Source organism: Acomys minous (assembly GCF_964271855.1).
Source record: "Acomys minous genome assembly, chromosome: 4".
NCBI lineage: Eukaryota > Metazoa > Chordata > Mammalia > Rodentia > Muridae > Acomys > Acomys minous.
Genome location: NC_140486.1, coordinates 31,836,677 through 31,980,855, shown reverse-complemented (window position 1 = coordinate 31,980,855; position 144,179 = coordinate 31,836,677). Strand labels below are relative to the sequence as shown.

The 144,179-nt window shown below is 40.8% G+C and overlaps 1 pseudogene across 1 annotated transcript; it reads right to left on the bottom strand.

Moving 5' to 3' along the window:
* Positions 1 to 85,147: 85,147 nt before the first annotated feature.
* LOC311596938 (small ribosomal subunit protein uS15m-like) lies at positions 85,148 to 126,754 on the bottom strand (annotated as a pseudogene). Its single transcript, XR_014783616.1, has 9 exons — positions 126,540 to 126,754; positions 125,591 to 125,664; positions 118,757 to 118,821; positions 118,573 to 118,662; positions 117,144 to 117,338; positions 107,845 to 107,915; positions 104,336 to 104,630; positions 102,510 to 102,600; positions 85,148 to 87,258 (listed from the first exon to the last, which is right to left on the bottom strand). The product of XR_014783616.1 is annotated as a small ribosomal subunit protein uS15m-like (transcript).
* Between the last annotated feature and the right edge of the window lie 17,425 nt (positions 126,755 to 144,179).

The window sequence follows — 144,179 nt, the reverse complement described above, 5'->3', positions numbered from 1 at the left end:
GCCTTCTAGAAAGAATTGAACTCGTCCTTCTCGTTTTCACAAATGTTTGACACTTCCATTCTTTGTGGCCTCCTGGCTCACAGAGTAGCATTAGATGCCAGGCCCATGTACATGGCTCTATTTGACTCTGGTGTTTCCACATGTAGCTATTGATTAATTATTAGTGGTCATATCAACAATCCCTGACTGTGTGTTTGTGTCTGTGCAGATGCCTGAGTGTGTATTCCCATGTGTGCAAAGTAATGGGCACTCTGAGTACATGGGACTCACACTACCTGGTTGCGGTGGTTTGAATGAGAACAGCCCCCATAGGCTGTTCATCGATTTGAAAAGTTGGTCCCTTGGGAACAGCACTATTTGAAAAGATTAGGAGGTGTGGCTTATTGGAGGAAGTGTGTCACTAGGGATAGGCTTTGAGATTTCAGAAGGCCCATTCTTCCCCAAAATTCTCTCCCTGCTGCCTGCAGATCCAGATGTGCTATTTCAGCAGCCCCATGACTGTGGGCTGCCATGCTCCCTGCCATGATGCCAATGGACTAAACCTCTGAAATTGTAAGCCAGTGCCAATCAAATGCTTTTCTTTGTAAGAGTTGCTGTGGTCATGGTGGCTCTTCACAGCAAGAGAATATTGGTGCTGTGTTTTTGCTGACTGAATCCCATTCAAGACAAAAGGGAAACCTGACTAATTTGAAAAACATGGACCTGCCATGGTCTGGACCACTTTGGGGTGTCTGATGTTTTAATTAAACAACAGCAGAGCATCTAGCTGCCTAGGGAATTAGAGCTACTCAGAACCTGAACCATCCTGATGAAGCCCATATTGACTTAATGAGGTTTTTCTATTTGTTTCCCTAAAGAATAGAATCAGGCGAAAAAGGATTGTTCGTGCCAAGCACAGCTTATTTTCTCCCCATTCCAATATCTAGTTCCTCCCTCCTAAAATATGATCCAAAATTATCTTATGTGCTGAGCTTATCCCCACCATATTTTTTCCAATTAGGATGCCAAGGCTCTCTGTGAACAGTATCTTCATTCTGATGTCAAAAGTAGAATCTCAATAAGCTCCATAAAATTAAGCCTAAGTAAAATGACAGAATTGAAAATTGGTTATTTATTTTCATAAGCCAGGCCACCACTGACTTACGCTAAGACATGTGCATTTGAGTATGCATATGTTCTGGAGATATGACTCTTTCTCCCCTTGCAAACTGTGTGTAGATTGCACAGCAGTCTGACTTGAAGCCTTAGAGGAATCTCTCCTTCTCTGAAAGTACAGGCTCACCCTGGGAGCTCCCAGGTCTCCCCCAGGAACATCAGAAAGGACATCCATTCACCAGTCCTCTGGGGAAACAGCCAGGCTTTTGTGACCTACCAGTGCAGATTTGGATTCCAGAAGATTTTGGCTTATGAGTAGAAATATCGTGTCCTTTCACAAACAACCCACACACAAAAAAGTTTCTTTTTGCTTTGAAGTTTTCTCTCTGTAGTAGCAAGCATTTCTCAAAGTGGGTTCTAAATTTTCTATGCATCCTGATAAATCAATTTTTAAATTATGGCTACAGGTATAAAAGTTAATGGGGCCAGACATGGTGGTTCACACCTTTAATCCCAGCACTCCAAGCAGCAGAGGCAGGTAGATCTTTGAGTTGTAGGCCAGCCTGGTGTACAGAGTGAATCCCAGGACAGCCAGGGCTACACGAAGAAATCTTGTCTTGACAAACCAAAACCCAACTGCCCCCTACAAACAAACAAGCAGACAATAACAACAAAACCCTAGCGAGATATTTACAAGCCATGTTTAACTGACATAGAGTCTTTCTTCTGATCCCAAAGTAACACATTCCTATAGGCAAACATTTATTTAAAAAAATAAAGATCATATCATCCCACCTTTTTGAGGAAATATCTATGATACTGGTGTATTTTGAGTTTTTATCATATTATTGAGAGCTAAGTCAGAAAGAAATACAAGGATTCATACACAATTTCTGTAGATTTTGGTCACTTGTCTTTCTTTCTTTGTTTTTAGCTTCAGTGAAAACACTTTCTGTGTACAACTTTCATCATCCTTTGAGTCCACATCCAGTCTCTGAACCCACCCTACTACATGGCTTGGCCCTGTGGGCTGGGAAGGAAGGATGTGCCCCGCCCTTCACTCACACCACACACACCACTGAACTTAATCTTTTCCAGTCTGTAGCTTACCAGAGCTCAGTTTGGGAGTGGATGCTGGCAAAGTAGAAGATGTTCAGGGGACTGACCCCAGGCCTGATTCTGTATGTAGAACTACTTGTTTTCATCTTGCCTCTTTTCTGGAGAAACTTAAAGCTCATGTCAATTGAAATGTCACATCTGTAATTGTGACATGTATCTTTTTTTTTAATGTGGCATGCATAGCAGCTCACAAGCATAGGGATTGTCAGCAAAACACGTTCACCCAAACTCAGTCACTGTTAGTGCATAAGATGTTTAGCTCACATTTCCAACATCTCAGAAATCCTCTCATTTGTTACCTTATGCTTGATCCTTCCTTCTAACTGGAATACTAGACCAGCACCCATAGCAACAAGGGTTCCTCTCTCATTTACTTTCCCATGATAAAGTGTAAGCATAATGAAAAACATAAAGCAGCTCTGATATTGAATAGCACTCTTCCAATCCAGCCCTTTCTTGAAAGATGGAGTTTACATATTTTTACTTCAGTGGTATATTTTTGTGTAAATAGTTTAATTACAGAGCTCAAACATCAAAAGTATAGTAAAAACAAGTCTATTGATAAGTCATATTATTACCCTTATCTGAGAATTTCTGCTAGGGGGCTCTATAAAAAATATCTTAATTTTTGTTAGGATCTCATACTTTTTGTTAATAAACAACAAACTCTTTATATATGGAGATATAGACTTTATTTGTATATGTAATAGACTATATCATATGTTATTAAAGAATCTGTAAATTTATTTTATGTGACTATATAACACTTTGAGCTGGGCATTTTAATAAAGATACTATATTAGCTTCCTTTACTCAAAATAATGTCATATATATATATATGGCTATATATATAAGCTTCATTTACTCAAAATAGTGATATATATATATATATATATATGCTTTTTATGAAACCATTCCTATTAAAATAAACAATTTATTTGCAGTATTTTAATATGTGCACTGAGAGGAACACACCTTAGTTTAATCAGCCTCCTACTGGTGAATACTTAGGGTTTTGTTTTAATATTCATTGGTTTTATCTGACAAAGTATATGCCTATTTTGAAGTGGAAAAGAAGACTTGTGATCTTAAGATAAGATGTCATCCTGGATTTTGCAACCCAGGCTAAGCTGCTTGAACTTGGAAAAAAGGCAGAATCTCAGGGGAGAATAATTTGCTGTATGAAACACTTGGCCCTCTGTTGCTGTTTTTAAACTTGAAAGAATTGAATATATAAAAAAAGACTACATCAGCCGGAGGGAATTAAGAATGGCCCACAGCTGAAGACTACAACAGCAATAACAAAAGCACCCCCAAAGCAATACTAAAAGCTTGAATCCTGCCAGCAACCTGAGTGAGTGACAAAATGGACCCTCCTCCAGAGCCATGAGTTCTGTCCTAGTGCCTCGAGAGAGGAAGGCCGTTCTGCAACATACGGACCTTGGCTGGATGCTGCTCTATGATAAAGTGTGTTTCAGGAGAACTGTGTTGCTATGACTATTTCTTACAGCAGCATTAAGGCAGACATAGATCTTATACAGGGTCAGGATTGCCATGAGTCTTCTCAACAGCTTCTCTATGTTGTTGCAGTGTGGAGCGTGAGGCATGACTCTGAGCTTTGCTCATACGACAGGGAGAAAGAACTACATGGCGCGATTTCAAATTTCAGGGGTCTTGAGATTGAGGGTAGATCCTCCGTTTATGTTCGTTTGTAGCAATAACGTGTCTGCCCATGTTTGCTTCCTCGTATTTCTATAGGACGTTGCTGTTTTCCAAACAAAGTCTATGGGTTCTTTCCGTATCAGATGAGGACTTAACAGGAAAGACAGGAATGGGAAACTGCTTTTCTCTTTGGCTCCTTTTGTCTTCTAAGTGAGTTTGCTTCATTACTTTCTCGAGTCTAAAGCACTCCTCTCATGGCTCCTTAGCGATGCTTGAAATCCTGGAGCAGCTCCCACGTTTAGGCTTGGTTTTAGCACAGCAAAGGAGCTGCATTCTAGTGGCACTGGTGTAGCAAGGAGGGCATTTTATAGTATGACCTTCCGTTGAAATCTGTAAACTTAGAACAGTGGTTCTCAACCTGTGCATATGGACCTCTTTGGCCGGTCAAACCATCTCTTTACAGGGGCCACATATCAGCTAACCTGCATACCAGGCATTTACATTACGGCTCATAACTGTAACAAAATTACAGTTATGAAGCAGCAACAAAAATGATTTTATGGTTAGGAGTCATCACCACATGAAAAACTGTATTCTAGGGTCTCGGCGTTAGGAAGGTTGAGAATCACCGACTTAGACTAAAAAGCTGCCTGGGAACATAAGCAGGACCAGGAGGCACTTCCTGTCAGCAGAGGTGTGGGCGCCATTATTCGCACTGAAATGCTAAAGGCTTTTCTCTTTGGCGACATCCACCATCCCAGGTTATAATTACCGTGTTAAATCACAGCTCTTCCCTGCTCTAGGCGCAAACGAGGCTCTCTGGCTTGGGAGACAGATTTGTGTTCACAGCCAGAGTCTGTTCCTTTTTAATTCAGACCAGGTTTGCTGATAGCTAGGCGTGGGGGGCGGGAAAGAAAAACTGTTATAATTAGAACATCAGGAGAAGGAACGATAAACAGTGAAATGATGAGGGGGTGACGAGCATCCGGCCTGCAACAGCAGAGCCGGGTTTAGAGGCTGGCATTTCTGACAAGGATATCAGTACTGGGTTCATTAACTGCCCTTACTGCCTTCAGAATATTTTAAATGTGGCAATTTACATTAAAATGGATTTAGTGACACCGTCTTCTCATTACTGTCAGTTTACATTTGGGTTCATAAACTATAATTGTAAATAAAATATGCTTTTCATTACATTGTCTATTTAGTAGAAGATGGTAGGAAATTAGAGGCATAATCATGATTTAAATTATTAATTCCGTGATATTTTTCAGGTGCCATATGTGTGCACTTCACTGCGCATAATGAGTCTGCACGGTGGTAAAATGAGGGCTCGATTTCTGTGCTGTCTCTGCCTCACCCAGCTCATCGGGCTCTGTGTTTGCTTCTTGACCTCTTCATAGTGAGGTAGGCTCAAGAGGCTTTTGTTCACACAGTCAGCATGCTGTTACCTGTGCTATTATTTCCATAGTATTTCTCCGTTTGAGTTTCAGAAGGTCCCCTGTGTAATAATCTCCCTTTTCTATCTCCACGTTCTGGATGTACTGAGAAATAATGAGGAACCAAGAATGGGGGCTCTTATCAGCTGAGGTTTGCACACATTAGGTTGGCAATGAGAGGTACTGAAATGCAGACAGGAACGTAGCAACAGAAGAGTGCTCGCCCAGCCGGCAGGAGGTCATGGGCTTGGTCCACACTTAAAACTCAGTGTGGTGTGGTGTGATGTTGCAGACCTGAAATCCCAGTACTTGGGAGGTCAAGGCAGGAGGAAAGAGTTTAAGGTCATCCTTAGCTACATAGTGAGTACAAGCCACCCTGAGCCACAGACCTTGTATCAAGAAAAGAAAAGAATAAAAAAGGGAATTAGTAAAATTTATGAGATTTCTGGTCTGTCATCATAAAGACAGTTGACTTTCTTTCCCTAGCAGGCAAAATATTGAAAATCTGCATAAATTAAGTCCTGACAGGTGGAATATGGGTGTGTTATTTTATCTGATACACTGTTTGAAAATGTGAAAGGATTCCTTACGAGAGAGAGAGAGAGAGAGAGAGAGAGAGAGAGAGAGAGAGAGAGAGAGAGAGAGAGAGAGAAAGAGCCGTCATAAGGATACATGAACCAAATCCAGGTCCTCTGCAAGAATAAATGTTCTTAATGGCCAAGCCATCTCTCCAGTGCCTCTCTAACCATTGTTTAAACACACACACACACACACACACACACACACATGCATATGAACCTCATCATATCCTTCTCTTTCATTATAATTTCATTTGAAAATACACACAGAATGAGTTAGGATGATTATTCATAATTTTTTAGCGCTACTGAGGAGGAAGTAATTTTCTCTCGTCATCAGAATTTGCCATGTGACTAAAGTTGAAAAAAAAATTCTACTAGAAACACACAGTTTCACTCCTTAGAGCAAGTATCATTACTTGTGTAGGCCTTGAATACCATATGACCTTTTATATGATTTACTTTTTCCTTGCAAATATACATTTAATCTCTTGCAAGTGGATACTATTAGTTTATTCTTTCAAAGTGTGTTTACTTGTGATTAAACAAGTAAACTTGAATCTGTGGGTTATCAAAAACTCATGAAAATGAGTTTTACAACTTGCCAGTAGATGAAATACATGAAAATATATTATGCCATTTGATATGATTAGCAGTCATTTCTTCCCAGAAATTGGTTCTTTCATATCTTTAATGTCTTTTTTTAAAAATTTTACTCAAAGAATTATTTATTTGTTGTTCATATGGAAGAAATAAGTACTTTAAATGAGTCCTCTAACAAAAATATTTTTTGTAAAAGACAGTCCAGAATTTATGAAAGAGATTAGAAACATTTTTTGAAGACAGGCAGAATTCTTTGTGAATAAATTGTTACAGCATATTTATAGAGAAGGGTATTCAATTTTTGAAAAATAATGTCTATTTTCCACAATTGTATTTATAGTCTCTTATTTTAGTTCATGTTTCCTTCTGTGAAATGGGAAAATAATCCCCTGATTTCTTGGCATTTTATGGAAGCTTCCTAATGAAGAAGGCCGCCCCAGAGGGCTCAGCTTATCGAATATCATTACCTAGTATAAAGCAATAGTAAGGAAGACATTGTGGCATTTGCTTAATGCTTGACAAATTGACCAGTGAGTCTAGAAAGGACCAATTCATGTTGGTGTTTAAAGCACAGTAGAAGATGAATTGGGAGCCAGCAAAGAATAAGAGGGCTTTGAAGCAAAGAGTTCTTGAATAGATGGCCAACTATGTGAAAAAACGGCAGTAAGAACACCCCCCACCAATGCGTTAGTTATCGGAACTGGTTCATTTCTTTTGAAAAATTTGGAACGAGCAGGTCCTATTCCAATTTGTTGTGTTAATAATTAATATTTGTGTTAAACTATAAAGCCCCATTCATATTTCTTGTACTTCTTTTTATCAGACCCATTTTCTTTTGTTTATTGTATTATATGACTTAATGGGAAGTTAAAGCAGCTTTATTTATGTACTTATATACCTATTTATTTGCCATTCAACTTACAGTAATTGTTTCGTAAATCGCATTTTAGATTTTCATGCTGTTAAACATTCTTTATAGCATCCAGGTTTTGTACTCTACTTGAAAAAAAAAAGTATTTTTAATCCTAGGGTCAATAGCCTAGAGTTGTGGCTCCATTGTTTGTCTTTATATTAACAGTCCATCTGAAAATCTATTTTGTATAAGAACAAAATATTTTCATGTTTCTTCTGAAATGTCCTTATAATTCTCATACTTTCCCAGGCTTATTTCCTATGCAGTATTATCTTGTTGAATGTACCATGTACCCCAAAAGTATTTAGAACTTTGGTTGACATCTTTATTAAGATTCTGATAAACTTCAAAACTATGAATAATGTTTGATGCATGCTTGCAAAGAATTAGCTACCATATTTCCTAGAAAATATACTCACAAAGTGACCCCCAAAGGCTGAGAATGTAGCTAAGTGGTAAAATGCTTGTCCAGTATGTGTGAGATCCTCTACTCTATCAGCAGTGTAAGGGACAGGAACTCCTAATTATACTAGTAAGAGATGACATCATGCCATCTAGAGCTCCCATGTTTAGAATAAAGCATTCTTATATGGAAGTGAGAGAGTAAGGTATACAGGAGAAAATGAGGGAGGGAGGGAGGAAGGGAGGGAGGGAGGGAGGGAGGGAGGGAGAGAGAGAGAGAGAGAGAGAGAGAGAGAGAGAGAGAGAGAGAGAGAGGAGTAAAGCATGTGAAAAATATATGACACAGGGCAGGCAACAGATCATATAAATTAAAGAAAAATAACTTGTTGTTTAAGTATTTTTAAGAGTTATTTTTAAATGTATGTGTATAAATATTTACCTAACTGAATGCATTTTGACCAGCCTGCCTGGTGTCCATTGAAGCCAGAACAGTGTGTCAGATCCCCAACTACAGAAATGATAGAAAGATTAGGTTGATAGCCTGAAAGAGTAAAGAAAAATAATCATGCTTGTGTCTGGTGCTTAACTAACTTTGAGGGACCCAACACTCTTTTCTGGCCTTCAAGTATTTGCAGGCATATATAGCACACACAATGACACAGATAGGCAGACAGACAGACAGACAGACAGACAGACAGACAGACAAACACACACACACACACACACACACACACACACATACACACACACACACACACACCCCAATAAATAGATCATTACCTTTTAATGTAAGCAACTTTAAAGAAATTTAAGAACACAAGTGCATTTATTTCCACTGAGAAGTGATTATTAGGTTTATGTCTTAGTTACTTTCCTTTTTCTGTGACAAAACATTATGACCAATGCAACTTATAAAAAGAAGCATTTAACTGCTGGCTCACAGTTCCAGAGGGTTAGAGTCCCTGACCATCATGGTGGCAGCATGGCGGCAGGCAGGCCGGTGTGACATTGGATTAGTAGTACAGAGTTCATATCTTGAGACAACAGTCATAAGAAAGAGAAAGAAAAAGAGCTAACTGGGATTAACTGGGCCCCAAAGCCCCACCCCCCCAGTGATACATTCCTCCCACACTGCCACACCTAATCCTTCTCAAATAGTTCCACCAACTGGGACCGAGTATTCAAATAGCCAAGCCTGTGGGAGCTGTTGCCATTCAAAGCACTGCAGTGTGAAACCTATATATCCAGGCCTTAGATACTATCATGTGCAAGAAACTGTAAACATTCCCATATTAAAGGTGGCAACTCAATGGGCAGTTACTCCCTACCACAAATGCATCCGCAACCATTTTTTTTTGAGTCATGCATTTGTATATTAGAATGTATAATGTGTCAAAATATTAACTGTTAAAATAAACTGGCATGATAATTGGTATAGAATAAATTTTTATAGAAGTGGTTTAGTTTTTGAAAATGTAGCAAATAATGCTGATGAGTGCTCAGTTGATGGCAGTTTGAAAATAATTTGAGGAATAAAAGTGTGTTTTTCAGCGCTCAATCTCTTATGGATGGCTGTAACATCCATATAAAATGCAAGTCTTGCTGAGTGTGGTGATAAGTTAGTGGAGTGGAAATTCTGCCCAACTGTAAAAGTGCTTACAGATCCCTGGTCTACATCTCTCCGGATGTGCCTGACTGTGATTTTACTGTAGGGAGAGAAACAAGAGGCAACACATTTGTAGATTAGAAACATATGGCTCTCATTTTCCAGCTAGTGAGACTAAAGAGTTAATTGTGTATATGTGTCAGTCATCATCAGTCAGTCAATCAGGCAACTAATAACCTTTAGGGGTCATGAATCTTAAAAGACTGAAGTTGATGGGAAGCTGACAGTCCAAGGACTGGTACCCCACATAACAGGTTGTGTGATGGAAGCATCCTTTGCTTGTGCAGATGCCAGAGGGGATGCTTAGCTCCTGGATGTTCCTGGGTCCACAGCTGCAGTCTACTGGAAATCAGTAGAGGTGATCTTCACACTTGCTGTTCTGCTAGTGACTGTCAGGCCATCACACACAGGCTGAGGCCCAAAAGGGACTTTAGTGGTCACCTAAGCCAACCTTACATCTAAGCAAATTAGATCGTGAGACCTTGGTTTAATATGGAAGCTATTCTCAGGACCCATGTTGCCAACTCATAAGCTACCCTTTTGCTTATGCCATAGTATGTAACTACATTTCTACCAGGAATTTGTATATTTGATGAGAATGAGTACTAATTTTGTCTACAAAAATGAAGGCACCACTTAGGAAGTTAAAAAGAAATTCCATGGGGTGGGCATTTAAAGTTTTGCCCATAGAAACACTCAATGTGTGTCAAAAGCATTGATGAATTGGGGAAGATTCTTTTAAAATTGGATAGGCAAGAGGTAACAAAAATGTGAAAAATCCTGTGCATCAGCCTCTTCTAAAATGTTTAAAAATGTCTTTATTGCCTTTTAACAAAGGGTCAAGGTCAGCATCATCTGGAAAGTTTTAAAAGGCTCTAGGATGCAGGTGCATCCTTGTAAAGGCTCTCCATATTGTTGAATGTAATACAGAATTAGTATCAACAATGTGCAAAACCTTCTTCTTCTTCCTCCTCCTCCTCCTCCTCCTCCTCCTCTTCCTCCTCTTCCTCCTCCTCCTTCTCTTTCTCCTCCTCCTTTTCTTATTCTTTTTTAAATTCTTATTCTTCTCTTACAAACACTGGATAGAAGAATAAAACTGATGGCACCCATAATTTACACAAGCATCACACCACTGTCTTCTGCCAGACGCTCTGTGACTCCAGACATCTTTACAACCAGACTGAACACGCAGGCTGAGTTGTGTCCAGATGCTGATTCATAACACAGGCATATTTCAGTCTGAAGTCTGGATTGGAGCTGGCAAAAGCAGAGAAAGGAAAAAAAAACATTCCATGGAAAATTCTAAAGCCAGGAATTCCCAGTACTTTCCTCACTCACCATCAAATCCTTTGCCAAAATCTCTTTCTGAGGAACCACATTGGCTGCCTTAAGTTCTGTATCCTTGACCTCCACTTGCTATATAGAGAAGAGTGGGGTCAAGACAATTGTAGGAGAGGAAAGACAGGACAAGAAGGTTCAAAACTTTTACATAATGAAGTATCGACCCTTGAAGATGTCAGAGCTGCTGAAAGTGACGGGGAAAAGAATTTGACCCTTTAGGAAATTAAAATAGCAGTTGAAATGTGGCGAATGTGACCTGCCCACAATCAGGAAGAGCAAAAGTTCAAAATGCCTTTCATGCTAATCTTGAGATTATTATTCCAACTTTAACAGAGGTCTAAGCATATTTAAAGAGAAGAGCTGCTTTCATTTTAGCCTGGAACAGTAAACCGATCACCAATAGAGCTAAGAGTCGTGTGCTACAAGGGTCATTGAGGAACGCTACCAGAGTGTCCGTCATCATCCTCACACGGTTTTGTCCCTTCCCTTGGAGCTCTGTTTACAGGGCCACACTTCCCGTGTAAGAAATGAAAAGAGAGGGAACGCAGCCATTGCATGGCATTCTCACCTTCCCATCACAGATCGGATTTCTGGGAGACATCAATTCCTTTAACTCCATCAGGAAGGCATAATTCTAGGAGGACCCAAGACAGCCCTGATGTTTGCTCTGAGAAGCATGCCTTCTTATTTGGAAAGAGCGCACAAGGAGTCCACTGGTGTTTTGGGTTTCTCTTTTAACAATCTACCCTTTCATTGACATCACTCACAGCCCTGAGAAGGGACCTTATTTCCCAGGGCTTCCTGGCAATGAAGCAAGGGTCACTTTCAGTGTCCAGGCATTTTTTTTTTGTCATCAATGAGCCCGAATTCTAACCTAACAGTCCAAGAAGTAAGGTTTTTTTTTTAAAGAGTGCAGAAAAGTCCAAAGTATCCTTTATGTCAGAGAAAACAAAAAGTCATCAGGAACCAGACAGACACCTCAATAGATAATTGGCTTGCCTGCCCCTGAGATCACATCATCATTCAGCACATACTGAGTGCTTTGCACTTAATTGCATTTAGCTCTTTGAGACTCAAAGCAGTGGAAAAGGCCAGTGCTCACCGAGATAGACTATAGGAATCCACTAGCAATTCTGGAATGTTTTCTGTCTTCACAGTGACTTGGATTTCAGGAAGACAGAGTGTCTTAGTCTGTCTTTTACTGCTATAGCAGAGTACCAACGGCTGGGTACTTTACAACGAAGTCTATCTGTCATCATTGTAGATCCTGGGAAATCAACTACTGAGGGACTGGCATCTGCCACATGCCTCCTGGCTGCTCCACAATGTGGTAAAGGACATCAGACAGGGAGAAGACAGAGTGTGAGTTACTGGTTTCCATAACAAAGCTGTAGTCTTTCCACTCCAAAGATCAGGGTACCAGTTCATAGTGGACCCTTCATGACCCAGTCACCATGTAAATATCCCATCTTGCCTCATGGCTGGACACTCTAATCAGAAGCCTGAGATGCATCCAAATCTTTAAGTTCACTAGTGTCCACATGACACCATGAATGGAAATCCCCACACATAGGGCTCAATCAAAACACAAAAATCAGAAAAAAATAGCTTGGGAGACATATATAGACCTTCATGAGAAGAGTCTTCTGGGTGCCAATATATGTCATCCTGAGTTTGGCAAGAACTTAATTTCTTATTGGAGTAAAGAATTAGAATTTGATTTTCTCAGTTTCTGAGAAGGAGCCATTGTGTTCCTCAGGGAAGGACAGAGGTTTCACAAGGGGAAGTGGCATCCGCTATGAAGTCATTGTTTAGCTAGCAGCCTAAGTGGCTCAAAACAAATAAGCTGAGAACGTTGCAGTCCAGCAGAAATTACTCCTGTTTCCAGGGTCCGTTCCACAGATGGTTTTCTTCATGGGAAAAGAACGTCTGTATTTCTCAGTCCTCTCAAAATCGTTTTTCACCCTGAAAAATAAATAAATAGACAAGACATTTCAAAGTCCTTTTGTCTTATAGTACCACAAAGAATATGTTTCTGAATAAAATAATGATACAGGAAGACGGGGGCAGGGGAGGGGTGTCCTGAAAATGACAGTTTGAGATGGTCTCTCAAGTGACAAGGAGGAAGGGAAGCCATATCTACTTCCCAAGAGCAATCGTTGCTATTTGTGTTCAGTGCAAGTTTGCTAGGTTGGCTGTCTCTTCTTAGCTTTTATGTGGTCCTCCCTCTTTCGCACGCCATTAGGCGCTGCTGGTTTATTCCATGGAGCCATCATTAGCCTGGTTTCTCTCTAAGTTCCCTGTCAAAATTTCCCCTGGAATGTCTAATGATAGAATATCTCTGCTCTAGAATGGAAGGGGAAAACGTATGTCTTCTGGAATTTGTTTCTCCATAACATCTTAATCTTTCATTCTCCATCCTACCCTGTCTGGGGAAGAAGTATCAGGGAGAATGGGCTATGAAGTTTTCAGCCTCTCTCTCTCTCTCCCTCTCCCTCTCTCTCTCTCTCTCCCTCCCTCCCTCTCTCTCTCCCTCCCTCCCTCTCTCTTTGATTTCTCCTACTCTGTGTTTCGTTGATTTTTAAAATTAATTTAAAAATTTTTATTAATTGTTTTTGTGTCTGGGAGAAAAATAATAATGCAGCCTCGCTGCACAAAAAGGAAAATCACTTTCTCCCCTGTTCATATGCATGCTTCTGCTTGTCATGTGGGTCTCTTAAGAGGCCGTTAGTATTTAATTAGCAGGGAAGGGTTCTCACCTTACATTTGTGTTTTAAAGTACAAGGAAGTAACATAGGCCTTTTTAATAACACTCGATAACGTGGAACGTGAACTGGCCTTGGACTGTTTTTCTGAGATGTGGTCTCACCTGAGGTCTAGCTTCCTGAAATACTTTCTTTAGCTTTGTGTTCTCTATTCAGCCAAATGAGGTCACCACCTGTACCTTTCATGGGAAACATATAGTGCTGTGTTTCAGCACTACAGGCTCGAAGGAGAGGAGGCCTTATGTCCATGTCTCCATGTAGAGTCCATTTTCTTCTCATCTTTGCTAAGTGTCCATGCTTTCCAACCACAACCCTCTGCTAGAATTACCTGGATAGATTCTACAAAACAGTGAATCTGAAAGACACAGAAATGGGTTTTGGGTTTCATTTAAGTCTTTCAGGTGACATCAGCATGCCTCCTGGCGTGAACCATTGAGTTGAAAAAGTGGTTTCTCAGATGATCACCTTCAGAGGCACTCTAGTATGAGATCTGATCTCATAGTCAAAGCAGTTCTGATAGTGTGAGTGTGTGTGTGTGTGTGTGTGTGTGTGTGTGTGTGTGTGTGTGTAGGTTGCATGTGTGTGTAGTGGTATACAAGAGTATGAGTGTATGTAGGTGTGTGAGAATAGGGGTATGTCTGTATTTAGGGGTGTGTGTGTATAGATGTGTGTAGGTGTGAAAATACTTCTCTAGGTTCTTGCTTCATATAGAACAAAGTCCAGATTCAGTCTACAGGCAGCAAGGGCCTGCTTGACTCTTTGCCTCACTCCATACCCTTCTCCCTATTTCCTTCTCTACACACACTGCACTCAGTACCTCTGCTCTTAGTTCTGATTTTTGCTTTTTATGGGGGTGGTGGTGGTTCTTTACTTAGTCCTTAACTTCTCGCCCAAAGCAGCTCTCTTCTACCAGCTTTCTTTTCTCCCTCACATCTCCTTGTGATTTTGCATCATGGAGGCATCACTTTCTCAAATGATTATGTTCATTTTGTTCCCTCTTAGCACTCAGGGTCCAACATTCACCCCTGGCATCCTTGTAGGAAAAATGAAACAAAGCGCCCCTTATGGCAGAAGGAGACTCAGACCTCACTCCACTGCCCCATGGTTCTGTGACTCACTTTGAGAGATGAAGGTCTCCATGGAGGTCTACTCACAGAGAGTATGTTGAATCTTTAGGCCTTGTATGTTCTGCACAGTGGTAGAAATGAATTTGATAGGATTGGGTGTCATAATGTGTGTTAAGGAAATACATTCTCCTGGGTCTGGGGGGCCTCCAGAGAAAGCTATAGATCTGTTGTTTCATCAAAGCAACAAACAAACAAACAAAACCAAAAAGCAGCAACAACTTCAAGCCTTAATTTCTGCTATTTGGTAGTGTGTGTGTGTGTGTGTGTGTGTGTGTGTGTGTGTGTGTGTTATCACTAATCTGTGACAAACTAATTCACATATTATCAGTATAGTTTGTAGATTTTCTGAGATATCAGGAGTTGGCTCTTTGGAGCTGCTATAGTCACCTCCAGGATGCTGAACTCTAGGCCACCACAGAAGCCTCGGGGCTTCAGAGAAAGTAACCAATGGTACACTTCCTAACACAGGTAGTACATAGCTCTGTGATGACTTCTTCATGAGTGCGAGGACCAGGAAACGCTGATATGTCCAATAAGAATGATGACTATCTTGAGATATTTTAGAAACACACAGAAGGAAGGGAAAGTAAGGCCATGCCAGTTAACTAGGACACATGGACTCACTTCTGTCCTCTGTGAGAGGAAGGATTCAGACTCGGTCCCTTCATTCTTGGCAGCACATGGGGATTGATGGAAAAGAATGCAGAGTTCGGTTGTTTCTAAGCCCCAGTGAGATTTTGTATGATTGTTACTAATGTATCAACCTTTCTAGGCTAATGACTCTTTACCACACTTTTCCTTTTCTAATTAAAATAAAATAATTTAGGCTAAACCAACCCAGAAACTAAATTGAAGGTTAAGGTCATTTTCAAATGCCCAAACCAAACCAAACCAAACCAAACCAAACCAAACCAAACCAAACCAAACCAAAACACAAACCCACATGGGTTCAAGTTTATAAGAACCTAATTATTGTCATATCTTTTTCTAACCAACTTTGTATATTCATTCTTCCTGTACTTCATTCGGCACATGCTCCATTTTCCAGTCTTTGTTTGACTCTGGGTTTATGAAAAAGTTAAACACACACCCAGCAACTTAGACAGAGCAGAAATCCAAGCCATCAAATTGGAAAAGGCTAAACCCCTGTCACCAGGGGCTTGGTCACAGCTCTCAGAGTTATAATTTCTAACGTTAGGCTATCACTTTTCTGGGCAAGTACTAGTGTTGACATCTATTATTACTACCCCTCTCCCAATGCCATCCACCAGAACACATGTCCAGCTTTCCAGAAAAATTCATGTGTGTGAATTTAAGACAGAGCCTTCATAGCAGCCTTTAGACAGGGGCCACCAAGCTCTAATAGAATCTGCCATCCCTACATGCACCATTGACTCATGTTTATATGTAACTCGCATATTAAAAAAGCAACAGCCAATGTCAATGGTGCCGATATAAAAATATCTTAATAGCTAGTAACCGACTAATGAATACTACTGTAATAACAGTTTAATTTGAAGAATTCTGACAGCTGGTTGCTTTGATGAGAGTGGTTTCCAAGGAGTCCTTGTCTCATGCTGAGAGCATCCCCAGCCTGCTGATTTATAGCAGCAGTGCAGAACTGTTTAATGTCACCACCTCTCAGCTGAAGTAATAATAAACAAGGATGTTATGGTTTATTTTTCTGTATGAATTGTTCAGGCTCTGTATGGTAAGTACCAACTCAATAGGGGATAATAGCTGCCATTCCCCTGGGTGTTGTAACTGGTATTGAGCTCCACCCCCTTCTCTCAGCAAGGTTTGTCTATCAGAAAGAATATAGAGGTTCTTGATTTCAGGATAGATTTTTATTCTTTTCTACAGCTCTTGCTCATCCCTTCCCGCTTAGCGAATATAATTGCTGTGGTTAAGATGTAGCTTCCCCATTATTTCTGAACTTCCCAAGGTAGTTGAAAGCAGACAGCGAAGGCCTGAAATATATGGTTCTGCAACTATCTTAATTATACTATGTGACTTCGTGTTTGATAGGGAATAGCAATGTCTGGGAAGTGAACGTAATCTCTGCAGATTCAGGACGATTGCCAAAAAGATTCATTGATTTCCTCCCCCCCCCACCCCTCTTTTTGCAGGAGTGCAATCTTTTATTGTATAAATGTCAGAAGCTTCAAATTATTAGGAAATGTGTCAAGAAGCTTAAGGTATAATAACATTCTTTAGAGAGTTTGGTTCTGAAGACAGTGCAATGAAATGTTCTGAAAGCAAACATGTCGTATGTTCTTAGGGAATAAAGCCCTGGGATTCATTTTAATTTGTCATTTTGAGCAGGATGAGGCTTCCACTGGGTCTTTTGATGCGAAAGCCCTGGGGATGATACACAGCTATTCCTCTGCCATCCTTGAGCCTTTATAAGCACCAGATTGCAAAGACATCTGCAGTCCTGGGAAAGAAGACGCTGGTTTGGGATTTGAGGCTTCAGAGCTGGACTGTGAAAAATCATTGGTCTTTGTCCTGGTGACAAAGGTCCTGAAGAGAGAGAGCCAGGAATAAAATGAGACCATGATTTGAACTGTGACTTGGGGCTCCGATGAAGCTTTTTATCCTATAATTAAGGAGAACTCCTTAGCATTGGGCATTGTGTCATTTAAGATGAATTCAATTACAAGTGTATTGGTTACTTTTGTGACAATGTGACAAAAATACCCTAGGAAATGATTTAAGGGGAGAAGCATTTGCTTCCATCAAGGTTTCAACCTACTGTGTCAGGAAGGGTGGTACAGAGCAGGCCATCCTGAAGACCCTGGAAAAGGATGGAGGGGCAAGAGGAAGGGAGGTGGGGGGGGGGCAGAGAGCATGTCTGACCTAAGGGCATTGCCTTCTTCCACTTCTACTCTGCTGGATTACAGCCCGTGAGTGGTACCTTATGCCTTCAGGGTGCATCTATGTCTGTTCAGGTGATCTTCCCTGAAAATTGCTTCCCAGACGCAGGCAGCAGCAACCGTTGTCTCCTCGATGCTTCTGATGTGAGATTGATTATCAGAGTACAGACTAGAAATTCTACTCACCATTGATTAAATCCTAATGAGAGCATAATTGGCTACCTCTGTGGCAAGGCCAGGATCTGGGAGGCTTCAGATTGTGAGAACCAGAGGCCAGTGGTATCGTCAAGGCTGAGCACTGCCCGTGACTCTCAGCACCGTGCTCCATTCCTCTTGCTGGGTTCATTCCTAGGTTAGCAGTGCCTTGGGCCTCACATCTATTTCCTTACCCTTCCTTTGTCTAGAGATCCCCAGGGAAAATGCTGAAGCTATCACAGATTTGACTATCCTTCTTGGTCATATGCTTTAGTCACGGATCCTGATGGATGGCCCAAAGGAAGTCAAGGCTATTACAAGGACAATAAATGACGGTCAGGTAGTGAACAGTGGAGTTTTCAGAGATGGACAACTCTTCTTTCTTGGGGATTGGAGGGGTTACGGGGGGGTGGGCAGAGCAGGTAGGAAATCAAGATTTCCCTTGAGGCCAAGACACATGGGTTTAACTAGGAACATTTGCACGCTGTGGGATTGATGTTGAAGCTCAGCTGAAAATCATAGTCTTTACTTAGCAGGTGAGCTCTTCAGGTTTACATTGACCTCTCTCACAGGACTGTCTCCATGAGACTTCTGCTATTCATCAACAGGAACCCTACCTTCTGCCTTGAGCAGGTCTTATCCCGTATCCCTGCCTCTATTGTTACTTATGTCCTCCGAAGCCTGCATGCATACTCTTTGCTTTGACCAATCATATCTGCTCTAGTCCCCAGATGTTCATTTGGAAGATACAAAGGGTCATGTCAAAGAACGTATGTGCTGTACGTATGACTGTGTGCCTTCTTGTACATGTTCGGGTTAACTTGCATTTGTTTACAAGTCACTTAATGGTACGAAACTAAAATCTCCTGTAACTGAGCACAAAACTGAAATATGCTATAAATGTTGGTGTAAGCTTGAAATGAATTATTGTATGTTTTCTAAAAAGTAAGGTGAAGGCAGTACCCGGTACTTGGTAAGCAGCCGGTAAGTGTTAGCGATGATTTCCATGCTCCAAAAGTCATTATTTGTCCTTCTCATGTTTTTCTTTCCTTTCACTGAATCCTTCAACATTTGCTAATGGATATGTTCCCATACGATAGGATGATTGGACATCTTCAACCAAATACTACTTTTTTATACAAGTAACATGTCTACAAAGCTAGTGATCACTAGTTGTTTCATGTAGGCTTAACATTTGCACTTTATTCTTTCAGAAAGCATTTACTGAGAGTCTCTGGGTGATCTATAAAGTACAGGAAATGCAGTAGTGGGTGACACAATCTCAGCTATAACATAGAAACTAAGCACCAAGTGTGAAGAACTCAAAGGGAAAAGCACAGGTCTTATGCACCGAAGAGCCAGGAGTTTTTAAGTGTGGGATAAAGCACATACTTCCTTCATTAGCTAGAGGTACAGGTAGACATGGTTATTTCACAGGACGATATTCTTGTCCTGTGCATGTACATAACAAATAGCTTGTATCCATATAATGCTAGTAGATACATCCTGCATGTTGACAACAAACACCTCATGTATAATGCCACTTTTTCTTCATAGTATTTCCCTATTTCTCTTTCGTTATTCACAACTATGTTGTAAAACAACATATTGCAACTAAAGGTTGGACATCAAGTGTTCCAATGTGTTAATGTTATTTTTAAGCTCTGAGATACCTAAAGAAGTGTGGAGGAGACAGTAGGTTCTCTTTCCATTGTTTTCAACTTTGTATTCCTACCCCATGATACCACTGTTTTGTGAGTGAACAAAAGTGACTACAGGGAATGTATTTATGATAGCTGGTATGACTAGTTACACCTGTTGGCATTATCCCACTGAGTACAAAAAGAGGAGGCGGAGAACTTTAGCTGGATTCTCCATCCAATGCAGAAGACACCATTGCAGCTTCCTAGCTTGTTTGCAGGGTTAAACAACCATGCTTACAAGTTACAAAATTGTATTCAGTAAAGTTCCCTGGACAGAAAGAGAACTTACTACCTGGGTACAGGGTTACTGCTAATGATGTTGTCGACTTAAGTCTTTCTTCCGTCCTTTTTCTGTTAAGCCCAGTTCATCCTCGGAGATGAAGCTTAAGCACCATTTTAAGCTTAAGAGCTCCTGCTGAAGGTGTCAGGGGTCATCTTTACAAAATCCCCACTGTCCTTTGCTGGATGAAGCTCCCCTACTGAACTCTCACATGACTTAGCAAGACTCCTCTGACTTCCCAATGAGCCACGAACTCCTTCTCCCAGCAGGTCGACGCCTTTTCCATTTTTGCATATCAAGTGTCTAGTATGGTCCTTGGCACAAATGGATTCCTCAAACACCTGATGGAAAATGGCTGGTGTCTTGTCTGTGAAACCCTGGGAGGTACAGTGAGTGAGCGAGTGAGGCATGCCACTCGACAGTGACCCATAGTCCTATGCGGCAGCTCTTCAGGACTGCCTAACAGGGTCTCACTGAAAGACAGAGGTGTATTAGCCAGGAAAGGCTGCGTACTTGTATGCCAGGGTAGTAGCTCACACACCCAGCACTTATTATGCATCACAACGGCGGTAAAGGTAGCAGATGATTCACTTGCTGTCACTAGAAAATGACACACTTAGGTGAGTTCCATGCAAATGAGGAATCCTGCTGATTCCAGAGTGGGAAGTCTGGTAGAGTGTTTCAATCAGTAACCGCTTGAAATGAACAAATCCCATGACACTGATCTCTGAGGTCAAATGCCAGATGCTTTCTCATAGGGAGGTGGGAGGACAGGGAGACAGAGCAGGGAAAGGGGGTAGAGAAAGGGAGGAAGAAGGGGGGAACACCAGGATGTCTTAAAGCATAAGTTACAGGTTATGTTTTTAGACTCTCTGAGAGATTCTTGAACATTAGGATGTACATCTCTCAACTCTCACATCTATAGAGAAGTAATAATTGTCCTGCTTGCAGACTAAAGCCACAGGTTGAAGAATGGGAACGGCAGGAGATTATACGCAGTCAAGCAGAGAGAGCTCAGGTCCAAAGCTAAGAGAGTGAGCTATGGCATAGTCATTAAAGAAGAGCTTTATACAGCAATCTCAATGACTCCTTTCATTCTCAACATTTATGTTTTGAAAGCATAGGAATGTGAAAGCAAACAAAAAGGTAACACACACGATGAACATAGAAAAAGTAAGCGATCATAAGACAATTAGGCAAAATTCAGCCCCCCAGTATATGAAGTAATACAGTAGAGAAAGCACTTTACCCCAGATGGCTAATGGCAATGAATATTTGAATATACACAAAAATGCCATGCAAGGGCTTAGAGTTGAAGAGAACTAAAGCACAACAGCCATGCAAATATGTATAAATAGTAATTCCTTGGGCACAGGTGTAGCTCAATTGGTAGAGTGCTTGTGTTGCATGCATAGAGCCCTGAATTTGACCCTTAGTATCACATATGCCAAGACCCATCCCTGCACCAGAAGCTGGAAGGTCAGACGCTCAAGGACATCCTCTGCTACATAGCCTAAGGTATATGAGGACCTCTCAGGAAATAGTGGCCAGGGTGAGGTGGGGATGGTCCTGTTTAATTTATAATTAAGTGTGTAGGACAGCACAAGACAGAGTACCACCTGTGGCTCGTTTATATTCTCCAGGTTCGTGACTTTAATGACAGCGACAGTTACAAACAACCTTTCCCTCTTCTTGGATACATTACAGGTTGTTTGGAGCGATGACATGCTGTTTCACTTAATTTGTATGGGAGCGCTCAGTCTTCATACCAGAAAAAGACATTCGAAGAAAAGCTGACGTTTAACAATAAAAGCAACTAGATGGAGCATGTGCTGAAACCGTTCATCTTTGGCAGCCTGACTGCTTTCAGAACTCCACCAAAGGCATTAACCCAAAACCATCACTCACACAAACAGCAAGTGGGCTACAACTCCGGCTTGCGGAGACTCTCTAGGTACAAGCAGCTTTACCCACCTCTGAGGGAAAAAAAAGTCAAGGGAAAGGGAACGAGAGAAGAGAGGATATAAACCACAGAAAGCGGAGGAAAGAAAGACGTACGAGATTAGTGAGGCTTGGAGTGCTCGTGTCGTCATGAATACAAAGAGATGCAGTGGCAGAGCCTGCTACATTTTCAGGACATTTCCAACCAGTTTCTTATCTCCTCATGGGTGTGTAGCTCAACGTTAGGATCAGTCTCTGAGAAGTCACAGCGAAGCAAGCAGACGGTTAATAGCACACCAAGAAGACACTATAACAGAGAGCGTGTGTCCTCCTGAAACCTTCCAGCTCTGCTCTTGACCCTGAAAGACCACGAGAAAGCTGAGAGGCCACAAGGCACTAATGTTGTTTTGTGGAAGATGGTATAAAAAGACCACACGCATTCAGCAGCATAAAAACCCAAGCGAAAAGGAATGTGTAGAAGGGGCAGGATGTGCTGAATTTGATTGACAAGTCACAGTATCTTGCAAGCTGTTATCCTTGTTGCAAGATGTGCAAAAAACATTCCTCTACATGCCATCATCCCCAGACATAAAGCCATGCACTTCCTGAGGTCTACGACTGTTACCGAGGTGGTCATCTATTCTCCAGGAGCCTAAACAGCCAGTTAGTAATGAAGTGTTTGAAGGAATCATGTGCAAACAGATCAGGATTCAGGTAAGTCAATGAAAGTATTTTTACTATAGCTGAAAAGCCTCATCTTTTTCTCTTGACACAGAGCATCTGTAAGATTTCTGAATGGATTTCCTAAAGGAAGAGTGAAAAAAAGACCCTTTCCTCTGTAGGCCAAACAAGATTTTGGTTAAAATCTAAACAACAAGTCTATTATGAGCACCCAGTTGGTTTCTGGACCGTAAATTCTTTCATTTCCTTTTGGTTTCTAATTATAAATATATAAATAAATGAGTGAATAATGTTTGACTCCCCCCCCCCCCACCCAGGACTCCCAGGGTAGAGGGAGAAAACCACCAATTCCCCCAAGTTGTACTCTAAACTCCATACATGTGCAATGCTAAGCATGCCCACAACATGTATACACAGATAATAATAATTATAACTTAAAATAGTAATAATAAAAATCATAAATTTTAAGATTGCATTTGTATTACATTGAGAGAGTTCTTCTGGCCATTTTAGTTCACTAAACATCCTGAGGATATGGGATTCAGCTCAATTATTCTCAGGCAACTAGTAATACTTAAATGTTATTTTGTGAATTTGCACTTGTAGTTCAATTATGAAAGAAGACACCAGGAGGTTAAGGTTTCTCAGAAAATCATTTATACATTATACAGTTATTTCTCTTGAGAGCAACTCATCTTTCCTATTTCTCCCCATTTTTTTTATTATGAAAACTTAAAACATGCATCAAAGCTCAAAGACTACTACAGCGAACATCTGTGTACCCATCACCCTTCCACGGTAACATTTCACTCTTCTTGTTTTATCCTCTCCCCATCTGTCTAACCATCCCTCTAGACATCCATCAAGGCATCCTCTTTTTCTGATGCATTTGAAACTGCATTGCAGATGTCAGTACATTTCCCCCTAAGCACTCCATCATGCATGCTATTAGCTGGAGATCAGTGTTCATTTACAATATTATCCTTAGAATGTAAAATGGCTACAACCTGAAAGGCGCACATCTTCAATGCCCGACTCTGTTTTAAAAGGCATGCCTCTGTGTTATAAGAACTCATAGGGCTGGGTTTAGATATTTGGTCTTTTCCCAAAGGCCTCCCTGATAAAGGCTTGGAGGCTGAGAAGTCATGGAAATTGATAAGTTACGGTTAAGTGAGAGAGGTCTTTCGGCTATTAGTTATACATGTCAGCCCTTTCCTTTTCTTTCGCACTTTGGCTTGAAATGAGTGGCTCTATTCTACTACACCATAATCCCCTGCCTTACCAGAGGCCCAAAACCAACAGGGCTAACCCATCATGGACTGAAACCTTTGAAACTCTCAGTCAAAATAAATCTTTTTTCTGTACTAGTTGGTTATCTCAAGTATTTGTACAGTACTAGAAATCTCACAAACCTAGCAATGTATCAAAGATACCACCATTCTAGAATTTTCCCAGACACTACTTGTCCTTAGTCCTCCAGAAGCAAAAACAGTTCTTATTCCTGGGTGCATTGGTCATTTTTTCTTTTTTATGTTACAGTAATACTCTGGTGTGGTCTCATGTTTATACTGCAGTTTGCTTATTAGTCTTCCTATTTTTGGACAGCTATGTTATTTCTACTTTTTTGACTGCTGTGTATAATGTTGTCTTGAATGTATCTTTAGTAGATGTAAGATTTTGCATCTTGATATGATTTTGTTTCATTTGTTTGTTTACTTCAGATAGATTCTCCTATAGTTAAGGTTGGCCTGCATTTTCTATGTAGTTAAGGATGACTTTGAACTCCAGATTCTCCTGATTTTCCTTCTCAGCACTTAGATGTCACCAGATGCAGCAAGCACTCTGTTTTTATATATAGGTACTTAATTCACCCTTTAAAAAACCCAGAGTCTGTTGAGTTTATATGAAAGTCTATGGACCTCTGAAACTTACTAAGGAAGTTTCAATTTCCAAACCTTTTGGAGGGCTTAATAAATTGTATGGAAAATGATTTGTGTTCCTATTGAGCCGTTTAGAAACAGATTTTTTTTAAATGAAGTTGTGGTCTTGGGCCTATTCTGTTAGTGTAAATAAACAGTTTTCTTCAACTAACTTATATGTAAAATATCAGTTTGCAATTCTAGAAAGAAAAAAATAAATCAAAGCATTACTGAGCTCCTTCCACTTCTCCCATAAAGATTGACTCTGGCTTAACATAGCCTGGAGATGTCCTTGTTGTAAATCATTCAGAAGGAGATGCAAAGGCAGTTCTTCCTGTTCTGCAAAAATGTGTCATAGGTCTCACATAAGCAACACTGTTTCAAACTCTATCGAGATTAGACTATTACTAACACCCAGGGATAAAATGAATTGTGGGTTTTAAAAAACATTTCTCTAAATAGCTGAATATGTTTAAATAAAACTTGCTGGTATAGATAAGGAATTCCAAATGTCCCCCTGAATAGTTCAAGGATTGACTTCTATGAAACGCTGCAGGGGGAAAAGACTGTGCAAAAACTATGAGAATTCCTCCAAAATAACTGGAAAGAAGTAATTATGTATGGTTTTATATTGCAGAGCAGGCAGTTGTTCCTTGGTGAGGAAGACACAGAAAAGTTCCTTTTCAGTCAACTTTGTGTTTCAGCAACAGAAAACTGATCACTAAAGCTAGCAAGGTATGAAATAATGATATTTAATGCTACATGTAGTAGTTAACATAAGAATTGTGTCCCAGAGGCTCATGTGTTTCAATACTTGGTCCCTGTTGATGCCACTGTTTGCGAAGGTTATGGGAACGTTAAGAGGTGGAGCTTTGCTAGAGGAAGTAACTGGGGGCAGGCTTTGAGTATCATCATCATCATCATCATCATCATCATCATCATCATCATTATCATCATCATCATCAAACAACAACACCATCATCATCATTTTAACAGGGTCTCACTATATAGCTCTGACTGTCTTGGAACTCACTCTGTAGACCAGGCTGGCCTTGAACTCACAGAAACCTCCCTGCCTCTGCTTTCCAAGTGCTGAGATTAAAGGTGTATATCTCAACTCCTGTCCTTAGGGCCTTGATATTTTATGTCCTGACCCTACTTCCTGTTTTCTGCTTTCTGTATGGGGACAAAATGTGATCACCCAGCTTCTGTCTCTGCTACCATGCCTTTCCTGCTTACTGCTATCTTCCCTTCCTTGATAGACTTAGCCCTCCTGGAACTGTAAGCCAAATAACCTTTTTTGAAGTATATTACTTCAAAATACCTTTTGAAGGTATTTTATTATCGAAACAGAAATGAAACTAAGACACTATATGATTTGAAGGAGAAATGTTTTCAGACCCTCATGTGATTTTGCACTTCCACTTGGTGGTACTGTCTGGACAGGTTATGGAACCTCCAGGAAGTGGAGGCATGCATGTAAAAGTAACTTTTATTCTCCTGATGTAATGGTTGTCGTGGAAGCTTGCTGTCTGCTAACTTAGGTCTGTTCCTGGAAGCTTCTAACCTCCACACAATCTAATCTAGATCTAGAATGTTTGTAGCCTCTGAGACTTACTGATGAATAAGCTCACCCTTTCTAGCACTTTCTGAACTCTGACTGGGTGCTTTAACTCAGCTGTTCTGACTCAAACTCCTTTCTTAGCTGACTGATTCAAACTGGCTCCTCTCAGATTCTGACTGAATTACTCTGCTTGATTTCAAAGTAATTCTAGAAATCTAATCTTCTGGTTCTTTCTCATTCTCTGACTGGCCTGCCTTTACCTGTGGAGAGTGGAGGCAGGACAGAAGGCCTGCAAAGAAAAAACTGTGAGAGGGGCATCTCAGTGACAAGCTGGAGACCTAAGTCAGGATAGGCTTCTGGAAGGATATGAGGGGGACTCTAGCTGAGACTCCTAGTAGCAGAGGCAATGAAAACTGAAGAAGACATCCTTTACTAGATAAGACTAGATAAGACTCCTCGTGGAGGGAAGAGAACCCCAATCCACCCATAAAAACTTCAACCCCAAATTGACCCTGTCTATAAGACCTGCAGGGATAAAGACAGAACAAATAGTGCAGAGACTGAGGGAATGGCCAACCAATGCCTGGCCCAACTCAAGACACACCCGATGGGAAAAACCCAACCCTTGACACTATTATGCTTGCAGAGAGGAGCCTAGCAGAGTTGTCCTCTTAGAGGCTCCACCAAGCAGCAGCTCATAACAGGTGCTGAGACTCACAGCCAAACACTGGGTGAGGCATAGGGAGTCTTGTGAGAATGTGTACGAAAGAATAAAAGGACCTAGAGGTGACAGGAGCCCCATAAGAAGACCAATAGAGCCAACCAACCAGGGCCCAGAGGGGTTTGTGGACACTGAAGCACCAAGCAAGGAGAATTCATGGACTATATTTAGGCCCCCTATATAGATGTAGCCTATGCGCAGGTCAGGCATCATGTGGGTCCTCTAGTTAGGGGAAAAGGAAGCTGTCTCTGACATGGACTCTCTTGTCTGCTTTTTAATCACTTTCCCTTTGCCAGGCCACAGGGGAAGAAGACATGCTCAGCTCTGATGTGACTTCATGAGCTGGTGTCGGTGGGTAGGTGGGTGGGCTCCTCTTTTCTGAGGAATAGGGAAGGGGAAGGGGGAAAGAAGGAAGGTGGGTGGGATTGGAAGGAGAGGAAGGAGGGGGCTACAATTGGATTGTAAAGTGAATAAATAATTTTTTAAAAAGGTGTGTGCTAAAGGTTTGTATTACAGCCAGAGTGGCCTTATTACTGGATTAAAATCCCTCTACACATGCTGAAGAAAGTATGTACATGGGGGTAAGTTTGGGAGTTTATAGCCTCCACCTACTTCCTGCTTCTGCTCTTTACTTCCTGTGTGGGGATAAAATGTATCAGCTAGCTTCCTGTTTCTGTAACCTATGCCTTGCCATCCATGCTATTACTGACTATAGCCCTCTGGAACTGTTAGCCAAAAAATAAAGTTTCTTCCATATGTAGCTTTGGACATGGTATTTTACTACATCAACAAACAAGTAAAGAATACAGCTTGCAAAAATTTCTTTCCTGAAAACTTAGCACTCTAAGAACCAACCAATACTTCACAGTCCCTTGTATGTGTTACAGAAAGATTATCTTATATATGGAAAGACTTTGGACAATAATGTACATATCCAGAGAACATACACTGTGTCCACCTCATTATCTTTCTCTGCCACTTTATTAAGCTGATATCAAGAACACAAATACACGGAATCTGTAGAAGGGTAAGTAACACTAACTCAGTGGAAGCATCACAAAAGCATTGAAACAAGAGTAGCAGCAAATCTTTCAAATCCCTCTTCTTAACCTGTTTCATTTTCATGGCTGGAATAGGAAAGAGGGAGAGGCCAATGCTTCCTTAGCTGTCTGGGTCAGGAGAGCCATCTGGCACTCATTGTAACCCCCACGCAGGAACCAATAAACTCTGCACTAATGGTCCAATCTAGTCTCTAATCGCAATAATCAGAACATCTGGTTAGAATTTCCCTTTGCTGGGGTGTCCCCAGAGGTTTTATTAGGCATCAATTTCCCTTTAGATCTGCCTTGACTATCAACATTCGTTCACTTTACCCCACGTCTGTCAGCCTTGAGCCGGGTATACTATCTTGTCTCTGCTTATAGCTCAAGACGATCCACATTTTAAACTCCTTTGCTCATAGGTAGGCAGCGTACCACTGATTCTAGGAAGAGATGTCAGCTTGCTCTTTGATCACTGTAATGTTCATGCCTAATCTCAGCCATTTGGCCTAACCTCTGACCTGTTTTTGTATAGGCCGTTGCCAGAGAACTGGAGAACTCATGTCCAGTGATGTGACCTCAGGTTAGAGCTGCCCTCCCTAAAGCAAAAAGAACTAAGTGGAGACCAGAGGCTGAAAGGCACCTTTAAAGGTATAAGTCCTGTAAGGAGGAGCAAAGAAGGTGGCTGAGAAAAGATCAATGAACTGTAAATGACAATTAATCTTTATCCATTGTAAATTTAAGTTCTTAGAGGAAAAGATATTCCAATGTTGTCCAGTCTACAAAGTGGAATGGCAGCTTAGATTCTGGGCACTGTGGAAATCTCAATGTAGCAGAACTAAGGTTAATCTTAGGCGGTTTTAAACCCTATTAGTAGTCACTCACTGCCCACTCCTGTGTTTGACCTAACATCTTTTTTAACTACCAAATGAAATCTTGAGAATGCATTAACAGACTGCTAATCACAATTAAACCAAACGCCAAATTATTACAGAGCCTCTGAGACCCACAGGGAAATATTCCCCACCTCACCGTATCCCATTGACCCGTCATTTCCAGCAATGCATTTTGCAATTGCCATGATGTTTGACTTTCTTTGCTCTGTCACTGGTAAAATCTCATGTAACCGTTTTCAGGGTAGAACATGTCGTCTGGCCAACCTGAATCTGTCTGGACCATGGCCACTCACAGTTGGCTGAACACACGGTGATTTGAGTCAACATTGTTGAGGGTTTTAATTGAAGTGGGTGTGAAAATTGTGCTCTGTGAAGGATGATGTGAGCCATGTACTAAAAAACTGTGTCTCCAGCCAACTAAGGGAGAAATTTTCGTAGTTAACTACTTTCTATTGTAGTTGGTTTTAACTTTGAGTTCACTGGAAACCTGATCAGTGTGGCCCGGAATTTTGATCAGTGTTTGAGGGAGGAAGATATCTAACTAAATGTGCTGCAAAGCATTTATCTATCAGCATTTGTTAATTTTGAGCTCAGAAGGGACAGCAAACTGGACGTTCTGTCATCGTTGTATTTTTTTTTTTTATCTTTTTAGTTTAGGTCCCCATGCTGCTTTCTGGGTTTGCTTTGAACTAAGACGAAGCAATGACAAACAGCGTGAGGATTGCTTGTTAATGGTTTAGCACTGGAGGTTTTAAGCTGCTCTTTTCTAGAGCCTCTGGTGGTCTGTTCATTGCTGCAACCACTTGTTTCTACAGTGCAGTTCAGAAGATCAATAGAGGCATGCAGCTGTCACTTCTCTGGGAGGCTGCGGTTGAAGGACATTCAGTGTGAGGATGAGAGCTGGGCCTGGCCATGGGATCTAGGCTAACTGGAAACCTCAGGATGTCCTCTCTGCCAAGAGCTGTGAAATCACCCACTTTCTTTCCCAATTCCTTAGTTCCTTCCCTATCTTATCAATTCTCCCTTGGATTCTGTATTAGTCAGAGGTGTTCAGAGGAATGGAACCAGTAGGATGAATATTAAAAAATGTATTAAGTCAGCTCTCAAATAGCAACATCAGAATCACATTTGAATACTGAGAACCAGGTACTCTTTCATCAAGGCTGGATAACTCAGCACTCATAGTAGATCCACAGTGCCTCTCTCCCACAGAGGGTAGGGGTAGTTGCTTAGTACACAAGGCTATGTGCCTCAGCAGTCCCAGCCTGGCCCCAGGAGCTGCTTTTTATAAAGGCCCCAATCCACAAGGAAAGCTTGCACGCTCTGGCTCCTCTCTCTAGGAAAGAGGCAGCAGCAGCAGCTATTGGGCAAATTATTTCAGTGGGCAAGAGGGAAGGCCAGTCAGCAAAAGTGAGGTAATTTTCCTTCTGCCATGCCCTTTTCATCAGGGATGCTACCAGATTGTGCTACCTGAAATCAGGGTGGGACTTCCAACTATAATAAAGACATTTCTTCAGGTGAGGCTCCTTACTCAGGAGCTTCTAATCCATGGCACGTAGACATTCAAACCAGCCGTGGTAGCTGCCCAGTCAGCTTAAAAATGCTTTGTCTTGCTATCTAGATACAATACACTTGAAGGAAATTGATTATGTTTAGCTAGTAAAAATGATGTAATGCTGCCCCTATCCCCACTTCTTACACCATAGTCTGGCTTCCAAGCCCAGATTATGTCCCTGCCTGGTCAGTTTTCATTCAGTGTTCAATAAACTTGCATCAGTCTGAGTCTGGTGCTCCAGTGGTCAGTGTGCAGCTATTCCTGAAACCATAATAGAAGAAGAGAACTCACCACTGCAAGTTTGATATCCCTGATAGCCATACAAGTTTATGACTAGAAATGTACACACTTTCATGAACATCACAATAATAATAAAGTTATTTTTTTTTTAAGTCATAGTGGTTCCGACTGTGTCTCTAACATCACAGACCTGGAGGAAAATCACCCAGACTTGCTTCATAGGTTATGAATTGATGTCATTACTTTTCCACACTATTAATATTCACAATGAAATTTCACACATATTCATGTAAGTATAAAACAGTAAGAGCAGAGGACAAAGCCCACGAGAGAGATAAAATGGGTAGCAGAAGTAATCGTGGTATATTACTGCTGCAAAAATCAATAAAGCAAATCTGTTATTCTTTTTAAGTGTCATATTACAATAATGTTTTCCTGAAGACTGTTGTCTGCATCCAATTTAGAAAGGCATCTGCTTGTGTTTGCTTAAAACAAAAGGGTGGTTGACTTAATGAATTATTTACAGGCATGCAATATGGCAACAGTGTCATTATGAACTCTCTTCTAAGATCTCCTCTGGCTACTCCTGGCAGGGTGTCAATTTGCTTGTTTTTATGGTAGGTGCATGAAATTGTGAAGCCATTCAAAGAAATGAGAATCTACCATTGGACTTACTAATGTGCGCAGCCCCAGTAAGAGATCCATGGCAACAGGAATGGCAAAAACATTCATTTGGCATTAACAATGTGTAATGTGGAGTTCAAGCGCATGAGCCATGGGAATTACAGGAGCCTTGAAAATAGGCTAAAGATGTAAGGAAATCAAGACTGGCCTGGAGAAGCCGAGGAGAAAAGAAAAGCAAGGTCTGTGACCCTTTCTTCCTCCCTGGCACGTATGCCACCTGTCAGTGTCTGCTGGAAAAAAAAAAAAGAGTTCCCGAGAATCTTAGAGTTTGGCACCAAAGTAACGAAGTAGAAAAATTAAATTGACCTTGAAGTTTATAAGAAATAAGCAGAAAAGGCGTGAGATGAGAAAGCATGAATATAAGTAGCAGGGTTATTAAAATCCAATGATTCTCTTTAGCATCATCAGTCCCACTTTTCCTTCTACAGAGTCAGTGCGTTTTCTACAGACTCTGTGAAGGCAGCTGGCTGGTCCCCGGAACCATGGCAGGAGCCAAGTCAGGGCAAAAGGAACAAAACCCCGCAAAGCCAGCAATGTTTCCTCAGGTCAGAACCTCCTATAACCCTGGCACAACACCGGACTTGAATCACAGATCAGCGGTGTTGGCTGATGGTGAAACATGATTGGAAACGTTTTCAATGGATAAAAATGGCCTTGTGAGGAGATCTTGTAAACAACAGCCAATTACAACGGACAGTTTCTCCTACCAGCACCTATGATGCAATCTCAGAAAGAAGATGTCTACGGAGAGAGCAATTAGGAGCTGTATGAAGTCCTGTGTTTATTCTTCCCTCATCATGTGGTGAGTGTCTGCTCCCTATAGGGGCTCGTGTGAGGCTTCAGTGTGGCGGAGGTGATAAGGGTGACGCTGGTCCTGCCTTCAGCATCACAGTATCATGGGGAATTATGTTTGCAACAATGATAAAGCCAGAGACGCTCGCTAACTAGTATTGTCTTGTACCATGTTTATTATATGCTAATGGTTTAACAGTTTAAAGCTGTCCTTTCATATTGCAGTCAAGTACAAAGACAAGAGTAGCGGTTTGTTAATTCTATAAAAGGGGAACCGTTAGATGCCAGGAATGGGAACAAAGTGTGAATAAGTATAATTTATGCTTAATGCTTGGGCTGCACATTGTCTTGTGATGGCACAAATGGGTTCTATAGTAAAAACAGTAGCTGGGAGAAAGGAAGCCTGCAAGAGAACTGCAGGGCTGCGTCCACAGCTGAATTCCATTCTGTATAAGGAAGAAGAGTTAGTAGCACCCCCATCCACCATGAATGATGTTTTCATTGACTTCAGAGGAAGCAAGCAAGCAAACAAGCACCGAGCCCAGGGGTAAAGGACTGGCTAAGTTACTCTAGCTTTGCCCATGGATGGAATCACCAGAACGCTGTCCAAGTGCCTATCTGCCTGCTCTTTGATAGCCCTGGATACAGCTGCAGGTGGATATTGCCAAATCTCATGATTTTAAACATCATTTTATGTCTTCTTGTAGTGATGTAGATAGGCAAAGAGGAGTCCTGCACCCAGATCCTGTCGCTTATCAGGCATAAACTGTACAGCTTTAGACAAGGCACTTAGCCTTTCTAAGACTTCTATTTTTTTCAAAGAAAAATTAGGTCATCATGATCTCAATAGATAGCACCTAAATCAATAGGTTGATAAGAGACCCAAGATAATCAGTGTGATACCACTCAGCCCAATAGGTTTTATCAATGCTAGTTCAAAAAAAAATTAGTTGTTTTTACTATTGCCCCCAGTTTAGCTTTCCTTCCAGGAGCCCTTTCCTGGTCCTTTAATACCAAGTTAACAACAATCAAATGTAAGCCACATGCTACCTCAGATCTACCAATTGCATGAAGGAGGAAGACAGGAAAAAAAAGGTGGGAACATTTTAAAATTAAACCCCAGATTTAAATAAGTTGACCATGCACCAATTTCTACAAAGAGCCAAAGGCTTTTGCATTTATTTGTGACCATCCTGTCTTCAAGCATGGGAAATCCTATGCATGCACACTGGGCCACCATATTGTAGGGCAGTGAGAGAACAGAGGTCCTGAGCTCATCTGTGAGCATGGGGCTTTTCTGGTGTTGGAACACTGTCAAAAGAGTGACAGCATGGTGAACAGTGCCTCGGGGGACTGTGAGAGAAGCTTCAGGAAAAAACGGCAGAGGGCCTTTTACCTCAGGTGCATTTTGTTCCCTGGCTTGTTCTTGGACATGATTTTCACGCCTCCTGTGACAAATATTTACATTCAATTTTTAAGACACGTTTATTCTTTGGACGTCAGAACATAGCTATAGACCCCAATCTGGCCAGTGTACTCTGAATCTGGACATGGATTCTGCCTCGCTTTCATGCTTTCCCAGATATAATCTATAGTGCATGCCAGGCAATTGTGTTTAAATCAGTCTGTCCTGAGAAAGTTCTGGAAAAGGGCTGCTCCGTTAATATTTAGAAAGTGCTTCCTGACTATTTAAATGTTTTTCTGAACTCAAACAATCCTCCTTGGGTCACTGCTTTCTTTGTTTCGTCCTTGTGTAAGTGTACCCTGAAACGGAAGTGAGGCTGTCTACAGCCTTAGACTGTGGTCTGCCACATTCTTTCAGGTCCTCAGATTGCAGGTCTCACAAACACAGAACAGGTCCGCTGAAAAGTCGACATTGGATTAGTGTCCCATAAGATTCAGCTCTCTGGAAGATTTTCCCTTCTCTTCACATTTCTTCATATTCACTTTTCCATATCTTCCCTGCTACACGGAAGGGATTTGAAACTGTCACATGGTTTAGGAAGAGCTTGGTGACACAGCAAAGACCAGACTAACAGGACTCACAAGGACGAACCAGGGGTCCTGTGCTCTAGGAAAAGGGTCATTTTCTCTTAATGGAACTTCTACTTTACTCTGCCGCTGTGGCTTAAGAATCAATAGCAAAGGCAAGAGACCAGTAGAATCTACCCTCCTTTAAAAGGTGAGAAAGGATCCAGGTTCCTGAAATTAATTGAGAGTAAAGTTGCTGAGAGGCCTCGGGTACCCTACAAAGGTACCTGAATATCCTGGATTGCAGTCCTCCAGAATTCCTTTTCCTTTCTTAAACTTGTAGTACTGGGAAACACTGATGTTTCTCACCATTTGATATACCCAAGGCCACTTAATTAACATTCTGGAAAATCACATCTGACTGGTATCTTGCTCATTTAATTTTAATACTTCTACTGAATTGACAACACAATGTTATTAATAATGCCTGTCATGTAAGGCCTACAATCAGCTAATAGCCCAGAAGTGTGGCATAAAATATGCACTGTGGTTTCTTTGTTCACACCCATATAGTTGATCTCAATTTTATGTTCATTTACATTTTAAAAGACATATATTTAAAACAAAGGAAGTTGTTTAAAATAGATTTATGAACTGATGCACTGCCCTCTATTTACATAAAGAATTTCAAAGGGGATTTTCAGGTAGTATTTAACACAATAAAATAAGTTTATGATTATTTCAGTCTGACAGATCAATAAGCTGATGTTTCAAGAAGTTACATTTTGTTCAAGGTCTTGAAGTTAATAACAGAGTACTTCCTGTCATCACACTGCAGCTGGCTTTTCATTGCAGTATCAAGGTTGTGAAGAATTTTGTATCCTAGTGGCTTTTTAACATTTTAGCATCTGATGAAAAGAAGTGGGTAACAGAGAACCTACTTAATTCTCTGTTTTCATCTTGCAGAGAACTCAGAGGGTCTTCAATGGATCCGAAAGGCTTTTCTCAGTAGATTTTAAAGGCACATATCATGCAGATTCATCCCATCCTCTATGGGTATGATCACATGGTTACAGTTTGTGGAGCTCAACACAAAATGAAACGTGGAGTCCTGTGTTTCGAACCACTAAGGCCTTCAAGAGGGAGGGCCCTTCTGAACATATGGCTCCATGCCATTACACAGCTACATGCCATTCAAGCCAACTCTGTGTCAATATGTAAACCAGGATTACCTTCAAATGCCTCAGTGGGGTTCCCAGACCAGGATATTAACTTTTCCTCAATGACACTCATTTTCATATTCATATTTGTGTAAGGTAAGAGTTTCTAAAGCCATTAACATTATATTATAATTAGGTGATTGCTTTAATTTTTTAGTGTGTATACATGCACATTATTGTCGGAGTGAGTTGGGGTTGGGTTGGGGTTTACATATGTGTGAAGTCCAGAAGCCAATGATCAATGTGTTCTTCAGTCATTGTCTAGGCTATTTATGTATTTATTTGTTCCTTTAGAGACAGGATCTTTCACTGAACCTGGAAATCGATGACTGACTGGGATGGTTGGACATTAGGCCTTCAGAGAGCCTTCTGCCTGCTTCATTAAGGTTATGGTATGTGTTGCATCTGTGTTTTTATAGGGTGCAGGGTCTGAACTTAAGTACTCATGCATAAAGCACTCTGCTAATGGACCTAGCCCTCTAGCCGCCATTTTAAAATTATCTTCAAATCATTCCTCTCTGACTTCAACCTAGGACTTTCATGAGTTTTGCAGGTAAATGGATATAACTAGAAAAGATCATATTGAGTGTGGTGATCCAGGCTGCAAGAAACAAACACCACATGTTCCTTCTCATTGGAGATTCCTAGCTCTACACCTCAGGATGTGAGTTCATATCCTAGAGTATCTGAAAACACCAGGAAAGGAAAGGAGGCCGTTTCTGGGATAAAAGGGTGGAGGATAGCAGGGTACAAGTGACCTGATCAGAAAAATGTGACAAAGAGGGAGAGTTCTACTTAGGAATGGAGACGATAAATACAGAAAAAGGAAAGAGTGAGGCAAAATAACAGTAAAGGCATTTAAAATGTCATAAGAAATCATACTATGAACTATTAATGTAAAAAACAATGTGTGTGTGTGTGTGTGTGTGTGTGTGTGATTTTTTAAACATAAACTTTTCTCACCTGAGCTGACAATGCTTCTTCAAAGAGCCAAAGACCACCTAACAAAAAGCCCAACACATGGGACAAGAAGCCTCTTTTGAGTTGTTGGTCATATTTATTCCCAAAGACCCACCCACCCACCCAAACTTCCAGGCTACTGCCTTTGCCCTTTCTTCTGAAAGCCTACCCTAGGTGCAGAAGCAGTTCTGTGGCCAGAGGGTCAAGGAGCTTGCTGGCTGGGACACCTTCTTCCTGTGATGTCAGAAGATGCCTACCTAAACTTGAGCTGAACAAAGACATCAGCCATAGGCATGCTGAAGTGACCTCAAGACCAGGCAAAGAATTATAGCCAGCTGGGGAATGCTGGGAAGGAGACAAATAGTCCTCTGCAGGTCAAAGCACACTGATTGGCTATCTGATAGTCAGCCCCGAAAGCATACATATAAATAACATTACACAGACTTAGCAGGTTATATTTAAGAATATATACATATATACATGCAGATGTATAAGCATGTAACAATAACTAATGAAAAAGAGGCCATGAATTGAAAGAGATCATGGGGAAATGTTTGGGAGGCCTTGGAGGGAATAAAGGGAAGAGAAAAATGATGTAATTAAAGTTTCAAAAAAAAAAAAAAAGGTATCCCCTGACTTCAATCTAGGACCCTCCCTGTTGCCCCCTCTTTTTCTTTCTTTCTTTTTTGATAGTGTCTTGCCATGCTGTCCAGTCTGATTTTAAACTCATGCATATCCTGCATCAGCCTTCTGAGTACTTGGATTACATATATCTATCATTGCGTTATACCATAGTAGACACTCATATTCCTGGAAAATGATTAGCATTTTAGATAAAAGGCAACTAGGGCTTGGGGTGTGGCTCAGTTGGAGAAATACTTGCCTAGGTTGCTTAGGCCCTTGGTTGGGTCTTGGGTCTCTTGTGCCACAAAAGTAAAAACAACAGCAATGAGAAAGCAAGGTGAAATGGAAGATGTTTAGTTTCTGAAATGAAAGCTCACTGCTTGACTGTGTGTAGTTGGAATTCCCACTATTACTGTAACAGCTATCAGTTATGGTAAGCTCAGTCAATAGAACTGTGAGAAGATGGTGGCTGAGGCAAAGTCTTAAATTCATAGGGCTTATTGCTCTTTCATTCTGCTTTTAGACATTTGGGAATATGGCATCATTTATACTTTCTGGCAATTAAGAGGTTAAGGGAACAATATCTGAGCAGAAGCCTAACAGCTGTGAGCTTGGCTATCGAAGCTGTACAAATCTTCAAACACATTTTCTTTCTTCAACTCAAAATAAATGCAGATGATCTAGAGGGAACTCCAGATAAATTAGATCCAGGAGATGGAAGGATTCTGAGACTCATGTACCTGCATCTCAGCTTGAACACATCCACTGGCCCACACTGATGCTAGATCATGTTGAGGATTGGGGTGGTCAGTAAAGCAGTTGGCAATATTCTGCCTGACTAATACATACATTTGAAAGATAATATAGTGCTGACATATTGGGAAGGGCCTTAGCAGGAGTTAAGAATGAATATAGAAATAGATGTTTTAAATAATTGTCCTCTCGAAGTTAGAGGACTTTTATGAGGAAATATAGTTGAGCATAGAAGGAAGAATGTTCTATTGTGTTTATGTATCATTCCAATCAACCTAATGGTACCAGGTCCAGGCAAAGGGAAACCTTTGCTTTTCCCCTGGTTCCTAAATTGGGTAGAGAGTATCAGGGTCTAGATGGATGACCATGTGGACAAGGTACAGCATAACTAAGATGGGGATGTCATAGACAGAGCTCTGCCGAAAAAGCATAAACAAACATGGATACAAAGCACTAGTGAGTGTTCGTGGAACTGGACCATACTTGGGATCCTAAGTTAATCTGGACTTGGAATCTGTCTGGAAAATTCTGGAACTAGCAATGCAAGGGTGAGCAATAGGGAGATTAGGACAGAATGTCCCTAATCCTTCTGCCTCCTAGAAAGATCTCATACACACCTTGCAACCAGTGTGCGAAATGACACCAGCAGGAAACCGATAGTGAATGAAACCGACCTTAAGGGAAGACTTACTAAAAAGACTTCACTTTGCATGGGTGGTTCAAATGGTAGGGTGGATGACACAAGAAAAGATTGGACACTTTTATGTTTGTTCCTGTCTAATGTTAGGGGTGAGTGGGGTTAGAGAGAGTATTGAAATCTCAAATGGTTTAAGGTAAAATGAAGGACTTCCGTTTTCCTCACAGATCTGGCTGCTGGTGAGTTTAATCTGGCAAGTCTAAAGCATATTATTGAGAGAAAAACAGATGACACAAAGCTTCATTTTCTTTTAAAATTTTAAAATTCTACCCAATTTTAGACAGTTCCTAGCTGGGAAGTTTGGCAATGACTGGATTTGGTATGACAGTTGATCTTTCTTTAGTGGCACCATGTTTTATTTATTGATTAATTAATTAATTTGGCTTTTTGACATGTGGTCTCATGTGGACTAGGCTGGCCTGAACCTCATTGAGTAGTTAAGGCTGGCCTAGGACTACTACCCTCCTGCTTCTGTCTTCCAGGTGTTTGGATTACAGAGGGCTCCAGACATGACCACCCCTCTCAGCCTGCCCCGTTTTCATTTTTAACCAGGCATAACTTTCCTATCTGTACTATTCTGAAATATAACACACAGGATAGAAAAGTGAGTAGAGCAGTGTCAGGCTTTTCATGTTTCCTCCTGGAGCAGTGTCTCAGAAAACCAAGCCTGTCAAGAACGACGCCAGAAACATCACTTGACTACAGTGATAACAACATACCCAGAAGGCATGTTGTCCGACAATAGAGGTTCCAAAAAAAGGAAATTGCGCTGCCTGTGGAGGCTTTGAGTAGCCCACCGAGGTGGTCCATCACCAACAGTCATGGCAGAATAGAGCAGAGCAACTGAAACTTTCCACTCTGTGGGAGCTTCCAGAGGCTTCTGAGCCATTTTGTCTTAGCTGCGTCACTCCAGAAAAGATACAACTCTACTACACCAGAACACTGGGACTTTAACTGTACCAGTACCAGGAGCAACTCCCCACTTCCCTGCTTATATCAATTTTTGAATTCCATTTGTTTAATGAGTGGAACCAATTCCATACAGAATGTGCCTGTACGGAAAATGGGAAAAGATAAGTGCCTGGGAGGAAGAGCAACTGGCTTTCACTTTGCACAATATTCTTGCACTTGTATTAGATAGTTTACTTAATTCTTATGACCAGTGTGTGAGTGTATCAGAGTGGCCAAGTAAATAATTAGGCTGCTTGGAAGATACCTTAATCATGAATAACTTAGAGCTGAGCTGGAGAATGAGAATAGAATGTCGCCATGGACCAGAGCATTCCTGGTCAAATCAAATGGCATCTGTGTCTGGGGTACTTGCTACATCAAGTATTCATTCATGTCAGCTGTCTGGGAGAAGTGTCATCAGGCATTGCTGATGGCAATTGTGTGTACGTGTGCATGTGCGTGCGTGTGCATGTGTGTGTGTGTGAGAGAGAGAGAGAGAGAGAGAGAGAGAGAGAGAGAGAGAGAGAGAGAGAGAGAGAGAGAGAGAGAGAGAGAGAGAGAGAGAGAGAGAGAGAGAGAGAGAATCTCTTGAGCTCTCAAGAGGAATGCAGAATCTCAGGCTATTTTATTTTCCCTTTCCTTTATCTTTGCAATCTCCCTGAGAGGAAGTTAAGATGTTCAGAGTAGACTTTGCCACCCCATCTTCATGAGAAGTATGAAGAACTGTGCGTTACGTGTGCTTCCACATGGAAAGAGCTCAAATCTCGGTCACCTGTGTTCTTGATTTTGTTATAGGAGATGGAGGTGGGGACTCTCTTGCTTCTTGTGTTTTTGAAGTAAATAATGCAGGAGAGTCCCATGGTGTAAGCAAGGAAAGCAACTCATGCACTCAAAGAGGGATCGGAATAGGCCATCCTAAAGACGGAACCAGCCCAGTGGGTTCTACATCATGCATTTGTAAAGAACAAATTAAATATTAATGAGTTGAATGGCATCTTCAAAGATAGGATGCTCCTTTCTCCCTTCTCAAATCATGGTGGTCTGAAGAAGGAGACCATGAGTGAACATGTGTGTGGACATGCCCTGGTGCTTTAGTTTCTGATATAGCAGGAGTAATCTAACCGCGGCTTTGAGCATGCTTAGCTGCAAAGGGGGACTTCAGACAGCTCTCAAGGACGAGCTGCAGTTTTCATTCGTCATTGCAGATCCAAGCTCTTGCCAACCCGGTATCAACTGTGCAGTAATAACATTATCTACCCCAAAGCCCAACTGGGATCTCATTTGGGTCAGGATCCTAACAGGTCTCACACTTTGACTAGGGTAGTTCAAGCATGTTTAGGAATAAAGGAAGTTTAGAAAGGTGTGGACAGAAGGCTGGGAAGCCAAAGAGGGCGAATGGTGCTGCAGAATACACACAAAGGGTTGTTACCATCCTGGTCCAGAGAAAGCTAGAGAACAGAGGCCTGAAGACAAGGTAGTGATCTTTCACAGACAGGTAGACTGACTGCCAGGAGAAAAGTCCTGGTGGGTTTTGTTTTGTTTTTGTTTCTAAACTCCTTGCTGTCCTGCCAGAGAGCTCAATGGGTCTGTTCAGAACAGTGATGATCTTGAAAAGCCTCATGGAGCTGAGGACAGAGCTTGGAAGGGCTGAGGCAAGGCCTGGAAAACGCACCCTTAGGTTCTCCAGCACAAGACACTGCTCTGTTGCTCAATTCTACAGCACCTGGCTCCTTAGGCTTCAGTAAGCATCTTGCTGATGAAGAGAACAGTCTGATGTCACCATGGCTTTTCCCTTCTCAGCATAGTAACCATACCCTACCTGTTCCTTGTCCTCCCAGAAGAATGGTTTATATTGACTTGAGGTACCCCAAAAGATCCTGACCACATATCTGACTTTAAAGCATAATTTAATCCAGAGCAATAACAGGTCTAAAGCGCTGGTCAGGAGGCCTACATAAACCTACCCATGTAATTGCCAGTTCATGGCCAAACCTTCAATTTTATGAACCGGGCCCAGCATCCCACAGTTTACATACATCCTTCCGTGGTCAGTCTTCAGGATGAAACTTGGCTTCTCTAATACTACACTTCTTAGCCTCGGGCAGGTGCCAGAATGGCCATCAACTGGCAGCAATGTGAACACCTGCGAGTTACCTTGTGGTAGTCAACACAGAGGTGCCTGACAAGATGTTAAATTCTTAGCAGGGTGATATAAATTACTTCCCTGAGTTCAGCAAGGCTTTGTGGCCCCTGAGATGTGACTGCCTAGGTGTAATGCTCCCAATCCACTCTCTGGTGAAGGTGTCTCCACACCAAAGGATCCAGTGCCTCACTGGGTGTTAATCATGGCATCGACTGTGATTTATAGGCCACGCTCAGAACCCTTTAGGTAATTCAGTTCCCGTAAGTCTGTGTTGTTAGCCCCTGAATGCACTTGCTTAAGCTAATTACAAAACAAGCCAAAGGAGTTCATTTCTTATGCAAAATGAAATCTGATGTGCACTCTGAAAATTGCACCTTTCGTGTTCATTTCTACTTCTATTCTGTTTTTTTGTTTTTTTGTTTTTTTGGTTTTTTGGTTTTTTTTTTTTTTTTTTTACTGCTCACTTTGCTGCTTGAGAAGTCTCTCTTAAAGCAAATGTTTAGATTTCTAGAGAGACAGAATGGGTTTATTCTCTCTCTCTCTCTCTCTCTCTCTCTCTCTCTCTCTCTCTGTCTCTCTCTGTCTTTCTCTCTCTCTCTCTCTTTGTGGCCTGCCCACTGGGTATACAACAACAGTGACAAAGTATTAAGCACAGAGGTATTTTCCTGCTTTTTTGTTACATTATCAACAAGCACTATAAGTCGTCTTCTGGGGACATGGTCATCGTCCTTCAGGGACTCTAATCTACACCTGGCATAAGGATATAACACTGCAGAGTCTCCCAGGCATGGCAGGTGAGCACTGCTAACTTAGAGTTTTGAAATCTGCATTCCCCCTTCTCCAATCTGTGTAACCCCCATGTTCTGGGTATGTGTGTAGTATAGGCTGAGTGAACTCAAAAGTCAGGTTTAGTAAGAACAAAAGATGTGCTGGCTTTATGATACAAGTGAGTAGACAACTATATTAAACAAACAAGAAAGCCACTCATTTGTGGACCAGCACGCTCCCTGCCTGTTGACTTCTAGATTTCCAAATTTTAGGGTGTGGCCACTCCCTATCACCTCTACTTTTGGGCAAACATTTTGCAAAGGTGTTCCTTAGACACTGGGAAAGTGGTTCAGTGAAAACCAATACTTCTCCAAATTTTTCTGAATAATCTGAAATTTGATAGGATAGCTGTTCTGCCATAGTATTTGACAAAACCCTTGAGAAATCTAAATACAGTTGGTATTTGAAGACTTCTAGGAGTCTTATCCCCAAAGACTTCTAGCAACGGGTATATGGAGACTGAACTGGCCATGCCCTCTAACCAGCAAGACCTTTAGTGGGGGCATTTGGACACCAACCCAGCCACAAAACCTTTGGCCTACAATTTGTCCTGCCTACAAGATGTGCTAGGTAAAGGTAGCACATTATTGTGTGGGAGTGGCCAACCACTCAGTACAGCTTGACACCCATGCCATGAGAGGGAGCCCACCCCTGACACTGTCTGGAGGACCAGATACTTAGGCTAGAAAATGATTCCAAATGAATTCTGCTTTGCTCATAAGACTGATGCTTAGCCTAAGTGCCATCAGAGAGGCTTCATCTAGCAACTGATGGAAACAGATGCAGAGACCCAGAGGCAACAATTAGGTAGAGCTTGGGGAATCCTGCAGAGTAGGGGGAGGAAGAATTGAAGGATCCAGAGGGGTCAAGGATACTACAATAAAACCCATAAAATCAACCCACCTGGGTTTATAGGGGCTCGCAGAGTCTGAACTGACAGCCAGGGAGCCTGCTGGATCTGACCTAGACTATCGGCACAATGTTACAATTGGGTAGCTTGATCTCCTTTGAGACCCTTACCAGTGGGAGCAGGAGCTGTCTCTGACTCTTTTCCCTGCTTTTGGGACCCTTACCCCCTACTAGGTTGCCTCATCCAGCCTCAGTATGAGGGGAGGTGCCTAGTCTTAAGGCAACTTGATATGCCATGTTTGATTGATGCCCATGAGAAGCCTGCCCTTCTTTTGAAGAGAAACAGCAAAGGAGTAGATGGAGGAGCAGCAGGGAAGAGGAGAGGTGGGGGGAGGGACTGGTAAGACAGGAGGGAGGGGAAACTGTTGTTGGAATGTTAAATTATATAGCTAGCCATCCCTTGGTCTTGGACATCTGGTTTGTTTTTTTTCCTCTCCTCCTTAGATAATAGGTGTTAGGGATCCAGCAAATTTCATTCTTGTCTTTTTATGAAAACTGCTAATGAGTTGCTGATGATGTTTGTCTCTCTCCCAAGACCTTTCCAAGAAGTTCTCTGTCTGGCTGTTTAACTCCTCTCTTGGCTGGCTGAATTGCTCTCCGGGACTGAAGGTTCACTTGTTAAGTGGAACTGGCTTCCTGCATGAATCAGGATTTCTTGATTCCAGCTGCCGTGCTACGTGGGCTTGCACTCACTAATCGTCTGACTTATGGTAGGCTTCCTGTTTCAGGGTCTTGTCTGAATTAATTACTTGGCTCCTGCCAGTCTTTCTAATTCCTCTTCAGGGCTCCTGCAGTGGGTTCTAACCTGCTCGCAACAGGCTCCAGGTGGTCTCATTGCAGGCAAACCAGCTCCAGTCCTGACAGTGACTCTCACTCTCAGAATTGCGCCTTACCTTCTTGCTGCCTTACCCTGTACTTGGCTTGGACTTGTCCTTGTTCGTGGAGATCCCCAAGGAATACCAGCCATTTGTGCTAGCTCAGGCCTGTAATCCCTGTAGTAGGAGCCTGAGGCAGGAGTTTTCCATGAGTGTGAAGCCATGGATTCCCTAGTGAGTTCCAGGGTAGCCTGGGCTATAGTGTGACAGATCCCTTTTCTCAAAAAGTGAACAAATAAAAAGGCCAACAGTAGCAAATGAACAATTAACAAACAGTGCAGTCACTGCTTATCATGTCAGCTGCATTTCTTTCTGGTTGCTACCAGGACTTAGAAAAATCATATCTTATTTACAACATGTATATGCAGGAAATTTATAAATAATGATCACGAATAATAAAAAAGGGGGGCCTTAGTTCTTCCTCAGCCCTTTTCAGTACTTTATCTAGAATTCTTGATATCCCAGCCTTTCTGCTTGCCACACACTAGGTTTTTCTTCCGGTTGTTGCCCATTGCTAAAGGGATGCATGAAAGTGCTCTTATCACTGTGAACACAGAAAGGGCCTGAGAATGCCAGACATCACAGCTGTCTACAGGAATCATCTGGGAGAGATGGCTTCCAGTCCCAGAAATTGGTGAGAAGTTGTTATCAATCCTGATGTGGGTGGGAGGATGGACCCCCTGAGATCTATAGAGGTTGAGTTGTGAGCGTTGCTTAAAACAAAACAAACAAACCCGAGGCATACAGCCATAGACTGTGTTGCTCACATTTCCTTCCATCATACTATATGGCAAATCAGTCAGCATGACCATAAGTCATCAGCTTCAAATAAAAACACAACTAAACCTAGATGATTTCCATCTGAAAAACACATCTAGGAGACAGGCTTTCCTATTGTTTTATTGAAGGGAAACTCCATTGCTTTCTTGATTCCCTTTTAATGGAGGTAGTGATAAAAATAAAATAGAAATGAAAAGTGATAAATGCCCTGTAGGTACCGTATTCAATGATAAAAACAAGACATAAAGAGAAATATTAATCAATGCTCTGAGCTTCGTTCAGGCACTAAACTGGGGAATGTAATGCATCCTGCAGCTTAATTATTATTTTTATGGACATAGTGGCCCAATGTACCCCAGGCGATTGCGTCCATAAAGTCTCTTGCTCGAGTGGGTTCTGCACAGCTCGGTGCTACTGTTTTGCCAGGCAAACAGCTTTGTGTTCATGTTAGATGCAAGCTAATATTTTGAGCTGTGTATCTTGGATCTTCTCTGTTTTTAATGCACAGTTGAAGACACCTGCACTCGCTTCCAACTTGGACCTTAGTTCTATTCTGGAGAGAGGCCTGCTCATACCCAAACAGAACTCAATTGGACTTAGCCACATGATGCTACATAGTCAAGCTGCCAACAAAACTAGATTGATTGCAACAAATGCTTTCATCAAAAATACCACAACTGAATAATAACAACAACAAAAAAATTCCCACTCAGCCAAGAGAAGTGGATTTAAAGACTTGTCAAAAATCTTGGCATTAGGTTTTAAAGGTAATCTTTCTAAGGGCTGTGTAAGCTTGGTATTCTGAGTTGGTATTCTTAGCACCTATGTAAAATGCTGGGTGTGGTGGTATATGTTTGTAACTCCAGTGTGGTATATACAACAGAAAGGTTTCGGGGAGCTCACTGGCCAGTTTAGCTGCAACAGACAGGTTTAGTGGAAAATCATGTCTCATAAAAAAAAAACCAAGAGGGGGGCAGTGGAGAAGTGGTTCTCAACTTTCCCTATGCCGTTCCTCATGTTGTGGTGAACCCAACCATAAAATGATTTCATTGCTGCTTCATAGCTTGGATTTTGCCACTGTTGTATCTGATATGTGACCCTTGTGAAAGGGTTGTTTGATGCCCCCCCCCCAAGAGGTCAAGACTCACAGGTTTCGAATCTTTTGTTGCAGTAGAGGATGAAACCCAGTGTTGACTTCTGCCCTCTACCCCCAATGTTGACCTCTGCCCTCTACCCCCACGTTCCTTATGGATTTTTATCCTCTACCAATGCTTCCTTAGAAAAATAACTTCTTTTAGAGCAGCTACAGCTTGTATTTGATGGGTCTCATGCCACACTGGTTGCTGCTATTGTGAACTGCTGTCAGTGATCACATTACATTCTCCTATACCACAAGGTCAATTTCCAAAGAGTGTAAGGCAAGCAAACGCTCAAGGTCATCAAGACCTTGACAAAGATTGAGAAAGACTCAAAGAACTCCAACTTAAGCCTTCTCTAAAACAATCTTTCTACACATATCCAAGAGACATAAAAACATGATTTCCTTGAAACAGAATTTGGCTGACACAGTCAGCTTCAAAATGCCGACACAGCTGGGAAAGCAAGGTTGAAACAGAATGTCATCTCTGCTTCACTGTTTCCTTCTTGACCGGTATCCACATGCGCTCTGCCAGGCAACTGATCGGGACTGTCCTTCGTCTGGCTTTTCCCTCATCTGTTTCTTCACACTGAGTAGTTTTCAGAGGATAGTTTTTAAACAGTAATCTAAAGCAAACTACACATGACAGACTAGAAAGAAAGCAAAGATAATCTTGTATGTCTGGGCCATATCTGTGCAATTTGCAGAGATCTAGACGTGAAGGGGAAAGTGCTCGTCAGTCTAGATGCTAGCTGCTGAATGTCAGATGCTGTATCTATACCATGCCAACCAGCCCGGTATTTCTGACAATGTGGTCGTTTGTACTGCATAGACAAAACAGATGGATAATTTGACAGCATCATTCATTTCTTTTCAGCCAGATGTTCTACCATCCTGTTGACAAAGCCTTTAACAGTTGACATTTGATACCAACTTCACATCATTCTAGTTAAATTTAGTGTGTTTTTCCTAAAAATCCTGAATTGGGAATTAGAGTTACAGTTCAGTTGGTAAAATAACTGCTTTGCAACCACAAGGATGTGATTTGATTTGCCTGATTTGATGTGCTGGAGAAGTGGATATAAGAAGACTCCCTTGCTAGCCAGGTGTCCTCTCCTATTTGGGAAATTCCAGGCCACTGTGAAAGGCTGTCTCACATAAACAATGGACAATGCCGCAATGACGGCATCTGAAGCTGACCCCTGGCCTCTGCACACACATGAACATACATACACACCAAAACATTCTAGAATATAATCTTCTTGAGTATTTCCTGATGTAATTCAGGATAGGTAACTACTTTCCAGTGTTCACTAGCTTATTATTCATTATTGGCATATTAATGGAGAAAGTATAATAATATACACACATATGCCTCTATATATGAAACACTGTAGATTTTGAAAATTTAGATATGGATTTTATTCCATTAATGATTTATATATTAATATTTGTAGATGACGTTCTGACAGACAAATAAATAAATAAGTAGGTGAAGACATACATACCCAATTGGAAATTCCTCTCTGACACAACTTAATTTCAAGTATTCTTTTTACAGCTATGCCAAACAAGATCATGCTGCAGGCTGATTTGACATGTGTTATTTCTGAGAAGACAGGATCTTCACATAATTTTAAAAATCTGCAGATTTATGGCTTTAGAAGGGTTTCCCCCTTTGTCCACAGTAATGACATACGTTGCTTAGAGTTGGAATGTTAAACTGATTGTATTTCTTTGCACTTCTTCAGAGGCTCCTACCTGAAATGTTATTGTAGCAATAAATATCTCTGCTTCCAGAACCCTGCACAACACGTAGGAGATTTTAACATGAAATAAATAAATGCATTGTTCTCCAAGATTAGGTCAGTGTCTTTGAAACATCCTGTTAGAATGTTAATTGGGTTTGGCATAAGCATGCATCATTGCCACTCAGTGTGCCAGCAGTGGAACTGATTTCCAATGCTAACCATTCTCTGCGTGCTGACAGCACCCTGAGATGGAAATGTTGAATATTTTAGTCTGTGATATTATCCTGGTTGTTTAAAGTACTGACTACGTGTTTTGAAACCAATAGGCGTAATTGGTATGCATGTTGGAATTAGGCCGAGCACATCATTTATTTATAGAGTCTTTTGATGCAACTCTGTGGGGGGAAAGTTAATAAAACATGCTTCAAAGGTACATTTCTGCTCACCACTGTATTATGACAGAAAGTACAAATTATTGTTCTGAAAACACGGTTTTCTAGTGAAAGGTGTTTTTTATTCCTTCTGAAGCTATTTCACTAAAGCAAGAAGAAAAGGCCTTGGGGGTGGAAGGGGAAGGCAAGAGGCACACAGGTGTTGTTAATGCCTTTGAACTTTTCTGCTGCAACTCGAGGCGATTAAAATCCATGAGCCAGAACCGGCCATGGTGGAGCATTTCTACAGCTATGCAGTGAGTTTGAGTTTAGCCTGCAATATGTGAGATATCATCTCAAAAATAAATATCCCTGAGTCAATAGTGAGAAATCAGGGGCTGTGACTGGACTTAACCTATTCCCACCCGTGAAGTAGGCTACTGGGTCACAGGGTTGGCTTATCTCAGCCGAGGACTAGAAAGTATAGGAAACAGAGGGCAACTTCTCTGTTTCGGATGGGGAGGCAAGAGGGTTTGTACACCGCCTCCTGTTGTGAGGACACTGGCCCCGTCAGTCTATCCAAATGGGAAAGTGTGCACAAACATCTAATTGTGCTCAGTGATTTGCTGACTTCAAACATGATATCCGTCAAGTGAACTCAATGTTTACAAGCTGGGAAAAAAATCCTCAAGCCATGGACCGAAAAACCGAAGAGCAGTAATAGGAGCAATAGTGTAGGCAGGCGTGGTTAAGAGACGTGAAGATGCTCACATGCAGCTGTCTGAGATATGGACTAGCCTGAGTCACATGTGTGCTAACGGAAAGCAGTGGCTGGGACTGCATGAAACTCAAATTATCCTGGTTTTGACTTTTGATTTTCACTGGCAGTTGTGTGATGTTACCTTGAAATTTTAATTATTTTTGTCTTGGGTGATTGGCATCTCCTCCTTCTGTGACCTTATGATACCTCACCTTAGGTCTATGAAAGGAAGAAACCACAGGCTTACCATTTAGACACACAAAACACTGTTATAAAGAAGCTGGTTTTGTACAAAGGACAGTTCCTCAATCAAATTTGTCATTATTATTTTGTTACTAGTATGATTAGCATAGGGGCTGGGACGATGCCGTGTTTGGTAAAGTGCTTGTGTGCAGAGATGAGAGCCTGAGCTGGGATTCCTAGTGCCACATTGAAAGCTGGGCATGCTGGATGCTGGTTTGTATTCCTAGTGCTGAGGAGTCACAGACAGAAGGAGCTCTGGGGCTTGCTGGCTCACTAGCCTTGGCCAGTCGGTGAACTCTAGGTTCAATGAGAGAACATGTCTCAAAAAATAAGGTCGAAATCAATAGAGGAAGCCACCAGGCATTACCCTCTGACCTCTCATACATGTGCCCATAAGCATGCACAGGTGCCTGAGTATATGTGTACACACACACACACACACACACACACACACACACACACACACACACACACACACCCCGTATACATACATAGACATACATATTCATTGACAATTGTTAACATTCTCTATATAGAAACATAGGCCTCAATTGACATATTTTCAGAAGTGTATTTACTTACTCATTTTATCCAAAGGGGTATTTTTTCAAATTTCCTTTGGAAAAATAAATACTGTCTATAGAAGATGGGAAAGACATCATCAGGCTGCTTTATCTGTAGTCATTCTGAAGGAAATATATGCAGAAATATGAAACAAATACAGTAATTTCTTTATATAATGTCTTCAACTGCCCAGAGAGTCCACAGCTTTTCACTGACAAGGTTAGTGTTTCGCTTACTTCATCTAGGGTCCATTGTCAAGACCTACTGTACATAATCATGGATGTGACTACTCATTTCACTGCATGCTTGGTTTATGTCCTTTATAATGCACATTCTTGTCTCTGGTGCATCTAAGAACACAATCAGAGTCTTGATCATTGCATGTTTTTTTCTAGTGCTTCATAAACAATAACTGCATTCAAATAATAATGTCCATAGAGTACAGTCTCGATCATGTCTCTTTACTAAGGAAGTGGGTTGACCAGGCTCCTGCAGTCATTTGAGTCTTTGGCAAGATGGCTAGTGGTTGCTTGGTTCCAGATAGTCATACCTACATGTCTGGCAGTTGGCTGGAGCTCTTGTTCAGACTAACATCTAGACTCTTTTCTGTGTTCTCTTTAGTAGGTGGTCTCAGACATCCTTCATGGCAAGCCAACTCCAAGAATACACAAAGAAAAATTGTAAGATTTCCCAGTGCTTGAGCTCAAAGTGTCAGCATTCCACGTTTGCTATATCTGTTGATCCAGTCACATCACTAAGCCAGCCCACGTTTTGTTGGGTGAAAACACCTGTGTGTCTCAATTGGATTTGACTCAGTGTCCTTGCCCTGGGTCTGGACTTGGCTCACCCAGATGAGAATGGTCATAACACAAGATTCAGACCTTTCATTAAAACCCACTTCTAGTAACTATTCCTATGTAAGAAATACGACGTATATGACAAGATACCCCAAGACTTTGGGACAGATATACTGCCCATTTGTTTGGCCACATTGTCTTAACTGTTGGACAAGCTAAATAAGACAGCTTTTTTCAACTCAGGATCACAGGGCTGGCCTTATATTTGCATTTGAATTAGTCATCAAGTTTCTTGGGGGTTATAGTCATGTATAGTCTCACTCTTAGATCTAGATAAGCAGCTGGGTTGGTGTGTGTGTGTCTTTAATATTAATCATATGCTTTCTCAGCTTCTTCACATGTAGCTTGATTTCAAAAGTACAATATTGGAAAGAATAGGGTCTTTCAAGTTGTAACACTCAGATAACAGACACACCCAGAGAACAAATTGATGCCTGGGCCCTGGGGGAGGGGGTGAATGAGTAGGCAGCACATGATGATAGGCAGACAGCTCGGGAAAGCTTCACCGCCAAGAGGTGGTTTGGAGAATTCAAAGCTAAATGCCCAGTTAATGATAGATTAAAAAACATAGCATTGTCTCTGTTACTGTTCTATTGTTGTAAAGAGACACCATGACCAAGGCAATTTAGAAAAGGAAAACATTTCCATGTTGGCTTGCTTACTGTTTCAAGGGTGAGTCCATGACCATCAAGGCAGGGAGCATGGTAGCAGGCAGGCAGGCAGACAGGCATGGCTTACATTTGAGCCAGAGTTGGAGGCAGAGAGACTTCTAAAACCTCAAAGCCCACCCTTAGTGCCACACCTTCACCAAAAAGGCTACACCTCCTAATCTTTCCTGAAAATCTACCAACTGGGGACCAAACACTCAAATATAGGAGCCTATGGTGGCTGTTCTCACTCAAACAGCTATGACTAGTATCTGAATTACATTAAATTTATAAAACATAGTTTGACCACAAGGTAAAAATAAATAACGTTTTCTCAAAATTTCTTCAGTTCCTTGGAAAATTCTGTAATTTTCTTTAGAATTATTGTAGACTCTTAGTTGTATATTGCCTATGTAAGAGAGGTTTTAAATTCACACACCCAATAATTGCATCGTATCCTATATTTATAGCTGCTCAAGTTCTTTATTCCTTTTCATAGATTTTCTACCATTATAAATGAGTCTTGTATATATTTTGGGTATCTTTGAGAATTTAAAAAACAACTCAATTAGCATGTATGGGGTTTATGGTAAATAGAAACACACATCTCTACAACTTCAGACTGTGTTATCTTCTAGGGAAAATATCAGAAGTTTAAAGCACTGTATAATTCTAAACCAGTTTGCTACTTTTTAATATAAAAAGTATCCCTCAGCTCCAGAGTACCCCATTTCCTAGAACCCAAATCCTGCTATAAGGTTCTGCCTTTTCTTTTTTTACTTAAAATCTTACCTATGAACAATCTAAAATAGAACTTCTTTATAAACCTCACCTCATAGGTCCATGGATTTCATTCTTCATGAGACAAAAACCTGGAAACCATTGGCTCAGGGCAGCCTTGATGGCTGTTGAGTATCCATTGATCTCAAAGATACCCCACCTTTTCTGAATCAACGTCTTGAGACAAACTACTGCCTAGTCTTCTCTGAATTCTCCCACTTATCTGTATATAATATCATCTATCACGTAAAAGACTCTTTAGTTTGCCTGGTTGGTGATGGAGCATGCCTTTAATCCCAGCACTGTGGAGAAAGAGGCAGGTGGATCTCCCCGAGTTTGAGGTCAGCCTGAACTGTAGGGAATGTTCAAGGACAGCCCAGGCTACAGAGAGAAAAACCTGTCTCCAAATAAACAAACAATAGGAGTTTTAAGCAAAAGAATGACAACTCTAGAACAAGAAACCATATTCTAAGGCTTCCAAGCCCATTTTCAGCTTCAGCTTTCTATCCTCTGGGACCCTGTGTTGTGCCATTAGAAGTCCAGATCCTAGGTTGAGGCCACCTACAGGAGAGCTGAAGTGCATGTGCTAGGCAGAACCCTCAGCAAAACGCCCAACTGGCTGGTGGCCATTTTGGACATGGAGGATGTACAACTTGAGTTCTTGGATGAAGGCCATCTGAGGCTGTGCCATAAAGAGCAGACCGGCGTCACTGAGCCTGAGCATTGGCAAGTCATTGTGGAGGAGCTGTTGTAAACTATAGAAGGAAGGAAGCATCATAAGTTCCTTAAAACTTAAAATACTGTACCAAAGGGAAGAAGGTGAAGGCAGCCAGTTTTGTTGAGGCCCATTAAAGGAAAGATGCTTCCTTCTGGTAAACCATGGCCGATATATACCTCCAGTTTTAATTTGCCTTTAATTCCTATAGTTTACCCTACTCTATGATTTTTAGTCAAAAGAATAGAATATGTTTTGGACTGCCAAGTCATGTCTCAAACTTGGGTAAAAGGCATGGCATTTGGAACGTTGAGCTGGTCTACATTTCGGACATCCATCTCAGGAAGCAATATGTTTCTCTGTCTCCCCATTGCAACAGCTCCTGAGATTTCTACCTTGCGACCACTGTTCTGTTTTTCCTTCTCAAATGCCAATAAAGTTGCCTCTGGCTTTCCCATTGCATCTTTTATTTTATTTTATTATTTTAAGCCTATAAGAGTAAGAACCGAAAAGGGATCCAGAGTTCCACTGTGATGGTGCTAGTGGGCCACTCTGATAGGTTTCTGTCTTCACATTTCTTTCTTCTCTTTTCTTTTATTTAAGTAGTTTATTCAGATTACATCTCAATTGTTATCACCTCACTTGTATGTTCCTGTTCCCCCTCCTCCCTCTTTCATCCTATTCCCCTCCCCTAGGTCTGTGACAGAAGGAGACCTCCTCCCTTCCTCTAAGCTTTATTGCCCAAATCCCCGTTCTGAGCAAGCACAATGTTTGGCGCAGGCATTCTTTTTATAGTATGTGTAACTGTGCCATTTGCTTAAGAAGCTAAGATTGTACAATTTTGAAAGCAGAAAGGTTAAAGGATTTGTAGCGTGGTGTGTCTGGGTCTCTCCATATGCAAAAAGCAGATCACCATTAAACAACCTGGAACTATGTTTGTCTTTCTATCAAGAAGCAGGCAAATTCGTATGAAAAGTCACAAAATACTTTGCATTTACGTTATCATAGGTGTGCTTCTAGGACTTTCTCTCCACTATCTTATTTGATCTCATCCAAACTTTGAGAAATACTGCATTTCTCACTTTCACAGGAAAAAGCCAGGGCTCAGGCATAATATACAATCATAAGAAACAAGTACAGTGATTCAAACCCAAAGTGTTCATCTTTAACATCTAGTGCCTAATACCAGCTCTTACCTCAAAGGCAGCCCATACTTATCCAAACTTCTCTGCTGCTGCTGCATGTGAGCTCTGCATCTTGTCAGCAAATGTCCAAACATGGCACATGGCTAGCACAGTCAAGGGTTCACTTTTGTTTCTATACTGTTTACAACTGGAGGGGGAGGCCTGGTGGCACTCAGAGGAAGGATAGCAGGTTACCAAGAAGAGACTTGATACCCTATGACCATATACAGGGGGAGGAAGTCCCTCTCAGGAACAGTCATAGGGGAGGGGAATAAGGGGAAAATGGGAGGGAGGGAAGAATGGGAGGATAGAAGGGATGGGATAACCATTGAGATGTAACAAGAATAAATTAATAAAAAATTAAAAAAAAAAACCAACTCAGAGTCCTTACCAACAGGAAAATAACGTGGGAAAATCCTACCTTGAGCCAGCCAGGTAAGAAAGGGCTAAGGTATTTTTCGAGATGTCTCCTCTACTGACCATTTAGCAAACATAGCACTATGTCATTAGACCACTCACACGCATGAGGACTGAAAATTTGGACCCTGAGTACCTACATAAAGCCATTCATGCTCCTGCATGCTTATAAATGTAAGTGTGTGTGTGTGTGTGTGTGTGTGTGTGTGTGTGTGTGTGTGTGTGTGTGTTTGGAAGCTAGAGGACCGCCAGGACTGGGCTTCCAGATCAGTCAACCACCAACTATCCCAGGCAGAAAAAAAATAGCAAACTACAGCTTCAGTGAGCAACCCTGTCTCAAGAGAGAGAATAAGGCAGTGAGGGACAGAAGGGAATAATGCCTAGGTTTCACATACACAAGGGCATGCGCCCACAGATGCACTAAACAAATAAATGCATTTGATAAGTAAGTTTAACTACCCTCACACTTGCTGAGCATTGATAACTCGACTTTATGCTAAGATTCCCATGGCTGTGACTCTCTCTAATGGTGACTTAGGGCTCCAGTGTGGCCACGGGTGGCAGAACAGGAGTCCAGGATGCAGCCGCCTGTGATTTCATTCGTTGCAGTCAGTGCTGCACAGCCAGGTAATGAACTCACACACCTTCAGCTGTAGCATGCTTTTGCCAGGCTCCCCCATCGTCTTAGGCCAATCCATAATCTTTATTACTACTTTCTTGTTATTAGAAAGTTATGTAAAATAAACATCACACAGGGGTATGGCTATAGGAAAATAAAGAAGCATTTATTACATTCTGGCTGTAACAGGGCACAGTGATAGTTTCTCAGTATTTTATTGTCTGGGATGACCCCAGTGTGAGTAGAGAAAAGTTATCTCCTCTTGCCTTTTTATTATTACATTTCCTCATAGTCCTCATGTTTGGTTATTGATCTCCCTAACCATTCACTTTGCGTGAGTCTCAGGTTGATGCCTATTCGTTGCTGTGCTGGCCCCTGATCAAAGTGCGTGCCTTTAGGATTTTCAAAGTTTTTCTCCATATTTGAAAGTCAAGTAACACTCAAGTTTATTTAAAGAAGACAAGTTTATTAGAGTTTTTAATTTTGTTTTGTCTACAAAAAAATCCAAAAAACAAAAACAAAAAACAAAAAAACCAGAACAAAACAAACAAACAAAAAACAAAAAAATAAAACAAAACAAAAAACAGGACAAGCAAAATCTCAGCAGCTGCCTGGTGGTGGTGGAGGAGAATGAAGCAGACACAGAAGGAACAAAACCATGTCATTTGAGTTAATCATACACGGAAGTCGGCCACATGATGTGAGACAGGCCACTCAGAGAAAGAGCAAGGAAGCCCAAGGTACCAGAGAAAGCATTCTTAGATTCTGACCAGCACAGGAAATAGACAAAAGAAAAATTGCACTTTTCTAGAGTGGGCAGACCCAAAAGAACTCAGTAGCAGCTGAGTGAAACAGCCTCAGACTCCTAACTACAAGAAATTCCCTGGGAAATGTCAGAAGCAGTATGCTGACTGGTGTGCTGTTTGATTTTGATTTGTGATTCACTTATGAGAAGGGAGTAAAACAGTCTAAAAGTCTTAGATTTTACATTCTACTTAATTGAAATAAATCAAACACCCATGAAATTTACAATCTTATGGTTAGGAGAACACGCACACACACACACACACACACACACACACACACACACACACACACACACACACACACCCCTGAACAAATTGAAGATGAAAGTCTTCCATTACACCAAGACTTCCCAAAGTCTCCTTGAGACTTGAGCAAGGTGGAGGGTTAGCAAGGGCCGCTTGCCCATCAAGGATGAGGGACGGCCGCATGCTGCTCCGCTCGCCGCGACCCTTCACATTAGTGTCTTCCTTCTCTATTCTTGAAGCCCCAGTTTACCAACTCTGTAAGTTTTTAGAACAGAGTGTATACAGCTATTCCTCTGCCTGCGTTGATTGATATGGACAAGGACTGGCTAGTCAGGATGACAGGGAGAGCTCCGGTGTCTCTGTTGTATTTGTGTTCTTCCTCTGTCCATCAAAAGTGCCCTTCCCCCTAAAAGCATTAACTCCCTGGGTTCAGCATCAGGCAGCTCTATCCAGGCTAGAACAAGAGACGTGGGGAAAAAATAGAGAAGTCATTTGGTAGGCAGACTGTTTTCTGAGCTCTTTTTCAACTAGTAAGTTACAAGTATCTATGTAAGACCTTTCTCACAATAACTGTTATAAATATCAAATGTTTATCCCGTGGCAGATTGTACAGTAAGTACACACACACTTCATTTAAAACACAGAAGAACCTCCTGAACTTGTCTTTCAAATGGAGGGTTCAGACCTATTTATTAAAAACAGTTTAGTGAGTTCCAACTGGCATTTGAAAATACAAAATGAGACTGGAAAATAGCACCATACATTCAGTAATGACAAAGACTGTTTCTGAAGATACTTTTTTTCTTTTTATTAATTTATTCTTGTTACATCTCAATGGTTATCCCATCCCTTGTATCCTCCCATTCTTCCCTCCCTCCCATTTTCCCCTTATTCCCCTCCTCTATGACTGTTCCTGAGGGGGATTTCCTCCCCCTGTATATGTTCATAGGGTATCAAGTCTCTTCTTGGTAACCTGCTGTCCTTCCTCTGAGTGCCACCAGATCTCCCCCTCCAGGGGACATGGTCAAAGGTGAGGCACCAGAGTACATGAGAAAGTCATATCCCACTCTCCACTCAATTGTGGAGACTGTTCTGTCCATTGGCTAGATCTAGGTAGGGGTTTAAAGTTTACCGCCTGTATTGTCCTTGGCTGGTGCCTTAGTTTGAGTGGGACCCCTGGGCCCAAATCTGCCTATCATAATGTTCTACTTGTAGGTTTCTAGGACCCTCTGGATCCTTCTACTTTTCTGTTCTCCCATGCTTCTCTCATCTAGAGTCCCACTAGAATGTCCTCCCCTCTGTCCCAGTTTCCTGGTAAGTGAAGGCTTTCGTGGGACATGCCCCTTGGGCTAGTATGCAGATATAAGTGAGTATATACCATTTGAGTCTTTCTGCTTCTGGCTTAACTCACTCATTATGATCATTTCTAGCTCAATCCATTTATCCACAAATTTCAGGAATTCCTTGTTTTTAATAGCTGAGTAGTATTCCATAGTGTATATGTACCACAGTTTCTTTATCCGTTCTGAAGATACTTATCATCATTGTTGTATGTATATAGTTCCCTAAGCATGTGCTTATGGTGTGTGTGTGTGTATGTACTTGGGTGTACACACCAAGTCAATATAAAATGAACTTTTTAAAAATAGACAGTTAAAAATATCAAAAGCTTTTCCCCTGCAAGGTTGTAGTATATTAACTTTTAGAAAGAAAAAAAAAATGAAAGCACCCGGTTTTATAATTCAGGGCATTGAAAAATTTAATTTCCCCATGCACTGATTTTCCTAGATGGCTTTCTTGATTCAAATGCCTCTTTTAGTGGCCCTTTCTTCCCTTCTCCCCATGGCTTGCATTTTCTAGTCTTTAAAGCCGCCTAACACAGGGTAATTAAGTCTCCTGGATTAGGCCATCTGTGCCATTGAGTAAGTGAGAGGCTTCAAATAAGTGAGTGATGAATTCTGTTCCAGACTGTCCCATAAAATTATAATAATAATAATAATGAAGTGCTCTATAATAAAAAGAAAGTCGTTACAAATGCCGTGCTATTGATTTCAAAGGGCAGTCATTTCGAAGGCACTTTCATCTATGTTATAAATCTCGGCAACCAGCGGAGAAAATGTCAGGATCTTAAAAGCAAACAAATAGAAAAAAAATTCTCACCGTTCATCTTTCATGCTGTTTTGAGTAAAAGTAAGGTAGCACAAATATTTAAACAGATGGCTCAATGATATGCTTTTTTTCTGCACTAATCATAGTTATTAAAGCCCTTGCTTTATTTTTATTGTGTTTTAAACGGGCGGAGAGAATCTGAGGCTGATAATGACCTTTGTACATCATGCTGCAAATTGATTTTGATGCCCTTCCACCCTCTCATAATTAGGCTGGCTCGGTGTGCATTCATCTCTTCCTCCTCACCGACAAAGTGAGAGGTGCAGCTTTCCCTCTGCTGGCCCTCAGAACCCTGCGCACCTCCCCCTACCTGAGCCTTGGCTCCTAGTTGCCTGATCCAGCTCTTACAACCTCAGACTCTTCAGTACAGAGTGAATAGATGCATTCAGAGGCTGAGAAAAAAATAAAGAATACTTATTTTACTGATGTTTTGAATGGTCAAATATCCAAATTGTCATGTAATTATGAACATTACAGTGATGTCATTGCCACAGTCATTTGGCAATGGTGTACATTGTGTTGAAGACTTATCACAGCATTGAATTATAATGTGGCAATTTAATGGATTTATAAGGGTTAGGGTTTCTTTGTTGTTTTTTGTTTTTGTGGCTGATGTGAACAGATGGTGAAAGTAGGAGAGAAATAAACTCTGCCTCATTTTTTCTCACATTTTCTTTGTTATACTCAGAAATTAAGAATGTCAGACTAACACACATTTGTATGCTCATGTTTTTAAATTATAATCTTTAAAAAGGCATTTTGCCAGATATCTCCAAATATGGCTTTTGCTTTCTGTACACTCTCTCCAACATTTTTATTGTGATAAAAACTAAAAACATATCATTTGCCATTTTTACTATCTTTAAAGGTTCCATTTGGAAACAGTCTTGGCCTTGGAAGGCTATCATCACCATCTTCTTTCTGGTCATTTTTATCATCCAAGTCTTTAGAAACACTTTTAAATGGTCTTATTTTCCAGTCCAATGGGAAACTTTTTTCCCCAAGGTAAAGCTGGCTGGGTTATATTCTTAGCATGGTTGTGCTGGTCTTCCCCACTAAGTCAACTTTTCAGCAGACAGCTTATTGAGGAATTCAAGAAGCTTTGCAAGTGGTAAGTTAAGGAACATTTATGGAGTGTTTATGCTGAGCAAAGCACGAAAGCTAATACTACATTGGTGAAGGGGAAATCAGATAACAGATGGCTGCTCAAAACATTCCTTAATTCTCAGCCCCTCTGAAAATATTCCTGAAGGCAGAATTGATGCCATGATGATGACAAAGTTGGCCTCTTCTGCACGTGTATAGCATTTCTTTTCTAGGGCAGAAAGAACAGCTTCTCTTCTCCCAAACCCCCATCTCTTAATGCTGTCCTACTGGGGACTAGGGCCTTAGCATATGCGTTTAGGGATGACACAAACATTCATTCTCCAGCAGCATATCTATTGTTCCATTTATTTAAGAATTATTCAGTTGTGAAGTATACATCCTGTCCTGGTTGGTTTTTTATTCAACCCAAAGAAAGCTAGAGTCATTTGAGAACACAGAATCTTAGTTGAGAAAAAAAATGTTTCCACCAGATTGGCCTGTAGACAAGTCTGTAGGGTATAGTCTTGATTAAACATTGATGGGAGGCACAGTCCACAGTGTGCGATGGTACTCCTGAGCGCATGGTTCTGGTAAATATAAGGAAACACAATGAGAAAGCTATGAGGAGCACCACAGTAAGCTGTATCCCTCCATTGCCTCTGCTGCAGTTCTTGCGGTGAGTTTCCTGCCCTGACTCTCGTCAATGATGGACTGTGATGTGAAAGTGTAAGCCACTACCCACCACGCCCCTTTTCCTCTAGTAGCTTTGGCCATAGTGTTCTATCAGACTAATAGGAACCCAACAAGGACAGACTCTTAATTGCTACTTGGGTATATTTCTACATTGATGTATTTGGTGCTGTAACACACGGTATTACCTATAGTCACTGTAATCTCTGAACATGAGTTCAGAGAAAGTTTCCACAGACTTTTTCTCTACTCTGACAGGGCACAGGCATTCCCCACTGAAAGAGCTGCATCATGTAACATGTAACACATGAGAGGCACTGGGGGGATTCCCCAAGGCTTGTTCATAAGAGCCGATGTGTTTTATGTCATGATGGCTCACATTTTGGTATAACTCTTTCAGAGGTCCTAAACATTGATTCACCAAGCTAATTGTTCACAAATTCCTGACCCACTGAAACTCAATCAGGTTAATTAATTTCTTTTTTGTATTTAAATCATCAAAGCTGTGGGACTCTGCATTGTAGTAGATAATATAAGGCAATTTAAGATATTTTTTCTACTGTGCAAGAACAAGATTAAATTCCTTCTGCTCCCTCTTCTTCTTCCTCTTTTGACACAGTAAACAACAACAACAACAACAACAATAATGACTCCAAAACACAGCAGCAAGAAAAATAAAATGGGACAGAATAGTAGAGACCATACATATGTAAGAGGTTAATAACCAAAACATTAAAAAATTAAAATAAGTTTTTAAAAACAAAAATGCAAAACCAAAAGAAACACACCACATACACATACACAAAAATCAAAAAGTAAGTGAATGAAAGAATATAGTAGCAATGGCAAAACATTTAGTCTAAAAATATTTTATATATTTTTTATATAGAAATTTTTTCCTTATCTTTTTCTTTTGGGTTTCACGTGGTTCAGGTTGGTCTCAAAGTTTCTATGTAGGTGATGATGACCCAGAGCTCTTGGTCCTCTTGCTTATATTTCCAGACTATTGGAGTTATAGACATGAGCCACCAAGCTTGTTTTTCTCAGTGCTAGGGATAGAATTTAGGGTCTTCTGCATGGCAGGCAGGCATTCTTCCAGCTGAGCCATATCTCAAATTCCTAAACAGACATTTCCTTTTATTTCTTTTCTTTTATTATTATTTTTTAATATTTTGGTTTTTTGAAGCAGGGTTTCTCAGTTCCTCTCTGTAGACTTGGCTATCCTGGCCTTGTTTTGTAGACCAGGCTGGCCTCAAATTCAGAGACCCACCTGCCTCTGCCTCCCTGAGTGCTGGGATTACATGTGTGTGGTGGCAAACAGACATTTCTTAAAAGACAAGATAGAAATTCCTAGTGGGTATGTTGTGCCCATTTCATGAGACCCCTGAGAGATCACCAGGAGACAAGACCAATGCAAGCACAAGAGGATCTTTATTCGCAGCTCGAGCAGGGCCCCAACCATCTCCAACACAGTGGTAACAGGAGAGGGGCACTGAGCTCTGGGTTGAGGGTAATTTGTATGTTCCTTTCCCTCCCAGCATGCCCAAAGCAGGGGAATTCCAGCCTGGCAAGCATCTATTGGTTACGATACAAAAAGGGATATTGTATTGTAAAATGTTTAGTTGTGAGAGTTCTTGTTTTCTTTGTTCTTCCTTGTCAGGGGAAACATCTGGACTATGGTTTCTGTTGGCATGTCCTATCCTGTGCTGATTGGCTGCTGCTAGGGGATTGGACAAGCCTGACCTCAAAATACTTAACATCTGGGAATTTTAGTTACTTTCCTGTTGTACCCTGATTGGCTCAGGCATAGGGTGTTTTTTTTTTTCCTTAAAATTTGCCCCAGTGATGCTGAAATCCAATATCAATTCTTCTGTTCTCTCAGGCTAGGGATGGCACCATGCACCATGAGCTGGGCCCCTCCCCCACTGACCACTAATTGATAAAATGCCTTACATCTGGGTCTCATGGAGGCATTTCCTCAACTGAGACCCTTTCCTCTCTGATGACTCAAATTGTGTCAAGTTGGCACACAAAATCACCCAGTACACTGGTGCTCTATGTCATCCCTTATAATTATTTATAGGAAATTTTCATAATATTTGTATCTATCCCAGTGTTCTCTTTCTGAGCCTGGGACTCACTATATGGCCTTGGATAGCCTGTTCCTTCAGCTTCCCAAGTGCTGAGAGTTTAGTCATATTCTAGCATATCTGGGTCAATTCTGATTCTTTCCTTGGTTATCTAAACATTATTTTATTATTTAGATACACTATAATTCATTTAACAAATATTTCACCAATGGGTATTTAAATGATTGCTCATAAGTTATATTTCAATATTGTTACATTTTTCAAGTTTGTGTTACAGTTATTATGTAGCCTGACATACATGTAATATTTTCTTTGTTGTTTTGATTCAAATTTGCTTCTAGATTAGGGAAGTCGAGGCTTTTTCATCTGAGAACCAGAAGTGTATTTTCCTTATAAAGTGCCATTTTATTCATTATTATAATCATCATCATCTTTTTTATTGAGACATTCCTGCTATTTATGTAAGACTGACATTGAGCTCTTGGTATTCCTGGCTCAGCTTCCCCCACACTAAGATTATAGGCATGTGCCATATCATGTCTTGCTTACTATGTGGGTGTGTCTATTTTTTAATGAGTATGTTTGCTATTAAAAATTCTATTCATAAAGCTTTTTCTAAAGTAAGAAACTAGGGGGGAGTGGTCACTTTTTGTTTGTTGTCCCACATCTTTCTGCTCATAAGGTTTTCAGCTGTGCTGACATTTTTTTCATAGTAGAGTAAACTGTCGAAGCTGTGGCTTCCCCGTATTGTATCTGCGTGGAAAGACCAACTACATCTCCAGGTTATAAATAAATTCAAGCACATTCTCACTGAATACTTTTATGGCTTCATTGTTTACTTTAAGTCTTTGATCCATCTGGAGTTTATTTTTATCTGAGTAGTGTTTGGAGATGTGGTATTACTTTTTCCAAAGGGCTGCATAGTTATCACAGATTTATTGAAAACTTTGTCTTTATCCCCACTGGCTTGAAGTGCTCTCTTTATGGTAATGGCCATATGTATCTAAATCCATTTCTGAATTGTCCTCTCGGTGATATTTTCCATGTATTCCTGGGCCAGTGTTAAGGTGGAATTGATGAACGTGTTGGCATGCTTTATTACCTCATACAACTCATCAGCCTCTTCCAAGCTAATTTAATAATGTCCTTTTTTGTTTTTCTTGGTAGACTTTAAAGGCTTTTCTTTTATTTTTATGGGAAACGCAGGCAGCATCAAGTCTGTATTTGTAAGAACAGGCTTTCACAATTCATTGAGGACTTTTATTTACATCTTCCAACTGACTGAAATTTTTTCCTTATAGTGCTGTATGCATTCCTTATAAAACCTGTTAGTGAAGACTTTCTGTTTAGGATGACTACTGGGACATATCTTTCCATATTTATGAGAACATGTGTATATATATTAGCTGTGATTTTCATGTAGTATGCATATTACGGGATAGCAAACATGCACTTTAAATTGGACAAGGCTATACTATTTTGCAATTTTATTAGTTTAAATAAAGGAAATAAATGAATAATATACTAAGTGGCACTTAAGTTTATGTACCAAATACCAAAAGATCTTAGTGATTTTATAAATTATGGAAAGAAAGATATAGTACAAGGCCCTGGTTTATGTTTGATTTGTACCAGCGATAAAAATGTCTATCATATATTTACATCGTAAGTACTTCATTACACATTTATCTCCCTAATCTTTTCTGATAGAAAAGATTGGTGAATGCTTGGTGGTGTCATTTATATTATTAAATTATAAGATTGACAGAACTTTCTACCATGCATTGCCCATGATAGGCTTTTGATAAATATTCTTTGAATATAGGCACAAAGAAATAATCAAGTTCTTTTTTAAAAATTCCATTTATTTGTTTATTTAATAATCAAGTTCTTAAGAAATAATAAAGGACAAGCAAGCTCTGAGGAAATTCACCAGATATAATAAACTTAACCTGGAAAGTATACACAGTGCATGCCATTCAGTCTTACAAGATAAGCAACACCACTCTACAGTAGTTGTTTCTAGTGCACGTGGTGTCTTCTAACATCAGGACCACAGCTCTCACAGTATTGAGTGGGGGGTTCATCAAAGAAGGCTCTTTGGCCCTGTGTGCCTCTGAACACACATGCTAAACCTTTCTCAGAACTGGTAGATTTTGTTTGTTTTTCTCATTTCACTCACCATGGAACTTGTAGATGTCTTGTTTTCCCTATAAAGACCAATCTATTTGTTTCAGCTAAATGCAGATCTTTCATTTTGGGTTATTAGCCTCTCGTTTATGTAATTTTTGTTTTATTGGCCAACTTGTCAATTTTTTTTTCAAAGAAGCTGATGCTGGCCTTTCGTGTCTGCTAAGCCGTGTCCTAGCAGCAAGCAGTCATACTGGACATTTCTGTCAGTTACTTTATTACATTTGCTAAACAGATAAGCAAAGGCCTCTGAGAACAAAACACTAACAATGCTGGTTTGAAGATTAACCTTTTTTTCTTTATTTTGTTTTATTTTTTTCTTATAATTTTCTTTTCAAATTATATCCTGATTGTCATCTCCTCACTTGTATCTTCCCATTCCCCACTCCCTTTTTCACCCTACTACCTTCCCCTAGGCCTGTGACAGAAGGGGACCTCTTCCCCCACCATATGATCACAGCCTATCAGGTCTCATCTGGATAGTGTGCTTCCCCTTCCCCTGAGTGCCACCATGCCTCCCCACCAAGGGGAAGTGGCCAAATAGGGGCCACCAGAGTTCATGTCAGAGGCAGTCGCTGCTCTCCCCACAATTGTGAAGAATGATGCTCCACCACACAAAAAGGACATTTGCTCAACTATCTTCATAGCAGACTTTTTTGTAATAGCCAGAATCTGGAAACAACCTAGATGTCCCTCAGTTGAAGAATGGATAAAGAAACTGTGGTACATTTACACTATGGAATACTACTGAGCTATTAAAAACAAGGAAATCTTGAAATTTGCTGGCAAATGGATGGAACTAGAAATGATCATCCTGAATGAGACAACTCAGAATCAGAAAGGCACACATGGTATATACTCATAAGTGGATATTAGCCCAACATGAATGTCTTCTGAGAGTTTTCACCTAGCAGGGGATCAGGACAGATGCTACTGGACTCCAGTGAGAAAGATATGGGAGAATGAGGATGTAGAAGGATCCAGAAGGTCTAGGATCCCCACAAAGAGACCATCAAGGCTGGCAGATCTGGACTCAGGGAGGCCTGCACACACTGTTGTACCAACAAAGGACAAGGCATACAGTAAACCTAGACCCCCTATTCAGATCTAGCCAATAGAGAATATTAACACTTTGAAAAGCATTTGCAGAAGACTTTGTAGCTGCTGTCATATTTCAAAGAATTGACCCCCCTCCAGTTGACGGAATACTAGGATTTGAGTTAATTGTAGATGCATCTCAAACAACCAGAGCAGGTGCTAACAGAAGGAAAGGCGCCTGTATTTCCTTTGTTATTTATAGGCAGCGCCTTCCACACTAAAAACCCTTTAGCTAGCTTTTTAGAGCCCACCGTATAACAAATTCATTCACTTTCATGTCAACAAGCTTTGGCTTGATAAATTAAAACAGAAAAATGCTGGCTAAAGCGCCGTAGCCCCTCATGATTCATCTGGCTCGGAGCTCCTGGCAGCCATCCAAGAATGACCCGCTGTCTTCCCAGGGTCCTTATCACTTTCCCATCTGGAAAGGGCCGAACCTTACTGTACGCTGGGGAGTTAAAGGCCTGCACAGGCTGCATTCAAATGCCATTAACAATCATAACTCTAAAAATCATCACTCTCTTTCAGGCAAGGTTAACAGTAGTCTGTGCGTAGGATGGCTACCTTTTACTTTATTTAAGTAAATACAAAGCAAATTGCATAGGACTTTGTGCTTCCTTGAAAGGGCTATGGGTTTTAGGCATTTCGGTCTCCTTAAGATTAACCAGAGGTTATTTTGAGGAGCCTACTAGAGTTCGAAAAACTTCATGCAGTAGTGTTGATTTACTTTCATTAAAAAAAAAAAAAGATTGATTTGTTACACTTCCTTTATACTGTTGGATTTCTTTGAAGAGGTCATGGGCACAATGATTATTATTTTGACAACTATGATGATGCAAAAGTCATTAAGGAAAATAAACGTTTGAAACCTTTCTGAGCACTTATTACCCAAGGAATTATAAAAGTAGTGATTTTTTTTTTCTTTCCTGAGTCTCATATGATGTAGGTTAGCCTCAAATTCCTATGTAACTGAGGCTGACTTTCAACTCCTGTGTATCTAAGGCTGGCCTTGAGTTCCTGTGTAACTGAGGCAGGCCTTGGACTCCTGTGTACCTAAGGCTGGCCTCCAACACTTGTGCGTAATTAAGGCCATCCTGAACTCCTTTTATCCTTTTATTTGAAAAGAATGGTGTTGTTGTTGCACAAAGAGACACACAGACAAAGCAAAAGGAACTCTGTAAGATAATGTTTTACATTTGCAAAAAGTTTTGCAAAGGCTCAAACCGTATGAGCAAGTGCCTTGGGCTGGGAAGTTCGCTGAGCCTTTATCCTATTGGAGGGAGGTGATGGTGTCTTAGCCCATTGGTGGTAGCTTGACCTCACAATTGGAAGTGATTGGCCGGGAAGAGAAGGCTGTGTGGAGTCACGTCTCAGGAATGAGCAGGACCAGGAGTTGAGCAGACCTGCCAGAGTCTCACAAGCTGGTAGAGCTTTATGAATAGTAGATGGCTGGTTAGTTAGTTACCTTTCACAGAAAAAATGCTTCTTACCATTCCTCCCCCTTTTAAAACTTATTTTCAGTTTTTTTTCCCTTTAAATGTAGCCAGCATACACTGATGTTCTGAAGTGTCTAGTAACAGTAAATTATGGTCATAAGTGACTGGTGATTGTTTGATGTGAGTGGTCTTTGTAGCCTCCTCACTCCTGCAACACAAGGAATAAATCATCCTACCCATCTCTAGTGCGGCTTCACGTAAAGTCTGCATTTCTAGGGACTGTCACTTGGTAGGGTGATTGACTCAGCCCTCCTGGAGTGCCAGGTCTCCACCCAGGCCTGAGACTCTCTTCTCTTGAGCTGGAGTTCTCTCCTAATGGGCTTTTACTGATGCTCTGACACTTTGCCTCTACTTTAAGTGCTGGTATTACAGGCTTGCACTACCATGTCCAGCTCAGAAAGTTAACTCTAAAGCACTACAGTGTTTAGAAGATGAAAGCCCCCTTACCACCAGGTAACCTAAGCAAACAATTTAAGGCTTTTAATACTGAAGATGAACATGATTGCATCTCTTCCTTAGCCTTGACTCTTGATGTTAGTTTTTAAGGTTAAAAATGACCAGAACAGATGAAGAAGAGGAAAAGGAAAGAAAAGGAGGGGAGTGAAAAGGGAATAAGAGAAAGAAAAGAGGAGGAATAGTTCTTTTAAGGACATGTGTTGAACAGTACAGTACACAGCCTTCAAAAGCTGCCTATGGAAGCAAGATGGGCTGTGTGAAATGGCAGTGGTAAAGATTCTGAAACTGTGGGTGGGGACATCTCTGTGACAAGCTGGAGACCCAAGTCAGGGTAGGCTCCTGGAAGGACATGAGGGGACTCTAGCTGAGACTCTGAGTAGCAGGGACCATAGAGACTGAAGAGGACTCTCCCTAACTAAACAAGACTCCTACCTAGTAAAGGGAGGGGAACACCCCCCCCCCACACACACACACAGAAACTTTGACCCAAAATTTCCCCTGCCTACAAGATGTGCAGGGATAAAGATAGAAAACAAATAGTGCAGAGGTTGAGGGAATGGCCAAAGAATGCCTGGCCCAACTCAAAAGCCACCCCATGTGGGAACCTCAACCCCTGACACTATTATGCTTGCAGATAAGAGCCTAGCAGATCTGTCCTTTTAGAGGCTCCACCCAGGAACAGTTCAAAACAGATGCTGAGACTCACAGCCAACCATCGGGTGAAGCATAGGGAAGCCTATGGGAATGTGTAGGTAAGGATAAAAGAACCTAGTGGTGACAAGACCTCCATAAGAAGATCAACAGAGCCAACTAACCAGGGTCCAGAGGGTTTTGTGGACAATGAAGCACCAACCAAGGACAGTTCATGGACTATACTTGGGACCCCTACATAGATGTAGCCGGCGGGAAGCTCAGGCTTCACACGGGTCCTCTAGTAAAGGGGAGGGGGGGCTGTCTCTGACATGGACTCTCTTGCCTGCTTGTGAATCACTTGCCCTTTGCCAGGTCACAGGGGAAAAAGACATGCTCAGCTCTGATGTGACTTTATAAGCTGGATGGGTGAGTAAGGGGATCCCCTTTTCTGATGAATAGGGGAGAGAGGAGGGAGGATGGAGGAAGGATGGGACTGAGAAGAGAAGAGAGATGGGGCTATGACCAGGGTGTGAATAAAAAAATAAGGGGGAAATGCCTGTCAGTATCATGCAGACACATTCTGTTCTAGCCCAAATTACTATGAGAGAAGTTAGGCTCAATTTTGACAGAGAATCCAAATGAGAGATAACTATGAAAATGGCTTGGTGGAGAAGTTTGGGAAATTATAGCAAGCACATACATGTTCTTCCAAGGTCTTTTGCTTATACTAGCTCATTAAGTTTCATCTGTAATCTTAAGAGGTCAGACTTATTTCCTTATGCCCCTATCTCAGATGAAGAAAGTAGGAAGAATTTAATCACCTGCTCACACTCATCTAACAAATGGGAGCTTGGGGGAACCAGCAGGCTGGCTGCATGGTAAATAGATCTGTTGCCTGACAAAGTATGCCCATGTGCATCTCTTCATTTTGGTTGTAGATTTATCTACATTACAAAATGAAACATAAAAATACTTGTTAAAGTTTGCTAGTCTCATCCCCCCCAATAAAACCATAAAGTCCCCTCCCCCTACACTTATACCTGCTGACCCCGACTCAATCTCTTTCAGATTCTTTTGAGGGAAGAGGCAGAGACACTCTCCGGGAACACACAGTGCAAGGACAGGTTGAGTCCTTGAAGTGGCACATGACGCAGTCTCTCCTGCATTGGTGGAAACTGGCTCACTGTGGAGGTGTTAAATTGGCTGAGTATACTAGGTTCTTCCTCATCATAAATAAAAAGGGATGAGCTATTATCCTGGACTAAGAAAGCATAGGAGACAACAGTGAAGGATGGAGAAAGTTGATTTCCAATTGGCCAAGTTCCTGTTTACTACTTTCTTTTTTTGAATGCTCCTCTTGTAGCACATTGAGAGAAAGACAGCAAAATCAAATTTGTTGGAGTAACTCCTTATTGAGCAACTCCATTTGCCAGTCTCTGCACTGACTTTGTAGGTGTGTTGCTCTTTGACCTATGACCTATGACCCTGCTAGCCACCTTCTTATGAGGAAGATGGCACTCAACCCCAATATCGATGTGGAAAACTACATAGTGAACAGAGAGCACAGACAGAATTTGCAGGACCTCTTGTGAAAAAAAAAGTATCCTCCTTCTGCAGCCATTTTCTTTATTTTTTTAAGATATATTTTTGTTATGACTGCCCAACTGTGAGCTGAACAAGGATGACATCAATGAACATTCGAAATTGGATAGGGAAAACCTTTGAGACCTCAATCCTATACAAAATGCTTCGGGCAATGGAGTAAAGCTGTGAGTAGGAGAGTGGCCCTCCCGGGGAAGTGCACACTAATTTGTTTCCCAGTGTCAAACAGTCAGCCCTGAAAACATACACACAAGTGACATAATACAAACTCAACAGGTATACATTAGGAATATACATGCATACAATACAGGCAGTAAACCTTAAACCCCTACCCAGATCTAGACAATGGACAGAACACTCTCCACAGTAGAGTGGAGAGTGGGATATTACTTTCTCACATACTCTGGTGCCTCACCTTTGACCATGTCCCCTGGAGGGGGAGACCTGGTGGCACTCAGAGGAAGGACAGCAGGTTACCAAGAAGAGACTTGATACCCTATGAGCATATAGAGGGGGAGGTAATCCCCCTCAGGAACAGTCATAGGGGAGGGGAATAAGGGGAAAATGGGAGGGAGGGAAGAATGGGAGGATACAAGGGATGGGATAACCATTGAGATGTAACAAGAATAAATTAATAAAGGAGAAAAAAAGGAATATACATGCATATACAAATACATATATGCATAAGTCACAATGAAAAAAAAGGCTGTGACTTTTAAAGAAAGCAGTGAGGAGTACGTGGGAGCGCTTGGAAGGAGGGAAGGAAGGGGGGGGGAATGTAATTAAATTATACCCTCAGAAGAATAAAAATAAAATAAATTATGTTTGTTGATTTGACAGAGAATAAGATGCACAATCATCAGGCCCATACAGGATGATGTGCTTTCTATTTAATAGGGTGTAAAGGAGTCTTTGCAGTGGGAAGTGACAGCAGATCAAATCAGACAAGAATGCCAATGAACAAGTGTTCAGACGCAGACGTGTGAATTCTGCCTTTGCCTAACATCAGGCCCTGCCCACATCAGTATACAGTAGTATTTTTCTTATTAATGACAGAGTGCATGTTTTGAAGTATACACAGCAAATCTCAGCCCAATAAATTGGGTAGTGTTGTACTGAGTTTTTTTTTTTTAAACATAAAATGTCTTTACCCTTTGACTGTAAGGTGGCATTTTAGACAATGTTTATAAGATTCTTCCAAGTGAATCCGTCTACTTGCTTGGTGGACCAAAATCTTGCAGGTCAGACTTTTCTGCAAAGAATTGCCCCAGCTCCCTAGAGAGATTCCGTGACTGCACACGGTTGCAAATCTCTTCCAGCTGTTCCACAGCCAAACATGGGAGGTGGTGGTCAATCAGCATTCGAAATGCAGGCAAGGCCCAAGAGCGGAAAGAGACAGAAGGTCCTCACATTGCCATGTGGCTGTGTGAGCATTAAGGGGGATTTTAGAGAAGGGAAACCACTGTAAATGAAATATTCTTTCTTCATAGCTCTTACCTCACTCTGAGCATCAAAGCCAAATTGGGCATAGGAAGCAGCTGACATATTTGAACAGTCTCAGTGAGGCAAGGGGCTGGCTCCTCAGGAGCTGCCATCACTGTGGTCTTTGTAATGAAGGAACACACACTCCTCTGCTTTCCTAAGGCGCTTGAAGAGTGAGGCCCTCAGTCATGGGAAACTTTGGTAGAAGGAAAAGAAGCATCCAAGGTCAACCGACTTTAAGCATAACAGAGACATCAATGTTTATTATGTGCTGGCCAGGGAGATTTACAATTTCTAAAATATTCAGTCATGACTTTTAAGAAGCCAAGCATGTCAGAGACTTCACGTGTTATAGCAACCAGGACGCTAGGAAAAACAGCAACGACAAAACAAAACCAGGTGGCACACTCAAATGGGCATAGCCAGGGGAATTTCATAATGAAACTATTCACAAAGGTGTGAACAAGGTTATTTTATTTAAACTAGTCATGAGGAGCAGGGAGTCAGGACTAGTTTGTGCCTTCATCACTGCCAAACATAGAGCACCGTGAGGGAAGACACCAGGAAAGTTTAGAGGAGAGCTACAGCTCCCTAACAAGAGCTGTGGCCTTCAGGAAACTGGTGCCATTCACTTACATGAGACCCCAGAGAGAAAGGAGCAAGCAAATACTTGGACTACACTCTGCAATTCTTGCTGCTGTCTTCTATCTTCCGAGCTGGGTCAGACACCATTGACCTGACTGACAAATGGAAGCTATCTAGGGTAATACTTAGACGCTTAGAGAGTATTTGGAGGCGGGAAGTGGAGGCTGTCTCTCACTCCTTAGCACATGCCAGTAAGAGGAAAGCTATTGACATCTGTAGTCTCTGAGTAGGGAGACTTGAGTTTAGAAGGTACTGGGAACTTTCACAAGAGCACACGGATGATAAGTACTTATTTTCTTTCCCAGCTTTATAAATCCATTTTACAAAGTATTTATAGGAAGGTGAGGGAGGGATATGGTGATCACAAATGTTAAGCCGCAGAAGAATGCATATTAGGGTGGGTAAGGAGAACAGGCCAAGCCTCCAGCACTCAATGACACTTGTGCTCAGGGCCTCTGAGCAACTGTGAGTTTTATGTTGTCATCGCTATTTCTCAGCATTAAAATGAAGGCACAAAAGGATGGAGTGAGGCATCAGGACTTGTCAGGGGGCAGCAGCAGACTCGGGTTGAACTTAAGTAGATGTTACGGCTCATATAGTCCTAACAATGAAATTATAGAGAGTATGAAGGAGGAAATAAAAAGCAAAAGCAAGAAGTCTGAGAGCCCCCTACAATCCTCCCACATTCCCAAGCACCATAAATACTTTATCCAAAGTAGCAACCAAGTTACTTTTTCCCCTCTTTTGTTTTTTTCTCTCTCTTTAGATTGTGTTAGAATGTCATCTGTGATGGCGGTAGTGGTGGAAGAAAAAGGGAAACAAACTCGAGCCATGTTTATCTAAGAGGATTCTTGCCTCAACACAATCCTCAAATTTTCCTTTAAAGTAATTCTACAACCTGATTTTTACCTTTATCAAATATATAGGTGCCTTCCTACATGACTATGTTCTGGTTCCTATTTATTAGAGTCCTCAGTGATTAAAAAGATCATAATTGACATCCTAAAGTACCACCACCCATCTTAGGACACAGAGTGCAGTCCTTTGAAATTGCAGTGGTACTTATATAGACCATGGGTATTGTGTCTTCTGCTGTGGTACCCAGGATGGGGCACGGTACATAGTGTGAATGGTGTTTGAATAACCAGGGCAGGTTGGGGGTTTCTGTAAGTTCTCTATGTAATAGGAAGCAATGGACTTGCTTTGAGCTCACTGAGCAAGAGATCCCTCTGATTTCCCAGTGTTCCTTTGGCTTCAAAGGCCATGTAAGGCTGTGATTGCCCAGCTCCCTTTGAAATCTCACCAGATCTAAGGCCCCACTGTTCTTAAAACTTCATGCTGACTTTGAGTTAGGTTTTCATTTGCAGTTTCACAGGATTTGCTGATACTGAGTTAGGCACATTTAGAGTCTGTTTCTGTTTTTGTGGTGCCTTCTAGATACAGGTCAAAAAGTCCTCCAGGATAGCTGACACCTAAATGGCATTTTCAGTCGACTAAACTATATTTTTAAACTCTCAAACGCTTTGGTCAGCTGGTCAAAATGTTTTGGTACTTGTTCCTGTCATTAGTAATGATGTGAAAACCACAGGGGTTGGCAAAGACTTCTTGAATCAAAGGCACCCAAGCAGAGGTCACTTAAGGTCATCTAACATGAAGCCAGATCCTTTAGCTTCCAAAGGAGATGAACACAGCTTGCTCAGAGAGAGATGCTTGTGGGTTACACTTTTCTAGACATCGCTGCTGTGATGTCTCTTTGGTCTTGATGCAGAAGTGTCCTACAACCCTCCCTTTCTCTCTTAGAACAGTTTTTTTTTTTTGGCTTGGTACTAAAATTTTCCTTCAGCCAGCCTTCTTGCTGAGAGGACTCAGCCCCACCCCACCCCCTCACTGTCTGGACACCTCAGTTTTCATCTTGAGTGGATTGTTTTCTCTGTTGGCAACCTCTCCTCTTGAACTGACATTCCCCTCTGCTCCTTGCTCCCTGTGTCATCCATTATGCCAGCATCTGTAGCAGCTGTGGCTTTCGCTGACTGAGAAGTCTCAGTGTTTGCCTTTAAAGTGTCATCCCTTCACCTCTCTCAACGGCTAGACTCTCCCACCAGGTTGTTCCCAGCCTTCCTCAGATGTGTACAGAACAAGACACACAGAGGACTGTCTAAACAGAGCAAAGCAGCTGGAGGCAAGGCGGATTTAGTTTACCATCCAGTGGGCTGGTCTTCTCTGACAAGTGGTGCCTTGTCATTTAGATGCATTTCTGGCACAGGGCAAGCTGGTTGCATTTCTGCCATGGCCAGAACATCTAAAGTGGTGGCTAGGCAAAGCGGGGTGTGGGGCTAGATGGAGAGGTGACGAGTGATCACTGTACATTGACTTTGCCCTGTGTTCTCATGCCAGGCTGGGCTTTACCACAGCCAAAGCAAGCTATTTGTCCTTTCCCACAATGCCTCCCACTTCCTTGCTCCTTGATCACATTACTTTTTGTTTAAGTTTCTCAAGGTCTATATTTTATCATCCACCTTTAGGTCAGTTGAAAAGTTTTTTTTGTGAATCATCATGTAGGTTACCATACAAATATGAGGTTTTTATCAGGCAAGACACATGACAAAATATTTCCTAGAGGCTAGCATTTAAAATTTAAACTCAGGAGGCTAAAGAGATGGCTCAGAGGTTGAGAGCACTGTCTGTTCTTCCAGTGGTCCTGAGTTCAACTCCCAGCAACCACATGGTGGCTCATAACTGTCTAATGGGATCAGATACCCTCTTCTGGCAAGCAGGCACACCTACGGGAAGAGAATACTGTATGCATAATAAACAAATAAATCTTTTCAAAAATTTAAACTCGGGATGGAATGAAATGTTATAATGGGTAAAGTTGTGTGTGGCTAACCTGAGCTCAATTTCTGAGATCCAAATGGTGCAAAGAGTGAAGCAACTTCCTTAGTTGCCTTTTGATCTGTGACACACATACACATACATACATACATACACACACACACACACACACACACACACACCCCACACATAAACACACACATACACACAGACACCACACACATATGCACATGCATGCAAAATATAATGAAGTTTTTAAAATTTCAACTTCAGTCCTTTACTATAGGCATAAAAATAAGAAGATAGATCAATTTGCAATCACCATTTCAGGGCTTTTAGGATATGCCTTTGAGTTATCCTTCTAGTGGTTAACTAATGAGGGATGCACAAAATCCAGCCATGTGGTCTGCCTTTTTCATGATCCATTTGCCTCATCCTTAGCCACGGCTGAGGGTTTAATCTGTGCCTAAGGTCAGGGCGAAGTTCCAAGACCCTTGTCTTCATTAAGTCTGTCATTTAGACCTCATCAGAAATAGCTAGGCACATACCCATCTTGGAAAGCTTAGGCTTTATTCTTCATATCAAGGGAGTTGTAAAAGCGTAAATCACTCTAGAAAAGACAACCTACCTTCTCCATCAACGAGAAAATACCAATCTGCTTATAATTTGATAGAAACCCAGCAAAGATTATTTTGCTCTTGCCACACACTACAACTTCGTGTAGAAGGCACCAACGTAAAGCTGGCTACACTTTACAAATATCTGTTTCATGATGGAGTAGCACAAGAGTGTAAACTGAGGTTCACAGAAGGTTCCATTGCTTGCTTCCAATAGACTGACTGTCCAATGGTACACATTACATGGTAGAAGAAGGATTCAAGATGAGACTGCAGGGAAAGAAATATCTCTCATTGGCAGACAGCTTGGTGCTGAGTGTGAGGTCTTAGATTCAATCCCCAGCATCACAAAAGTGTTAAGACGGACCTACAGCTGCAGAGATTGTTTTGTTAACCACTGTGTTCCTTGCTGCACATTAACCTTAAACTATTACCATTGGCAGCAAGCAACCCCATCAATAGTGCTTTCTTTTCCTTTATTGTCACAATTTTAATTGCTCATAGTCCAACTCCGATGCCACATCTTCAATCCCTTTTACTTAGGCCCTCACCCAAAGAGTAATTATAGTTGCTACTTAAGTATTCCACACTGTCCTCCTCATTCTTTTACTTTTACATTTTGTTTTAATGTAGATTGTTCTTGGTTTCTCCTTCTTTACTACTAGGCTGGGACTGTAATATCTGCATATGTATTTCCAAAGCCTTCACACATGTCTGCTAAGAGCTCAATATTGCTTTATTTTGAACCTTAATAAAATAGTTGCTACTGGGCCTTTACTTGAATCTGAAAATGAAAGCATTTAAAGGAATTTGTATGGCTGTGTATTTTTTAGTTACAACCCATAAAAAAAATCCACTGGGCTCATTTAATAGTGAGAGCAACTCCCTCAAAATCACTACCAAAACTATGTAAGAGCCCACCCTGGGTGTTCCCTCAAATTCTGTTATTGCACTTATACGTCACACCCTTGGAGATATCCTGATTTCCTTGACATTTCTTGAGTGTGTTAAACACATTCATATTCTAGTGGTTTGATCCTTGCCCTCAAAGTCTCCCTGAAGCTCACATTTCCCACCTTGCATGATCCATCCCAAGTGTCTGAGGCCTTACCTTGTATAAAAACACACTTCCCTGTCACACTTTCTTCCTTCACCTACCTACCTAATCATTTGTCACAGTCCTTTCATTTGTTTGTTTATTGTCTGTCTCATGCTAGAATGTTAACTTTATGAAATCAAGGACTGCTCTGTTCATCATTTTAACCCTAGCAAATAAAGATGGCATCCAGTAGGTAACAATAAATACTCGTTGAATGAATAAAATTCAATTTATTTCAGGTTCCGTGGTAGAAGTTCTAAAACATATTGTGTCCCTTTTTGGTGTTGTGAGTCCTGAAATTTCACCTTCAAAAACCATTACCTTTCAGGGAAACTCAAGGACATATTCCCTTCCTTAGTCTTTGAAGAATGTGACTTATCCCTGTTAGATTTGGCTACAGGAACACAGAGTAATTGAGAAAGACAAAGCCAGACATTAAGACAGGGTCCTTTTTTTTTTTTTTTAAATCATTTTCAACAATTAATAATATGAATACTGCACCAGTTTGCATTTCAAGGCCCAGGGAAATCCTGTTAACATGGCTCACACAAATGCTAGGATTAGATATCCAAGTCTTCTTATGCCTTATATGAAAGCCTACAGATTGGAGGCAAAGTTTTCAACATGGGACTCTTACAAAGGTTGCTAATTTGTAGTCATTCAGAAATATGTAGTCTGACCCTAGGCACTGGGACAACTGTGTGAGCTGATCTCAGTGGTTAATCTGACTGGGTTTGGAATTAACATAGGAAAAAAAAAAGCCCTCTGGGCATCTCTGAATTTCTAGAGTAGGTTAATTGAGGTGAGAGGAAGCCACTCAGAATGTAGGGACACCATTCCCTGGGCTAGGGTCCTGGACTTAATAACACTCATAAGTCTTTGCTTTCTGGTTAGGAATGCAGTGTAACTGGCTGCCCCCTAAACTAGTTGCTATACTGTCCCTGTTGTGGTGGACTGCGTCCCACGGAACTGTAAGCCAAAAATACCCTCCCTTTCAGTTTCCTTTGTCAGGAATAACACACTTTACTAATCCAGTAAGAATTAGGCAAGAAGTTGAATAGTGCAGAAGGAATTCATGACTTTTTTTTTTAATGCATTGCACTTAAGTCATGCTGGAAGCCAAGAGCTCACTGGCTTTCATTCTGGCTACTTGGCTACATTTAAACTCCACATGAAACCATTTGTCTAAAAGAATTTTTAGTTAATAAGGCCTAGACTCACATAGCATGATCCTTTGTTTTTAATGTCTCCACTACATGCTTCTTCAGTGATTTCGTGAAGGAAACCAGTTGGTATGCTTATCATGTCATATGCTCACAATGTCATCAATTTTGAAAGCACAGCCCAAAGGTAGGTTGACAATATCTACTGCTCTGACCCCAATGATGGGGCTAGAAATAACTGGCTAGTCACAGAAAACCAATAAGATACAGTTTGCACTGTGGATTTGATAATAGTCTGTAGCATCTATGTGGATTCCTACGGTATACTCGCTAGAAGCTGGGTGCTGGTCATTTGTGATCATCAGCAAATAAACTAGCAGGAGACATGAGGATAGAATCTGGTCTTTTGCTTCCCTCTCAGAGAGGCAACAGGGACTCCCTAGATATAGTCAAGTTGATTAATTAGATGCATCAACACAGGGAAATGATCTTAAATGACCTACTTGTGCCCAATGTCGTCGCTTTAAAAGGAGAAGGTAAATTCAATAGAAGCACAAGAAGGATAAATGACTGCTGACGACCTAGAGGTTCAGAGATACTGAGGCAGGGACCGGGGCAGCTACGAGAAACTCAATCCAATAGCCAACAAGGCAACGGGGACCCCAGTCTTGCTGCTAACACTGGATGAGCCTGGAAGAGGATTTATCCAGCATCTTCATCACCATAATAATAGAACACAGATTTTTTTAGTACATCAATTTCAAATTTCAGCTGAGATATGAAAGCTAAACTAGCAAATGGGTATTGCTTTGTACCCTTAAGTTTCTGAGGATACTTTACATAGGCAATAGAAAAGCAATACAAACAGATTCTCAATGTTACTTCCATCTTTTGTCAGCTTTTTTTGGGTCAATAATATTTACTTGCTTGGATTAGGAAATGTTTATGCAAATGTAAACTCCCATAATCCCCTGTATGTTTCTCAGGGGTTCTTCATGGAGGGGATCTCCTTATACTGGGTACTGTGTTTCTTTGACTTTGGCCTCCCTTGTGCCTTCTGCTGATTTGCTTGTGTTTCATAACATCATGAGATAATTTGCATTCACGGTAAAAGATGCTTTAAGATTTTCCCAAAGCCATGACACTCAGGGAAGGGCAAATGGGTGACAATAACACAGGAAGATAGGGGTCTCTTCTGTCTCTGCTCATGGTCCTTGGCTTCCACAGTCTCATGTGGTCCTTTCCTCTTTCTGTGTGGACTTAGGAAAACTCACTCTTGTCATCCACTGCACGCCCGCCATCTTCTTCCTGGAGGAACAATGAAAGCCGGTGCCTCCAACACGGAAGAGGACATTACAGTTCTCTTCGTCCTGCTCTTATTTGTGCCTCTTCACTCCAGGAAACGTCATTTTGTTACAAAGCAGACAAGCAAACAAAGATGGGGGCTTTTTGTTTGTTTGTATGTGTGTGTGTGTGATTATAAACAAAGTTCAGCAAAAACACTCATCAGTCTATGCATATCATCACTTATATTTGGTTACAACAAATCAGGCAACATTTACAAACTCTTCTACCATATTGTTGGTGATAGAAAAGATGGCGGGATAGAAAAGAAAAAAAAAATCTCAACACATGTGTCTACCTGCTAATCCTTGTGGATATTACTTTGTCTGGCAAAGGAAGTACTGAGGATGGATGGAAGGAAGAGCTTGTCCTGGATCATCCAAGTGAGCCTTGGATCCAAGAACCAATGCTTGTAAGACTGAATTCTCACAGATAAGACAGAAGGTGCTAACTGAAAAGGAAGCAGGTGACCTTGGAAACAGAGCGACATGAGGCACCACAAGCCGCAGGGTGCCACACGCCAGCAGCAGCTGGAAGAGACAAAGCACAGACTCTTCCCTCAAGCCTCTGCAGAGGAGATGGCTTTGGTTTCAGATGTCTCATGACCAGAACTGTGAGAAAATAAATTTTGGTTATTGAAGCCAAGGGAATGGTTCTTTTTATGGCAGCTGCTGAAAACTAACACAGACAACATGTCCTTAGGATTTAAAATCTTGCCAAATACACAAAACTCCATCCATTTAAGGTGTTTACTAGTGGAGATGTTCTGCTGCAAGCAAATCAGTGCTCCCATCTGCAGAAGCTGAGCCTAGGATGTCTGGTCTAAATATTTATCAATGAGCTAGTTCTTTTGAAGTGTTGTAATGTCCTACTACACATTGTCAATATGTTTGTATTATTGAAAGCTCATTCTGAGTCTCTGAGTAAATCAAATCAATACAGTAGAAACTGTGAAGCAGGGAGCAGAGAGAACATTAAACAGGCATAAACATGAATAACACATAGGCTTACCGTGCGTCCTATATTCTAAGTGTTAAAAAAAAAAACCAACACATCACCTTCCCAGCATCTCCATGAGGCTGAATCTTCAAGAATCTCAGTGTCCAGAGCACATAGGGCTTTGAGATATTGGATAGCTTGCTCCAAAAGTGGCATGTGCCTGTGGTGATTTGAAAGGTAAATGTCCTTCACAGGCATGTCTGTCTGAACACTTGGTCCTCAGTTGGAGACACTTTTCAGGAAGGCTGCAAAAACTTTAGGAAAGCAAGGCATGCTGGGGGAAGAGGGTCTCTAGGGGCGGGCCTTGAGATTGTAGACTACAGCCTTCTTCCTGTCACATCCCTGCCTCCTGATGAAATGTGACCCGCTGTTTCCTACTGAGGCTTCCATGCTTTCTCAAACCGTGAGCCAAAATAAACATTCTCTTTAAGGTGCACATTGTATTTGGTTACAGCAATGAGAAACATAACCACCATAGAGGTAGAGCTGGCATTTAAAGTCTGTACTCATTTGGCAGCCATTGACCTTGTAGGATGGAGGGTGGCAAACTTCAGAGGACAAGCAGTCAGCTAGAAAACTTTCAATTACTGTTGAGTCCAGCTACAGAGTTCAACAAAACCTGCTGCCATGTGATAATTCACTTTCTAACTCAGTTTCTCTAGGATGACTCCAAGTCTTAGTAGATAGCAGTAAAACTGAGTCCTAAGGGTATGTTTCGCTCCTTGGAGTCAGAGTCATTAGCAGAGAACTGATGACAGCATAGGGCTCCCAGTGTCTGCATTATATTTTTTTCTATCATAAAGTCAAAGTGTGTCCAGACACCACTGGCTCGGCTTTAGCCAGCTGCCCAGACAATCAAGTATTATAGATTCAAGTGCAAGAGTCACACTCAGAACCAGTCTTTTCCCAGAAGGATCTTTGTCTCCAACAACGAAAGTTGTACTGGTTGGAGCTTAAGAGGTTGCTCAGCCATTAGGAGCACTTGCTATTATCCCAGAGGACCTGGGTTCAGTCCCAAGCACTCATCTCAGGCTGTTGCCAACGTAGGTAACTCCAGCTCCAGAAGATCTAATGCCCTTTTCTAGGCTCTGGGAGTACTGTAAACATGCCTTACCACGCAGGGAAGCAGGCATGCGAGCGCGCGCACACACACGCACACACACAAACACGTGCGCACACACACACACACACACGTGCACATACACACACACACACGCACACACACATGCACACACACGCGCACACACACACACGCTCGCACACACATGCACACACACGCACGCACACACGCACACACACGCAAGCACACACACACGTGTGCACACGCGCGCGCGCGAGCACACACACACGCACACACACACACACATGCACACACACACACATGCGCGCGTGCGTGCACACACACACACACACATTTACAAGAGATAGATATAGATACATACATACATAAGTAGATACATAGATGGATGGATGGATAGATGGGTAGATAGATAGATATTTTGAAGTTTATAATGTTATGAATGCAGAGTTACACCCACTATCAGGTTCTTTCCTGGAATGGTCTCTTGCTGAGACAGTGAGAAGTAAAAAAGCTGGCAGGAACTTACTGTCTGCTTCATTCCCAGTATCTTATTGGAGGAGGAGTGAATTTTCTAGCTCAGTTGCAGCTTTCTGGGCAGATGTTTAAAGCCCTGTACTGGACCACAGGCCAAAGTATAAACACCAGGAACGTAGTAAGCTAATGGGCTTTTCTGGGACTATTTATAAGAATATGGGCAAGTGGTTACCCTACAGCAGCAGAAGTGACTCAAAGATAGGTTCATTAGTAAAGTCCACCCCAGCATGGGTGACAGCTGGAGCACACTGCAGCCTGCAGGTAGCTCAACAGGTAGGAGAGTGTCCTTTCCAGGTGGGCCAGTGTGTCAGACTCTGCAGCTCCGCCTGGTCTGACCTCTCAGCACTTACATATCCTGGCTGTCCTTGGGTAGACCAGGCTGCCCTCCAACTCAAGAAGATCTTTCTGCCTCTGTCTCTGCCTCTGGAGTGCTGGGGTTACAGGCACAGCAGGCCACCAAGCTCTGCTGCAAGATGGGAGGCTTTAAACTCACAGGAAACTGCCACAGGACACCTTCTCCAAAGCATCTCTCTTCCACTGAACTGGTGGACATAAGGGTGTGAACTTTGATAATAACAAAGAGTCATGCTTGTGGTGGTTGAAAATGTGGAACAGCTGCCCCCACACCACCTCTGGGCGGGGATACCAGGAGAGATGCTTCCTGGGCAGAAACGGAGGGTTACCAGGAAGCTGCCCCGATACAGTTAACAGGAATTCTGAATAAACGCCATTAATGCTGGAAAAAAAAAAGGGGGGGGGGGACAGAGGAAATGGAATTTCCAGTGAAGTCTGATAATTAAACTCAAGAGTCCTGACAGAGAAGCTGAACACAACAGATAAATAACTACTTCCTGGTAATTATAAGGGAGGGTGGTAACAGATGAGACAGGCTGGGTTCGCATGGTATTTTCAAGGCTGACATTTCGATTCTAGGGAATAGTTGGATATGTGCTTAGCAGACTTCTTTTTTTAAGTTCACTTTGTCTCCGTTTGTGCCCTCCCACACTGCTAAGAGTCGAACAGGCCGCTTCTCAGCACACACTTGGCCCATTGCACACCAGAATTCCGGCCCGCTGATGCCGATGCTGGAGACACCTGCTGAGGGGCTGTCTGTGTTTCTAAACAATGCAAGCGTTCTTAAAACGATTTTGGTCAGCCTTTCCCAACAGAGAAACAGGGTGAAAATGGCATCGGCTGTTTCCAGTCCTCCCTTGATGGCGGGTGCCGAGCTCAATTCATGGTGTGACCGCTCTGCTCAGCAAAGGGGAAATGGAGGCAGGAAACACTTTCCTAAGCTGCATTTTTCTTAAAAGGAGTAATGTAGCATTAGGGTCAAGAGAACAAATTCATTCTCTTCTCTGGACTGAGGTAACATGGAGATACCCGGATATTCCTCCTGTCTTCGAGAACAATGGGAGAATATTTCGAAAAGCTGAATTTGCATAATAGAATCAAGACTCGGCCCTTTTCTGTGTGGTGGGGAGGCTGGACGGGTGCCATGGTCCTTAGGCAGGAATGAAAATGATGCTCTTTGTGTGGCTGTCCCGCCAAGAGTGAAGAGTACCCCTGTGGGTCACCAGCTTGAATGGTCTGTAATATCCTGCCCCAAACTCCAGATGGCTTAGATTTCACTTTGTTGACCCGAACCCTGTGTTTTCTTTCTTTCGTTCTTTTTCTCTTTAATTAAAAAAGGCAGTATCATAATTTATTAATTGGTGTGGGGAATGCACTCCCAATGGCGGCCCTGTGGTCTGGCAGTGGAATATTTCCCAGCTCTGCCTGAGAAGGCTGTCCAGCCTGGTTGGCACTTGAACGGTCTGAAATGAAATGTCTTTTGTTGTAAACACCTAATTTGTTCATTTTGAACTGTCTGAGTAACTAGATCAAAGACCAATGTCAAATGCCCAAAGCAGTGTTTGTCAGCAGTGCACTTTTTATTCTTCTTGTTCTAAAAGCGACTGAAAAGGGAAAAGGACTCATACTGGATTTCCACAAAAGCATAGGAAAGCTCGGCTTGGCAGCCTCTCGCAGCAGAATGAATGCAGGCTACTCAGTATAGACCATTTGTCTCCTGATTACAACAGACCCCAGGGGAACTGGTGCTGCTTTGAATTCCACCTCTTTTCTCTGAGAGCCTTCTTGTGACAGCTCCTCCCCCAACCCTCTCAGCACGGAGCCCTGGGGACTCAGATCTCCTCTCTGTGTGGGTTTTAGTGTGTGTGTTCAATTCAAACAGGGCAAGCGCGGTGATTTGTCTTGAACAATAATATATATTTTTAAAATGTGCTTGTTTGGAGTTCAGTGGAGGCCATAATGAATGCAATTAGTGTTTATGTGGGCTGCGGGAGTACGATAGCAAGCACCACTTGTAGGGGAAGCAGCCAGAGAAAAGCCGGACAAGGTATTCTGTCCCTGGAACTAAAAAGGTCCGAGAAATGGTAACAGATCCATTTCCTTGCAGCACGAGAGAGCCTGATGGCTTGGCGTTTTATATGTTAATTTTTAAGGACTCACATCTATCTTTTTTTTTTCTCTCCACAGGAAGATTGATTTAAAATTAGGTAAAACATGCCTTTTGTCCTCAAAGTAGACTGACTATCTTTCAGAGCTATCTGGGGCCTATCTTCTAGTTAAATGCTGTGCTGATACTCCTTAAAATGTGCTCACAATATACCACAGGTAAAGCTGAGGCTGCAAGATTCCTTTCTCATTCAGCAGCGTTGGCAACCATGAACTTACTTTAGTTGTTGTTTTAAGTTTAGCCTTGTTTTATTGTCCATTTCCTTTGAAGAAAAAGGGGACTCGCAAAAAGAAAAGTCTTTGTGAATGGCCCCTCCCACCTCAGATTATCTCAATTTGAATTCACCACTCGTCTCTGCCTTCCCCTAAACGCTTGCTCACTTTCTTCTCCTCCTCAGTTATTTTTCTTCTGTTAAAAAAAGCAGCAGTGGCACCAGTGAGCTGTCAACTGTCAGCTTCTTCTCTTTTCGATGCTGGGAGATGCTAGAACAAAGGACTCCCAAGTGATACTGAACGGAGACCAGCAATCTGCCCTGCTGAGGAGGCTGCACCCATCATCCAGTATGGATGGGAACATGTGCTTCTGGGTACCTGCTTAGAGATTTTTGTATGTACCTTGGGAATGCTTAGCCAGTGGACTCCTGTGCCTGTGTGTCACTGCCTTGGCCTTACGTGGCTACCGTTTTCTGTGACAGGATGGAAGAAATAAAATGTGACCTGTCAACCTTCAGTTGGTGTGAAACAGTCCAGCAGGTGCTTTTAAAACACAGAGTCCCAGATCATGTCAATGTCAATTTCTGAAGCATATTTGTATCAAAGATTTAGTTCCTGCCCCTGTTCTGGCCAGATATGCATGCAGAAAGGCTGTACATCACTTTGATTGACTTGTTACTGGGAAAGAATTCTGAGGGAGACGGGGCTGTGGTGAGAATGAAATGAGGCAAAAAAAAAAAAAATGCACTGGGCATCTTTAGTACCAGAAAGGGAATACGAGCTCTGGGGTAGTTACGTGGGTCACACTTACTGTGCCACCTGGGTGGCAACCCACAGACACAGTGTTTCCATTACCCAAGATGATTCTCCTGTGCCCACTTCCATTCAACCTTTGCTCCAGGGTACCAGTAACTAAAAAAAAAAATTTTTTTGGGTGTTTCTATGCCTGCAGATCACATTTGCTTTCAAATTGCCAAGCAATATAATGTAATTAAGCCCTCGAGAAAAACAGTCTCGCTTTCCTCTAAGCCTCAGATAGAGCAATCAGATGCATCTGGCACTATGAAATGCAACTGTGTGTATGAAATCTTTGCTGAGACTACTCTTTGATTTTTCCCCTAAAACTATTTGATACTAATGGCGTCTCTTAAAAAACAAAGGTAACTGGGGGATAAGATTTCGGCTTGGAAACTATTAAATGCAGATCCTACAAGTTAAAGTTTGAAATGACAGAAAAATTCCAAATGTCCTCAGGAAAGCCATCTCCTGTCATGAGGGACTTCAAGCCCTTATCCTTGAAGAACACAGAGCTGGGTGTGGGGGCATATTTTTTTGCAAGTGCCTGGCAGGAGGGCCACTTCCAAGGGACCAAACACACACTATCCAGCATTTCTTCTGTGTATTCAGTTTATTTCTATTTGCTTCCTTGATTCTTTTGGAAACATGTGCAAATTTTACTTCCTATTTTTTTTATTATTTTATTTAATAAATATTACCCCAAGAGACTCAATTTGAACATCAGGAAATGATATTATTTCTCTGGAAAGAAATGTAGTGCAGAGGAAAAGATTTAATAAAGTTAATTTGCTACAAAACAAAGCCAAATACATGCTGTCAAATTAGGTGGACTAGACACTGAAACACATGGAAAGAAACACTGCCTAAATCCTTATCCTTCTAAAGAAATGAAGCCAAGAACAGAGAACACACTATGGGAGTTTTTGTTTCTTTAGGAAATTAAGGAAATAACACAGCATCAAAGAACAATAACCTCCCTTACCCCACAGTTCAAGTCTTAATTTGCATGTGACTGTGGAAGGGGAAAGGGGGTGTCTTGGTTACTGTTTCATTTCTGTGAAGAGACACCAAGGCCAAGGCAACTGTTTTTTATTTTGTTTTGTTTTGTTTTGTTTTTTAAGCATTTAATTGAGGACTTGCCTATGGTTTTAGTGGCTTAGTCCATTATCATCATGGCAAGAAGAATGGCAGCAGGCAGGCAGGCACAGGGCTGAGAGCTTCCATCCTAGTCTTTAGGTAGTAGGTAGAAAGAAATACACTGGGCCTATTTTGAGCTTTCGAAACCTCAAAGCCTGCTCCCAGTGACAAGCCCCCTCCAACAAGGCCACGCCTCCTAATCCTTCCCAAACAGTTCTATACCCTGGTGGCTAAGCATTCAAATATATGAGCCTATGAACCACCACAGAGAGTAAAGAGAGGCCAGGATCCAGCACTCTCAGTGAACCCAGTGCTATTCCAGTGGCTTTAGAATATTATCCCATCAATGCTCAGAACTGTCTGTGGAAGAGGTAAGATCTCATCAGACAAATAAAGAATCGGAGGCACAGAGGAGCTCTGCAACTGCCCAAAGGCACCAAGGGTGAGATTCAGTAGACTTCCTTCTCTCCTCATGGTGCTGCCATGTCTCTCTTTAGCGACAGCAAGCCATTCAAATCTCTAATTAGCACATCTACTTCTTGGAGGGATAAAAGTCCTTGGTTGCTCAAGAAACCCCTGAAGAATGAGTGAGGCAGAACCATGTTTCAGTTTGGCTACAGTGCTTATGCAGTCGGTGTTGCTTGCTCTTTGGACACCAGATTTAACTTTTTATGTACCTTCTTTATTCTGTTGGGCAAATAAGCTTTTTTTTTTTTTTTTTTTTTTTTAAGGCAGAAGAGACTTTATTAGTTCTCTTTGGAGGCCTCTGGTACTCTGGAAGGGTTCTCTGGCACGCCCTGGTTATTTTGTTTTTTGACAGCAGCTGCAGCAGCTTTTTGCTTCCTCAGCTTCTGCACCTTCTGGAAAATCTGAACGCACAGAAGCTTCTTGGCCAGGAAGCGACGGTGGACCTTTTGGAAATGCAGAGAGGGTAAGGTAAATTCCACACCCAGCTCCTTGCAGGTCTTCTCAAAGATGTCATAGTTGGTCTGACGGAGGATTCTGAGCATCTTTTTCCTCTGGTCAACGCTCATTGGCAGATGGCATTTGTGGGCTTTGTCCTTTCGATGTTCCTGCGGATCCTGACAGTCAAGGAGCGATTTTAGCTTCCAAGCTTCTGGAATCCTCAGGGTTTTCCGCAATCCTGCTCATCAATTGTTCTTGCTTGATTTTTAGCTTCTCTGTCTTGTTGGCCATTTCCAAAGACAAGATTCTTTTCACAACATCATCAACCTTCTCCATGTTGGGGATGATACTCTTGGGTTCTTTGATGAACGTGGAAGCGGGTGGTTCATCATCTCGGCTGGGCGGGACTGGTTTCTGGATGTGTGGGCGGCATGCAGGAGACTCGGAGGTTGCAGGCCGCAGCATGCTGAGGGCTGATAGGCGCTGCCTCCGCCCCACGAGGAGAGTGGGCCTTGTGCCACTGCCTGGGCAGGAGAACAGAGCTCAACGTGCGCCATGCGGCCTGCAGCGTGGTGACTCCTGTCCCGCCCCCCCTCCCTGCCCCCACCCCCGCAGTCCCGCACTGTCTCTGTCCCCGCCATGGTGACTCCAGGTTACTCCGGTGCAGCCAGGACAGTTCAGCGGCAAACAAGCTTTTAACTTTATAAACAATGGTCCATTGAGGTTATTTTACCAGCAGGATTGTTAGATTTGTTTGAAATACCAACGTTATCTATAAGAGAAAGAAAGTTAAAGGAGACAGATCAGTTACCTTATTCTTTCGAATACTGGTGTTCTGTAGGTGCATATGTCCAACCTCTGAGCGGCTGTCAGTGATACTTCATTTTCTAGCCTTAACTTTACCCATTCAACATTAGAAAACAGAGAAACTGGGTCGTCCAAGCCATCTTTCACCGGCAAAACAATAGCTGACAAGTCATCTCTTAATTTGGAGGAACAGATTCTCTTTCATTATTGTTATTACTGTTTCCATACACGTGTGCTATGTATACATATTCACAGACGTGTGGACAGACATGTGTGTTCATGTGTGTGGAGGGCCAAGACACACTAGACGTCTTCCTTGGTTGCTCTCCACCTTCTGTATTGAGCCGGAAGACATCTCACACTGAAACCGAAACTTGTTATTTAAGGGAGTTGGCTAGCTAGCTTGGTCAAGGACTTCCCTATTCTTGCCTCTCTGGAACTGAGGTGACGGGTGGACCACCACACCCATTCAGTTTTTATGGGTTCTGGGATCTGGGTTCCAATTCTTGTGCTTTCACAGTGAGCATTCACCACAAAATCAATTCTCCCATCCTATTGTTATTACTGTTATTTAGGAGAAATCAGTAATTTATGTGCAAAGCAATGCTCACCTCCAGCACAGTTCTGAGTTTCATCAAACATATAAACACGTATGATTTATACCTGAATCATAATACATATCTTTCCCACAGTTCCAGAAAGAATCTTTTATGCTGCCTTTGGGTTCGTCCCCTCCTCACCATGTAGGCAACCATTTCTCCTCTGATTTCTATGGGTTAGTTTTCCTGCGAACACATCTGTTTTTTAATTTCCAAGTACTGCTGCGTAATGTAGCACATCAGGAAAATGAATACTACTGTCTTTACCATTGTAATCTTGGATCTAATTTACCTACTACTTGGGTTAATCTTTCTGTATAAAATATAATCCAATGATCCCATGGCAATTTTGTCATCTTCTGGCATAGTGATTTCTCTTTAAAAAAAAAAAAAGTTCTCTGAGAGACTCAGCACAAATCTATAGACCTGAGAGTTTCACATTTTGTTAGTGAGTTTGCACCAGTTTCTGCAAATCATGCCCCTCCTCCTTTGTGCTCCAAAGGGAGAGTTAGACTAATGGCCTCTGACAATGCTAAGCATTCTTAGAATGTTCTCTCAGAAAGTTTTCTCAGAACACTATAATTCAAAAATAAAAGCCATTACTTCTGGAAAAAAAAACCCAGCCCCCTCAAATATTTTGGATTACATGGAAATTTATGTGTTTATTATTATGCAGTAGGAAACTCAGAAAAGAAACTCTTTTAGTCATTCTTTCAGGCAGCACTTTTTTTTTTTTTTTTGCCTAATGTCATTTAACAAGGTATCACTAACAACAAACAAACAAACAAAAACCCAGCAAATAAACAACCCTCTGCCTAATATCCCAGGTCACAACTTCTGTATAAAACACACTGCTAACACTCAGTAGTTTAAAATAATACATCTAAGAGTTCTTGACTAGATTCGGCAGATCTCCCCTCAACAGTTACTAACCAGAAATCATCAACTACCTGAGGCTTCCTTGTGAGCAATTGCAATGTAATGTAATGTAATGATGTAATGCAACTCATCAGAGAAAACAAGTAGTACTGTTTGGGGCATTGAGATTTTGGGACTAATTTATCTAATACTTGGATTAATCTGATGGCATAAAATGTAACCCAGCTGTCAGATGATACTATGGTAATGTCATCACATGTTGGAATCCTGATGGGAGTGACAATGTGAGGAGTAGTCAGAAGGCCTCCTCACTCATGGGTCTTGTGTCAGGTCTTGGCAAATCTAGAGCAGCTGATAAAAGGTTGGGCACATCTTTCCGTGCAGCCCTCACCCTGGCATGTTGTTGGTCTTCCTCACAATATGGTGGTTGGAATGTTCTGATATTCACCTGTTCTACAGCTAGCACCCAGACAAAGCAGTATAAACAGCACCCCTGGAAGCTGGTATGGCCACAGATGCCTTATTACAGGAGGTATAAGGTATTGCTTATCATTGACCCCAGAGTCTGCTGCTAATGGCATCATGATACCAACCTAGATCTGAAGGTGATTAGGGACGAACGAATTTGCATCCAACTTTAGCCTAACCCAGTGCAGCTTATGATTTGAGACCTGTCTGAAGTGGTCTTATTTATAGGATTAGAAAATTTTAATTAATAATTCATTATGCAATAGTTAAGTCATCTATCATTCAACTATAAGATTGGAAATATTACAATTTTTGGATAGGAGATGTTGACCGTTTTAAAGTTAATTTTTTTTAAATCTGTAAAGTCTGCTCCATCCCTTCTAGAAGAATTATTTGGAAGATATGTATTAATTTGTGACTATGTGAAACCATGAAAAAAGTCACAGATTTGTAAGATATTATTAAGATGACTAATATTCTTCTGAGAAACAATCAAGCAAAATACATGTATTCTTAAAAATAGTAAAATTTGTCAAGTTGGTTCCTAACACATTACATCCACCCATTGTCTTGAAGACACGCATTCATAGTTTTCTTTCCTCTTGAAAATACTCTTTGACTTGTTGACGTGCTATACATATCTTTATAACAGTAGCACTGATCTCTCTACCTGAATAGGATTATGGTTTCCTTGGCTGAACTTCCTGTTTTCTGCTTCTTGTAAAAGTCCCTGTAGAGACTCAAATACTCCTTAGTTCTCACAGGGCTATCCGCTATTTAACAACCATTAGAAGAAAAGAATGACTAAACAAGTAAGTTATGGGAGTTGGTTGGTGAACTGGTTTTGGAGTGCACTTCCTTTTGCAGCTCGAACAGCCTTTTCCCTGTGTGAAATTTAAAGAATAGAATTTGTGTTGTGACTCAGTCCCTCCTTGAAGCACCAGTTTGACTCCATTCCCCTCCTCTGGTAAAGGCCGCTTCCAGCTATTACAAAGCTCTAGGGACCATTTGGAAGCCTTATCATCGGGACATGTTCCATTTTGACAATTCCTACTGCTGCTGTTTCAGGACAGAAGTTGTCATTATCTCTTGCCTGTGAGAAGAATGCTCTAGGGTAGATCGGGTGGCGTCCACATGCCTATGGCAGGAATTGCAGACTTCTAAATACTGTATTCTAGTTGTGGTTCTGTGCAGTTTCTAGCCCCATCTTTCTAGTAGCATGAACTGCGAACACCATACTCATTTAAGACCTCAAGATTAGTGTGTTATGCCTTTAGAAAGTCAATATTTAACACAAAACTACATACAAATATTGCTAAGATGCTGATTAGATTCAGAGGATCAAGAAAGAGAGTCTGCATTTCTAGAAAGTTCCTCAGGTGATCTAAATGCCTCTGCTTAAACCTGTCTCAGATGAGCAAGGCTTGTTCCCTAAGTATATGCCATGAACTTCCTCATGCCTGCCTCTGACTTGTTTTCTTGCGCTTAAAGATTTGTAGCTATTTCCCTGTTTGCTGAATTCCTATATTTTGAAGATCCAGACCAAAAGTTGGAAATAAAAATGTGTGCTCAAAATAACCATTATGATATATAAAGACAGACTATATATTAAATAACATTTAGGGCATTATATACAAAATCCCATGAGAATACAGAAGGATGAGATTTCCTATATGTCACATATGTGCTATTCTTAGGGGTTTGTACATAGTGATGTACAATACATATCTGGAGAGATAATTTTGCATAATTATTTTAGGTCCAAGAAATTATTATGAACAAAACTGGTCTGATTGTCATCACTTTTAGTCCCTGTTGGAAAATTTGCTAGGCCATAAATTATCTTCCTTGAAGGAAGTATAATATTTACTATCTTATTTAATGATTCAAAAATCTGTACTGAATCAGAAGTAGAAATGTTAAAGTAATTACATTTGGAAGTCAATTTAATGAACGTCCAATATGTGAAAGCATTATTTCTGTAATCTTTTTTTATTGCCCAATTTATCATTTTTATTGTTAATTTACTTATGCTATATAGTTCCAGGATGAATTATAATCTCTAGCCCCCACCCCCAGTTTTTCAAGAATGAAGCGCAGCAAGCTTTTGGTAGAGTGGACTCTTGCTGTTTGCTCCTTATGCATTTTGGGTAATTTCCTAATTCTGTCTTAATTGTGTCATGTGTGCATTAAAACAGACATTTCATTTCTTGAATTCCAAGTTTCTTCCAACTTAATATCCACAGTGGCCCTAAGACTGGAATTGTGCTGTTTACAACCGCTTCCTGACTGTGGTCTTTTGACTTCAGAATCCTGAGTTGAAAAGACAGGCCTTTGCATATGTCTGGCCAGACTTCAGTTTTAAATATGAATTTCTTGAATGCTTATTTTTTTTTTTTTGCTTAGATCATAGTATATGCTGTTACAAAATCCTTCAAGTAAAAACATAAATAAAACACACCTTCAAGAGGGTTATTGTGAATGCGTGTGCATGATATCTGTGTACGGGCCGGCATGTGGAGGTTAGAAGACAGCCATGTGGGGCTCCAAGGAAAGAATGTGGATTGCCAGTCTTGCAAGACCTCCAACTGCTCAGCTGTCTTACCATTCCCACATGCAGGCTTTGAGGAGAATAAAAGCATACATCCCAGTGAAGGTAAGTTGAAACATTATCTTTGTGTCGAAGGGTCAGTAGTGCTGAAAATTTTTAACATAATATGAAAAACACAAGTTCGATACTCATGTTTAGAGTCCCAGTTAGAAAATACCGTTGGCATAAAGAACCTTAAAGCAAAGAAGAGTATTAATCTTTCCTTCTATCTCTGCCAAGAGTGGTAGAGAGAAGCCTTCTAGGCTTGTAACAGAAAGCATTTTCCTAGCATCCTTGTTGGTGACCACTACATTGACTAACAACCAAGAGAAGCTCCCTGCATCCAGGCTTTTTGTATATGTTTGTTCATTGGTTTTATTAACTCATTTACTGAAATCTACTTTATGGAAGACAAAAGAAAAAATTGTTACTTTTAAAACATGGTCTTGAGCCGCGCGTGGTGGCGCACGCCTTTAATCCCAGCACTCGGGAGGCAGAGGCAGGCGGATCGCTGTGACTTCAAGGCCAGCCTGGACTACAAAGCGAGTCTAGGACAGCCAAGGCTACACAGAGAAACCCTTTCTCAAAAAAACCAAAACAAACAAACAAACAAACAAAACCCATGGTCTTATTAGGGTGCCCAGGTTAGCCTAGAATTCATGATCAACCTGCTTCAACCTCCTAGGTGCTAGAATTATAGCACCTTGGTATACTAGGTAGCCTTGCCTGGAAAGCTAAAGATTGTCATAGAAAGCACTGCATTCATCTAAGAGATTAAAGGAGAAGCATGAAGCACAAACTACCAAGTGGCCCCCATTAGGCACTGGGAAAGAATTACAAACTGTAAGGTAAGTGAATGATACAGCAGAGGCGTAAGTGCTGTGGTGGGAAAGCATTCTCTGTGGTTTCTAGGCACGCAGTGACCCATATACCCTTTGTGTGGCACTTTGGAACTGTATGGCTAGTGCTGTGACTTTCCATTGAATCTCTTCTGAAAATACTGCATGATGTTCCTGTTAGTGGGAAGCTTTGGCCTATCCAACAGAAATCAGTTCCCTCTTGCTGCAAGGGGATTGATGAGAAACAAAAAAATAAAGACCCTTAAAAACAGCATCCTAGCCTTTTGGGTCAGGGTCAACTTGACATTCGAATTATACTATCCTACCATCATTTGAGTTCCAAGTGTCTGTCCTGTGTTTGCCACACATCTCTCTCCCTCCCCTGCCCTTCACCGCTACCTGTGGAAGCAGTGACATTAAGTATAGAATAATTTCACTGTAGGATCATTCAAGAATACTTCAGAAAGATCTCATGACTAATAGGATCCATCTGGTCTTGCTTCTTTGGGAATAGAACTGACAAAGTCAAGTTCCTTTGAGTCGATTATGTAGATTTATCTCTTGTTCATCTCTCTTCTTTGCCTCTTCTGTTCTTCATTCTTTTTTTCTCCTAGGTAAACACAAAGGCTGCCTAGTTGGAGGTATTTTTCTGAGCAAAGATTTTTGCTAATAGAAAATATAAGTTATTAGTTTCCTTGAACTATGTATTGGGCTCTAAAAGCCTTGTGCTTTCTATATACAAGCAAACCCAGTGCCACCATTATCTCCAAATGGATTCAGGCACTCACTGTGCCCCGTGCTTCATTTTGAAACACAAATTAATAGACAGACAAAAAATGGTACTCAGTTCTAGAGTAGAGTTCTCTGTGGGGAGGTGGTGTTAGAAGAGAGGAAAAATGATTTCTTTTATACCTACCCTCTTTTCAGACTATAAAGTAATAACTGGAAGGTATTTCTTTTTCTTTTTTGGAAGGCATTTCTGAAAGCTATTAAATGAAAAAAAAAAAAAAGGAACAAAAACAAGAAGCACAGCAACAAGCACACTCCTGCAGTATTAGGTCCAGAAGTAGGACTGTTCTTCGTCAGACAAGGACGTATAGGGGTCAGCGTGTCCATCTCTCAAACACATGTAAGCCTTAGGATTAATATTATATTAGTTATTTAACCAGTGCCATCCAAAAGGGAAAACTCTAAAACATTAATTCAGCTTAGATTTTTGCCACAAAATCTAAACAAAAAAATCTAAAGGCCTCCACCACTTTCTATAGGGTTCTTACTCGCAGACGGGACCAAAACAAAACAAGAACAAACAAACAAACAAACAAACAAACAAACAAAAACCCAACATCTCAACAGGAATTGGTTCACAGTCCTGGTAGGCTCTGCGGAAGTACTGAGTCCAGAAATACTGCAGAGATGAAAATGTACACTCATCACACATGATTTTTTTTTTACTGTCCTTTCTGTAATATCATAGACAAAAATTAAATAAAAAAATGGACAGGGCTTAGACATCCCTGTATTGTATCAACTCAAATTGGATTTAATGGCTGGCTGTGTGTCATCAGCTCAGACCCATTTGTACAGGGCTGTGGAGTGTGGACCTGGTGAAGATGAATGACTGACTGGCTTTCTCATTACTTCACTCCTGCTCGGCTGTCCCTGTTCCTGTCCTTTGTATTATAATGGAGGACAGCTGTGGCCATGCAGTGAATATTAACTAACCCCTGGGCCTCAGCAGATTGTGACTTTAATCCCTGCAAATACCACTAAAATCAAAATTTAATTACACTCAGAGTAGCTCTGTTAATGCCTGAAAAATATTTAACAATTAGTGGTTGGCTTAATTAAGCAAACTGCCTTTCACAAAGCAACCTGTAAAGTCCTCCCAAGCCCTTGCCCCCCCCACCCTCTTTCTTATACCATAGACTAATTAGTCTGATGTAAGCTCACAGCACTTCATTTATTGCTACTGAGTCTGCTGCTTAGCTGATATAGGCCTTGAGTTTAACAGCTTGTAATAGAAAGGGAAGTTGTAAAAAGAACAAAAAGAAGCCCAAAACAACAACAACAAAATATAAAGATTCACAGTACACAGCTACTTAATAATAAAGGAAATCCTTTTAATAAGCCATTGCAGGCCATTTCTTCATTCATATAGATATTTGCCTATACATGTGAGAATGGCTATAGCTCAGTTACAGTGTTGTTGTTTCAGGAGACCTGGGAAAGCAAAATAGTAAAGTAGTACAATCCCTTTGAGAAAAAGAACTAGCCTCTGTCTGTATAGACCAGCCTAGACAATACTGTTTGTATTTAACCTTGGAAATAGGGACAGTGCTGCTGCCTATAAGGGAACAAACTAAGAAATAAAATGAAGATAAATGAAAAATAATGGGAAAACTGATACAATTTAAATCTGCCTTTCTGATTAATATGCATTATCACCTGACCTCTTTGGTTATGAGTCCAATTCCCTGATTCAGGCATCAAGCACTTCATTGATGAGAGCGATACAGACATGTCACCAGGTACATTCATGGGAAGAGCTATGAGTGTTTAAAATGCCACACAGTGACATATTACACCATCTAATCGTGTGGCTTCATTTCTAAATGAATTCTTAGACCAAGATCTTACCACTGAGTGACTGCGGAGAGTAAGTCACAGTAATTTTTCTAAAGGCATCATCTCTCCTCAAAGCAAGCTACGAACAAACAGCCCCAAGCCTCAGAAAATCACAATTTAAAAATTGCCCTGAGAATGAAAACAAGTGCCACAACAATCAAGGAGCTTGCAGGTTGTTTGCCGAACAGGAAAACTGAAATCCTGACAGTTGCAGGGATTTCCAGAGCCGTCCGAAGAACTCTTGTCTAGACCATCAGCTTTAGGGCAAAGCCCTCTAGGCCTCCACCTCAGAACTCTTCAGCCTCACCTGACTCTGGATAGGATCAGAGAAGGATGCATCCGCTTTTCCAAATTGTTAAAAATCAAAAGACAGAAAAATAGGTTCAGAGATGGGGCTTCTAGAGGCTTGTCAGATGCGGGTACTAAGAGCACATGGGATACAATTTAGAAACTGCTGAGTAAAAATGAATCTGCAACAAATGGCCTCTTAACGCCACTCAAACCTAGAGAGTAACTGAACATTTAAAAGATCTTGTGCTGGGATATGTTGGCAGAGCACTGACCTAGCACAGTGAAGCTCTGTAATTGACTCTCACAAAGAAAAGAACAAAACGCCTTAGCTTTACAGTTCAGATTTTTGCTAGCTCTACTCATACTACTGTGTGCAAACATGAATGAGTGTCCGTGAGAGAGATCTGGAGACAGAGGCTCTTAAAAATTATTTAACCAATAAGCTTATGTGTTTAATCTTTGATCATTTTAGTGGAAATAACATGTTCATTTAACAAAGTAGAAAATGGTAATCTCATCCTTAGGGATTTTTTTTTAAACCATTATAGAAATTTTCTTCATGTCATATTAATTCTTGAGTATTTCATCTGTTACTTAACTTGATATTTAAGGGTAGAGGTGAAGTAGGGCATTGTGGTGCATCCCTTTGATTCTAGCATTCCAGAGCAGAGACAGGTGGATCTCTGTGAGTTCAAGTGCAGCATGGTCTACACAGTGAGTTACAGGCCAGCTAGGGCTATACAGTGAAACTCTGTCCTAAATAAACAAATAACAAATACTTAAAAAAAAATAGCAGAAGCAAAAGCAAGCATCCATGGGTATTTATCCAAAGGGGTGTGCTATGAACACCCACATCTGACCAGCCAACAATCTCCAACTCCATATAAATCCGTGTAGTCTCACTGAAGGAGCAGTCCGCGCCTCACCCCTTACAGCTGGTGGATGGAGAGGGAAGTACACATTTAGCCTGGGGTTGAGATACCTGCATTCTGACTCAAGAATTGGGCAGCACCTGGCAAGTGTTTAAGTCCTTCAGTGAGAAGAACTGTAACTTTTTAATAGAAGAGGAGATAGTATATTATATTTCAAAATTGATATCCTTGAAAAGTATGTATTAACATAAATGATACAAATTGGTATAAAATCCTCTTGTGGGGTTTCCAGGAATAATTGTGGTTTAATGGAACACGGAACTTATGCTTCAAATTCTTTTATCTATTAGTCACAAACACATCTTAATTTCTTTTTGAATGCATGCTGCATAACTATTAACCAAATGTTCATTCACCATCAAATTCAGTTTCTTCGGCATGTTTTCTCATTCAAAAGCATATAATGACTCTCCTTAATGATACAAAACCTTGTTTCTAATGGATGCTTAGACTTCTTTTCCATTCTTGAAAAGCATGGCTGGTTTTAGGTTTTCAGTTAAATGCAACATAATTTCAAAATAGTATAGTATGCTTAAGTGATCTTTTAGGGTTTTATCTTCTGTAAGAAAGCAGCAAGTGTTAAAAGCCAAAGTTTAAAAAAAAATCATTAACATCAATTCACCTCAGTTCAACTGTCCAAACTTTTGTGTTAAAAGAGAGACAGAAAAAAGAAGAGAAACAAATGGAAATCCTCTTCTATTTCAAGCAAGAAAATCTGTGAGTAGAGTGCTCATTTTGGACAATGGAGATCATCTGTAAATAAAGAAGCCACCCCATGTTTGTTTCCGACTTGCACGTGTCAGCTGTCCCGTAAAATGGCAATGAGACTCCCATTCTTGGCCCACAGTGAGAGCAGTGCCTCTGTTGAAAGGCACTATGAATCTCTCATGGTCACAAATATCAATCCTTTGTTACAAAGATTTATTTATTAGAAAGACATATCACACAGTGTGCTGGCGACATGAGAATATGCCACCACCTCTTTCCCACACCCCGTATTGTACACACACACACACACACACACACACACACACACACACACACCCCGTATCTCTCCTTAGCCTTTCTACCACTGATGCTCTAAGAAAGGGGATGAATACTCTTAACTAGGTTCAATTATAAGACGATATGGATTCATTTCTTAGTCGATCATGGCACAGCAACATGATCTTAATGCCCGGAACCTATACTCAGTAAAATCTCCAGTTCTGACTCTCAAAAGAGTGGTTAGACTAATGACTTTGAAAGTATGCAAAGACTCCAACAATTTCTTACAGACTAACATCACCAGTCAGAAGAAGTAAGTTTCATTTTTGGCTCAAACATCCCTGGGGCCGGCATCTCTACAATGAACTAGTAGTTAGTCACAATGAAAACAGTGATGTTCATGTCTGTTTAGGCTATTTCTCTTTGCATCTATATCATTTTTCTTGGTGGTCAGAATTAGTTGGTTTGGATACTTGGCAAAGTGGTGTTCGAGTTACTCCTTTTCTCTGTAGGCAAATTGCAAGAATTACTGAATTTCTTTTTGTTTAAATTTTTAAATTTTAAAAATTTATTATAATTTATTCAGATTATATTCTGAATGTTATCCCCTTCCTTGTATCTTCCCATATCCACGCTCCCTCCCTCTACCACCCTATTCCCCTCATTACTGAATTCTTACTTCTGAGATTAAGGTCTTCCTTCCTTCCTTCCTTCCTTCCTTCCTTCCTTCCCTTTCCTTGGGTTTTCAACACAGGGTTTCACTGTGTAGCTCTGGCTGTCCTAGAACTCACTTTGTTGACCAAGATGTACTTGAACTCACAGAGTTCCTTCTGCCTCCCTTCCAAGTGCTGGGATTAAAGGTGTGTACCACCGAGCTTTTTAAATCTCAGAGGACCTCTTGTAGCCTTGAGGGGCCCATATTTTATTACCACAACCAAATAGCGTTTTTAACCCTGACTCTGTGGAAGGTAGATAGGCTAGTTTTCCCTCAGTCTTCTCCTCAGCTGAGCATCTCCAGAGGAATAGTGACCCTCCTAACTGCATCTTGAATAATTACTTGCATTTTCTTTCTTTTTTTCTTTTCTTTTCTTTTTTTTCTTTCCGACTCTCAGGCCAAGCCATTGGCCTTTTCAAAGATAATATCAAGGGCCAGCATCTCTTCACTAAGAATAGAATTCAAGTCACACAAGCATTTCCAAAGTCCCAGCAGGTCTTTAAATTTATAGAGGGTAAAATAAAAATTCCTGAAAATGTCCAAGCAGTCCTGAAATTGTATGTTTTCTACTTTTATAATATTTTACCCATGATAGTAAATACTAATAACAAACTATAAGTAATTTTAAGCTAAAAGTTTCAGATTTTTTATAGGAAAATAATATAAGGAAAAGTATCATGGCATTATGCTTTCCAATAGCATGTAAAAGTGAACTCTAGTAAGTGAAGGCTTTCGTGGGATATGCCCCTTGGGCTAGTTTGCAGATATAAGTGAGTATATACCGTTTGAGTCTTTCTGCTTCTGGCTTAACTCACTCATTATGATCATTTCTAGCTCAATCCATTTGTCCACAAATTTTGGGAACTCCTTGTTTTTAATAGCTGAGTAGTATTCCATAGTGTATATGTACCACAGTTTCTTTATCCATTCTTCTACTGAGGGACATTTAGGCTGTTTCCATGATCTGGCTATTATGAACAGAGGGGAGGACATCCCATTGAAACTCTGGATGAGAGAAGCATGGGAGAATAGCAAAGTAGAAGGATCCAGAGGGTCCTAGAAACCTACAAGTAGAACATTATGGTAGGCAGATTTGGGCCCAGGGGTCCTGCTCAAACTAAGGCACCAGCTAATGACAATACAGGCGGTAAACTTTAAACCCCTACCCAGATCTAGCCAATGGTCAGAACAGTCTCCACAGTTGAGTGGAGAGTGGGATATGACTTTCTCACGTACCCTGGTGCCTCACAATTGGCCATGTCCCCTGGAGGGGGAGTCCTGGTGGCACTCAGAGGAAGGACAGCAGGTTACTGAGAAGAGACTTGATACCCTATGAGCATATACAGGGGGAGGAAATTCCCCTCAGGAACAGTCATAGGGGAGGGGAATAAGGGGATAATGGGAGGGAGGGAAGAATGGGAGGATACAAGGGATGGGATAACCATTGAGATGTAACAAGAATAAATTAATAAAAAAAAAAGTGAACTCTAGATGTTACAGAAGTTCAAGGCTGGAAATAAAGCAGGTAACTTTCACATACAATAAATGAAAAAAAACATTGAAATAACTGAAGTGCCACATAGACTTAATAATCATAAATCATCACCTTTAAAATAGAATTTTGAAATTCACAAAACATTCACCGCTGTTTATTTAATGTTGATCATTTTTCATGAGAAATCTTCCATACATTTCTCAGCTGTTTAAAAAGAATTTTAGTTAAGTAACTAAGAATATGTCTGCAAATGTCTTAAAGTTAAACATGAAGCTCCAACTTGCATCGTGAATCTAATTTCTTTTTTCATGATGACAATATTTTAGAGTCTTTCATCAAGTGGAGCCTTCCTGAAACTAATATTGCTTTTGTTAAAAGATTTTAGAGCAATTTCCTACTCCATGTTGAATACTCCACACCAATACCTTCCTGAATTCACATTTTTCAGTATTTACAAGAATTGCAGAGAGCACACGTTCAAGCTCTGCAAAATGTCAGAAGACATTAGGTTACACTCAAATAAAAAGTCAGCAGTCCCCCCAAACTGTTAGCTTAAGGACTTACCTTGGTTCTACCACTTATTTCCTAGGTAAACACTCATCAGATGTGTACGCATATAAATAAAGTAGGACTTTCCACATTACTTATAAAAGTGACTTGATGTTAGCTGTTGTTGGGCCAGAAACTTAATCTAACAACTGTAAGGCTGGTCAGACCAGCACATTTGTCTAGTGTAAGCCTGTGTTTATTCCTGGGACTCTCAACCTGAGTTAGTCTTTGCTTTCCACGTTCATGTTATCATAACTGATTTCTTCTAACTACTACTGTCCCTATGTTGACTTAATTTTTTGTTGTTATATCTTATTACTAGTTTATGTGTCCGTGAGGGTGGGACAAGAACATGCCCTGGCACATGTGTGGAGGTCAGAAGTCAGCTTTCAGGAATTGGTTCTCTTCACCAAAGGGATCATAGGGATTGAACTCAGGTCCCCAGACTTGGCAACCAGCTCCTTTACTCATTGAGCCATCTCTCCTGCCCCGCCCCCCATGTTGATCTTCAACATCTAAAGCTTACAGGAAAAGTATAAATATCTTTTCTTGTTTTTCTAATAATTTATTCAGATTACAATCCATTGTTTTCCCCTTACTTGCATCTTCCCGTTCATTAGCATGAGATTTTTCCTAAGATTTGGGAGGAAAAGAAACCCAGTCATTCTTGATATGTGTTGGCTGAGTATTTTACACTTGGGAATGGTGAACTCAAGTTATGCCTTTACCCCTTTCAAAGCTCTATGGTGTGTGTATAAAGGGAGTAATCTTCTAATTGTTATATATCTGATCATTACAGTCATGAAAATTAATCAGTATAAAGCCTTTAATGTATACATCATCCAACTTCACAGATGCCTAGAATATAGTCAATATTAAATTATGCACAAATATATTTCTCACATATGTATGGCTGGGATTACTTTAAAGTAAATCCTACAGTTTGCATCATAGCATAGTGGTGAAGCAAGTGACTATATACAGGCAAACAAACAAAACAAAGGAAATAAATTAGATTTCTCCTTTACACCAGACAGTAAAAAATAAAAAATAAAAATAAAACAAAACAAAACAACAACAACAACAAAACACTACTCAAAATATATCAGCGATATAAGCATAAGAGCAAGCCACAAAATCCTTAGAAGAGAAATTTCACAGCCTTGGCATGCATGACACTATTTTAAAGATAAGCAACCAAAGAAAGTGTGGGTGAGCATGACTTTATCACAGTTGAAAGCTTTTGTTTTTAGAAGTATATGCTCAATGAGATGCAACAAAGTGGGAGAAAAGATTTTCAAACCGTGTAAGAGCTTCTTATTCAGAACCTACAAGAACGCTTTCAATTCAACAAAAACAAATATCACAATTAAAACGGCCAAGGGGATTTGGGCTGGTGTATCTCTATCCAAAATATATCAATGCCATAAAAAATGGTCAAAACCATTAGTTACTAGATAGATAAAATAACAATAAGATACAACTTAGTATTCACTAGGGTTCTATATTGGTTCCTTTTATTCTTTTAATCACTATGATGCAATGCCTGACAGAAGCAGGGTAAGGAAGGAGGTTTTCTTGTAACATTTGAGGGGACATGGTCTATGGTGGCTGGGAAGACACATTGTAGGAGGAGGAGAAGGAGGAGGAGATGGCTGTCCACACTGCATCCGCAGTTACACACAAGAGAACAATTCTCTCAACTTCTCAGTTGGGCTTTTTACTCATTCTGGGACCCCTGCCTAAAAAGCAGTAATGACCTATTTTATGATGGATGATTCTGTCCTACTCAACTCATCCAATCTAGAACTTTCTCACAGACATTCCTAGTGATCTGGCTTTAGGTACTTCGAGGTTCTGTCAAGGTGAAAATAAACACCAGCTATCACAGATGCTTACAAGAAAAGATGAGCAACAACCAATGTGCACATGCGTTGCGTGCAAGAATGTAAAATAGCATTAGTCCCCCGGAAAACTTCTGTCAGTTTTTCAAATGACTGGCACAGTGTCATGTTTGTAACTCAACAACTCCACTCTAGGGATGTAACTAGAAATACTAAAAACATGGCCGTATGCACACATGGAAAGAGCATTTGCAACAGTATTCAGAGTAGCCGCACTATGTAAACCACAAGCATCCATCAGTCCATGCACAGATAAACAAAATGCAGCATAACCATTTAAAAAAGCATTTAAGCATAAAATATGAAGTATTGATACACTACAAACATGGGCAAAACTTACAATGATTATGTGACTGTAAAACAGGGAGGTAGGCATGCTGTGGATTCCACTTGTACATATACAGTACACAAAGTCCAGAGAAGAAAAGACTCTGTAAGGAGAGAAAGGAGATTCCTCAGTGGCCAAAAGAGGTTATAAGGAGAGTGGCCCCAGAAGGCTGAATGGAACAGGGAAATGAAAATCCCAATTATGTCATATGCGGTGTTAAAAGCTATGAAGTCAGTAGTATATTGAGTGTTGAGAGCTTAGGTCTGCACTGCATTTATCTTGTGCTTTATCTCACCTGCTCATTTCCTCACTCAAACAAATTAATCAATTAAGCAGATATTCAGGTGCCTCCTGCACATCACATGACAAGCTGCTGCACAGTTCATGTCCATGGACTTCAGAGGTTCAGTGACAGGAGTATGAGGTGCACTATAGCAGACACTGGTGACAGGGAAGGTGACTATTCTTTAGCAAACACTTGTAAGTATGGAAGTGGCCTTGGACCTGAGTAATGGAAAGGGCTGGAACAGTTTTGAAGCAAGTGGCGACAAAAGCCTGCATTGCTGTGAACAGTGCACCGAGGGCAATTCTGTGGAAGGGATGAATCTCCTGAGGGAAATACGAGAGCTACAGAAAAGGCCTCTATCCTGATTACACATCACCTTAACGGATGTGAGCAAAATGCTGGCAGAAACACGAACAGCTGAGGCCATTTTTTTTAATGCTGTCTTCTTTGGAAGTGAGAACTGTCTTAGTGGGCAGCGTAGAAAAGGTTATTATTTTTCATAATGGCAGTGTTTTATAAGTAACAATTGACCGAATTGTGCCCATGTCCTACTGTTTTGTGGGAAGGAGGTTAAGAGTGATTCACCAGAATATTTGACAGAAATTTCTAAGCAAAATGGTCAGGGTATGACATAGTCTCTCTCAATTTCCGGTATTAAAAAGCAAGGACTCTATCTTTCTCTTGGATAGTACTTTGGACTTAGACATTAAAGTTAATGCTGGAGTGCCTTTGGGGCCACCGTTGGGGATGGAATGAATGTGGTTTTACGTGAGAAGCATGGCTCTGTGGGAACGCGCAGCAGAAAACTATGGCTCAAGTGATCATAATGAAGCTTTATTCTTAGTGAGACATGGTGGTCAGGAGAAGATTTTAGTCTGCAGGCCCTGACTAAAGAGCTCCATGGAAGACATTTACCCCTTTTTGTCCCTATTTTGTCCCTTCCAGAATGTGAAGCATTTCAGATATCTTAGAAGCTGCCACTCTCATCACACTAAGGCCTGGAGGGGAGAAGTGCCAAACAGGGTATTAGCTATGAAAAATAGCTGTCTCAGGACACCAAGCCTGCTTGTGTCCAGCTAGAGCTCCAGAACTGCAAAGCATAAACGTCCGTGCATAAGTTGCTGTTGAATAAAGGAAGGCAGTGTCTTAGTGCCCGCTTTCTCGCTTCACCGTCAAGATCACTGTTGCCATGGAATCTTTGTTTGCCACTCTTACGGAGATGGTTGCTGACAAAAAAGTTTAGATAGAGAAAAGTGTGGATGAAGTCATTTTGTCACAAGGCATGTGCCTTTCCAAGTTGACTTATCCAGTTCATGTTTACTTCTTTAAAGTCGCTCTCACTCTTTCAGAACTGGTAGCTAAAACTAATACAGTGATGTCTGCCACCTTTTCCCAGAGCATCATTTATAGTTTATTAGGAGGTTTATAGATGACAGGAGATTACATTTCTAAAAGGAACCACAACCGTGATATTTTAGACATTTGATTGGGGAGGGCGGGTTGATTGCATTTTTTTTTTTCAAAAAATTATATACCAGAGAAGTTCATTTACCTCTGTGGCTGCATTGAGGTGGGTCTTCCTTCTTCCTTCTCATGGCAACAAGAGCAAAAGAGAAACAACCAAGAACAACAGTGCTGTGCTTTGAATGTGAGATGTCTCCCACGGCCTCACATATCTGAACATTTCGTCCCCCAATTGGTGGATAGAAGTAGTCTTTGGGACAGGTGTCTCGCTGCAGGAAGTGGGTCACAGAGAGTTGGCCTTGAGGTTTTGCAGTCCAGCCACTCTTCTTTCTGCTCTTTGGTGCATAAGATGATAGGACCATGCATGTTGTTTGATTCAGTGTCTGTTAAAACATAAAGAAGCAGCCATTTGTTTACTCTGAAAATCCTGATATGGACTAAGCTTTAAAAATCTAAAAGATTGTAATGTATAGTAAGTTTTGCAGACTAAAATTAATTTTGGTAAGACACTAGAGAAACAGAAATTGTTTAGTTCAAATTAACTGCGTACATTGTATTAGGCAATGTGCTAGGTACTTCACATGGATTGTTTTATTTAATTATCAGAATGAGCCTTTGAAGTACCTGCCATTAAAGCCCCATTGTATGTGGAAAAGGAGCCTCACAGAGAAAAAGTCTCTCAGCCAAGGTTTTAAGTAAATTCATTGGCTTCCGTTCCTGCCCTTTGTAAATTATGCTGTAGTGCTCTGACTTTTTTTTCTTGACTCATTGTGATATCATCAAATGGATCCATTTTTCCTCTACTCAGAGCCCTTTGTGTCTTGTTTCTTGTTTAATAAGATGTTTTTGATCCCAAGATTATATATGTATTCACATCTGTTTACTCCAAGAATGTAATTCTTATTTTCCACTAAGGTCAGAAATCCATCAAGAATTGTGTATGTGTGTGCAGGATGTGATAATGATCTAATTATTTCTTAGCCAAAAGTATGAATTGTTCCAGTGAAATGTGCTATTCACTCATTTGCCAAGTTCTTTTGAAATTCTGTTTTAATCTTTAGCTAAATAAGCATGTGTATGCATGTTTCTGAATTTACCTCATTCTATTAACTCAGCATCTTGCTATCTATACTATTTTAGTTATTATTTTACAGTATGATTTGCTTTAAGATAGAAGGCATTCCCAGATTTTTGTTTAACTTCAAAATTTTAGGCTCTTCTTGAACACTGTTATAAGCAGACATATTTGGGGAATCAGCTTTTTGACAGCTAAAGATCAGCAAGATTCCTTTTTGGGCTTACCAGTAGAACCAACCAGCACTTGTGTTCCTACCCCCCTATTTTCTTCTTTGCTTGTTTGTATAGATAAGTTGATTTCCACTCCTCTAACCTATACATGTACAGTGCTAGTTTAGGAAATATTAATAAAATTGGTGTGTTAAATTAATTATAAATTAAATTTTCTTTTGAACTTTTTCTTAGTTTACATTTTTGTTACTATTATGAACAACTGGTTACTTCTAATTCATTAAATTTAATGTTTAAAAAATCCTCTTTTTCTCTAAATTTTAGTTATTTCAGAAAGCACTGCCCTGTAATCAGCCCAAAAGGTTAAAATGGATAATATTGTTTGAAAGCATTTTTTATAAATGTAAATTTAATCTGTTCCTCATTTGAGACACAGGATAACTTAAAAATAGCCTTTTTCTTTCTTAGATGATGTCATTATAACTCTGGTTCAAAGTCAGATAAATTCAACTCGTCAGGGAGTATTTATTGTAAAAGAAAGATAACATGTGTGTTATATAATGGGGTCTAAATATCATAAGAACAACTGCCTTTAATTCTAGTCCCGTGCATAAATATAAAGACAGACAAAAACCCAGATTGGGTTCTGGTTTTGTTGTTGTTGTTGCTGCTGCTGCTGTTGCTGTTGTTGTTTTGTTTTTTTGTTTTTTTCAAGTGAATTGCACAAATACTAGTAGTTTTATGGCGATGAGTAACTCTGTGTGGAAGAATACATAACCCATATCTATGCGGCTCCTCTGTATCTTAAAGCATTCACACATGTAACATTCGTATTTATAGCTAGCCACACACTCATCAAATGTATTACCAGGCTTTGACCTGTACAAAACATTTAAAAGGTAATTAGGAGGCCAGCAAAGGCTCATCTCATCAACAGGCCCAGAACATGTCTATGGGTCTCACTGGGTCTCCTCTAGTTTCCTGGGACTGAATCAGCTCTTTCATCAGGCACGAATCAGCTTAATTTATAAAGCACCACAGTATAAAGGAATGTTAATTCAGAACATGGCTGTTCTAGCAAGAGATGACATCCAAAGACTTTCTATGTTTATGGTGTCCAGCTGGCAAGAGATCACATCCGAAGATCTTCTAGGTCTGTGTGATCTGGCTAGAATACAAGCATGCCTTTAATCCAAGAGACAGAGGGAAGCAGACCTGAGTTCAAGGCCAGCATGGATATCAGATAAAGAAAAGCTTAGATCCAGTGTGGTGATACATTCCTTTAACCCCAAAGCAAAGTAAAGTTAGTTTGTAGAAGGAAGCATCCATGTTTGTAAACGATGTCTAATTGAGTGGAAGAAAAGGTGATGAAACTCTCAGGAGAAGAACAAGGAAAGGGAAATATCTAAGTTTTTCAGAGAGAGGAGGTAGCATTTACCAGGACAGTAACAGAGAGATGGGTTGCAGAGAGAGAACTCAGGTGAAGACAGAGCAGGACAGAAAATGAGAAGAAGCCAGAAGATTAGAGCAGATTGCTGAGTTAGTTTGAGGCCAAGCAGAGCAATTCTGGGCTGAGAGAGGCCAGATTAAATAAATCAGCTGGGAGAAGAGTTTGAGCCAGAACAGCTGAGTTGAACCTGGCAGCCCAGAGTTCAGAAAGACAAGTAAGGGTGAGCTTATTAAGCAGTAAGTCTCAGAGGCTGAAAACATTCTAGGCCTAGGTTATTTTGTTCAGAGGCTAGAAGCTTCCAGGACTTGGCCTAGGTTAGCAGAAGGAGGTTGTAAGCCTTCCAAACAACAATTGAGCCAGGAGAATAAAACTTACTTTTACGCCACAGTAATAGGAATACAAGCAAATAGGAGCTTACCCTATCACTTTCCTTTGTATTTGTACATTCTTCTGGTTATTGTCATTTTGTGATTTGTGCATTCATAAATAATCAAGCAGCCTCATGATTACTCATTTTTAAACTTGAACCCCAAAGTGTCCAAAATTAGTATCCAAATCTCTTTGATGGCATTGATCACAATAGTAGCTCCAGGTTTAAACAAAGTGAATCATTACATATTTTTCTCTTTTGTATTGAAAAAAATTATTTTCCTTAAGAAAAGATAGTTGTTAATAGAATAGCAGTGAGTTCTTTGTTACCTGTCATTTATACCATAGCAAAAAGCATGAGTCACAGTATTATAAAATAGGACATGTATAGCATAAGTCATTCTCTAACCTGTCATTTATATCACATCACAAACCAAGGCCTCAAATGAGTCACAGTATTATAAAATAGGACATGTATAGCATGTGATGTTCTCTGATAACCCTCTAAGATGTAACGCGGCAATGCTTACTACTGTTGTTGTAGACTTGGGTCAGCATTTAAACATCAGTGTGTCATTCAGTTCTTTGAGTTCCTGCTGAACTTATGAGAAAATGAAGGTTAGAATCAGGTAAAACAGATGGTATCAAAAATTATTATGCAAGGGCTGGAGAGATGGGTCAGAGGTTGAGAGAGAGAGAGAGAGAGAGAGAGAGAGAGAGAGAGAGAGAGAGAGAGAGAGACAGACAGACAGACAGACAGACAGACAGACACACAGACACACAGACACACAGACACACAGAGAGCATCCACTGGCTGCTCTTCTGGAGGACAAAGCTTCAATTCCCAGAACCACATGATGGCTCACAACTATATGTAACTTGGTTCAGAGGGATCTGATTGCCTCTTCTGGCCTCCAAGAGCACTGAAGGTACCTGCAGGCAAAGCACACATACATACACATACATACATACATACATACATACATACATACATCATAAATACACACATGTGCACACACACATACATATATAAAGTTTAAAACATATTAGAAAATTCTCACATAAAATCCTATTTGGAGAAAAAGCTAAGTAAGATATTAAAATTTAATATAGGGCTATTTTGAGAATTTATGTTGCATGCTTTCGTATTTAAAACATGTATTTTATTAGAATAATTACTTAGAATTTAATTAAGATACACATTTCTTTTAAACTGATTTCTATCCATGACATTCACCATCTGGGGAAATCACTACCCGCAATTGATGCTGATGCTGAGGCAGCCCAGGGATTCCTGCAGCACTGAGCAGGTAATTCCAGCCCATTGTGTGAGGGTAGTGCACACCATGAACAGAGGAAAAAATCCCTTTAGGATTCAATGTAGGAATTTGTTTCTCTATTGATCAAATTAATTGGATGATTTCCAAATCCTCACTTTACTGAGAATTTTATTGACATAACCTTTGGCCAAGAAACATATAGATTTCAAAATGTCTTTTCCTATTGACAGAAAATCGATTTGGTTATTTTAGGAGGTCTACCTGAGCAAAATAGTCGGTGGATTAAGGATATTGTCATTAATGCAGGTGTGGGTCAGAGAAGTGGGAGGCAGTAGAGAGGAAACAGGTTTTTGATGCTGTAAGACATTAAGGAAAAAGCATGGAAGCTGAAGAAAGGAAAAGCATGGAAGCTTGGAAAATTTGAGCTCATACAGAAATGTTCCATGATTAAAAATCAAATCTGCTTGAGACCACTACAGGAGAAAATGCACTTAATTCAAGGAAACATCTTCTTCAAAAGACCTTTTCACACTGGGTGATGTCTGCGATTCCAGCTCTACAAGATCTGTTCTATTTTCATTTTTGATGTGTTGGAGTGTTTTGCTTGTGTGTGTGTGTATGTGTGTGTGTGTGTGTGTGTGTGTGTGTGTGTGTGTGTGTGTGTGTGTATGTATGTATATATGTATGTATGTATGTATGTATGTATGTATGTATGTACGTATGAACCATCTGCTTGAAGAGGCCAGAACTGTGTGTGGGATACCCTGAAACTAGAGGTACAGACAGTTCCAAACTGCCATACAGTACTGGGAACAAATTTAGGTTTTCTGTAAGAGCATGAAGCTATCTTTACAAATGAGCTATTTCTCCAGCCCAATTCTCAGCCCTTGAGAAATGAAAGCAGAGACATCTGAAGATCACCATCATCCTTGGCTATATAGTGAGTTTGAGAACAGCCTGTCTAATATCCTATCTTTTTTTTTAAGACTAAATTGTCACTATAGACCATATCAAATCTATAAATCTGAGCTGACACCTTGAAGATGTCTCAGGGTGGTAATTAAAAGCCAGAATTCCTGGGCTGGAATCTCAGCCTCACCTCTATAGTCATCACTAGATTTCCCATGCTTCTGTGTTCTCCTTTTTTAATGTTATGGAAATGATGGTGCTTCCCTTCCTTAGATGTTGTGAGAAGGAGTAAGCTAACACATACAGAAGTAACCAACACAGACATGAGCACTTGGAGAAGTGGTCAATAGGTTTTAGTGATCATTGTTTTCATCTTGAAATATCGATCCTAGCCTTCATTTACCTGATGATGAATTATTATAACATCCTACAAACAGCCTTCTAGGAAACAATTTCAATTGAAAACATTCATCATGTTTGGGCCATTTTCTCCCCACAGTGTTAGAACACTGTTGTTAGAATGATTGAACTAGTTTGATCACACATGAAGTGCATATGTATAAACATCTCCATGCGAGGGCAGAGGGAAATGCAACCATGCAAAGAAACCAACAGACTTTCAAATTAAACTTAAGTCATTCCTGCCTTGAAATTATAATGTGCACAGCTGATATCCATTAAGTAATAACTAAACTAACGGTAATTCAAATCCTTAAAGCCTTTATAGAATGACTTAGTGAAGTATCTACATTGTCTTGGACAGTCTGATATAACTATACCCAATTGCAGTAAAAACAAAAATATAAACAACAACAACTATAAAACCCTGTACACTACACAAGCAGCATTTTGAGTCCAATCTGTGAAGAGTTGCTTCTGAGGGTAATTTGTACACACTTGAAGTCCATTATCTACAGGGTTAGGTCAATGTGACTATTTATTTGAAAGCTTGGCTGATTAACAGCTGTAACACTACAGCTAAACCGATGCTTTTAAACCTCCCATATCCTAAAAATATTAAGCATCTTTGTCAGGAGTCCCGGTAGCTCATATCATTAAGTAATTATTTTTAAATGACTTATGCAAAATATAATATAGATTATTTTCTAGCTTGTGGTGTTATTTTATGTAATTAAGTTATCACGCCTTCAGTTCTCAACAGAGAAATGGAAGCATATCCACACTGTCACAGATAACCAAACTGTCTCAAACTGTGTCTCCAAGTGGGGACAGACACATTAGTATGTGTACATTTTTATTAGAGCGGAAGTGAATCCAAAATACAATCTCTTGAGTTCAATTATGAAGCCCATATGCTTGAGTGAATGCATGGCAAAAATGTGCAACTTCATTCCACAGCAGAGACACTACAGATTTCAGCTTTGATTCAGAAACCACTCAGATTGCTAATGTGGTGCACACCACCGCTAAAAGGCTAATATCATTGCTGTGTGGAGTAACATAAATGGGCAAGTGGAAACATCTGTACTATTTATGCTTTAAAAACATGGTCCTTAACTCCAAGGGCATATGCATGTAGAAGATAAAGCTTTCAAGAACAAAGAATGCTTATACCAGAGTACCTGGTGGAAAATTATAATAAAGAAAAAACATGTCTAGCAACTTTGGAATTAAACAAGTTACAACTTAACTATAAGGTTCAATGTAAAATCACCTAAGCAGTTATGAGAAAAAAGTTTCTGAGAGGAACATCTCTATTTGGGTTGGGTCTTTAAAAATCGGAAACCAGCCTCAAATATCTACCAAGAAATGGAACAAAGTCCAGTCAGTCTTTGCACTCAGGAAATTGGAAATTTGGTGATGAATCAAGATATATCATGATGAAAATGCATTTTAATTGTAGAACAATGGCAGGTGAAGAACTCATTCTAAGTCAATAGTTCATGCTTAAAAAATGAGAAACCAGCAGCAGAGCTAATTACAGGCTCCATCAAAAAAAAAATAAATAAATAAAAAACACAACACCCTTTGCCTCACAGAGCTGTTACAGGAAGCTAATAACACAGAAGGACCAAATAGCGTTTGAAACTTGCCAAGTTCCGGTTCCTGCTCAGTTCACCACTTTGGAATCTTAACCAGTTAAAATTCTCATTTGTCTATGTCAAAAGTAGACATATTAAGACATCTTGATAGAAAATTTGAGACTTAGTGGTATATGCAAATTATTGCTTAATTTACTGTAAATTACTATAAACTAATTAACATAATGTTTTTCTTACATGGAAACTACTGTTCTCTGTGCTTTCTGTGTCTATTCAAGATGTTGGTAGGTAGCATTTCAGGAGTTCCTGTTGTTTGGCATTCTATTGCAACCCTTAGCCTTTTGTATGTGCAGAATAAGTAGTTTTCTATTCATTAACTAGATATAGAAGGTAATCATGGGATGAAAAATAAAAGTATGGGCATGTGACCACATAAGACACAGTGTCACCTGGGAAGAGAGAATCTCAATGAGGGAGTTGCTTCCCTCCTTAGGTATGTCTGTGGGGCATTGTTGTTGTTGTTGTTGTTGTTTGTTGTTGTTAATGGTTGACATGGGCGGGTCTAGCTCACTGAAGCAATGCTATCCCTGGGCAGGTGGCCCTGGGATGTATAAGAAGCAGGCTGAGCAAGCCGTGGAGGGCAATCCAGGAAGTGACATAACCCCATGCTCTCTGCCTCGGTTTCTGTCTCCTGGCTGCTGTCTTGTCTTCTCCCAATGGTGGACTGTACCCTTAAAGATGAGATAAACCCTTTCTCCTCTTAGGTGGCTTTGGTCACGGTGTGTACCACAGCAACAGCAAAGCACATCTAGCATCATTACTCTTCAATCCCATCGCTTCTACATTTACCTCTGCCTCCAAAACAATGGAGAAATAATGTTTTAAAGTGTGGCTGCAAGAAGATGAAGGCAGACCATTAGAACGGGAGAGGCAATTTTTCTCTCTCTCTGATGGGTGACATGGTCAGAAGGCACAGGAAGAGAATATAAAGCAAGTGACAAATGCTGTGGCATGGCAGGCCTCAGCGATTCTCCAGAACTATTTGGCAGGAGGCGTTGGCTCACAGACTGGGTGGCAGATGAGGGAGCGGGAGGTGAGGCCGGTGGACTTTACTTCTTTGATAGGAGCCACTCCTCATGATGGTGGAGATTCTCCAGTTAAAAGAAAGAAGTTTTGGGCGGCATGGGGTAACTGTGTGTGGTACCACTCTCCAGGATATCTCCTGACCATCTTCTACACATTCACATCCTAAACCACATGGCAGAAATAATGGGATCAGAGCTCTACCAAGGAAACAAGGCTGCTATGGACCACAGCAGAGATTTTTCTTTGTCTCTCTGTCGGTTCCTGTATCCTTTCACCCCTCCCCCCTATCTCAGCCACTGCTCAGAGCCTGGAGGAAATTTGTCGATGTATGGAATAACCTCTCTACCAGCTAAATAAGAGACTTTCCCGGCTGTTCTCAGGAACTTGGCAACAACTTTTGGGCTGTGGTAGAAGTGGAATTGGAAATGGCTTGTGAATGCCACTTCAAGTGCCTTCAGATGATTACATAAGCATTGAACGCACATGGGTGAAGAGCTGATTCTCATTTTCACTAGGGACATAGCAGAACCTTCATATCTAGTCCTTTTACTATAACATGTAGTTCACAGAAGAGAATAACAATAATATAAACAAGAGAAGTGTGTGCATCACTCCCTTAATGGGGAAACAGACACAACTGACTCTTTTCCCATGAACACAGTCACTTCTTCCCAAGGAGCAGCAGTTTCTCCTGCCTTGTTTATTATCCCCCAAGAGTTGGTACAAGTCTTTGAATTGGGTAACCATAAATAGAATATTCTCTGCATTCCCATGTTTTAAGCTATGCAGATAACTTCCCATGTAACTCTGCCGTTTGCTTCTGTTACCCTCATTGCTACATTTTTCTTACTTCAAGTAGTTCTGGTCCACTCACTGTCTGATGGATAGCATTCCTCTATTGTTGTGACTATATTACTGTTCATGATGCTCTGATGATGATGAAGATTTCCCTTATGTTTATTTTTCTATATTATCAGAGGGCCATTCTGAATCTTGAGAGAATCTGTGGATTTTGTGTTTCTGTCTAAGGGGAACACTGTTGAATCCTAGGTAAAGGTGTTCAACATTCTGATATATTCAAATATAGTTGTGCATTACCTTTGGTAAAGTCTCTTTTGTCTGATACCCTCTCACATTTGTATGTCTACTTTTTTTTTTGCTGTTTTTACTTTATTTTATTTTGTTTTTTGAGACAGAGTTTCTTTGTGTAGTAGCACTGGCTTTCCTGGACACACATTGTAGACCACGCTGACCTTGAACTCACGGAGATCTGCTTGTCTCTGCCTCCTGAGTAGTGCAGAGTACATCTATTTTTAAAATATGATGATTCTGACATTGGATTTTCTTATTTTAATCAGGATTTCCATGACAATATGCAATTTATATAAATAAATAAATAAATCTTCCCAGAGAACTGAGCTAAACAGACCCTCCTTAGCTGGTTGGATCTCATAGGCTACATTGAGATTCTTAGCTAAGGCATTAGAGATATAGATTCTGACAGGTGCATATTCTAAGGAAGAAAGTTTGTAGAGCATGTAAGGCAGCTAGTTTGATTTTAGTGGTGTGAGAATTCTGGGGAGAGGCAGTAAAGCCCAGTGGAATTCTAAAGGTTCTACCACCACAGATGGAAGGAAAGTGGGCTTGTGGACTACAACATATACAGTGATTGGAGGCCAGTGCAGAGAATGAAAACAAAACGAGTTGCTTGAAAATTTGAAGGCTTCCTCTATACTTCAAATATGCCCTCTGCTTGATGCTTTAAGATAAAGGGGTCTCCCATTATATTCCCGTTAGGGCCAATGGCTTACTGACAATGATTATAGAGCTATAAGACGGGTATGAACCTTTACCACTGTTTCAGCATATAAGGAGACAGTTATAGAAACAATAGGTTCTAATGACATTCTTCAAGAAAGAGAAGATTGTACCCCTCTACGTATGCATCCAGGGCTCTAGCTGGGGCTATTTTACTGGTTATACATACCTGGTGGCACTCAGAGGAAGGACAGCAGGTTACCAAGAAGAGACTTGATACCCTATGAGCATATACAGGGGGAGGAAATCCCCCTCAGGAACAGTCATAGGGGAGGGGAATAAGGGGAAAATGGGAGGGAGAAAGAATGGGAGGATACAAGGGATGGGATAACCATTGAGATGTAACAAGAATAAATTAATAAAGGAAAAAAATAAAAAAATAAAAAAGGATAACACTTCAGGGCTTTAGCTGTATAGCAGAGATTGATCATACAGACTTTTGGCTATTTGAGGAGCCCAGAAATGATTTCCATGTGACTTCCCAAGTTCACATTTTTAGCCCTAAATCCTTACCTGCATTTGTTTTCTTGGTGGTAGCATTCCAGCTGGAGTGAGATGGAACCTCAAAGGATATTACACACTCTTCAAAGTATTTATTCGTCATTTGTATTTTTCTTTTGAGAACTGTCTGATCGGTTTATCAGCACATTTGTTAATAATTATTAATGCATGCCCTTTCTTGGTATTTATTTTTTCCAGTAATATATATATGTATATATATTATAATATATACAATACATATACATACACATATACATATACAATCTTTCCCAATTATGCACCAGTGTTTTCCCACTTTCTATACTATCTCTTTGCTCTGATAACTATTTTATGTGCTATACAGAAGCTTATTACTTTCATTTATCCATTTCTAATTTCATTTTTAATTCCATTTTTACATTCTTATAATTTTCCGAGCAATGGAAATCCTGTTTTAAAAGCCTCTGTGAGCTGGGTGCAGTGGCACATGCTTGTAATCCCAGCCCTCGGGGGGTGGGGGGGAGCAGAGGCAGGAGGATCTCTGTGTGTTTGAGGCAAACCTGGTCTAAAAAGTGAGTTCTGGACAGCCAGGGCTACACAGAGATGCCCTGTCTTGGAAAACAAAAAGCACTTGTGTATGACTATATCTTGAATCTCAGGGTTTTGGTTCTTAGACTAACATCTTTTATGCATATGCATGAATTGTTTTGTGGGGTGAGAGTCAGAGCCAGTCTTATTCTTCTGCATGCTGAAACCCAGTTTTCTTAGTATTAGTTATTAAAGGGGATATTTTTTTAAATATAGTTTTCTCAGAATCTGGTTGGCTGTACTTGTGTGGCTTTATTTCTGTGTCCTCTGTTCTGTTCCAATTATCTATGTGTCTGTTTTATGCTAGCACCATGCAATTTTTGTTTTGGGGTCCCAGTGATATAATTTGGAATGAGGTGTGAAATCCCCAGCATTGTTCTTGGTATAAGGATTGCTTTGGATGTTCAGGGCCCTTTTATAGTAAATTTAGGATTGTTTTACATGGTTCTATAAAGAATGACATTTGAATTTCCATTGGTACTACATTGAATCTGTTGCTTTTGGTGATATAAACGTATTCACAATATTCTTAAAATAGGCATATTTTTGAGCATGGGAGGCCTTTCCATCTTCTAATGTCATTTTCTAATTTTTTAATATCCTGAAGTTTTTATTTTAGGAGATTTTTCACTTCTTTGATTGTTTGTTACCAGCTATTTTATGTTTTCTAAAGCTAGGGGAATGGAAATTTTCCCCTATTTATTTCTCAGCAACTTCATTATTCATATATAGAAAAGTTGTTGATTTGGTGAGCTGGTAAGACAGCTTAGCTAATAAGCGGTTTGTCATACCAGCACAAGGACCTGAGTCTGGTCCCTGAAACCCATAGAAACAATCCAGACACTGTTGCTGAGAAGACAGCTCAGTGGGCAACACAGTGGCACAAGCTTGAACACCTGAGTTTGCATCCTACAACTGCAATCACATTGATCCTAAAGAGAGATGGTAAGTGGAGACGGGAGACTACTGAGAAGCTTGTTGGCCAGTTAACCTGGTACATGTAGTGTCAAGCAACAGTGAGACTGTCTCAAACAAGACATAAGATAGAAAATGGTCATTGAAGCTGTCCTCTGACCGCTATCTGTGCCTGTGCCCCTCCTCTCTCTCTCTTACACACACACACACACACACACACACACACACACACACACACACTGGATAGACAAAAACAACAGGAATAACAAGATGTTGGATGTAATGCCATACGTTTTTAATCCAGTGCTGGGGAAGAAGAGACTAGCAAATTCTTGGGACACACTGATCAGCCAGCATATCCTGATCAGAAACTTATAGGAGGGTAAGAGACTCCCTTCACAAAAAGAAACGGAAGACAGCATATGATGAACAGCATACAAGACTGACCTTTGCCCTCTGTGTGCACATACATACAAGTACATCTTTCCACATCACACACATACACATAAACTACTGACTTTTATACTATTAATTCTTTAACTAAATATTTTATAAAAAAAAAAGACTTTATGCTGCTCAGGAAAGTATTATGTTAAAGGCGATCTTCATTAATAAGCTTTAATTACAAATCTGCATACAAGTAGAAATGGTTACAAATATGCATACATGTAGAAATGATAATTCCATTTTAGTTTATATATCCTACAATGCTGAAGCTCCAAAATTTTAGCCAAATTGCAAAGTACTTACAACATAGCTCTCCACTGGCCAATGTAGCATGGCTTTTAAATGGCATGTCTTACTGTGAGTTTATTGTTTGCATTTGAAGCTCAGAATATTGACATCTGAGGGGAGTGAACATTTCCTTGCTTCCTCCATTTCTTCTCTTATTGCTTGAAGGGTTCAGACCTTTTCTTTAGAAGTGTTTCTAGGAGAAAGTTAATGCTGCAAAAAATACATATAACAATGAAGCATATTTACCTTTTTCTGGTCTCTGCACATGTCACTGACTTTGAAAGTTCAAGACACTGTTTGCATTACATAAACGGATGTCACTTTTTAATATGCTTTCTAGACTTTTATACAATGGTGCACTTTAAAAACACAGCAATTGCTGTCACTTGTGCAATGTCAGGACAAGCTTTTGGCATTGTTAAAGCTCGCCAAAAAAGGCTGAATTAACCATCTTGACTGTTGAGAAATATAGAGAAAGAGAAAAATCTTTCCATGTGGTGACAGTTCAAAGGCACACAGAGACAGATGGAAAGAGTGTTATCACCAGACAGACATTCCTACCACTCAGGAAGCTTGGAGAAGAGACCAGGAGCCAGACGCCAGCAGCAAGACCATTTTCTTATCTGTTTTTCAAATGTAGTCAGTCGCTAAGAATAATAATATCTAATATCGAATAAACTGGCAACAGAACTCAATTCCTTCCCCAAGACATTTGTGGTGGAGAGTTAGATCTATGAATTCTCTCTGCTGCACTCTGGGGTCGAGGGTGGGGGAGGTGTTCTTCAGGAGGGAACATCTCAGTAATGAAAGCCATTATTGTATCTTTATGGCTGCTGTGTACTTAATGAGAGGAAAGTAACTGCTGCCCCTGAAAGAGTTAACGCTGCATCTCTTCTTACACCTAATTAACAGCAGGAAAGCTTTAGGCAAACGGGAAAATGGGACTCTTGGGACAAGGTAATCTTCTTACTGACTCCGTGTAAACCCAAAGAGTACCTGTTAGCCAGACAGAAGACAGGAGCAGATAGGTTTTACAAGCTGCTCACAGGTCCTTCTGTGGGCAAACACGGTAGTTGTGAAGGCAAAAGAGTTTGCAACAGTTAAGCTTCATGTTTGTTTGTTTGTTTTTAAATAAGGTTGCTAAATTCATAGTCTCTGAAAAAAAATCTAATAAGTGTGTCCCTTTCTATTTAATACAATTTCACCAATTTAGACTGAAAAAGAAAGATGCATTTTGAATTAAACTCCTATTTAATGAAATGATGAAGATTTGAAATCCAGTAATAGAAATGTAGCTTGGGGTGACTAAGGTGGAAATGACGTATCAGTATGATGTCAATTTCTATGCTTTTTGACTTGTTAATAAAGGCAGGAGTTATTCATGTTCAGCTGTGGCCAGAGCTATCCTCCTGAAAGCTCAGCTTAAGTCCATGGATTGACATACCATTCTGCTGAATGCAAATGTACTGTTTTCCATGAGGAAGCGAGCCTCTTTGTCAAGTGATCTAAGGCAAGGACTCACTGGTAGGGAGTGCTGGGGAAAGAAAATGTTTGGTAAGATTTTGAGTTGAGTCCATACTTTGCTGGTTTTCTTTTCAATAGACATTTTGAAAATTCTGAAATCATACCTGGAGTTTCAGCACATACATTAACACATAACAAGGCTGAAGTGATCTTTGAGGGAGAATGCTTCCTGTGTGAAAGGAAATACCATGGTCAACATACTTCTGCTTCTGTATCTTTGGGGGGGGGGAACCTAACACCTCTCAGAGAACAGAGTGAAAGCTTACAGCAGGCTATGGCTCTCTGACTGAGAATAAGAGTTTCAAAGATATTGCAAGGGGGAAAAAAGATACACACACACACACACACACACACACACACACACACACACACACACACAAATAAAACAAAAAACAAACCAAAATGCCAATACTCTTTAAAACTATACTCCATAAATTTTCAGATTTTGACCTTTGAGTATAAGAGCTATCAACATCAGGGGTGTTGAAAACAAGGCCTTCAGAAGAGAGAGAGAGAGAGAGAGAGACAGACAGACAGACAGACAGACAGACAGACAGACAGAGACAGAGACAGAGACAGAGACAGAGACAGACAGACAGACAGGGACACACAGAGACACAGAGATAGACACAAAGAGACAGAGAGACACAGAGAGATAGAGACAAAGAGAGACAGAGACAGAGAGACAGAGACAGACAGAGAAAACCTGAGCAAAGCTCATATGAATTCATACAGGCTGAAGCAGCAGCAGTCACAGGGCCTACACTGGTCTGGACCAGATCCCATGCATATATGTAGACTATCATACTATAGTTTTCAGTTTTGTACTCTCGTGGGACACTTGCGTGTGTGAACGAATGGGTCTATGATTCTTGAGCCTGCTCTTGGGGCTCTTTTACTTTTCTGTTGACTTGTCTTGCCCATCTTCAATAGGATAGCTTTTGTTTTTATATTATTATGGTTTATTTTGTTATGTTATGTTTTGTTGTACTCTCTTAGAAACCTGTTCTTCTCTAATGAGAATGAGAAAGAAAGGAGAGAAGGATGGGCGAGGAGGTGGGAAGAAACTGGAGGAGCAGAGGAGGGAAAATTTCATTCAGATTATATTGTAGAGAAAAGAATCCATGTTTAATAAAAGTGGGAAACTTCTTTCCCATCTCAAGAGTTTAATTAAAGTACGTGTCAGGAAATCTCCAGTTTTGTGACATAAATGACATTTCTGCCTCTGCATATCTGCCTAAATCTAAGTGAGTCCATGAACAGAATAGTCTGTGAGAAGGAATAACACATGTAAGCTACATGATTTATATATAAGTTACATGGGTAGATGGTTTGTCTATTACCTTAAAGAAGGGATGCTGAGGCTGCCATATTTATTTAGGTCAATAACCACTTAATGAAGGCTTTCTGAATGTAAGGCCTCAGGCTATCTACTAGGAAAGATAAAAAAAAAAAAAAAAGGAAATTATTCACTCTCAAAGCATTTAGAGTTTGAGCAACAGTAGAGGAACAGATCAACCAAAGCGATAGAAGTTTCATTTAAAAAACCCTTTGGGCACCTACACATAGAATATTTAAGTAACGGCAAGGGAATTCCATGTGGTCATGGAGATGTTCATAATAATTATATCTAGATCATACTGGCCTGTTAGTACTAGGAAGGTGCCAACTCAGGCACAGAATATTGGAAATTTTTCAGTTCATTCATTATATTGATGTAAAACTTGATCTTCCAGGCATTTAGGACGTCATTTAGTTGTAATAAACACAAAAGACTGAAATTCATAGTAAATGCAACTCTGGCTTGGTCCGCTCTAATAAGCTAGCCAGGCCTAGGGCAAAGAGCAGAAATGCCAATTCGTCCTTTCCTGTCTTTGTGCGATCACGGGGAAGAGCTCTGCACAGATTTCAGATAAGAATGGACTCTACCAATGTTCTTCACATTTGCCTTGGGCAGGGCTTGCTTCTGTTAGCCAGAGCATCCTTAGGCACTGTGTTATCATGTGGAGAGTTGAAGAGTAAAGTCATCCTGGACCAGTCATCTGCACAAGGTCCAAAGTGAACAGACAGGAAAACATGAAGCAGTGGGAGGTGAAATATGTGTTTTCCTCACACATACTAGATGGGATGCAAGGCTTGGCAGATGGGGAAGCCAGTATTTATTCTGATACTGAGATACTGCTAATATTTCAATTTCATCTAACATCCTGGATTTTGAAGTAAGCCAACTATCAGGGCTAATACAAATTACAGCTTACCATCTTTACTTTTTTTTCCCCCAAATTTTTCTTTTTTCTAACTAAAACATATGGAATTGAAAAGCATTTCCATTTGGTGTGTGGAGATGCATGTAGAAAAATAAATACATTTATGCAGGGAAAAAGCTCCTTGAAACACCTATTTTGGCAGAGCAAAGGAACCAAATAATAATTATACTGCCTTTCTAATGAAGCCGATGATCATCAGGCTTAAATGGGCTATTTGTTGTGAAAGCTTAGAATCCCAGTTTGTCATGAGTGATAACTTGCCTCAGTATCTGAAGAAGAGCAAGTTTCAGGGGAAACATAGTTCTGTCTATATTTCCATGGGTTTAAATAGATGTGGATGTAAATTTCACTTAAATTGAATTTAAGATATCAATTGTTAGCGAGAAAGTAGCATGCCTTAGACAAATTGGAAATCATATAATTATAAACATTTGCAGCTCTAAGCTATATGCTTACATGATTTACTCAGCGGTGATATTGTCATTTGGCATGCAAGCAACTGATGCTGAAGGAGGCATTATCTATTCTATGTTATCTCTACAGAGTTTGCAATACCAAGGAAACTATTGATTTCCTTTCAGCATTTGACGTGGAAATGAGGAGCCTCAGAACCTTAGCTGTTATGGCCCCGCCCTAAGTTCTGCTGAATCTGGACCTCTCGTTACTTCACAGATACAAACACACAGCTAGGACTTTGATTTGGAAAAGGATGGTGATGATCAGACTGTCCAAACCAGCGCTACATCACAGATAAGGCTCCCAGAGGTTGAAAGAGGGCTACAAATCGGGAGTGAATCCAGGCCAGAAGCTACAGCTTCTTGTTATGCTAGGCTTGACCTGAGCTCAACAGTACCCAAGACAACACAAAGGCAGTTTGGGATTTCATCAGGGCAGAATGACCACAGATCCTTGGTCTGGCAGCCAGGGAGACGACCATCTGACCACACTTTATTTCTGTCTCCAAGCTCTGTAGACCAGCACATTATGGAAGTACTAAACTGTAGGTGGTGGGGAGACTTTGAAAGTAATCGTTTATGGAATTCTTTGAGTCCACCAAACTGTCACCAGTTTCTGGGCCAGTGCTATGCAGAAGATAACTGTGTACTCCAAGCCAGGCGTGGTGGCACACACCTTTAATCCCAGCCCTCTGGAGGCAGAGGCAGGCAGATTGCTGTGAGTTCGAGGCCAGCCTAGTCTACACAGTGAGTGCAGGACAGTCAAGGCTAAACAGAGACCCTGTCTCAAAAAACCAAAGAGAGAGAGAGAGAGAGAGAGAGAGAGAGAGAGAGAGAGAGAGAGAGAACACTAACTGAACTGAATGTTTCTGTAAATTATGTTTGAGATGCACTAGATAGAGTTGCTAATCTCTGGCAAAAGGTGCAAAGACAGAGCAGAATAATTGCACCAGCAAATCCAGAGCCCAGTACCTGGGAGAACCATAGTTCAAGCTATTCAGGTTGGCTGAGGAAGGTCCTAAATATGTGTCAAGTCCCTTTAATTGCTCTTGCTGTAAGACCAATGGTGGCATGGGTGAACCCTCACACACTAAACAGTAGAATTACTCACCGGGTGATTTTCCCCCTCACACCCCTATCCCAATTAGAGAGCTGCATTTGGTTTGGGTTCCCTGGAATGTTGCTCTTGTTAACACTCATCAAACACAGGAAAAATAAAACAGCAATTTAACTGTACTGGCGGTGTGAATGCCTTGTTCAAATTATCAGCACACTTCGAAACTGGCTAGTGATAGAGTTTAAACTAAAAGAGAAAGAAAGGAATAAAAGAGAAAGAAAGAACCCAAGTGACCAGATTTATACCACTGGGCAGGTCTGAAAGCAAGGCCACGGCTAAAATATATTCATTTACAGTTTAAAACCAGTAGTTCAGTGAGTAACTGTTTACATAATAGTGAAGAGCCTATGCAAGGCAACCAGGACCCATTTACAACGTGGTAACCAAATAATGCGTGTTTACAAAAGATTTAGAGTTTGCTTTTGGAGAAAAGGACCTTAGTGCCCATGCCAACCAAAGCCAGGCAGTATGTACCATTCATAAATTTTTTCTTAGCTGCAAAATCAGTGTCAAGTTGTTTAAGTCCATAGACTACATCAGTGTAAGTCACTCATTAAATTGATGTGTGAAGATATTATGCTTAACTAGACAACTGCCCTATTCTTTTTTTTTTTTTTTTAATCAGCCCCATAACGAGCAGGAGGTTGGGTTGCTTAACTAAGGCAAGAAAAAAAAAGAAGGCAGAATCATGTTAAAATGGCCATCCTGGATTTAATAGTCTACAACAAAACCTTAAGCAGGTCAGCTACACGGTTCAGCAATTCCTAAAAGCCTTGTCTGCTTCTCCGGGGCTTATCAGTGGCGGCTGGTGCATGAGAGCTCCCAATGAGAACTGATTTACAGCACTGGAGAGCTTTGTGGTGACAAAAAGACGCCCGGGTCCTCCAATGCCTTCTGTATTTTTAAGATCCCAGATGATACAGTGGTCCTGTGATAGAATCTCTTACTGTGCCATCGACATAAACAGGTCTCAGAGTCTACTAAAGCCTGTGCAGGAGTCAGAGCAATCTCTCTCTCTCTCTCTCTCTCTCTCTCTCTCTCTCTCTCTCTCTCTCTCTCTTCTCTCTCTCTCTCTCTCTCTCTCTCTCTCTCTCTCTCTCTCTCTCTCTCCCTGTCTAGGTCAGAGCCAGGTTTTTATTGAGTCAAGCTCTCTAATTGAACACAAATCATGTGATCAGACTCGGAGTATATTAAAAATGAAACAGAGGGACCAGATTTGTCTCTCAGACTAGGGCTGTTACAGGGTTAAGTTTCAGACATCTCTTGAATACAAAATGAATTTTATATTCTTATGTTGGCAGAAGTCCAATGGGTGGTGGCTTGGTGGCAGCGGTGGCGGGGTGGGGGCTGGGAAGGTGGGGGGTGTTGAACACACACACACACACACACACACACACACACACATTCGCGCATGCACAAATCTAGTTTCATGCTAGCTGTGTCTGTTGTGAAACAATATGTTGGCTAAATAGGACAAGTCAGGTGAGTTAACATCTCCTGGCAGCCTGATTGAAACCATGGCTACACAGACCAGAGTCCTGTCCAGATCTCAGGAAAGTGAATTATATATAATAACACTTACAGTTTCCTAGTACTATTAGATTTGCCTTCTTACATAAATGCTTAAGTTATGATAGAAAACAGGGCCATGTCAGTTCCTCTCAGTCTCAGCACATTCACTATTAGCATAAGAAATGCTGCTTAAGGCAGACCTAGTCGGGCTTGAAATTTCTGAATTAATGGATTTGATTTCCTCTTGAGACAAACCATCAGCCTTGCAGTAATGGAAATAGATATAGTTGGTAAAACAAATAAAATGCTGGCATGCAGATAAAATGGGTTTCAGTTTAAAATAGTAATGTTGTAATTGAAGTGAACAATTACAGGGCTGCTCCTAGGCACAAAGAAATGCCATGAAAATGAAGTCATGTTTTTGTTAAGTATAGTCATTTCATGAAAACGTGGAGCTGCAGATGTCATTGTCTGCCAAAGGGAAAACTATACTTATTCTTCTATACAAAGATCATTTAATAACATTTGGCTAATTTTAATAATAATTGCTAATATTAACCCCGTGTTTCACTAGGAGCTTAAAGACAAAGGCTTCTCAGTTCTCCCCCATTCTGTTGGTAGTGAGCCAAGGAGGGCAAGTTCCTGTAAGAGCTCTTGGCAAAGAGGTCTCAGAATTCCCCACCCCCAGCCACCCTCTCCTGCTTAATGTCTTATTTTCCTCTCTTTGTTGAGTGTCTGTTATCAGAAATGGAGCCTGGAGCAGGCAATAAGAGATGTGGGAGGGAGGGAGAGAAAAACAGGAAACCCAGGACAGAAAAGTGGGCTCCAAAATGTTCACCTCTGATCTGGCTCCCCGCCCCCCTGCCCCGCCCCCACCCGATCTGTTTCAAGTTGTCTGTGAACCGTATGAAATTCAGAACAGAAACTTCCATTTTTAAAACTTGAAATATGCGTGCACGGACACACACAGCACACACACAGCACACACACACACACACACACACACACACACACACACACACACACGGGAAACTGAGCCAGACAAGGCTAAGGAATATCACTAGAAACACAAGCATCTCGTGGGCTCTGAGGAGACAGTGATACAAACACACTTCAGAAAAAAAAAAAAGCGCTCCACTAGGTCCCAACCCTCGCACTGCCCTCCTTCCCCTCCTCCATTTTGCTGCACTGCAGGAAGAGATCAGCCCTGTGTTTCCTCTCCAGGTTGTGGTAATTAAAACAGTATTGAAACTGTGGGATTTTGTTTGGAAATACACTGTGCCTTGTGCTTTACAAGGCTGACTGGCTCACACAGCCTGGTGGACCCATTTGGCATCTTCTTATACAAGGGAAGAGCCTCAGGTTGGAACACAGACATTTCAAATCCCGTTCTTCCCAGAGCCACAGAGAAGGCACAAACCAAAAGCTCCGCCCCCTCCCTCCCCACCCTCGGAGAATTGTGCTGTGACTTCCAGAGAGAAGAGGTTAAATGGGCCTGCTCTGTGGTTTGGATTGGATCCAGCGGAAGGGCCTCTTCCTTTTGCTCCCGCAGCCAGTTAGAATAATTCACTCCCTAAGGCTGCCTACCTGTGACAGTCACAGGTGACCTCCAGCCCGCTGAGCTCTGATGATTTCCCCTTCCCATCGCCCACGTACAACTCCTGCAAGAAGACAAACACGCTGCAGGCCCAGGACAGATCTGGAGAGTGGAGGACAGGCGGGCTGGCTGCATATGTCACTGTCAAGCCTTGCACGAGGGGGTCTCACTCCTTCTTCACACTCATATAAACACACCCAGACTCAACATCAAGTTCCCCACACAGGAACGCAGTCCTCTTCTATTAAGAGACGTTTAAAAAAACATATTAGCATCCCTCCCCCAAAGCCATCAGCCTAAGCGTGTTTATTACTTTGTTTGCTGTTTTAAAACCCCCCCTCCTAATGGCTTCCAAGGAGACAAGGGACTTCCTGGAGAATGAATCACACCCTTCGGCTGGTGAGGAATACCACCTTCATCTGACAAAGGCTTAAATCTCTTCTCCCCCACCCTCTCTTGACACAGCGACTAGTGACACATAATGTACTTTTTTTCCCCCCTTTTGACAGAGTAATAAAAATCTCATTATCTCTGAATAGGCAGCAATTTCGTTATCTAATCTTTTTACCAAAAGGTTAGTTAATTAATCAGAAACAAATCCTGATTATTATTTCAATAGAATTAGCAAGACGAATCACCAGAGTGCAGCTAAATAGGGCCAGCCTGCGGTTTCACCTGCTTACTGCCAGCCAGCTCCTTGCTGCCAGGGCCCCTCCAGGCACTCAGCCCTTGGAACAGCAGCCAGCAGATGGCTGCTGGGAGCAAGCGGCCAGCCTGCCTGGGCTCTAATGCCTGTGATCACATTACCTCACCGAATCCGTTACCAGGGTAACTGTTAAATTGCTGTGAAAGGCATGGTAATAAAGTAACCTGTCACATCGACAATAAAAGGAGCAGAATTTTCCTGTTCACTGAACTTTGCAGCTCATCAATACTCACTTGATGAAGAAATTCCCACTCGTCCCCGGGTCAGCCAGAGGAATCTTTCCATAAGGTTTCTGAAATGCAAACGAAAGTTCATGTAAACACAAGAAAGGCAGAATTAAAAGCTGCCTTCTTAGCTGCACCGAGCAAATGCTTGCTTCTCTCTACTGTGGAGTGGTTGTGGGAATTTGAAGAACATCAGATTGCTCCCTTTATTGTTGTTGTTTTTAATTTAAGCCATGCTAGATAAAAATAACCTGTGCTAGTGAAGGACAGCTGTAATTAATATGAGATAGAGAAAAGCAAACACCAGGAAGAGAAAGAGAAAACAAGAACCTCCTAAATTCCTCTTCCTCTTTTAGATCCTATCGCATTGGCTGATTTTACTAAGAGGTCATTGTACTTTTAGAATGACTTGGATTTAAGCATAAAAGGGCGGTATGGCAAGCCTGAGTTTTCACAAGCAAGGCTCCTCTCTCAACCCACAGCGATATCCACTCAGTTGTAACGACACAAAGATGAATATTCACTGAGTGTGTCTAGTGGCCATGTCCCCTCCTTCTTCTGCAAATGCCCTTCAAAGGTTTTCATATCAAGAAGTCCAGTGGCAACACTATGAGGTGTGAGATTTACTGTAATTACGGAGGTTTATTCTCTATGTTAAGAAAAGAGAATGTCCAAATACTAAAAGAATAGGGAGTAAGTAGAAAACTTCATTTACTTCAATTACCTTTTGAAGGCAGCCCTAGGCACACACGTGGGAACTAGGGTATAACCAACTAGCCCTCATTACTACGCATCTGTAGGCTTCACACTTTGGGTTCCGTTTAGTGCTGTCATTAATTAGGCAGTGTTAACCTAAGAGCACTTGCCTATTAATGCACTTCTGGGCATAGTCCTTTTTCTTATTTCTGCCATTTAGCTAACAGGTAACAGTTACAGCTTGTTATTAAAACAAGAACAGCAGCAGCAGCAGTAACAACAACAAAAAGGGAAAAAAAAAACACCACCATTTTTTTGACCAGCCTATAGCTAACATAAACCATACTTCTAGTGGCGGCTACAAACCATGAAAAACTGGCTCCAAGCAAGCGTGGTCCTCAATGTCTGGCTTCCTTCTGTGGTTACCGCAGAGCCTCGCCTTGATTGGTACCTTAGAGAAGATGGTGCATGTGGGGAAATGGATGAGTTCTCAGTAGAGAAGGAAGGCTACATCTAACTGTCCAGGGAGCAGAGGAAGCCCTGAGTGAATAAAGTCTGTGCTTTGACATAGGCCTGGCCATGTCAAGGACTCTAGCCTCAGACCTATGGGAAAATGACAAAGACCCTTGGCATGAGGCTCAGATATGAGTGTTCACAGAAAACACCATTGTATCTTTCTCCTACCCGACAGTTATGGCCTGAAGTCGGCTTCCCCATCTGAGACTGTATTTATCGAGATTAATTAAGTCTGTCTCCCTGATCCAGCTATATGCCGTAAACCCCGGTTCCTTGTTTATCTCTATGTTTTAACCCCGTCTCTTCATTTACTTCCATGCAATAAACCCCTTGTCTGCTCAACTGGGTATAATAAACACACTGAGCTTCCAGTGTGCTGTGGTGTCTCCAGCCAATAGCCGAGACCATGCCCTCACAGCTTTCTGTCATTATGCCCATCTGTCTGTTATTTCTTTGTTCCCTTACTACCTTAGTCAGGTCCACCCCTTGGAAACCATGCTTGGATACGGCACTCATGATATCCAAGTTTTTTTTTAAAAATTGAAGATATGTCTCTACGGTTGAGGATGGATGTCAAACATGGAGTAACACCACCAGCAAACACACACACACTTCATGCCAAGGTATCTATTATATTAATGATAATTAAAGCATTTTCCCAATTTATATTTCCCACTCTTTTGAAGAGAAAGATTCAAGAGGTAATTACTTGTGACAGACAACCCAAGTCACCAATAAATGCTGCCACCTTGTGAGGCTTTTCCATGGGTGTCTGGGCAGGACAAAGTTTTTGTTTTTCCATCAGAGATGTCTAGCTACATTTGGATGAATAGGAACTAATGTAAATAATAAAGTTAAATCAGCCCACAGGTCAGCCTGTAAATCCCAATGGGACACAGTGAGCTATATAAAAGTGGAAAGAAGATGGATGTGAGAAGGTAGGCATGACGCTGCATACTCAACCTGAATCTCTCTAGGAACAGCACTGACTGGACACATTGTTTCTATGTAGGCATGGAGAGGCGCCCATTGTCAGATACTGATACTTTCAATAAAGCTTCCCAACAGGCAGTTTAATAGGAATCTACAGCTTTTGAGGTTCATTTATATCAGGTTTCTAGGCTTACATAGAAAGTACAGAGACTGGGTGGCTTATGGAAGAGAAATATCTCTGGGATCGAGGTGCCTGCAGGACTGGTTTACCCTGCAACCTCTCTCTGATTTGTAGACCATCATATTTCCCTTCTTTTCTTGGATTTCCCTTAATACCTTTGCTCTATTTTTTCCCATATAGAGGAAATTGTCATGAGAAGTACTTATTATAACTTAATTGTCTGTTTAAAAACTTTATCTCCAAACACATTCACATTTCATAAACTGATAATTAACACTGTGTGTGAATTTTGAGAGTGGAGTGACACATAATTCAGTCTATAACACCAACGTAGCCTGATTAAACTCTGGTCTAAGATGTATCTTGGCATTGCTAGTCATCATATGGCTCAGTGGGTAAAGGTGCTTTCTGCCAAGACCCGAATTTAATATCCAGAAGGAAAGAATGGACTCCTGAAAATTATCTACTGACCTTCACACCAGGGCATATGAGTGCATGAGCATGCACATACGCACACAAACACACACACACACACACACACACACACACACACACACACACACACACACATGATAGATAGATAGATAGATGGTAGATATGAAAAATTTAAAAACAATGTGAAAAGTGATATGTCTGTCCATGCCCTAGAGCTTTATGGAAGACCCACTTTTAGAAGGACAGACTGTATTATTTAAGGAAACACATTTTTTATCCAGTAAACCATTCAGAATATAGCCTGAGAATTAGAGCTTTGTGACCGTTTCATGGGGAAGCTTGGGAGCAGACTAAAGGTAGAGTGAAACCGTCGAGAAGCAGAAACTTATGACCCGGCCAGAGAGTAAAGAAGATGTGGCTGAGCAATGGTGTCCATCGGAAGGGTTTCACAAGCACAGAAGCGAGTGAAGCAGGTGCTTTAGATGGCGGAGATGCTTGGGAACATATCAAATCCAGGACATCTCCTCTCCCACCACAGGATCAAAGAGCTGTAAGACCTTTTCATGGGACCTCAAAGCACAGTCTATAGGCTTGCACACTTTCATAATGCAAGCTGGGGAGATGTGAACAAATGACTTCGGACCTCCCATAGGGTATCTGTAGCAGATCACAGAAAGAGTTCCACTCATATACAGCTTGGTGAGTAATGACTATTTTATTGGGCTTACAGTAACATGAGTGTAGGGTTATTAGAAGAATCATGGATCACATAAAAATGACTGTACCACTGAAAGGGCCCATACTGGAATGAGTGACAACTGTCAAGCTTCAATACTGTAAGCCCACTCTTAGTAGGCCTCCCTCCTCTTATATACTTTAGAGCCTACAAGACCATGTGAAGCTGCAGTAGGAGTAAGTAGAATAAGTAGTAGTTAAATTCTCAGGTGAGAGCCCATATCTTCCTCTATCCCATTCTATAAGGGAATATAAATACTTTCATTACTACAAAACTAGCTGACATATTATTTCATTGCATAACCACAAGGCCAAGGTATTCTTCAGGTCACCGTAGCAATCTCTACTCTATGATGGTGCCAATTATTTTGCCTAGAGGAAATGACAGCTCCCTAGGGTCACCTTGGAAGTCTTGCTTTCCAGTGAAGGACTATGTCCTAAGTCCATAATTAAAACTTGTCCAGACAATTCTGGGGTCTCAGTCTGTTCATGTGGTGTTCTTTCTACAGCAGGGGTCACTGTGGGCTTCATGATAAATGTCAAAGGAAGCTGGCGACACCATGAAGATGCTTGTCACATGCACATCACCTACTAATAACTTCCAATGGAAGGTGGCGAGAGCACCTATAAAGAGAAGCTGTGAGGGGGATTCCAGAAGAGTAGTGTAAACAGCATCATGGCAGTAGCTGGCAGGGGAAGATGCAAGCAGATGTATGTAAACATCAGACAGTAGTCATGTGACCTTTGACCAATGTGGATGTAAGAGTGCAGCTGCAGAGTCTTTGAGAGTGTGTTGCCATGGCACTGTGCAGGAGATGCTGGAATTAAAGCTTTACAACAGTGTTGGGAATCCATTTCAGTCTTGCTCTATGGACAATTATTCATTTCTTTCTGCCTGTCTGTCTCTTTTTGGAATAGGACTGTTTACTCTGGTTCTGTGTCTCACTATACTGGAAGTATTAAATTAAGAATAATAAACATTCATAGTTGAATTTCCCTTGAATTGCAGATGAGTTTTTGGACATGGACTTCTGAATGATGCCTCTTGTGTCAAGGAATGGCATGAGGGCATTGTGCTTTGTGAGGTTGACCAGAGCCTTCAGGGCCAGAGACAGAATGTTAAAGTTTGGATGTAATGTGAGTGTATCACTATACCATATAAGGGTTCATGGGTTGGAAACTGGAGATTTGGGATGGGATTTGAGAAGCAGTGGAACAACTGAAAGGTACAACCTTGTAGCAGTTGCTTGGCTCATTGGCTAGGCACCCTGGGAAAAGGTGAAAGGCATTTCCACGAGACTCATCAGTTGGTTCTTACAAGAGGGTCACTCCCAAGCACCTGACTTCCTGGCTGATAATGACATCTCTTATTCTCATAAGGACTTTTACCATGGCTGAGATCAGCAGAGCCAACCTATTGCTACTGTCATGCACTTTAACCTCCAGGAGAGTAAACACAACTTTACTTAGCCCTATATTCTATGTTATTTTGTGTTGCTGTGATAAAACATTATGTGTAAAAGTAGTTTGGGGGAGGAAAGCATTAATTTGGCTATCATCAAGGGAAGCCAAGGTAGGAACCTGAAAGTATGCTTGCTTCACCTGGCTTGCTTAGCTACCAATCTTAAACATGCCAGGCCTACCTACCCAAGGATGGCATTTTCCACAGTGAGCCAGGTTTTTCTGTGTCAATTAGTTAGTAGTCAAGAAAATACCCTCACAAACATTCCCATGAGCCAATCTGATGAAAGCAATTCCTCAGTTGAGATTTCTTCCTCTTAAGTATGTCTAGATGTGGTGGTTTTAATAAGACTAGGCCCCACAGGGATGGATATTTGAACACTTTGCCTCTAGTTGGTGGTTCTATTTGAAGAGTGTCTTAATTAAATTTCTGTTGCTGTGATAAGACACCATGACCAAATGTAAGATTGTTCTTCGCACACATTATATATATTTATATATTTTTACCCTAATATGAGGTATTGTACCCATATAACTCAATAATAATATCAGATTTACTTCCAATACTCTGAAAGTGATATTGGAGGCAGTTTAGGATAAATAAGTTATACAAGTTAATTGCTAGTTGATCAAATCATGGTCATGTCAACCACTAGTCTACTTTTATCAGAAGAACATAGTTCTTAGGTGCAACAGATAGATATATGATCCTATAGAAAGGTAAAATAGTCAGATAAGGTCTTCAAAAACCTCAGAGATCTATAGAATATGACATTTAAAATGTTTTTATTACTTTAAAGATTCACTGACAATGAGACAGGTTAACTCCTGGCAACACCCAGCCTATCTCAAAGAGAATTAAGAGCATCAAAGATTCTCCTTATGGAGATGGATTCAAATGCGGCAAACAAGCCACTGGGCAAAATGTCCTCGTTTCTACCACAGACAGAATTCTGCCTAAAAAAGGGGGTGCTTGGATGCAGGCAGAGCCAACAGCCAAATTCTGTCAAGACAGGGTAAGCAAGTCCTCAGTAGTTGCAGCCTCACAAATATGTCTGTCAGATATATTGGGCCAGAAGGTTGAAGATGATGTTCCAATATTATAGAGAGTTTTGGGTGACTATTCAGGTAGCAAACGGTATCTGTCATCTTCTCATTTGGAAAGCTACTAACTTGCACTCCCAGAATACTCAGGTAATCAAGTTTATTCCTTCTGAAGTTTCCAATGGGGTTGAAGACCAGGTAGCTTAGTTTTACAATGAAGCTTAGTTGTTAAGGGGTTAAGATGTTCTTAGGTCTAGATAGATGTTTTAAGTTGATAATGATAAGATGTGATGGAGATTGATTTACATTCAGAATTTTAGACACAATAAGATAAGAAAGATGTTTTCTTCAAGGCTGTCAAATACAAACAGCCAAAACACTAAGAATGTAACCTTTATATAATTCCTGATTGTGTCATGGTTCGTCTTGCCATAAGTAGTTTATTGTATATGTGTGTAATAATATAAATGTATACGTAAAAAGCAAAAAGATGTTTAATTAAAAAAAAAAAAAGACACCATGACCAAGGCAGCCTATAGAAGAGTTTACTTATGGCTTTCAGTTTCAGGGCGTTAGAGTCCATGACCATCATGATAAGGAGCATGGCAGCAGGCAGGCTAGCATGGTACTAAGCAACAGCAGAGAGCATACAACCTGAGACACAACTATGAAGCAGAGAATGGGAATGCTGTGTGCTTTTGAAACCTTATACCCAGACCTCAGTGACACACCTCCTCCAACAAGTCTGGCATTCCCTCTCCTTTCTAGACAGTCCCCAAAACTGGGGACCAACTAGTCAAATGTCAAATGGGCCAAGTCATCCATTCTTATTCAAACCTTCATAGGTACAAAGGCTCAGGAGGCATGATCTTATTAGAGGAAGTATACCATGAGGAGGGAGGAAGTGTTGAGAGCCTAAGAACTCATGCCGCTTCTATTGCGTTCTCTCTGTTTCCTTTTGCAGTTCAAGACGTGAGCTAAGTGGAAGGGCCACTTGTAGAAGGACAGGCTGTGTTATTTAATGAAACCCATTTTTTACCCAGTAAACTATTCAGAATACAGCCTGAGAATTAGAGCTTTGTGACCGTTTCATGGGGAAGCTTGGGAGCAGACTAGGGTAGAGTGAAACCATCGAGAAGCAGAAACTTATGACCCGGCCAGAGCGTAAAGAAGATGTGGCTGAGCAATGGTGTCCATTGGAAGGGTTCCACAAGCACAGGAGTGAGTGGACCAGGTGCTTTAGATGGCGGAGATGCTTGGGAACATATCAAATCCAGGACATCTCCTCTCCCACCACAGGATCAATGAGCCATAAGATCTTTCTATGGGAATGTCATGGGTTTTGTATACGTACTGCTGAAATAACCATATCATGGGGTTTGTGATTCCTGAAAGTGCATACAAATTCTGAGAGGTTAACTAAAGGTTCCATGAAAATGCGGTGGATGCCACTTCCCTCTTGAGTGGGTCATTCCTCACTGCTGGATCCACTGAACTTGAACGGATGTAGCACTCTGTTACCCTGAGAAGACTTCAAGCTGAAGGAAAGGAAAGTTTGAACAAAGTTATGTCCTAGGGCAACAGCATCAGTAAAGATTTCTGGAAATCTGTATGCTAGCTACTAGAACACAGTTGGACACCTTTTTTTTTTTTTTGGAAAATGTTAAAAACTTGTGCTTTCATGCTTCATTTGGGCAATGTTGTATTGTGTATATCCTTTCAGCCATCATAAGGATGAAAACAAATTGAAAAAGCAAAGTGTCAGGGTGTTCATTTTCCAGGTTTCTAAATAAGTGATAGATCCACATCCTAAGGTAGTCTTGGGAAAACAGGAGCCTGAGATGTGGTGACAGCCAGCAGTGAAAGTTCTTCCCGGGGTTGTCTATGAAAAATCAGAAGCTCAGTAAGAAGTTGCTGGCATTTCAAAGTGGCAGCAGAGGCATCAGCAGGTGGAAACCCTGTTGGCTAGCTCCCCAGCGGCATCCTATTCACCTTCTTCTCTGTCTCTGTTTCTGCATCTCCATATGTTCCCCAGCTCCCTTTGGGCCCTCTACATATTTCTGTGGGAAAATGGATTTAGTCACATTTTCTCATTCTGTTCCACTGGAATGCAGCAATGTCTCCATAGAGCCCATTACACAGAGTTAATTGATTTTCCTAATCAGACAGTTTGGAAAAACAATTGAGCTTGGTGAACTTCTGGATGCCTTTCTTACTAGAGACTTGAGAGGCACACTCCATATTTTGTATTTTTAGACTTTTATTGGCACACCTATAAAGGCAGATTGTTTCATTTTTTTCTACTTCTTGTGTTCATCCTAAGACATTGCTTGTAATGACCATTCTGCTTGGAACTAAGCAGTTCTGGAACTAAGCAATTCAAGACTGTAATGTCTGAAACAATTATCATAAGTCCAAATGGAGCAATCTTAATTGTGATGCATATGAACTTAAAGCAAGTTATCCTTTCCTTAATGTAAGAAAAGATATTTGATTTGCTGATCACTATGAGATCATTATAATCAGCATTTACAGTAACTTGCATGAAAGTCATGGTCAAGCCTGAAAAGGAGTATGAGGAGAGTAGGATATTATTATATGTCATAGGCCATAATGGTTGATGTGTTAAGTATACAAAAATACAGAGATATCTCTGAAAGTGTGTGTGTGTGTGTGTGTGTGTGTGTGTGTGTGTGTGTGTGTGTATGCATGTGTGCGCACTGGTGTGTGTATGTGTGTGTTCAAATGCCTTTTGAATCAGGGATGGTAAAGTAAACTGCTATCATTTGAAGTATTTGAGTTTGCAAGAGCATTTTACCCATCTGTTCTTATTCTCCCAACATTGCATTACTAAGTTTGGAGGCAGCCACCCGGGTGATAAAATTAACTCTAATACTTTGGAACATTGTTGATGCTGAAATGTCTTTCTACTTGCAAGCTTTCAAAGAGCAAAGCAGTTATACATGCATGGAAAAATAGCTATGGCTTAAAGAGTACATTCAGGTATGTCTTATGTGTCCAGCTATAGGAAATACTTAACATTATCTGCTTGCTACTTCTCGAAAGCAGGATTGTGGTTAACTTTAATTCACTTTTCATTTCCAACTCCTATATGAAGACGTATAGAGAGATGAAACTGTATCTCTAGGTTCATCTTTTTAAAGCCAATACCTTTTCCCATCACCCGTATGTAGAAGTTTAGCAGAACTCATCATAATAGGCAAACGTTCTTCTGTTTCTTCTATCTTTCTTCATTCAACTAATTCTCTTCAACAAAGGGTGACAATGTAAGGTCACTCTTAGTTTCTAGTCCCTTGCTTCTCAGAGGTGATTAGTCAAGTTTAGGGTGGAGGTACTGTCTGTAACTTGCATCTATAAAACCATCTTCCTCAATAATTCCTGGGACAATACCCAGCTTCCTGTTTTGCTTTATACTAATAAAGCAATAAGCAATCTGTTTGCCACAATAAGCAAGCTGTTTGTCAACTTTGTCTCTTAAGACATGTTTTCCCCTCTCAAGTTGACAGATTTGTAAAAGGGGTTATGCTATCTCAATTGGGGGTGATTAAGCACCCTATCCAGGACCTTCCATTAGGTGTCTTAAGTAATAGTAAAGGAGGCGTCCTATCTAGAATTTTATGTTCAGTGTAGTCATATTCAGCTGTGGTTTTCATCCAAGAAGACAAAGTCAACACAAATTCAGCTCCACTCAGCAGGGGTTTGCCATTCTAAGGATTCTGAGCATGCTCTTTTCTGGTTTTTGCACTTCTTCGTTGAACTTAAAAAAATATTGAAGAAAAAAAAACTACTAAAAGATTTCTATTTATCATATCTTAGCAGAACAGCTCAACCTAATGAAGCTAATTACTGAAACTGTCTCAGTGTTCACTGGGCTTAGTGAGGTAAGATGGAGTCACTGAGAAGCAACTATGGATTAAAAAAAAAATTGTTGAGATGTGGCATACTTGTGCCTACGTGAGTTTCTATGGCTAACATGGTAGTTAGGAAAATGATTACTGCTTATTTTATTTGTAAGAAGCATATGGGTCAAGTTGTACCTTCTTTGTGCCTTTGTTACAAGACTCTTTGAAAAATTTTTCTATAACCTTTCACTTAAGAAAAAAAGTTAAGGGGAGAGCTGTAGAGTTAGCTAAACATTTGTTGTTCTTGTAGAGGACCTGAGTTTGATTCCCAGCATCCACACAGCAGCTTACAACTTTCTGCAATTCCAATCCTAAGATATTTGTTTCCCTCTTATCACCAGCAAGGGCACTAGGCACACACATGATATACATACATACATACATACATACATACATACATACATACGTACGTACATGCAAAATATTCATACTCATAAAATAATAAAAGACTTCATTTTTTTTTAAAGAAGGAGCTTAAATAATTCACTAATTAGGGTGAAACTAGATATCAGCAAGAGATATCCTGGATAGCTCTTGTGTCTTCAGAGATGTTTTAAACAGGCAAAACAAACAAACAAACAAACAAACAAAAAACCAAAAAACATGTTCTCCAAGTGCAATACACTTTTGACATTGCCAAAAAAACTTCAAAGAAACTTGTGTCAACATATTTGTTCCCAATTTGTACACATCATGTGAATGCAGCCAAGCCACAAAGAATTCATCTGCTACGTGCAGATTCAGACCAAGGGACCAAGGTGATTCTGTAATTGTGACGTTTCATTCTAGCTTTAGTCCTCTATGCGTGGCATTCAATTTTAAACGTAAAGATTATTTATAATCCATTGAAACATTCAAAAGCAATTTATTTCCTCCACATCTTCCTCTCTAGCTAAACCAAACATCTTTGCAACTCAGTGCAAGGATCGTAACTGGCTGCAACTCATACTTGAACATCTTCTCACTTAGGCTCACTTCCTGTTTTTGTCTGATGAGCCAAAAATCCACAATGGGAAGTTGGAAATAAAAACAACCTATAACGTCATTTTGAGAACATTGCCTAGGTATCCATATTTATTTAAAAATCTCAAAAACAGGGAAGCTACATGTCATTTTCTCTTCAGGCAATCAGCTAATTTTTCAGACTCCTTTTCATTAATATATATATATTTATTTGCTATCTCAGGGCTCCTCATGACAAAGCCTTTTATTTTGAAGAATAATGTTTTCCACAACAATCTAACTTTAAAATTTGTGTCCAAACAGATATTTCTCTGTCAGAGCTTTGGGATATGCTGTCTTAGGTATATGTAGTCAAAAAAAGTGGGAGGCTGTGGGAATCCAGGGTTGGAAATATTTCCATCTATATGAAGATAACTGACATATGAGACATCTCACGTGTGAGATTTCTGTGAGTTATTATGACAGCTATGAATACGATATGGAAGGCAAATAACTCAAACCATTATTTTCAGGCTAGGGAATGTAGCTCACTAGTAGAGTTCCTGTCTACCCATGTTCTATCCACAGCCTGAAAGAGAAGTGAATCAAATGTAAAATCTTTTAGAATTTCTTTTTTACTTTGGCTTTTTATATGTAAAGTTCCCCCAATGAGGGCACAGGAGGAAAGGAAATGCCTCTCACTCAGCTTTAGAGGACTGCAGTGACCAAATTTCCCTCTACCTCAAATTCTCTTCACTTTGCATTGAAAATAATAAGTGGTACTGATTCTGAGCGTGTATACAAAATATTTATATTTTACATCCTACCCATAGGAAAGTGTTCTCTTTTTAATCGGGTATGTGTTAATGTATATTTGTGTTTTGCAGTCTAGAGACCAGCACTTTAAGCTGAGAAAGAGATTTGATTATTCCTGATAATTTTGAGTAGGGTTCATGATACTGAGTTGTGAACAGAACACCACAACTCCCCACCCCTAGCGTAGTTTTATTGACTCTGTTGTCTTACAGTACATTTTTAAGCTTCCAAAAGAAACAAGGCGTGTCAAGTAGTGCTTTAAATACAGCCTCTTGGAAACACAGGGGGTGATTATTTCAGCCAGTTTTACATTTCAGCAGAAACATATGTAGCAGCAGCTGAGTGCTGGATCTTGGAGACCAGGCATCTTCCGGAACCCAGCAAGGAAATTGTGACTTGCATGTAAAGTACCAAAGAATCACTTTTCTGATTTGTGAATTAAGCTGAGACTTCAGTAGGATAAAAAAAAAAAAAAAAAAAAGGACAAAGAAACACATTGAGCTTTCAATCTGGTGATCTTCAAACAGAACTCAAGGCAAATTCTGATGAAATTAATTATATACCAAACCTTTTAGTAATACCGAAAGCTTTCTTTTCTGTAGTAGTCAAACAGTATCTTTCAAAAGTCATTTTCTATGTGTCTTCTAAATGCTATAAGACAAATCCAAAGCCATGGCAAAAGATGAAGCAGCTAATATATTTATTTCTCAGGTGTTGACTCCCCTAAGTCACCCAGGTGTTTCTTCTACGCTTCATGGCAACCTCAGAACACCGTTCAATTATCATCTGTTGCCGTGAGGGATCATGGTTTAATCTGGATATAAACAAAGTGTTAGAATAAAATCATCGCATTTACAAAGTCAAAAAGATGCTGCGTTTTATAAGAGGATGCCAGCAATTACTGCAGTCGTGTCACTTGCTTGCCATAATGGGAGCGAATAGAACAGATCTGCCAGACAGCCCTGTCATGAATGCCACTAGCAATGTGGAAATCACTGCCCTCTACTAGCAGACTGGAGAAACCTGAGCATCCCATGCAGCCAGGTATTTGACGATAGCTTTCATGTGCCAGAGATGCACATTTGCACATCAGTGTGTTTGTGGGTAACCTGATTCATTCTATTGACTGTAATAGGAAACACCACACCAGAAAAGGTGAGCTCAGCTGTCTACCGTCTCTGCAATCTAAATGAAGGACCATAATCCTGCAAGGTTTTTCAAGAACAGAAATTGCTTTGGGAGAGAATGGTGGCCACAGATAGAATCCCAGGATCAAGACACAAACAATATCCCATGAAATCCTTCACTGTCTAACGAGGTGTGGCAACCCACCTTCCAGCTGCCTGAATTGTCTGCAGCACTTCAATCAAAAGCCACACTACTTTGACATCAAGTGTGATTAAGGTTTCATATAGATACTTAATTAAAGCTTTTTAAATTTGTTGCTGCATTTCTTTGAACATTGGATGTGTACATTAAAAAAAAAAACAACAACTACATGTCAATTTAGGGGGTTGGGGGAGAGACACACTAGACACTGTATAATAAAGACTATAAAAATGCTTTTTTTCCCCCAAAATATAGGTCAAAGACAAAGCCCCTCCTGGCTTCAACTCTCTTGCAGCATGCCAAGAGAGGGGAGTCGCTTCAACCTTCACGTTATCTGTCTGTGGTGTTAGCTTGCAGGTATGTGGCCGCAGGGCATTTGCATCTGGATTTTACCTAAATGATCTCCTCTCCAGGAGTGTTATGTTGATTTGAATTCTCACAAAAGTATATCCAGGTAAGTGCATAACCAGGTGACCTTCACTTACTGCTTTCCCAGATGGGACGAACCCAGCTAGTGATTTGTATTGTACAATAATCACCAATCGGTTCCTCTAAGATAAGTGCAGAATTACTCTGAACTTTGTCTTACAGAGAAGTGGAAAACCCTCCATATTTGAACGATGCTTAATTTTGTTTAAAGTAGCCACTAGCCAGAATGAAAAAGTGAGGCCTACTTGGTATAGTTTTCTACCTTTCTGTCTATATTTTTAACCAGAAGAATATAAGGTCATTGGTTTTCATATTCATCACTTTTACGGTGGCTGTGACTGACCAACTGACAAGAATCAATGTAAGAAAGTTTAAAAAGGGACCTATAGTGTTTGGGAAAGAACATGAAGGGGATGGCTACATTTTTCTCCTCAGGAAGCATGGAAAAGCATATAAACGGGTCTGAAGACCTCAACACCCACCAGTGACCTACTTCCTCCAGCAAGATTCCAACTCCAGAAGCAGCAGCTCTGGACCACCGGTCTATAGGCGTTATTTCACACACAGAACACAAAAGTCTTGGATCACTTAGGTTTGCTCAGATAATTTCTGCTTGATTGTAAAAGGCAAGAAAATGAGGCTAATTTACAACCATTATCCACATGTACCACTGTCTTCAAGTGCTCCTGAAGCTACTGCTTGATTCCTTCCCAGATGCCGGGACATGGAATGCCGGCAGTATATAAGCAGACTTTTGGTGCCTTAGTGCAAAATACTCAGGGGTTTACTGCAAAAGCTCTGTTTCAGAGAAGAGAGTAGATTTGATTCTTTTTCCTGAGAGATGGACAGTACTTTACTTCATTAGCTTTGGTGATTTGAATGAAAACATGTCCCCCACAGGTTCATGGAGTTGGAAACATTGTCCTGAGCTGGAGGCACTATTTAAAGAAGGTTATGCAGCCGATAGAAGGTAGAGTCTTGCTCGGGAAAGTATGGCTGGAGAAGCGTTTTGGAAGTTTATAGGCTCCTTTTTTTTTTTTTTAAAGATTTACTTATTAGTACATATACAGTTTTCTACCTGTAGGACAAAAGAGAGCATCAGATCACATTACAGATGGTTGTGAGCCACCATGTGGTTGCTGGGAATTGAACTCAGGACCTCTGGGAGAGTTTATAGGCTCACCCCACTTCCTGATCTCCCCCTCTGCTTCCTGGATGCACATGACCATGTGACCAGCAAGCATCCTTCTCCTGCCACGAATCCCGTCCTGCCTATCGTCATGCCTTCTCCACATGATAGGACAGCACCTGCCTTGGAACTTTCAGATAAAATAAATACTTTCCTCCCCAACTTGTCTCTTGTGATATCTTTTTATCTCAGCAACAGAAAAGGAACTATTGGGATGGCCATATCTCCTATAGCTATATGAGATCATGCTAAGTATTCAATCAATAACACAAATGACATGAATTAATATAGGCATACATGAATATTAATGGCTATACTAGAAAGAGAAAATGAATGATTTGACTTGCTATATTGATTGGTTTACAAATTATGTTTACTGTCATATAGAAATTGTGGCTGTCTTGAACATGGCTAGTTAATTTGCTACATTAGTCCAAGAGTAAGGACCTTAATTTCCCAGAGTTGTATTCACCATAAAGAAGCCAGAGTTCTGGCTCACTGTGGTAGCTCTGAGATGCTGCTTCTTCAGCAAAACTGTCAATATCTACCACCCTAAAACCTAATATAGCAATAACTTCCTACTGGAAAATTTAAGTAGCATTTTTTCAGGTAGAGATCATTAAAACTTTAGAGGTAAAGCAAGATTTTCAAAACGACTGTCCAAAATTTCATACCACAAAATGAAAACAAATCCACCACTTACAGAAAATCATATTCTAACAAGAAAGTACATATTTACCTAGATAGTACTAGAAAGTACTAGAAAGTGCATGTATAAGTATGTATGTGTGTATTTTGTGTCTTACCACTGCATGGAGTTAGAATAGAGGTGTGGTGCAAAGGAAGTCTGGGGGAAAAGCTGACTTTATTATGTGAAAGGTGATCGCCTCTGATAATCTCTACTTAGAAACAATTGGAAACCTCTACCCTTTCCATTGAAAACATCTGTAGTCTGGGAACCACAAAAGACAGACTGTCATCAGAATTGGAAATCCTGGAGCCTCACTCAGTCAGGAGAGAGAATGCAGTTGAGCTCCTTCCCGTTGATGTTTTATTGATAAAAATCAGGAAGAAACCTTTCGTGAACTTCTAATTAGTTTACCAAGCAGAATGTTGACAAAAGCTCTCACCCAACACCCTGGCCAAATGGAGACAGTTCCTGGTGGCAATCATGCTGGGTCATGAAACTAATTATGCTTTGTGAGGGTAAAAATTCTCAGTTTCTGAGCAGAGGCATCCCACTGCCTGACAGATAAATGTTCAAAATGTGGTGTGCTGTGCTCTTTCATCTCTGTCACTGGCTATTTATTCCAACTTAGCTTCTAAATTATTCATTTTCTTTAAGCAATCAATATTAATAATCTGATTTGCTCCCTGGCATTTTCAGTCACACTTCTGTTTAACTGACTGTAAATAAAGGTCACTTGGAGGCTTCCTGCTGCTGTTCAGAAGGTCCTTGCCTAATTAATTCCCAACATTTTTTTCCCTGTGACTGTGATTAGCACTTGCAATCAGGTTGGGCAATTAGCTGCCTCCTTGCACTGATTTGCTCCATGCAGCCTTAAGATGAGATTTCACTCTGCCATTCAGTCTTCTCTCTAAAACGGAACAGGGGTAAGGAGGATTTATTTTCACTTCAAGGTTTACAAATCTACAGATAATTATAAAGGACATTATTTAACCCATCTACCAGCTGCTGCAGCAGCAATCCCCTTGATAAGGTCTTCAAGTCCCCAGCATTGTGGGTAGCTGGCTGGTGTGCCGGAAGACTGAGACTCACTCCGTTCTCCCAGCACACGAGCTCTTTGACCTTGAACAAGTGAGTTTATAAAACTCCTGCCAATGGGGAATACTATTTCCTCAAGGTTCATGGTGAAGATTAAATCACATCAAGGCCAGGAATGGATTCAACAATAGTAAGAATCAGCTACGTATTGGGTCGAGCTGCTGGGTTAAAGAAAATGGATAGAGTAGTGGTGGAGAAAAAAAAAAAGTAATGTGTAAACAAGCAAGCAAATCTGTGAGTTGTGGCTAAACCTTGTACAGAAAACTCACTGGCTTCTAAGAGAAAGGATTTCACATTAGGTCTGAGGGCTCAGGACGATCCTGCGGAGGAAGGACATCAACTTTTATGTGCCTCCTGAAAAAAAAGTACGCCTGTGTGCTTGTAGAGCGGGGAGCTGAGGGTGCAGGAGGGTCTGCTAAGAGACCACATGGAACCAGCTCCTTTGGCTAAGTGGCCTGCGTAGGATCTCACAGTAGCTTGGGCCTGGATTAAATCCTAGCTTCTCCGTTTCTTAAATTCATTACACTGAGCAAATCACAATGTCTTCAAGCAATGTCTTATCTGAATGCGGAAGGTTGGGAGATTCCTCAAATATTTATGTAGGAAACATTCAAACAAGGATTAAAACAAACAAACAAACAAACAAAGAATCACTTACGTTGGCTAATACCTATGAATACTGATAAGGAGTTTGGAGTTCATGGCAAGAGAGCTCTATAGTGTCGCAAACTCCTGCTAAGTGTGGAAAAGGGGGATGGATTTCAACTGGAAGTCTATCCAGCAGTCCAAAATTGGTCCAGGTTGAGAAGAGTATATAGGGATGGTTGTGGAGAGAGAGAGAGAAAGCAGATGAACAGAATATTTATTAAGAGTCACAGGAAGTATAGCACCATCCTTCCGGTCATTTATGTGCCTGTAAGTTGATTTGCCCTTTACACTTTTTCAGTAGGAGATGATGGGAATTTGCTTCCTATTTTTATTATATGCTTTACTAATATGTACAATGTGTAATTATCACATAAGTGACTGACTTTTAGTGATTTTAGTAGTGCCAGACATGTGAGAACAAATGAATATATAACTACTGTTTGTGGATATGTTAATAAAATTAAGTTTCCCCCAAGTTGCAACTTTACACCCAAACTAAAATATTTGCCCCAGGAAGAAGGGAGAGGCTCCAGAGCCTCAGATAATAAACACAAGGGAAAGAAGATGTCACGTGTACACAAAGAAT